General features: G+C 44.3%; 2 long non-coding RNA genes across 2 annotated transcripts; both read left to right on the forward strand.

Annotated features, from left to right (window-relative positions):
• Nucleotides 1-47,320: 47,320 nt before the first annotated feature.
• Nucleotides 47,321-75,959, forward strand: LOC139176746 (uncharacterized). The gene is made up of 3 exons (XR_011561186.1): nucleotides 47,321-52,750; nucleotides 61,102-61,168; nucleotides 70,634-75,959. It is a non-coding gene; the product is annotated as an uncharacterized lncRNA (long non-coding RNA).
• Nucleotides 75,960-124,516: 48,557 nt separating this feature from the next.
• On the forward strand, nucleotides 124,517-131,191 carry LOC139176747 (uncharacterized). The gene is made up of 2 exons (XR_011561187.1): nucleotides 124,517-125,422; nucleotides 128,721-131,191. It is a non-coding gene; the product is annotated as an uncharacterized lncRNA (long non-coding RNA).
• Nucleotides 131,192-144,179: the final 12,988 nt, after the last annotated feature.

Here is a 144,179-nt window from a genome sequence, read left to right on the forward strand (position 1 = left end):
CAATCACTGATTTGACACCAAAGTCACCGTGTGACAAATCTCTTCTCAGAGCTTCAGTTTCCCCATCCATGACATAAGGGGTTAAACTTACATGCTTCTCTGACCGTCTCTAAAGCAGTATTTCCCAAAGTGGGTGCCATGGATCATCCACATCAGACTCATCTGAGATATTTCATAACTATTTCACCCAAGACATCTGGAGTGAGAATTTGCATTTTTAGCAAGCTCTCTGCTTAATTCCTGCATGCATACTATGAAAGAATTGGTCTAAATTGGCAATTTAAGGATAACCTTACTTCCAAGCCATTTTTCTAAAAACAATTGCTTTCTGTTTTCTGTTTTCAGAGGGATGATATGGGAGGGAGGAGGGAGGAGGGTTCAGGATGGGGAACACATGTATACCTGTGGTGGATTCATTTTGATGTTTGGCAAAACTAATACAATTATGTAAAGTTTAAAAATAAAATAAAATTAAAAAAATAAATAAATAAATAAAAACAATTGCTTTGCTTTACCAAAGGGAGTCAGTCCCATGGCCAAAATGAATTGAGAAAGGTCAATAATCAAAATCCCTGCTGGAGATTTGCAGTGTGCATTGGTATACTATCGGCTCTAAATCCCCCATAGTAGAAGAAAAAAGTAACTGAGTCTTCCCCAGCGTCTCTTGTATTTTGCCAATGGAAAATCTGCAAAGAAATCTCCACCCCCAGCTGCCTACAAAGCTTGCTTGAAAATTAGTGTTCTGCAGAGCACTTTTTGAGAAAAATAAATAAATCTAGGTGACTGATATAATATGCACCAGAGTCAGAGCTCAGTACACAGTCATTGGTTGGTTGCCCAATAATGGAAATGAAACATAAATGGATTGTAGTTGGAAAGGTGTTTTAGGGAGTTAATGGGAACCCACACACCTCTGCTGGAAGCTCTCCGAGGGAGCACTTAGGAACTCCCCAAAATAGCACACTTAATCCTTTACGCCTGACTCAGGCTGGAGGAAGGCGATGGTCTGGGTGACTCAGCCCTGTGCTTCCTTTTGCTCCTAATTGAAACTGTTGACTTTGCCATCTAACCTCTTTGATGGTGCTGAAGTCAGGACTTTGCTCATCTCTGAGGTACCTAGGTTGAAGGAGCTCAGATTAGCTCCATGACTCGGGGGTTTACCCTGCCACTTAGGCGTGCAGAACAGAACCCGGGTTGGCTCCACCACGTGTGAAATTCCTCTGTGCCTACCCAGTCCAAGCCCTCAGGCCCAGTTCTTCTCATACCCCCTCTGGAGCTTTCAGCTCAGTTCCAGTGTGGACACGGGCTGATCTGAGTCACCATGATGCAACCCCAACTTCCTTGTCCTCCCTGAGGCTCCCCTTCTTTGTCCCACTGATCAAGCTCCTGGACTCAGAGTTGATGAGGGGCCTGAGTCAACTGTACCAGTGCCAGGCAGCATCTAAGTTCTTAAACCCTACAGTGTTCTCAGCATCTCATGGCAAGTCGGAGACACAAAAGCTGCCTCTTGCAATTTCTTTGTTAATTCCTACAGAATTCATCCAATGTTGCCTTGAGGATGAAAGCAGATGATGAGTGATTTGGGAACTGACTCAGAAAGGATGACTCCAGCCTTGTGTCACAGCAAGATTATTTTAGGGGAGGATGCAGGCATCAGGTTGGAAGTTAGAAACTTGCCTTTTTCAATTTTCCTTTCCAGATCACCATGCCATATCTTCAAGCTAAAACGCATAGTCTCACTGGCTTGTGGGTCCCATGGAAGCCAAAAGCTCTTCTGTTTGCTCCAACACTTTATTCCCAGTGCCCAGATTAGAGGCTTAGGTATAAGCCTTACCTTCATGGCATCTGTAACTGAGAAGGGTGGGCAAAGCCACCCAGAGAGATGGACAGCATAATGTGGCAAGTGGGTATCGTGAGCCAGATCATCATCCCACATATCCTGTCATGACATGTGCCAGTTCAGGGCTGAATGCTTCATCCTCACCACGACACTGCAGGGGGAGATACCATGCTTATCCGCATGGTCCAGATGGGGAAACTGGTTTTCAGTAGTGAAGCTGTTTTTTTTTTTTTCCTTCTTGAAGGATATCTTTTAAGAGAGATTTCAGGTATATAAATAATTGTTGTAGATTCATTTTTTGAGAGGAGAACAGAGTTTTTTGAATGCGAGACTCTGCTTTTGTTGTTAGAACAGTGGGCCTGTTCAAGGGAGAGCTGACACATTTTATGGGCTAGTAGCCAATTTTTACAGCCTCGAGTCAAAGAAAATTCCTGTTGGAAGGTTGGCATTAGGTGATTGGTTAGGATGCTATAGGGTGAGTACAGGGTGGGTATTTTTTACCTAATATGGGGTCAGGAAGGTGGCCGGTTTAGGTAGTATGGGAGGTGACTCATGGCCATGGTTGCTCTGGGGCTCAGTCAGTTCCAGAGATGACCTTGGTACAGGGCTCCACATCTGTGGCCTCAGCGCAAGGCTTTACACCTGTGAGCTTGGTAGAGGGCTCCACATCCCCTCTCTTTTTATTAATGGGCCAAATCCTTGGCCCCTTAACACCCTGCTCATGACTGAGATCCATCCTTGCCTTGAGCCATGAGGACTCAGGTCATTGGGGAAAAGACTGTAGACCTTCTTAGCTTCTTCTTGCTGGACAAAGGCAATTGTAGACAATTTTTGAAAGTATTATTTCCTCCTATTTTAATTCTTTTATTGAATTATAACTGCTTTACAATGTTGTGTTAGCTTCTGCTGTATAATGAAGGTTCCTTAAAACACTAAAAACAGAATTATCACGTGACCCAGCAATCCCACTCTTAGGCATGTACCCTGAGCGAACCATAACTCAAAAGGACGCACGTACCCCAACGTTCACTGCCGAGCTCTATACCGGAGCCAGGACATGGAGACAAGCTAAGCGTCCAGCGACAGAGGGATGGATGAAGAACATGTGGTGCATACACATACAGTGGAGTGTTATTCATCCACAAGACAGAATGAAACTGGTTCATCTGTACCCATGTGGAAGGACCTAGAGTCTGTCACATAGAGTAAAGTAAGTGATGTCTCTGCTTTTTATTATGCTGTCTAGGTTTGTCATAGCTTTTCTTCCAAGGAGAAAGCGTCTTTTAATTTCAAAGGCATGGAGACTTGAAATATCTAGATCCATCTGTGGGTGTAACAAGAGTTCAATGAGGCTAGAGTAGAAGATGTTTGATGGGGCAGAGGGACAGAGAAAGAAATGAGGCTTGAAATGAAAGACAGGGTCACCCTCTGGAGATGCTCTGAGTCATGGGAAGGAGTTTGGACTTTATCCCGAGAGTGAAGGGAGGTGTGACAGATGCTTGTCACGCCCTAGCCCACATCCCAGGAGTCTGGTGTCAGCACTCCATGCCTACCATGCATCGCCTCGTCTCTGCCTTGCATTTTCCAAAGCTGTAAAAGACTTGCCCAGCCACGCATAGGCACAGCCCAGGACAGCAGAGAAGGTGACTTGGAGGCGACTCTAAACAAATAGAGGATGGGATAAATATGTATGTGTGTGAGTCACTCAGTCGTGTCTGACTCTGTGAACCTATGGACTGTATAGCTCACCAGGCTCCTTTATCCGTGGGATTCTCCAGGCAGGAAAACTGGAGTGGGTTTTCATGCCCTTCTCCAGAGGATCTTACTGGTGGATAAATGCTCCAGTCTTTGTCTCCTCCAGTGGGAAAATTCTATAGCATAAGGCATATTCTACGTAAATTTCCTAAGCACCCCAGCAGACTGAGCCCCAGCTGCCCTCAGGAGGAACCAGTTTTATAAAAAATTTTGATTGGAGTGTAGTTGCTTTTTTTTTTTTTTTTAATGGACTTCCCAGGTGGCGCAGTGGTAAAGAATCCGCCCACCAATGCTGGAGATGCAGGTTCGATCCCTGGATCAGGAAGATCCCCTGCAGAAGGCAATGGCAACCCATGCCAGTACTCTTGCCTGAAATAATATCATGGACAGAGGAGCCTGGTGGGCTGCGGGTCCATGGGGTCTCAAAGAATCAGATACGATTGAGTGACTAAACAACAGCAACAATGTCTTTGCTTTACAGTGTTGCATTATTTCTAGCTTGTAAACACACTTTCTCCGACCTCTCCTACCTTCTCCAGCCTGACACGACTGAAGCGACTTAGCATGCACGCACGCCCTTCTCCAGCCCACTATTCTAACTCCTTCACTTCACTTTCCTGCTAGCATCTCTCAAATAAACTGACTGAACCTAAATCCCTCTCTCTTGCTTAGAGGGGGAAACCAAAGACAAGATAATGCTGGAATATTCCAGGGCTGCTGCTGCTAAGTCGCTTCAGTAGTTTCCAACTCTGTGCAACCCCATAGACAGCAGCCCACCAGGCTCCCCCATCCCTGGGATTCTCCAGGCAAGAACACTGGAGTGGGTTGCCATTTCCTTCGCCAGTGCATGAAAGTGAAAGTGAAGTCGCTCAGTCGTATCCGACTCTTAGTGACCCCATGGACTGCAGCCTACCAGGCTCCTCCATCCATGGGATTTTCCAGGCAAGAGTACTGGAGTAGGGTGCCATTGCCTTCTCCAATTCCAGGGCAGGAACCAGAAATAATGATGAGAATTTGATGATGATCAGATCAGAGGCCCAGAAAGCTCATCCCAGGGGTGGCTGGCATGGAAGATGGATTAGAGGGAGGGACATGAGATGGATTAGAGGGAGGGACATGAGATGGATTAGAGGGAGGGACATGAAGCAAGAGGAGAGGAAGCAGCCAGGAGGCTAGTAGGAGCATCTTGAGGAAGAATAAACCGGGCCAGACCCGGGGGAGTGGTGATGGGTGAACAAAGACTCTCCAGGGTGTCAAAATTTCTGTCCCCAAAACAAAGCAATGGAAGAACATTCCTCCGGTCCTGAACTGAGTTGGGTGTCTCTCAGCACCCTGGAGCCACGGTAAATCTCAGATCTACAGTGAGTGCCTTTCTGAGCCCCTGACTCCAGGGGCAGAGAGCGATAATCCGTTTCAAAAAGTGTTTAGAAGTAGAGGGTGGAGCAGAAGGTGTTTTTACAAGGCTCCAACCAAAATGGGATGAAGCATACACATGCACACACATACACCCTCAGCTCTGCCCATGGGGGAGAACAGAGCAATTACTATTTACTCCAAAAATCTGGAGTGATTTGTGGGAGGGGAGGAGGGGTGGTTATTTATGATGTGCAGTGGGAGGAACTTTCGGCTTCTGACTCTCTCCAGTAAGTGACAACCAGCCTGAGGGGAGTTTTCTCTCCTGGTGATGAATTTGTTTTCACCAAACAGAGGTATTTGAAGAAAGCAAACCTCATGGATGCGAAAGAAAAGGAGATGATAGATAGATAGATAGATAGACAAAGAGAAGAAGGGTGAAAGGAAGCAGTCACTGCTGGTTTTGTGCTGTGCTTTGAAGTCTTAGAACTGGAAATAGTCGTAAATTTACTGGTGTGAGAGACAGATAATAAATACCTCTCTTACTGTAGAGCGTTTCAGCTCATGTGGACTCCAGTAGCACCCAGGAAGCTCCCTCCTGGCCCCCATGTTTCTCCTCCAGGACGCCCCCTATTTCCACAGCAACACAGTCATGCCATACTAACCAGTGGCCCAGAAAGATTTCTTTCTCCATCATGTTCTTCTAGCCTCTCTGGCCACATCCACCTGTTGGGTGTGCTGGGCGGGATGAGTCTCTGCTACGTGACTTGAAACTGTAACTCAACCTCTCTGAGTCTCAGTGGCCTCATTTAGGCAATAAGAATGAATATGGATGCTCAGATGTCAAGATTAAGTGAACTAACTGGCAGGTTGAAAAGAGGCTGGTATGCACTATGCCTAATATATGCTATTAACCTTCTTACCCAAAGGAAATATAGGGCAGCCTGACCTTTCCCCCACTTACTTGTCCAAACATTGTACCTGCCTTCTAAAGTAATGGTTCCCAACCTTCTCTTCCAATCAGAATCAGCTGGGAACCTTTAATAATGCTGAAGCCCAGGCCCCCTCCTGCTACTGATTCCGGTTCACTTGGTCTGGAGAAGAGCCCACCCTTTAGAATTTCCTCAAAGCTTTAGTGGTTCTAACGTGCAACCATGGTTGAGAAAGACTGTTAAGACGTCATCTAGCCTAGGGACTTTCCTGGTGTTCCAGTGGTTAAGATTTTGCCTGCCAATGCTAATTCAATCCCTGGTTAGGGATCTAAGATCTCACATGCCTCATGGCCAAAAATCCAAAACATAAAAGAGAAGCAATACTGTAACAAATTCAATAAAAACTTTAAAAATGGTCCACATCCCCAAAACAATTTAAAAAAAGAAACAAGCAAAAAAAAAAAAAAAAAAAACACGCACACACACACACAAAAAAACCCAAAAGAAAACCTCATCTAGCCTAGAGATTGCCGAACCTGGCTCTCTGTGTCTGAGGACAGAGTAGTCATTCACCCCACCCTCATGCACTGAAATAGAATCTTTAGAAGAAGTGCCTGGGAGTCCGCATTTTAAGACATTCTTTGATTCATTTGAGTTCAGAGGAGACATTCTTTGTTCTGGGAAAGTTTCCCTGGAACCCCAGGTCCAGGTTGGGAAGCCCTCTCCTATGTGTCCATATTCCTTCCCTTGGGATAGACTTGGGAGTCAGAGAGCCCCAAGTTCAAATCCTGTCACTTACTACCTGTGTGACCTTGGGAAAATTACTTAACCTCTCTGAGCTTCAGTGTCTACTTCTTCAACATGGGGATGGTGGAAGGAAGTGTTAGTAGCTCAGCTGTGTCCGACTCTTTGTGAACCTATGGATTGCAGATCTCCAGGCTCCCTGTGTCCATGGGATTCTCTAGGCAAGAATGGTGGAGTGGGTTGCCATTCCCTTCTCCGGGGTATCTTCCCAACCCAGGGATCGAACCTGGGTCTCCCAGTTTGCAGGCAGATTCTTTACCATCTGAGCCACAGGGAAGCCACCAACATGGGGATGATGATGTTCAAATGGCGGGGTTGCTGTTAGGACTGATGGAGGTGGTAGGGAACATTTCATACCAGGTTCATACTCTGCTTTAGCTACCAGGCTTGAAAGCGGAAGATCATCTTCTAAGGCAGGTGCTACGATGCTCTGCATTTTACAGGAGGAAATGGAAGTTCAAGAAGGTTGAGTCACTTGCCCATCACCAGCCATTTGGAAGTGGAGCCAACCCAACACTGCCTTTCAAGTGTTAGCTAAGGATCTACCAGACTCAGGGCATTGTAAGTGCTCAATAACTCACCCTGCTCCTTCTACTCCAAAGCTCCTCCACTCATCACTAACATCCCAGGGGGAAAAGAAACTTCTAAAGAAAAATCAGATTTCTCAGGTGCTGATAACTAAGTATGTAGGAGTCCCCCATTCCAGGACAAAGAGTTTCTCCTCTATCTCAGCACTTATCCCAAATACCTTTGCATCTGCCTTTGAGTCCCTCAGCACGGGCCAAGAATGACCCAGAAGAGTTTTGCTGGTCAAGCAGGGACCAGCTAATGGAGAAGGGGCCGTTTCTTCCCCTCTCTCATTGCCCTGGTCGATGGGCATTGATCCCCATTCAGCTGAGCGAGAGCCATCTTTCAAAGTTTATTCTGGTGTCAATTTTTATAGTTCCCCCACAGATCAATACCATGCAAAAACATTAAGGCAAACTTTGTGAAAGCTGATCGTTCAATATGAGTTTTATGAATGGCTCCCGGACCCAGCTCTAAGCGTTTGGAAGTAAGTGGTACCTTTAATCAGATGAGTGATAGGAGCCAGTCAATAAGGGTTGCTTTCTCAGCCCTTGGAGTAAGGAGGGCGATGCCCCTGGCTCCCTTTATCAAGTGCATTTGTTTTTCTCGGTTGGAGAAGCTGCCTGGGTGTTGCGATGAGGAACTCAGACCTAACGACAAATAAACTGATTTTTAAATATGGAAGGAGCAGAAGAACAGGCATTTCATAGCAAAAGGATATCTGGGTAGCCAATAAGTAGAAGCAACCATGGCCATCCTCACTAATAATCAAGGTAGTGTCAATTACAACCAGGAGAGATTTTTTCCCCATATTCATCTGCTTGGCAAGGGTTGAAAACAAATGCAATTGTGTAATAGAGTCTCCATCTCTGCTACTGGGAGAGTAACTTGGTTTCAACTCAGTTTAGAATTATCACACAAAGCTCAAGTAGAATATTGTACTGAGTCGGCCAAAACATTTATCTGGGTTTTTCATGTTACAAAAAAACTTGAATGAATGTTTTGACCAACCCAATATGGCTTACCCTTCATACCCCTAAGTATGTACACATAAGACTCTCATGAACCGGCACTGGTAGACACAGATGAAGATGCCCTTTGCAGTGTTGTCTGTATCGGAAAACGTATAGATTACCCGGGTATCCATCATGAAGGGAATGATTAAATTCACTACCATGGCATTGTATAATTGAATATCATGCAACACTGAAACAAGGCTACGTGCATCAAATGGACACGTGGAAGACAAAACAGTTTAAACATCTGTTGAAGGATTCTATCTATCTGCCATCTATATCCATCTACCTTCTGTATCTATCTACCTACCATCTATACCTTTTATATATATACATATATAAAACGACACTGTATGTATGCATGAAAAGTTCCAAAACTTACAAAGCAATGCTATACAATGTTGATGAATAAAGAGAGAGAAACATGTGAATAGTAATGGCAAAAATCAGGACAATGTTTATGTCCTGACTAGGAGGGAGAGACTTGAGAAAAGCAAGAGCTACATAGGGACCATATATTTTGTAAGTAATGATGTCATTCTTAGGGGGAAAATTGTAAAGCAAATATGGCAAAAATAGAAGTTCCATGAAGCCAGCACTATCTGGTCCACTTGTGTTCAGTAGCTCAGTTGTATCCGACTCCTTGCAACCCCAGGCACTGCAGCACACCAGGCTTCCCTGTCCTTTGCCATCTCCCGGAGCTTGCTCAAACTCATGTCCATTGAGTCGATAATGCCATCCAACCATCTCATCCTCTGTCGTCCCCTTCTCCTCCTGCTCTTAATCTTTCCCAGCATCTGGGTCTTTTCCAGTGAGTCGGCTTTTCACATCAGGTGGACAAAGTATTGGAGCTTCGGCTTCAGCATCAGTCCTTCCAATAAATATTCAAGGTTGATTTCCTTTAGGCTTGACTGGTTTGATCTCCTTGCAATCCAAGGGACTCTCAAGAGTCTTCTCCAGCACCACAGTTTGAAAGCATCAATTCTTTGGCACTCAGCCTTTTTTATGGTTCAGCTCTCTGGTCCATGACTCTATCCTCAATGTGTACATAGAAGGTGCTTAATAAATCTTTGTTGACTGAATGAATGGTGAACTTTAAAAGTCTGGGTGTTGGATCCATGGTGCTCTTCTGTATTTATGCATCATTTCATTTGCTTGCAATATTTCACTGGGGAAGTGGGGAAGGGAAGGCAAAGAGATGAGAGAGCCAGACAGGCCTGCTTTTAAATCTTAGCTCTTCTAATTAACATGATCTTGTGCTAAATCTGTTTTTCACTAACTTATTATGGGTTCAGGAATTTGGTGGGGGTGGGGGGTGCTGGGGAATAAAGGGGTGGATATTGGTGAAGCAAAAGATAAGAATGACACTGTATTTTTTAAAGCATTTGTATGCACTCGTCATGATCCTAAACCCTGATGCAGTGCAGGATCACCTGAGCCTTTAAAAATAAGTGTCCCTGAGTCGGTCCTACTGCCTGCCAGTTACTGAAGGCTGGGGGTCGTCCCTGTAGCGGCATTTTGCCTAATCTCCCCAGGAGATTCCGTTACCCACCAAGGTTGGGACCTTGCCCTTGTTGCTATCCTATGTTGGGACACACTCCATCTTTTTGTTCATCCCTGTATCCCTTGTCCCTGGCTTAAAAGGTGATAAGGAAATAAAAGCAAAGCTGACCACGCTGACCCTCATGACATGCCTGTGACGTGAACATGAGTACATTCCTCCAGCATACAAAGAAACTGAGATGCAGTAACCTGTCCCCAAGCAGACAGGTGCTTGAAAGCAAGAGGAGCATCTGAAGCTAAGCAGAATCTGGGTTGTTGTTGGTCAGTTCCTAAGTCGTAGCCTGCTCTTTGGACTGCAGCACACCAGGTTCCTCTGTCTTCTGCTATTTCCCAGAGTTTGCTCAAATTCACACCCATGAGTGATGCTATCTAACCATCTCATTCTCTGTCACCCACTTCTCCTTTTGCCTTCAATCTCTGACCACTATTCAAGGATACCTTTGTTTTCCTCTCCATCTGCTTTTTTGAGCCAAGCACTGGCCCAGAAGAGTCTGAAATGATGCCAGCTTCATTCTTGTACCCTTCACAGTCTTGTGGGTAAGAGACGGTGCCCACCAGTCCAGGGAACCTCTCAGAATATCTGAGAGAGATCAAAAACATTCCACCTCATCCTTTACTTCGTCCTTGGTGTGCTTTCTGGTTTGAGTAGCTCTGATGTGCCAAAGACAGCAGTTAAGAAAGTCCCAATCCTGTCTATAGAGGTAGACCTCCTGGAAATTTGTCAAAGCTGAGTGACAGCATTGTTTCTCTTTGCTTAGCAGAAGATGAAATAATGGCACATCTATGGTCAGGAGTATCTTAGAGTCCGTGAAACACGTAGTTTGCAGTCTCCTGGAAGATGCTTGATTCCAGTCTCCTGGAAGATGCTGATCTGCCTGCTTGATTACAGATTGATTGATACATTGTCACCCACCTGGGCTCATTTATCGCAGCATCAAAACAGTGGTCCTGTCCATTTACTTCTATTGAAAACCTACAGGTATGGGATACCAGATAGCTTATCCATGGGGAAAACAGAGCAATTTAGACATTTTTTCCTGCTCTCTGGGAGCTCGAAGTCTCCAGAAGACTCTGAAACAGGGCAAAGGAGCTGGATTTTAAAGCTCAGTTACAAATAATGCGCAGTGTAAGGGCAGAGAGGGAGAGGGAATTTCTGACTCAGGGACAAATAATCCTGAAGGGAGGTGTGATTTTGCTTGCAAATAAATAAGCGTTTATCTGTCTCATTGGAGGCTGCTGAATGGATGTTAGCAACCTCCAGATTTCACCTGGTTTGGGCCCCTTAGAATCACCAGCAGATATTACCGGGCCCTCCATGAATCTCCAAAGATTAACAAATGTCTTCAAAAAATGAAGTGTGTCATGAGGGGACATTTTGCTAGGATTTTCTAAGCAGGAAATAAAAGTTTAACAAGGACAGTGTGTCAGGAGAAAATTAGGTCCAGAAAGATGCTGGGTAGGGCAAACCAAACTGAAGAATTCCAGAATTCAAGGCCAAGTGGTAGGAAGGGGCACACAGAACCTCTGTTTGGACGTTTGGATCAAATACGTGCACATTTCATATGAGCATATACATGTGACATGTTTCTCACACATCTAGATATGCCTGGGGATGCACATATGAAGGCATGTTTAGATATGTATGTACATATGCCATGGGGTGCATACACGTGTGTGAGTTTCTATGTATCAGGGTCCAAGTTGGCAGAAATATGTGTTTTCTATACTTGACTCTGTACACAGAGCCTATGCATGTACATTTTCCTGCATATGACATATATGCATGCCTGCATGCATGTGTGTCTGAGTGTAGATGCGTGTGAATGGCGTGGTGTGGATACATATGTGCATGTCTGCATGTCTAACTGGGGCATGTGAATGTTTACATACACATACTGTACAAGAGAGAACATGTGAGAATATTTTATACATGAGGACATATGAACATATATGTATAAATGGGAAATATTGTGCATATGTGCATGCTCAGTTGCTCAGTTGTGTCTGACTCTTTGTGACCCCATGGACTCTCACCCGCCAGGCTTCTCTGTCCGTGGAATTTAACATGGACAGGAATACTGGAGTGGGTTGCCATTTCCTCCTCCAGGGGATCTTCCCGACCCAGGGATTGAATCTGCGGATCCTGCAGCTCCTGTGTGGGCAGGCAGATTCTTTACCACTGAGCCACATGGGAAGCCTGGAAAAATATTGTGTTGGCCAAAAACTTCATTCAGATTTTTTCATACTATATAATGGAAAGTGAAGTGAAGTCAGTGTCCGACTCTTTGCAACCCCATGGACTGTAGCCTACCAGGCTCCTCCGTCCATGGGATTTTCCAGGCAATAGTACTGGAGTGGGTTGCCATTTCCTTCTCCAACCCAGGGATCGAACCCGGGTCTCCCGCATTAATGGAAAAAGCTAACCAAATATTTTGGTCAATCCAAAATGTGTATAAATGTATGTCATGAAAATGTGGACAATTGTGGGAATGTGTGTTTGGATAAATATCCAGGTAGACGAGCTCTGTTTTCCTGCCACGCTCCATGACCTGTGGAGGTGGGTTTCTACATGAGTGTGTGCTCGGTAGGTGATGTGTCTGCTATGGAGGTGTGTTTGGGCACCCAAAGCTGAGTTGTGTGGGAGTGTGGACTCGAGTGCCAGTGTACATGGAGGTATATCATGGGGGTGTATGAGGAGTCATCTCACATCTCAGTGCACTTAAAATTGGTGGATTGTGTTGTCTTATCAGTCAAAACTCAATAGGCCAAAAGGAGGGAGCCAGCTGTGTGCTATGACACAGAGATTGGGGCCGTTTTAGATGGGATGGTCCATGAAAGAATCTCCAAGCAGGTGCCATTTGGTGCCAACTCCAAGAACTGGGGACTCAAGGCTCAGATTGGCCCCACTCCTCTAGCCTGGAGCCCAGTGTGGTTCTGGGCTCTAGGAGGTCCCTGTTGGTCGTTGTTTAGCCGCTAAGTGTGTCTGACTCTTTTGCAACTCCATAGACTGTAGCCCGCCGGGCTTCTCTGTCCATGGGATTTCCCAGGCAAGAATACTGGAGTGGGTAGCCATTTCCTTCTCCAGGAGATCTTCCCAACTCAGGGATCAAACCCATGTTTCCTGCACTGGCAGGTGGATTCTTTACCGCTGAGCCACCAGGAAAGCATATAGCTAGAAGATCCCTGGCCCCACCCTCCACCATCTTCTTCCTGGGATTTTCTCCTTCACCCCCCGAATCTCTCACCCATGGGTCACTTGTTCTCTTCCTCCAGCCAGGACCCTTCCAGGCTTGCCATTTCTAATAAATATTCTCTAATAAATATTTTAGTGCCCATGGAGATCAATGGTACATCACCAATGGGAAACTGGGTGTAAATCATCTCGGCTTTGGCATCACCCCAGAAATCAATGTTCACACATTAGGGCTATTGGTTCATTAGGAAGCCTTTAATGGATAGCAGCAGGATCCGGGATGTCACACCTGGAGTCCCCTTTCCTCTTCTTCCTGCACTGATGCAGCCACTGAGGGGCAGGTGCCTGGGGAGGGAACTCACCCTCAGAGATTGACTCTCTCCTCCACATCAATAGAAAGTGGTCCTCAGTGGGGTATTCCATTCTCTGCCTCCTTGCCTAAGCGTCACAACTACATTTGAGATTAAAAAAATTTTTTTTACTTCAAGTATAGCTGACTTCCAATATTGTGTCTATTTATTTATTTTTAATTTTTGGCCACACCCTGTGGCATGTGGAATCTTAGTTCCCCAACCAGGGATTGAACCCACACTCCCTGCATTGGAAGGTGAAATCTTAACCACTGGACTGCCAGAGAAATCCCCTTCATTTGAGATTTCAACAGCTAGAAGGAGGTGATAGATTCTGAGTGTGAGGATGTCCACCGTTTTAGAGCTGGACTGATGCTCAATTACCAGTTCATTCATTCACCAATCATTTATTGAGCACCTACTGTGTGCAAACAAAAAATGGCACGTGAAAGCCAACAAAATGTGAATACCTTTTGAGCTATTTACTCCTCCTCTTCCTTTACACAGAGAAATGTGCATACAACATTGATGAAAAGAATGCATATTACAGCTTTGTCTGCAATGGACAGTGAAGATCTAAACGTTCGCCAGTGGGTGATAAGTTAAATGACCCATGGTTTGTCTATACAGTGGAATATTACTTATGCAAACCTAGTGGATTAAATGTTTAAAGATAGTTAATATGATGAAAACGAACATGTAAATATACAAATCCGTAGATTCACGCCCGTTTCGATGAAAACTCAAATCCACACATTTACAGCACACCCCTGTGAACACCCAACCATGCACCACTGCATATACAAATCTTCATATATTCACGTGGACCCACAGACCCACAAACCCACATGCCCACCTACTTGTGAACAGACAGACACACGACCCTAAGGCCGTTGGCCCCCGTGCTCCTCTGAGCGTCTGAGCTGAGCTCCCTCCAGCTGCCACCTGCTAGTTCTTTCCAAGTGCAAAGAAACCAAGGATGCGGTGGGAATTTGGTGTCAGTTTTCATGGAAGCCCAGCTCAGTCTCTTCGGGCTTGCAGGGGAACATGGCCCCAGCGGCCTCACCTTGGCCCTCACGGCAGCCAGCCAGGAAACAAGCTGATTTCAGCATGATGCGGGTTGCCCCTCAGCTGCCCGAGTTTGCTGGAAAAGGGCATCCTGTTCTTCTGTCTGCACATGTCTGGGACACTGCAGCCTGGGACAGCCTCTTTGCCTCTCTCTCCTGCCCTCGGAGCAGACTGGGAGGCCCAGGGGAATGAGCTTGCTGAGATTTCTAGAGCTTCCTATTTGCCGAAACCAGCCTGTTCCCACAAATCCCAAAATAGAGTCCCTGGCAGAGCCGTGAACTCTGAAATGCAGAGACAGCTGCAAAGAAAAATAGTGGAAAGGAACAGGCAGGAGAGCTGTCTGTCTTTGCCTCCAGTCTCAGAAGGATCCTGGAGTGGACAAGGGCATCGGGGGGTCAGCGTTCTCCATAACATCCACCCCCCTAGTCTCCAAATAGGCCTCAAATGATGCCTATTGAGAGTGTATAAAACTGCTCAGAGAGCTCCAGGGAAAAACAGGACATTTCCTTTGGAAATAAAACCAAAAAATTGCTGTTCCTTGACTTCCCTAGTGGCTCGGATGGTAAAGCGTCTGTCTGCAATGCAGCAGACCCGGGTTCAATGCCTGGTTTGGGAAGATCCCCTGGAGAAGGGAATGGCAGCCCACTCCAGTGTTCTTGCCTGGAAAATCCCATGGACGGTGGAGCCTGGTAGGCTACTGTCCATGGGATCGCAAAGACCTGGACATGACTGAGTGACTTCACTTTCACTTTCACTTTCTTTCACTGTACCTTCCCTGAAAGTTCTTTTCTGAGTCTAACCTAAAGCCTTCAAGCCTTCAAACTACAGCTGTATCTCCTCCTCCTCCTCCATGTCCTCTGGGCCTTCTCTTTTTCTGAGAACACTAAGTTCATTTTCATTCTCCGGTGACATGAGTGACTTATTTCCCTGGGCACTCATTATGCCAAAGACACATGCCACGGCTCTTCCTAGGGGGGTGGCCATTGCCATGATTATTACCAATAGGTGTTCAGAAATGCCACAGAGGAGACAGAAACAAAGGAAGTTTCTTGAAAGAAAAACCATTTCACCAGGGCCTTGAAGGCCAAAAATGATTTTGAATTCGGGAGGGAGGGCAGCAATTAAAAAAGGGAGGCATTTCGGGGGGAAAGAACAACTTTGGCTCAGATAAGAAGATGGGGGAGACGTGGGTTGGGGGGTTGCTGTGCTGATGGCAGTGGGAAGGAGGAGAACACAGGAAGCAGAGCAGCTCAAAAACAGGAGCGCAAGCACCAAAAGAGAGCTCACAGGTTGTCATGAGAGAAGGAAATGATTTTAAAAAGGAATGAGAAAGAGATGTATTAAGACCTGAAAAATGTCAGCATATGTGAGGATAAGGTGGTGTGGAGAATCCAGATTCAAGGAAAATAAGAATTGAGAGTAGCCTGGAGAGGCCAAAAAATGGAGCAAAACACTTAGTAGTGAATGGAAAGTGGTCAGCACGCCCATTTTACAGATGCAAAAACTGAGGCTTGGAGAAATGAAACAAGTCCAAAGTCTCCCAACTGAGTTCAGTAGCTGAGCTGCATGTAGTTCAACCAGCACACTCTCTGAATGGCCCTCAAGTTCACTGATTGTTTTTCTCTTGAAAAGAAGGGCCTGGAAGCACAAAGTCATAGTCTCAGACGGGAAAAAGCAGAGCAAGGCTCACACGGGAGGGGGAGGGGATGGAGGACCGGGGGCAGGGGGCTGGCAAGGGTGACATCACCATTGTGTCCTGAGGACCCTGATCCATCTACAGACCACCCTGGGTTTATAGCCACTGCCCTCAATTTGGCAGCCCCAAATGCTCTTCTCCCTCTCAGAGGTTTATTGGCGAAATCTGCCCTGAAAACAGTTCTACCACCCCCCACACTGCACCCCCTATCTGGGGCTCAGTCCCCCTCCTTCTGCAGCCTCCTCCTTAGCTCCACGTCTATTGGATTTCTTTCTATGTAAGCCCAGGAGCCTTGCCTGGGTGGGGTTGGCCCTTTGAGCTGAAGACCCCAGAAGTCTGGTGGTGGGCCGGGAACAGTGTGGGTCTGAGCAAGGCCTCTGTTGAGCAGCGGCTGCTCCTGCCACTAATTCAGCTGAGGACCCGGCTCTCAGCAGGGCCATGGCTCGCTGACAGGGTCACCAATGATGGGTGGAACTCTTCTAGCACTTGCTTCTGCTTGGAGTTCTGGTCTAGGAAGCGCTTGGCTTGCTGATCACAGGGGTAGGGGCGAGGGGATAACTCGAAGGTCATTGACTCGCATGTCAATGACCTGCTCACGGGACAGGGTGAGAAGGAAACAGTAGGAACATGACATTAACGTATGCACAGTCCCTGGTATGCAGCAGGCAGTGAATCAGTGTGTGCTGCTTGCGTGAACAGAGGAGGAGAGGAAGAAAGGGAGAGAAGAAGGGAAGGAAGAAGGGAGGGAGGGAGATAGAAGAGCCCTCTGACTGTGAAGACAGGATGCCTAAACTCTATCACATAGAAAGCACACTTGTGTGAACTCAGAGGCAGATGACTATATTTGGAATCTGAAAAATCAGGTTGGGAAAGCACATGTGGTTAGTTGCTCAGTCATGTCCAACTCTTTTCAGCCCCATAAACTGTAGCCGGCCAGGCTCCTCTGTCCATGGGGATTCTCCAAGCAAGAATACTGGAGTAGGTTGCCATGTCCTCCTCCAGGGGATCTTCCCTTCCCAGGAATCGAACCCAGGTATCCCGCATTGCAGGTGGATTCTTTACCATCTGAGCCACAAGGGAAGCCTAACCTTTAAATACTTAAGTAGGCTATCAGACATATGAGAGTCTTGAAAATAGTAAAATTGCCAAGACTAGCAAAGTATAGACTCTGGATCCAGACTATTTTGGATTTAATCCTGGCTCTGCCATGTGTAAACTGTGTGAGTCTGGTCCAGTTACAGAACCTCTCTGTGCCTTTTCACCTGGAAAATGGAGATAATAATCATACCTGCCTGGCTTCTTGTGAAGGTTAAATTATTCAACATTTGTGAAGCAGAATAGAGCCTGCCACAAAGTCAGGGTTTAATCAACATTAGATGTAGTTATGATCAGAGAGGGGAAGTAAATTATCCAAAGCCACATAGCTGGCAGAAGCAGTATTCCAAGCTAAGCTTGTTTGGTCCCCCAAGCCACACTTTTTTAGTAGAGTAGAGATGGAAAGAGATCCTTTATTTCTGTGGAAATAAAGCAGCAGAGGTGGAAAGAGACCCTTTATTTCCGTGCCCTCTTCTCCCCACCCCCCCTTCCCCGCCAGGCACTCCCAGGCAAAATTGCTCTTCCATGCCATCTCCCTGGCCAGGGCTGAGAAGCCTCGCATCACCCTGTTCCCAGACAGGGCATGTTCTCTCTTCAACTTCTGTCCTTGAAAAGGGCCAGAGCCTCTGTGTGAAGGGGAAGGAGAGTCTGCAGGCAGCCTTGGCCACCCAGCCTCACAGGGCCCTGCGGGATTGCTTCCTTCTGCTTTTCTCTGCATGTCAGGGTGACAGAGACCAGCCCAAGCCTGGCGTGCCTGGAGACTGTCTGCCCAGCCTTGCCCAGAACACCCCTCAGGGAAGCCAGAGGCCGAGATCACAAGCAATGAGTGAATGGGCTGGCCACTGGCAGGGTAGCTAAGAATAATGATAACAACGGATGATATTGCTTACTATACGTTATGATCTGGGCTCCTTAAAAATAGTACCATCTTAAATCCTTACTTCATCTCTTGAGAGCTTTCTCCCTGGTTCTTTCTTAGATAGGGAGACTAAGCTCAGAGAGGTCAAGGTATTTGACCCAAGTCACACGATGTTAAGGGGCAGAGCCAAGATTCAAAGCCAAATGCTGATTGGTTCCAAAGTCAGGTTGTTAACCCATGCTACAAAGCCTTACCTGATTGGCTACCTGGAACACTTTGTTCCTTCTGGTCCCAGTACCAAGGGCCAGCTGAGAGATAAGTGATCACTGACTGTAGCCGCTGAAAGAATATGGAGGCCATCTTGCCCTGCCTCTCACTGGCCCATGTGTGGGTCAATATAATGAATGCAAATATATGCAAACCACATGCAGAATTACCTGTCAGTTTTCTGAACCCCCAAGGGGCTCTTCAGAAAATTCTGAACTGGTATTTCCCAGTTTTCAGATATTTAAATACCACTAGTCAATTCATGGAGACTCAGTGGTTAAGAATCTGCCTGTCAGTGCAGGAGACAGAAGAGATATGGGTTCGATCCCTGGGTTGGGAAGATCCCCTTGAGAAGGAAATGGCAACCCACTCCAGTACTCTTGCCTGGGAAGTCACATGGACAGAGGAGCCTGGTGGGCTACAATCCATGGGGTCACAAAAGAGTCGGACATGACTTAGCGACTAAACAAGTCAATTCATAAAATCTGCATTGTTACTTACTAATTTTTTTAAACTTGATTTTTCTTAACTGAAAAAAATTCACCCCAAAACAGGAAAATTGAAATCAGTACCATAAATATAAAACCATTACCACAAACCAAAATGAAGTCTAGAAATGAAAACAATGAACACCTTACAATGGTACAAAATCCTAGCTGGGGGTACTTCCCTGGCAGTCCAGTGGTTAAGACTCTGTGCTTGCACTACAGGAGGTACAGGCTCAATCTCTGGTTAGGGAACTAAGATCCCACAAGCCGTGTGGCTCTGTTAAAAAAAAAAAAAAAAAAAATCGTAGCTGGGAATTGCAATTTAAAGCTTCCTGAAGCTTTGAGTGGGAGGACCTTTCTCACTCATACTGGCTCTCACTCTCTTTTTTATTTGTGAGAAATGGGTGCATGTTCATTAATACCATGTTTATATTACAGATCTGCTGGTCAGAAGCCTCTGGTGGGGCAGGACTCCGTTCTTTCCTGGAGTCTCTGGGGAGAACCTCTTCCTTGCCCCTTCAGTTCCACCTGGCCATAGGACTGAGATCTACATCTGTGTGCTGGCTGTCAGCTGGGGACCACTGTTACCTGCAGGAAACCTGTTTGGTCCTCGCACATGTCCTCCTAATTTTCATGACCCCTGGATCCTTATCATGCTGCCGTCTTTCTGGTTCTCAACAGCCAAGGCAAGTTCTTGGATTGTAATGACTCATGGAATTAGATTTGTCCCACCTGGAAAATCCAGAACAGTCTCCCCATCGGAAAGGACTTAACCTTTATCATACCTGCAGAGTTCCTCTTGACAGGCAAAGTAGCATATTCACAGGCGTGGACATCTTTGTTGTTGATGTTCAGTCACTCATTCGTGTCCCACTCTTTGTGACCGCATGACTGCAGCACTCCAGGCTCCCCGGTCCTCCGCTGTCTCCCAGAGTTTTCTCAAATTCATGTCCATTGAGTCAGTGACGCTCCCTAACCATCTCATTCTCTGCCGCCATGGATTTCTTTGGGGGAGGGGGTCATTATTTTGCTTACCCCTGAATACTAGCACCAAACAGAGACTTTCTTCTTGATAGAATCAGAGAGGGAGGAAAGGAAGGAAGAAGGAACAGAGGGAGGCAGGGAGGGAGGGAAAGAGGGAGCTGTCTGCTGAGTCTATATAATTTATAATCCTGTCTATGGGCCACTTAAAATAATTCTGTGAATGAAGCCTTGCTCGATAAGTCTTGCCCTGCCATGATCACAGTTGATAAGCTTTGGAAGTGCTCACATAGCCAGTCTTGCCCTGGCCATGTGAGTTTCCATCTGAAATAGGAAAGAAGCAATGGAGTGTCTCAGAGAGAATCCTCAAGAACTTTTCACTCAAGGCTCACATTTTCCTTGCAGACTACCTAGAGATATCCCAGGCCCCCCACAATGCTCTCCTGGCTCAGAGTTGATTCCTTCTGGGTTCAATTTCTATTTGGTTGCAAAGGAGTCCCTTCCAGCACCCAGAATGGCTGCAATGTGTCATTGCCCTGCACTACATGGAGGCTTTAACAGCAGACCTGGGAAAGACTGAGCCATGCTGCTGGGAGGCGCTGGGTGGCTGGCTTCTTTCTCTAACAGGCCTGGTCTCTCGCCCTTTGCTAATTACTTTGATCCTTTGCACTTTGTAAAAAAGCCCCACAACACCAATTGGTCCCCTCTGGCTTTAACCTTGCAACCCAGTTGGCCCTTGTAAAAGTGGGGGGTGGGGGCCGGAGGGAGGCCAGGCAGGGGCAGGCACAGGCTCCCCAGATCTGCGCAGACTGCCTTGGTTCTGTTCCTTTAATGATCGCTTCCCAGGGCTCTCACAAAAAAAAAAAAAAGAAAAAAGACAAATAAAAGGCTTTTTACAAGATGGCAGGGCTGTGTGTGAGATTGACTCCATCAACCACCAGTTCATTCGGGAGTTTCTTTGCCTGTTCACATAACTTTCCTTCCAGATCTCTCAGCAACTGGCTGCCTCTGTCTTATTCACTCCAGCTTCCCACAGCTCTGGACAGCCTCCTTTCCCACTCCTGGCTCCAGCCTCAGGCCCTGCCCTTGGCAAATCCTCACTTTTATCCTCTTCTGCTCCTTTCCCCATTCTATGAAGCTACACTGGTGAAACAGTGTGAATTTGCCATCTGGGGAGACAGAGAATTGACTTGCAGGAACTCATGAAGCTGAATGTAAAAAAGAAGACTGTTGACTGAGATGAGGATTAGGAAGGGAGCCCTGTGGGCAGGCATACATAGGAAACAGGGGTTTTTTTTCTCCTTGGAAAAAGCATAAATGTGGCCCAAACCCCACCTATGTGTCTTTAAGAGTAGATTCTCTATCACAGACTGGTTGACACACATGTGTGTATCAGAATTAGGTTCTGTTATAACAGTCCTAAAAGTTGCATATTATTTACTTTCAGAAAAATCTACTTTCCTTAATGCAAGGCGATCCCCATTATAGAGTATGTATAGGTCAGCTTTTGCTGCATGACAAACTACTCCCAGACTCAGTGACTACCCAAATCAGTGTTTATTTAGTCTATGATTCTTCTGGTCAATTTTTCTTTTCAATTAAAAAAAAATATATTTTTAACTGGAGGATAATTGCTTTACAATGTTGTGTTGGTTTCTGCCATACAACAAGGTGAATCAGCCATAGGTATACATATATCCCCTCCCTCTTGAGCCTCTCTCCCACGCCCCCCACCCCACCCCATTCTACCCCTCTTGGTTGTCACAGAGCACCCGGTTGAGTTGCCTCTTTTATACAGCAACTTCCCGTTAGCTATCTATTTTACACATTGCAATGTCTATGTTTCAGTGCTGCTCTCTCAATTCCTCCCACCCTCAGCTTTTGAGCTGAGTTCAGCTGGGTAGTTCTTCCAGCCTGTGTATGTGTGTGTGTGTGTGTGTGTGTGTGTATGTACGTGCACTCAATCATGTCTGACTCTGGACTGTGGCCCACCAGCTCCTCTGTGCAGGAAATTTTCCAGGTAAGGATACCAGAGTGGGTAGCAACTTCCTCATTCCCGACGCATGGACCGAACCTGCGTCTCTTGTGTCTCCTGCATTGGCAGGCAGATTCTTTCCCACTGTGCCACCTCCCTCTGGTCTGTGGGGGACTCACAAATGTGTGAGTCAGCTTCTGGGTTGGCTGGATGATGGCTGGTCCAGGGGACTTTGCTGGGACTTCCTTGCCAGTCCTGCAAGTGGTCTTTTACCCTCCAGTAGGTAGCTCAGGCTCACTCTCATTGTGGTGGTGGCCTTCCAAGGGAAGTGAAGGCATAGAAGGCCTCCTGAATCCTTGGTCAAGAATTGCCACCTTGCCAGCTTCTGTTATACTTTACTGTTCAAAGCAAATCACCAGGCCAGCTTAGATTCAAAGATGGGGAAATACTCTCCAGTGCTTGCTGGGAAATGCACAGTCACACTACAAAGAGCATGCATACTGGGAAAGGAAAAAGATTGTGATCATTTTTGCAGTCTAACCCAGTTTATTTCCCATTGTCATTCCCTGGAACTCTAGTCCCAGGAAAGGATCAATAGGGACAAAAGGGTATGAAAGAATGTGTGATCAAAGAATTTGTGAAAATTTGGTCTCAACAAAGTAAATAAGGGACTTCCCTGCTGATCCAGTGGCTAAGACTCCAAGTTCCCAATACAGGGAACCCGGGGTTCCATCCCTGGGCAGGAAACTAGATCCCACATGCCATAACTCAGAGTTTGAATGGTGCAACTAAAGATCCCGCAGTCTGCAGCTAAGATCGAAGATCCAGTGTGCTGTGACTAAGCCACATAAATAAATAAATATTAAAATATTTAAAAATCCCAAAACCAAAGTAAATAAGCTTTAATGCAGGACTTCTCAGAGCCTTTAATCATCACGGTGCCTGATGAGTGAGCCTTCAAGACTGGAAAACAGCAGACAGTCCAGTGATTGACAAATTCCCAGTTGGATTTGTTCTTTTGGAGGGAACATCTCCCAGAATTCATAGCTGTAAATTGTATTTTGGGAAATACAATTGCAATATCATAACTCATGAGAATTTGCGTCAGATATGTCGTTCCGGGTAAAGATGAAAGGGGAGCCTTCACAGGAAGTTCTTTCTCACCTGGACCACTCCCTGAGGTCAGCTATCATTACTGAGATGCTGTTAAGAACTGGAATGATTCTATGATTGTAGGGATTTACTCCCAGCATATTTTTGCTGGGAGAAGAGCTGGGCAGTGAAGTTCATCAAATTGGTGATAAATAATGCCATCACCAAGACTCATCCCACCCAAAGACAAATGTTCTGGAGGGATGATTCAGAATAATTCCTTCTGGTCGCTTTTCCCCATCTGTATTTATTTGCTTTATGTGGTTGACCTCACCCAAGTTTCTGCCATTTTTTATTTACAACTTCACATTACACCAGAAGCATTTTTTAAAGATCAGTTCAGGAGGAGCTCAATATTCTACCATATGGATGTAATATTTTGCCTAATAGCAGCCCCTCTCCTAATCTGGGTATTTATTCTTGCCCCTCCTATTTCATTATTTGGAATCAGAGCTTCTGTAAGAAGGGTTTCGTTGGGTTTCGTTATTTTGTTCTGTTGGAGAGCTGAAAGGGTCATCAGGGAACCGAAGGCATCGGACTTTTTATTTTCCTGTTTGTTTGCTTTTCGTGGCAAGGTGAGCATGATTGGAAGTGCAGTTAAGATCAGGTCAGTGCTCAACATTTCCATTGCTGGGGTCCCAGTTGGCAGGAGGAAGAAGAGGCTTCTTGCCGTGTTTTCAGATAAATTGCACTTGCGGTCTCGCCAAACTGCAAGCAGGATTCAGGTTTGGCTGGAGTCTGCGGTCTCTCTCACAGCTGTTAAATCCTCTGCAGACCACAGGCCAAAAATGACTGTGTTCAGGGACTCTGAATCACTTATTTCTCTCCTATTTCCTACCTACCTTGTATCCAGAAATCATAGAAGAAAATCTATTATTAGTAAATGGGTTTTCTGGTTTTTCAAAGTTAAGAGAGCTCAGGAGAAGGAGGGGAGAAGAAAAAGAAAACATAGCTGGTGTTGAAATTAGCTTGTGTTTAGTTACTTTTTCCCCTTTGGACTAAATTTGACTTTTTCCACAGTCCCTGAAGCGTGAGTTCTGTAGTAGTTTTCCACAAGTCTGATCTGAGGAAATTAGATCTTGGGACACAAATTGTGAGTCCAAAGAATCCCCTCAGGCTTGAATCATGTAAAGGCGGGTCATGGAAATCTCCCAGATTGCTCCTGTGTTCTCAGATGCCCTCAGGACTCAAGGCCAACAGTTTGAGTGCTCTGAGCCTCAGTTTCTGCATCTGTGAAATGGGACTGTGTTGTCAATAAATTAGGTGAGCTAGCTGCACTAATGTGCCAGGCTCTATTCTAAGTGCTTTACAGTGAAAACTTTCATTTCTGGGAACAACTTTATGACATAAGCCTCATGGGGACCCTCATTTGACAAATGAGAAAACTTAAATCAGAGAAACTGTAAAACATATTGTTCATTATAAATCAACTACATACAGACAGACAGACATACACAAAGTACTGAATTCAATTCCTGGTGCCCAGTGGGCACTCAGTATATTAGGAGATTTCTAAGATCCTGAGCCATCCCATTCATCATGATATATTACCATAACGTCTTTCTTTTTTTCCCTAAATTTAGTTACTTGGCTGTGCCAGGTCTTAACTGCAGCATGTAAACTCTTCGTTGCAGCATGTGGAATCCAGTTCCCTGACCGGGGATCGAACCCAGGCCCCCTGCATTGGGAGCACAAAATCTTAGCCACTGGACCACCCGGGAAGTCCATCTCATTGCTTGTTTAACTCTCTGACATCTTCCATAGACAGTAAGCTCTTGGAGGGCAGGGATTGTAAGCAGTTCCCTCATACATTGTCCCCAGAATGCAGTCCAGGTCCTGGCTGGGAGTGGATGTTCCATAAATGTTCATCAAATGAACAAATTCTAAAGTAGTAGCAGCTCGGTTCCCCACTCACAGCCTGGTCAAAATTCCACCTCATCCTGCCAGATCCTTACCTGATCAGGTGTTCAGGGCTTTGCTGGAAAGGAACTCACCCAAAGTACCAAAAAAGGAACATGGGAACATGGATCCTACTGAGATCTGGGCAAGGGAAAAAAACAAACAAACTCACAAACTGTTTAAACAGGGCCTTCCATTACTCTCTCTATTCTTGTTCCTGAGAGGAGAAAAATGAGATGCAAAGCCCCCATCAACTATAAACTCATGGAACAAGTCAGATCAAATATCAAATAATGAAGGTGCCCTAACTCATGAAATTCTTTGCAGAACCAGAAAGATAGTTGTAAGAGCAAGCAGAAGTTTTTGAAGACATGGCAGAAAACATACGCTGAGAAGCATCATTCACTTTTAAGCCAGCAGATGCTAGACTTGAGATGCAGTAGGTAAGGAGAGCTGATTTGGAAGAGCTGGCACAACAATACAGGAGAAGACCTGAGTTTTAAAGTGGAGGTCTCCAACGTAAGTTGGTGGCATAATGAGTTGAATGTTGAATTCAGCAAATATTGAGTTGAATTATATACACGACAGTCACCATGTGACAGGCTGAGTTCACGAAAGTGAACAGGACATACTTTCTCCCTTGCTCTCGGGGGCTTATATCAGATGGGGAAATTTAAATGGAACTCAGACAAACTTACAGTAAACCTAGGAGTGCAGGTTGACATAATCAAAGGAAAACAAAAAAGTCTAACCACCAGGTTGGAAGCTGATCTGAAAATACAGACATAAGTTTAAAAGCAATTGGTTATTCATTCAACAAACAGATGAGTTAAATTGTCACCATATTGTGAAATGGGAAAATTTGTTCTTAAGGCTTTCCTACCTCGTGTTTCAGCACATTTTTATAGCCTCCTGATTTCTCTCCCTTTCACCTCACCAACTTCTCAATTCTCTATTGCCCTCCCTCCCCCTTCCCCACATTCCACAGTGTAAAAGTTGAACCTCAGCTCCTTCTAAGGAGAAATGGAGAAACTAACGAGGGTGCAGATGACAAAAGACAGCTTAACACACTTTGCAACTTTAGGAGTTGAGCGTAAACCAGCATTTGTGTTTAATCCTGTATTTGCTCCTCCCAAAGAAACGAATCTTTAACTGCAGAATTTCCAAAAATTGAGTTTTGTGCTGCAGGAAGACACAGGAAATGCAACCTTTTATAGCTACAGATTTCTTTTAAGGCATTTAATTCAGAGGCAGAAGTTTCAGCAAACCATTTATTGAGCTCCTAATACACGCCAGGTGCTTGAACAAGTGCCATGTTGCTTATTCCTCACTGCAGTCTCAGACCTGGGCTTTGAGACATCAGGAAGGGTTTACAGAATAAGGAGAGGCACTCTGGGGGTAGATTTCGGCTCTTGTGTAGGAATGGAGTCGTCGTGGATAAAGGCACATGGGATGGGCGTGGGGGTCTCGGGAAGGAAGGGAAGAAAATAGTAGCAGAGCATGGAAATAAGAAACAGACAGTGGAAAATAGCAATTATAAGGGCTGATATATGTTAATCAGGGGCCAGGTCCCAATGCCCAGCAACTGCCCTAACTCTCACAGCAGATGTTGGGATGCAGGCGCAGTTGTCATCATCATGCTTGTGGGTAGTTGAAGAAACAGACTCTGAGACATAAGGAACCGGTTGTGGGTCAGTAAGCAGCACAACCAGAATTCAACCCAAGGCTGCCTATTTTCACCCATTTATGAGTCACAGGACCCTAGCATGAGCCATGTTGGCCTTCTTCTGTAGAAGAGGAAATGGGGAACTCCCAAATGGTATTTAAAAGGTATCCTCATTCTGTGATGACCTGGAAGGGTGGGCAGGGAGAGTAAAGGGAGGTTCAAGAGAAAGGGGATATATGTATACATCCAGCTGATTCATGTTGCTGTTCAGCAGAAACTAACACAACATTGTAAAGCAATTATGCTCCAATTAAAAAATAAATTAAGAAAAGAGATACCCCCAGGTCTGTATTCTGGCATGAGAACAAGTCTAGGTGTCTGATTAGAATGATACCTCAGCTCTAAAGGTAAAATAAGAATTGGCATCTTGGTTAAGCTTGCAGAGAAACACTACAGAGTTTCTCCCATAGACCTTCCAAAGTGAAAGTTAGTCATGTCCAAGTCTTTGCAACCCCATGGACTATCCAGTCCATGGAATGCTCCAGGCCAGAATACTGGATTGGGTAGCCTTTCCCTTCTCCAGGGGATCTTTCCAACCCAGGGATCAAACCCAAGTCTCTCGCATTGCGGGTGGATTCTTTACCAGCTGAGCCACAAGGAAAGCCCAAGAATACTGGAGTGGGTAGCCTATGCCTTTTCCAGCGGCATCTTCCTGACCCCGGGGTCTCCTGCATTGCAGGTGGATTCTTTACCAACTGAGCTATCAGGGAAGCCCATAGACTTTCCAAAGCACTTCACAAATGGTGCCAGGTGGGAGGTCAGGAGAAGATAAAAGTCTTAACCAAAGTCTTTAAGAAGGCCTGAGTGAGACTTGGGTTCCCAGTAGCCATTTGCCTCCTTACACACTAAACCAGAGTGTTTGAGGGTGTATGTTTGTTTTTTAATATTTATTTATTTATTTGGTTGCATTGGGTCTTAGTTGCAGCATGTGAGATCTAGTTCCCTGACCAGGGATTGAACCTGGGCCCCCCGCATTGGCAGCTCAGAGTCTTTAGCCAGTGGACCACCAGGGAAATCCCTGTATGTTTGTTCTTTCCCACTGAAATACAGACAGGGCAGGAAAACAGTGGTGGGGGACCCAGGCCCAACATCAAAGCCTTTCATCCAGGGTCCTATGTTCTACCCCTCACAAACTAGCTTTGCTCATAAGTGTTTGTGAGCCTTCAGCCTATCAGTCTAGGTGACTCCATACTGAAATATTGTTAAACGTGAACAGAGTTTATTTCCAGCCATTCATGTATATCAGTGCTTATCATTCAATGCCTTTAATTCCTAACAATGACATCATCCTCTTTCCCAAAGCAGAATGAAGCTCTGAGTTGGAAAGTGACTCCCAGGGAAGCCTCCATGGATTGGGGTAATATTCAAGCTGTTTCCTTGGGCCCCAAGTCTGAGGCAGACTAATCAGGGAGGGTGGATAATCTCTGGTATTGTCAGAGATTCCTATCTCTTAACTGAGATGAAAAGACCAGACCAAGAGACCCATTTCCCTGGCTCAGTGGTCAGTAAGAATGCATCTCATCTCACACGAACCATGGGAGCCCCAGGCCTTGGGCAGACTCCAGTGTACTGTGTCCTCCCTAACTAGGCCCCCGATGGTATCACAGACTTCCAGTAGAATGACAGAGGCCCTTTAAAATCAAATGACACTCATTCTATATGTGGGATCCTATAGCTCAGGGAGGTTAAGAGCAGTATCACAGGCCATAGAGTCACCTGTTCAGTTAACAAGTGTTTATTGAGTTCCAGCTGGGCTCCAGGTCTGTGATGGGCAGTGGTGAGGAGGTGATAAACAGATCTGACCCTGGACCTGCCCCCTTGGAGCTTACTGGCCAGTAGGAAATGCAGAGATTAAATCAACTATAATAAAGAATGAAGTAAACTTGTATCAGGGTGCACAGGGCAGCAAAGAAGAAGTTCAAGGGGCCAGGGGTGCCCTGTCTGGGGTATAGTGGGGATCCTTTCAGGAAGGCCTTCCTGAGGGGGGAGATGCATGAACAGAAGTGTGCAAGGGAGGGAGCCAGGTGATGGAGTGGAGGCATTCAAGGTCAAGGGAATGGTCTATGTAAAGATTGAGGGGCAGGAAGGGGCAGAATGTATGAGGGCCCAGAACAGGACCTGCATGGGCTGGACAAGGGAAGCTGACAGATGAGGCCAGGAGAAATCAACAGCCACTCTAGAACTGAAATCCAGGGCTCCTGGCTCCTCCGTGGAATATAATAAATGACAGAGGGGAAAAATGCAAACAGATCTAAAATGTGGACCCTGCCGATGTAAGAGATGGGAAAGTGTATTTTGAAGGTTTTCCCACCTCCCCCTTCAGGATTGAAGGTATTGATGAGTACACAGTGTTACAAGGGAAAATTAGGGCAGTTGACATTGAAGGCCTCTGGGTATTCCTGACTGGCCCTCTCTGGCCTGAGCAGGTGAAGTCTACAGGGAAGACTTGCTCCAACTTAGTGCCACTGCTCAAAGCAGCAGTGACTACACTAGAGAGAAACTGTAACATCCTGGCCACAACACCTAATCACCTTGAAGGTTACCTGGATGAACAGACTGCCACGCTGGGATCAGTGCTTCTCACTGTGTAACAGGGCTGGGACTAGAGTAAGGACAGCAAGGCACTCACCTTGGGTGTGAAATTTAAGGTAGTGTCCAAAAAGCCATCATGGAGATAAATAATATTTTAGTGCAGTATTTCAAAAATCAAAATGAATGCCAAGGACCCACAATGAAAAATATTTCAAAAGTTTAAGTAAAGACCAGATCCAACCCTACTCATGTACAACTCAGCCTCATTTGACTCACCATAATCCTGGCCCTGGTTCCAATAAAACTTTATTTACAAAATCTGGCAGGCAGTCTACAGGACGTAGTTTGCCAGTTTCATTTTGTTAAAATATCACACTAAACTCTTATTTGCTTACTGAGGTTTTTGGTGCCCCTTAAATTTTGTGTCTAAGATCAGTGCCTCCCTCTTCAATGGACATGAAATTGAGCAAACTCCAGGAGATAGTGGAAGACAGAGGAACCTGGTGTGCTATAGTCCATGGGGACACAAAGAGTCAGACATGACTTAGAGACTGTACAAGAATGGCAATTTGCCATTGCCTGAGGTGTGAGCTCAGGCAAATAACTTCCATCTCTGATCCTCGATGGCTTCTCATGTAGTACATGCAGTAATGGTGGTCCCAACCTCCAGAGCTGTAGTGAGGGTTACCCTCGTAAAAGACATTCGCGCAGTTACTGGCACTCGATTAATAGTGATTGCTTGTGTGGCTATAGTAAATATTCTGTTTATTGATGTTGCTTTTATAAGAGTTCTCTCCAACAAGAACCAATTCTGGGCCCTCAGGGGACTTCAGAGGACCTGGCATTCTCTATGGAGGGGGCAACTTTCTCACTTAAGAACAAGCCTCCTTTGGGTAACTGGGGCAACTTGGAGCTGCCTGCAAAGAAACTGTTCAGCCAAGGCCAGAACCAGGTGCCTCGTGGGCTCCCAGAGTTCAAAACCCCATCATAGGGTGGCCCAGATTCTTGCTATGAATTTGAACTTGTCTTGCAAAACTGAAGTGTTTCAGGACCCAGGCACGCAGTGTTGTAAAAAGGGGCAATTAAACCTATAAAACCAAGGTTTACAGGGGAATTTATAGTGTCGGAGGCTTTTTATAGCTTTTTAGATTAGTTTAAATAGAGGAAAAACGAACAGAGGAAAGAAAAAGAGAGGACTTGAAATTTGAGGAGACTTAAAAGTTCAGAAAGAAGCTTTTAGGAAGCACAGAGGGGTCATAATCAGAGGCACATTTTTCCATCTTTCTGTCTCTTGCAAATTGGAGCAAAAAAAAAAAAAAAAATCAAGAATAGCTGTCTCCTATCCCTCCTTTTTTGCCTTGTCTTGGCTGTTTGAGAAGACCTGCAGGGGCTGGGGAAAGTCCTGAAGAGGGACTGGAGAATGAATGTAGGATTTTGAGAACATCAGTAGGTCCCATGGTGACTTCTCTAGACCTTGGGAGGAAACTAGCCTCACTCCATCAGGCAGGTCCATGCAGTAAGGAGTCGATGTGCAGCCATGGGAGTTTGTCATAGGAGATGGGAAACATCCTCATTAGCCGTAAGGTGACTTTGGTCCTCAGAATACAGACCACGTGGAGAAAGTACACACTAGGTCAAAGTTCTTCAGACCATGGTCTGAGAATCAGAGTTCCATCTGGCCACCACCCTCCCTCTTCTCTTTCCTCCACCCACAGTGGCCTCCTTCCTCTTTCTTGAAGCATCTGTGTCGTTTTATCCTTGGCTAAAGGCTGTTCCTCTAGCAGGAAAGCCTTTTTCACACTTTTTAGATTTCTCAAATTCTAGAAGGTCCACTTCTTTTTTTTTTTTTTTCTGTTAATATTTGTCTATGTTGGCTCTTAGTTATGGCTAGCATGATCTTTCTTGATGGCACCTGGGCTATCTAGTTATGCCACAGGGGCTTAGTTGCCCTGCAGCTATGGGGTTTTAGTTCCCTGACCAAGGATCGAACCCATATCCCCTGCATTGCAAGGTGAATTCTTAGCCACTGGCCAACTGGGGAAGTCGCTGAGGTTCATTTCTTAATGATAGAGTTCACCAAGATATTACACAAAACAAGCATGGTGCACAAAATGTAGATATAGTACACTGTACAATGGAAAAATACACAGGCAAGATTATAATGTTTTCAAATTTATCAAATTTTTGAGAAAGGACATGCAAGCCACTGTGAAATATCTGACTCCAGGAAGAAATGTGTGTGTGAAGACAGAGGAAAGAAGACTCGCTTTCCCCCCGTTTTGTAAACTCTAACTTCCATTCTTTGATCATGCAGAACTTACTCAAAATTCAGGTTAATGTTTTAAAAAATATTTAAACTCCCTTGTGGTGATCTGTACTGTAGTTTTGAAAGATGTCACCATTGAGGAAAACCAGGTGACGTGTACACAGGCTTTTTCTGTCTTATTTCTTCCAACCATATGTGACTCTACAATTAGGTCAAAATAAAAGGCTTCCCTGGTGCCTCAGAGGTAAAGAATCCACCTGCAGTGCAGGAATCACCGGCAAGAGACACAGGTTTGATCCCTGGGTTGGGAAGATCCCCTGGAGAAAGAAATGGTACCCCACTCCAGTATTCTTGCCTGGGAAATCCCATGGACAGACGAACCTGGTAGGCTATAGTCTGTGGGGTTATGAAGAGTCAGAAACAACTTTGGGACTAAACAAACAAACAAAAATTGAACTCACTTCCTCAAGAGATTTCTCTGCGTCCTCTGCTGCCCAGCGTAGTCCTACCTAAAAGGGACCCACTCTGACCCGGCATATGAGTTATTTAAGCCCTATATCAGTCAGAACCGTTGGTAGGCTATGTTGTTGTTTAGTCGCTAAGTTGTGGGCTAAGTGGTGTCTGACTCTTTTGAGACACCCCCCACCCCCCCGCCCCACCATGGACTGTAGCCCTCCCGGCTCCTCTGTAAGTCCATAGGATTTCCCAGGCAAGAACACTGGAATGGGTTGTCATTTCCTTCTCCAGGGGATCGTCCTGACCCAGGGATCTGAAACCATGTCTCCTGCATTAGCAGGCAGATTCTTTACCACTGAGCCACCAGGGAAGCTGTTGGTAGCCTATACTGGTTGTTAAATATTTTGAATATCACATCCAGATATTTACACTCTTATGGTAACCTAGACTTCTCTTTCAAACGCACTTGTCAAAATTCAATTACATAGTTGAAAAAGTTTTCAAATTACAAACTCCATGAGCTTTTCCCGGGAAAGAGTATTGGAGCAGGTTGCCATTTCCTTTTAGAGGGTATCTTCCTCACCCAAGGAAAGAATATTGGAGCAGGTTGCCATTTCCTTTTAGAGGGGATCTTCCTCACCCAAGGATTGAAGCACCTGCCCCCCCCCCCCCCTCCCCCCGCCCCATTCACACTGCAGGCAGATTCTTTCCCACTGAGCCAGGGAGGCCATTTTAACAACAAATGCTAATGCTAAGTCACTTCAGTCATGTCCAACTCTGTGCGACCCCATGGACAGCAGCCCACCAGGCTCCTCTGTCCACGGAATTCTCCAGGCAAGAATACTGGAGTGGGTTTGCCATTTCCTTCTCCATAACAACAGCTATTTGAGCTCAAATAAGCAGCCTTCTTTTCAGTCACTAAGGATTTTCAAACAAAGTTCTACAAGAGATCATTCAATTGGTTTGATTTGACCCAGGTAGTATGCAGCACTCCTATTGGACTTTTTAGATTACCATTTCAGTATGGAGGATTCCTATTGGACCTTTTGACCACCATTCAGTATGCAGCATTCCTGTTGGCCACTCTGACAGATGCTTACGCCGGTGCTTCCAACCAGCGTTTCCACAATGGCTTCCCAGGTAAGTTCTCATCTCTTTTTCTTCCTTTCAGTTACTTAGAATGCCGATTTACCGTATTTGCATCTTTTATCTTTAGATAGAGGGCTTTCTTTGGGTGGAATCTGTCATAGAGAAGATCTGTGAGAGGAAGTAAAGGTCATGTTTAAACTCAGTCTCCTGGGCCCATTCTAGCACAGTTGCTAAGTGTGGTCTCAGAAAAGTAACTGACTTTTTTGTGTTTTCTGGCATCCTCACCAGTAAAATTGGCTAATAACAGTATCTGCGTCATAGGGCTTTTGTGAGCATTAACTGAGTTAATACCAATCAAGAGCTTGGAACCACAGCCAGATATACGTTAAGCATTTAACAAATGTTAGCTAAAAGCGTTTGGAGAGTCTTTATGACATGGTAACTGGTTGATTTTCTTCCCAAAGCTGATTTAACTCAGTTTGAATTTTTGGTTCTGCCACAAAAGTCAAATTCAGTTCTCTTGGTGAAGAAGCTTAAAGACTGCTATTTCCTGTCCTAATTATAGGCTTCAGCTGATGTCACCCTTGTTTTCCATTAAACATACTCAAGAATGTCTGGGTTGATTATTTCTTTGGCCAGGTCCTTAAAAATTATTGAATATTTGTTGAGTTCCAGGAATTCTACTAAATGCTTCAATACATTATTTAATAATGTTTAATCATAATTCTGATTCTGAAATAACCATTTTTAAAAATGTATCAAGCAGCAGTTATTGTGTTAAGGATCTTAGCTCATTTCACCCTTGGAAAAGCCCATAGAGTAGATGTTATTATCTGTATGAGATTGATTAACTTTTTCAAGATTATAGAGGTAGTCATTGATACAACAGTGATTTGAACACAGATTTGGCTGATGCCAGAGCTTGTAGTGTATTTCCAGACTTCCCCCCTCCACTGTGCTTATACAGTCTTAATTAAACAATTATTGTGTGCTACAGTAATACATAAATATCATACTCAAAGTTATCTGTGATTTTTTGGGTAGTGGGAAGTTTGACAAGCACGGTTTTGGCAGATTATACCTAAAATGTGTATGTGTGCCTGTGTGTGTGTGTGTGTATCTTTTTCTCACATGTATGATATTTCTGTGTTGTTGTTGTTGTTTTTAATCAAAAGTTAGTTGCTGAGAGTTACAGTTACATGTCCACTTTAGGTGAATTTCTTTAAAAACTATGCATAATTTTGGAAAATTAAAATTTTAAGTAGAGGCTTTTTGAAAATCGCTCAGTCCTATCTGACTGTTTGGGACCCCATGGACTATAGAGTCCATGGAATTCTTCAGGCCAGAATACTGGAGAGGGTAGCTGTTCCCTTCTCAAGGGGATCTTCCCAACCCAGGGATTGAACCCAGGTCTCCCGCATTGCAGGCAGATTCTTTACCAGCTGAACTACTTACATTAAAAGAATATGTGTCACTCATTTTTTGGAAATTTTTTTAAAAATATTTATGTATTTTGGGGCTGTGCTGGGTCTTATTGCTGCTCAGGCTTTTGTCTAGTTGTGGCAGGCAGCAGTTGCTGAATGGTTGCGGTGTGCAGGCTTCTCATTGCTGTGGCTTGTTTTGTTGCAGAGCACGGTCTGTCCGGCACAAGCTCAATAGTTGTGGCACACAGGCTTAGTTGCTCCCTGGTATGTGGGATCTTCTCAACCCAGGGATAGAACCCATGTTTCTTGCATTGGCAGGCAGATTCTTTACCACTGAGACACCTGGGAAGCCCCATTTCTTTGGAAATTTAAATGAAAATTTAAGTAGAGGATGTAGGTATTAGACACTATAGTGAAAAAATACATAGCACTCATTCTTTGTAAATTAGATAAAAATTTAAGTAGAGGGTTTAGCTAACTTTTTAAATTACAGTTATTCTCGTGGGGGAAAATGATTTTTTTATTATGTTAAATCATCATCTCGGTATGTCATTTCACATCCCCAACATGCATCTGATTTTCACACTTGGATTCTCTCATATTGGGTGCATCCTCTATATGTCTTAGTAAAGAGATGCATTAGGGGGTGGGGCTTATTACACTTTTTGATATCCAGATATCCTCTAGGGCTCTGCAGTTACTATGGAATAAAGTTCGGAATATATACCCTGGTAATTCAGGCTAGCCAATACACAAGTTGATTTTTCTTCTTTGTGGTTTCTAATAGCCTTCCCTTCATCCTGCACCACTTTTTTCTGGGCAGGAAACCCAAAGGGACAGCAATCAGGAAGAGGATTCCATCCTTGCCTTCTCCCTTTCAATGGAAGTGGATAATTCAATCAGTCCACAGACGTAAGGCCTCATCAGCCAGCAAGGAAAGGCAGTCCTTAAGCTAAGTCGATTCAGTGTTCATTGTTCTCTCTCTCTCTCTCTCTCCTTCTCTTCTTTCTTTCCTTCTAAGCTAAATCTAATGGAAGACAAATCAATCCACACCAAAAGGAAAAAAAAAAATCAGGCTTATTTTCACCAAAAGAAAATTTTGTTTTGTTTTTTTGGATCAGAAACACAGGTCTTCCCAAATCAAGTTAAGTGAGTCCCAGATGTGGACTCATTTCAAATGAAAAACACACCCCCATCATCTCAGGCAGAACTCTGCTTGAGGAAACCGGTGATTGCAATGCCTGACACCAGAGAATTTCTCCAGAGAGTTTGTCCCAGCCTGTGGAGAGGAAGAGGAATGGGGAAGATGAAGGGCTGGCGTGCTTCTCCTCCCCCTGGGGAGAAGAGAGACGGGATTCAGGTTAATGAGGTTGGAGGGTCGATGTGAACCAATCAGAGGAGTGGAAAGCATCTTTGAATAGTGCCGAGGATGGCAAGAATGGAAGCTGCCACATGCTGAAGGCTGGGTTTATTAATGAGAAGGCACTGAAGCCATATTACACAGCCTGGACATGTACGGCCTGAAACAAACAAAACCCAACGAGAAATGACAGTGACGCTCACACTTGTGGGCATTCTGGAGAATTCTTTTTCCATGGGAGAATAGTAGATGGCAGCTGGAATGCTGGGGAACAACATGATGTGCAAATTAATATATTTCTTTTAAAGGCCAAGAGGAGAAGAGGGCCTTCTGACAGGCTTTGATTCGACCATTAATTTTCAAAGACTGATCGAGACACTGACATGTCACATGGACCTGCTTCTAGTGTTAGACCAAAAAAAGAATGTTGAACCATGTAACCAAAGACATCTCTTGGTGAAAGATCCTCCTTTTAACAACTGTAATTCGCATTTTCATCAATGTCATGCTGTGCGTAGATGAAAACAGTCATTTAAATGTGTTTCTTCTGTCTTCTCCTAATAAGCTTGATTTTACATTTCTTGCCATCTGGTTTGTTGAACAGAAATATGGAAGTACTTTTACTCTCTATATGCTTCTTACAGGGTTTAATCTAAGATGTGGTCTTTTCCTTTTTACTAAACTGGACTCTAACTCAGATTTTTCCCCTTAGACAGGCTCTTTGGCTATTTTGGCAGGGCTCTTGCCCTTCCTTAAGCCGAACCGTTTAGCCCAGTGTAATTACTTTATGATGAGCACCTCAGCCATTTCTTCCGAAGCACATGCAGCATCCTACCTCACTGTGCATCCCCACAGCATCTCAGCAGAGTTTATTAAACTCAATTGAGCCGGATGAGTTCACATAGCTCTCCAATAATTATATTTCTCAAATTGGTCCCATAATAGCAATAATTGCAAGCATGCATTGAATGCCAGCACTCTGCTTAGCGCTTTAAAGACACTTGCCCACTGAAGCCTAATCTCAACTCCATGAAGTTAAGATTGAGTCCATTTTACAGAAAAGGGAACCAAGACTCAGTGAACAGCAGAGCCGGGATTTAAAACAGTCACTGTATTCTAAGTTCTCTGCACTTTGCTTCTATCTTATACTGTGAGTACGGTGCTGGACTCCAACAGAGCACAGATACCTGGGAGGGAGTAATGCGAACTGCCAGGGAAGGTTACAGAGGGCTTTGTCATAGTACCAGGTCTGCTATGAGGTTGCCGGACCATGGTCTTGGATGGAGGCGTGGGACATGGAAACATGAGTGAGCGTGGGGCAAGGGGCACCTGAGGACATGGGCAAAGGGCTGGAGCGCTGATGTTTCTAATGAATACAAGCCAGTGTCCAAATTATACAACTTTATCGTGTCTGAGATATGAACCTGTATTAATTTCCTGTGACTGCTGTAACAAATAACCACAAATTTGGTGGCTTTAATTTAAACTAATAGAAATTTATTCTCTCTTAGTCTGGAGGCCAGAAGTCCAAAAATCAAGGTGGCAGCAGGGCTGGATTCCCTCCAGAGGCTCTAGAGGAGAAGCCTTGCTGGCCTCCTCCAGCTCCTGGTGGCTGCTGGCTTTCTTAGCTCATGGCTACGTAACCCTAACCTCTGCCTCCAGCTTCCTCTGTGTCTGTGTCTTCATCTTCTTCTCATCCTTCTCTTCTAAGGATACTTGTCCTTGAGGTTAGAGTCCACCTGGGTAATCCAGGATGAGTCCACCTTGAGATATTATTTTGTTAATTATTTTTTCTTTTTTTTACTTTTTAAAAAAGCATTTATTATTTTATTTTAGATTTTATTTTTTGGCCATGCCACATGGCATGTGGGACCTTAGTTGCCCAACCAGGGATTGAACCCACTCCCTTGCAGTGGAAGTGCTGGGTCTTAACCTCTGCACCACCAGCAAAGTCCACACCTTGAGATCTTGAACCTTCTTTCATGGTGGCGGTGGTGCTTTAATCGCTAAGTCATGTCCAACTCTTGAGACCCCATGGACTGTAGCCTGCCAGGCTCTTCCAGCCATGGGATTCTCCAGACAAGAATATTGGAGTGGGTTGCCATTTCCTTCTCCGGGGGCTCTTCCCAACCCAGAAATCGAACCTGGCTCTCCTGCACTGCAGACAGATTCTTTACCAACTGAGCTACTGGGAAGCCCTACTCATATTGATAAAGACCCTTTCCCCCCACCCCTCGCTACCAACATCCACATCCTATCAGACCCATCGTCAGTTCTCATTGCCTCATCTTAATCAAACCTCTCAGCATTTGTTCCAGTTGATCACTTTTTCCTTTCTTCATTTAGTTTCTGAATTTTTGCCCTTCCCTAGTTTTCTCTTTCTCCACCAGAAAAATAAAAAAGACCCTTTTTTCCTAGTAAAGCCACACTCATGGGTTGTAAGAGGGTTAGGATGTGGATGTATCTTTCTAGAGGTCCAGCTTTCAACCTTCTACTACCCATATAGCAAATATTAAATAAAGGGAATCACTGAAACCTTAGGCGAGTAAAGAGGAATTCTGTTGAAAAGAAGGCAAAGACCATGGGTTAGAATTTATCCCCTCCCCTTGGCAGTTAGCCCCAGGCCTAAAACCCTGGAGGCTTCATAAATAGCTGCCTTTTGAGGGCCAGGGCAGCCCAACAGAAATGGCAGAAGCTTCAGCAAGCCCTGGTTTAAATATAGACTCTCTCATGTTCTAGTTCTGGTTTCATGTAAATCACTTTGCTTCTTTGAGTTTCAGTCCTCTGCAGAATGGGACTGATCCTAATGTTTGCCTGGTGAGGTGAATGAGGAGAGTAGAAAAGTACGCGTTCTGTGAGTCACAGTCGTTCCTACATTCATCCATGCATATTTAGGGGGCATGTATTTTTTTCTAATTTATTTCACAGGGCTTTATTGAGCACCTGCCATGTTCTGGCCATTACCCAAGATGATGGGAATATAGCCATGAAGACTACCCGTTTCTGCCTTGATGGTGTTTGCATTCTCATGAGAGAGAACGAACAAAGACAATAAATATATACAAACACATGAATTTTTTGAAAGATCAGCCCAGAGAGTGATGAGGACTATAAAGAAAAATTTTCAAACATGATGTGTGGGATGGGGTGGGGTGGGGGGCGGTTGCAAAGAGGAGTCAGTTGAGACAGAGTGATCAGGAAGGCCTTCTACAAGATGATGGCAGTTAGCCTGCATGATGAGAAGCAGCGCATCAAAGAGGAGAGGGAGTGGTGGTCTATGCAGTTGGACCCGCGAGTACAGAGGTCTGGTGGCCTTGATGATGGATGCATTGAATTGTTGATGACACTTAAAACCTTGTCTAATACTGTCTTTTTAGTAGTAGTGGTTATTAAAGCAATAGCCTCTCCTCCCAATGTGGTTGTCATTCACAAATTTGTTAAGCAAATATATCTGAATCTCTGTATTTCCTGGCCCCCTAGTACCTGAGTGGGGCATATGAAGCGGGGAAGAGGAGATTTCCCTGTCCACTTCTGGACAGGAGATTTGATTAACTGGCACCCTCCAGAGCTCTCTGACTTTAGGAGGGAGACTGACAGTTTTGAAGATGGTGGCTAATTCATTATCCTACTATAAGTGGCTACCAGAAATGGAGCCAAGGTGGCTTGGGTCCTGCTGACCCAAGATCCATATGTCAGGTGAAGTGAAAGTAGTGTGTGGGAATAATCTCTAGTTGTTTTCAGTCACTGAGATTCTGAGGTGGTTTGCTACTGCAACATAATCTAACCTACAAATCACCGCAGATGGTGACTGCAGCCATGAAATTAAGAGACACTTGCTCCTTGGATGAAAAGTAGTGATCAACCTATACAGCATATTAAAAAGCAGAGACTTTACTTTGCTAACAATGTTCCATCTAGTCAAAGCTATGGTTTTTCCAGTGGTCAGGTATGGATGTGTGAGTTGGACCATAAAGAAGGCTGAGCGCCAAAGAATTGATGCTTTTGAACTGTGGTGCTGGAGAAGACTCTTGAGAGTCCTTTGCACTGCAGGGAGATCAAACCAGTCAATCCTGAAGGAAATCAATTGTGAATATTCATTGGAAGGACTGATGATGAAGCTGTACCTCCAGTACTTTGGCCACCTGATGTGAAGAGCTGACTCATTGGAAAAGACTCTGATGCTGGGAAAGATTGAAGGTAGGAGAAGAGGGGGATGACAGAGAATGAGATGGTTGGATGGCATCACCAACTCGATGGACATGAGATTGAGCAAGCTCCTGGAGATGGTGAAGGACAGGGAAGCCTAGCAGGCTGCAGTCCATGGGGTCACAAAGAGTGAGACATGACTGAGTGACTGAGCAACAACACCACCCCTGACTAATGTCCTCTCTTTTGCTGAGTACAACCTTACATCTTCCCACTGTAGTCCCTCTACCTCTACCCCTACTGGGTGAGAACACAACACTTGGCTCAACCCCACGCTGCTGACTGCACAGAAAGGTTCTTGCACCTCTTTCATATGGGGCTGCAGGGAACCCAGAGGAGTTGTATGGGCAGCAGAAGCTCAAAGGAAACAGGAGATTTCCAGGAGAAGCAGCTGCCCCCTTTAGCTCCCACTGGCTGGATATGGCCTCACCAGGGGCGTGGGCTCTGCAGTTCCTCATACTCCCTCCCCCAACTTCATGAATCCCCTAGACACACCCTTCATGGGCTTAGGCAATCCCACTGTTGCCAACAAACCTGAGCGCTACAGCCAGCAGGTCTTATCCCTGGACTGTGCAAAGCACCTCCAGGGTATTAGCGTTATTCATCTCTAGGGTGGGAATAGATTACAAGCGCATCTGGTGATGGGAATGAAATGCAGAGCGAGTTTGGAGCGGCACCTTTCATCCTTCCAAACCAGACGTCTGCACGGCAAATGCTCCCAGGAGCCAGGCACCTAACCAAGATGAGTGAAGTGGGCCACGTGGGGCCAGCAGCAACATGGAGCATGTATGCCTCTTCTAAGGGTCACCACGGCTTGGGTCACTGCTGCCAAACTCCCCAGTTCTTAGATCTCTGAGCTCATAGAAATATCTGGTTACAAATGCCCTTCACTGCTTCCCTTGTAGCTCCATTGGTAAAGAAACTGCCTGCAATGCAGGAGACCTGGGTTTGATCCCTGGGTTGGGAAGATCCCCTGGAGAAGGAAATGACAACCCACTCCAGTATTCTTGCCTGGAGAATTCATGGACAGAGGAGCCTGGCAGGCTACAGTCCAGGGGGTTGCAAGAGTTGGACGCGGCTTAGTGACTACACCACCACCACCAAAAACTGCATAAATGTTGGGGTTCTCACTGGTGCCATTTGCAGATATTTCTGGAGGTGGCCCTGCCCAGGAACAAGATGGACGTGCCCTTGAAGTTGGGCACGGTCATGTGACTCACTGTGGCCAATGAAATCTCCCATGACTGCCGGGTGGAAACTATAAAAGCCAGTGCAGCATCCCCTCCAGATCCTTCTCATTGCCTCAGTTACAATGGGAGCACTTGAGTGCTGAGAAGTCTGCCTCAGTTCTTGAGTTACTATAATAAACCAGCAAAGGAACCACCACTGACCCCACCGCCAGCAGAAACACAATGAACATGTTACAAGAGCAAGAAGTAAATGTTATTTTGCTCCGAAAATGTGGGGGCTATTTGTTGCTGCAGTATAATCAAACTTACCATGACTGATGCAAACACCAAACGGATGACACAAAACAAGTCTGTGGCCATTTCTCTGATTTGCAATTTTGGATGAAGTGTTTTTCTCCTCTTTTTCTCTTTCCTTGCTTCAAACGTTTCCTTCTGTCATAAGCTCTCTTCATTTGGTACATCCAGCAAACATTTATGGAGACTTCTGTAAGGGAAAGCTGCTCTAACATACCACAGTAGCAACAGCAGTGAAGCCATAATTGTAAGATAGTGGAGGTTGTCCTCAGACAACTAGCCCAACCAGAGGAGCACAACCTTTTTGGTCCACCAGGCAGAGGCAATGCAGACCTCAAAGCAGACAGGCGGCAGAAGGCCTCCCAGCCCCAAACCCACTCTTCTAAACCCTGCCGTGATTTCTTAGAGATTTCTTACAGGTCAGAAGACTCCGTTCTATAAGAAGCATACTAACCCTCAGACCCCAAAATGACGCCTTGTGACGTTCTGCATAACACAGCCTCCAGGCAAACCAGTTTCCTTTGAAATCAGGCTAACTTGGTTTTATTCCCTGCTTAGCTACTTATTCGATATGGGACTTTACTCCTCAAGTTTTTGTGGAACAGGGTCAAGCACACCTCCAGTTTGGCAGAGTTGTAATGAAGATCAAGCATAACATAGAGCAAGCGCCCAGGGGAACAGCCCATAGTTGGTGCTTAGTTAATGGCAACTTTTGGGGAGACAGAGATATGGACAGAGTGAAGCAAAAGGGATATTTGGCATAACTTTAGAAGTTACGACTCTGTGGATATGGAGGGTTAAGCCTCTGGGTTCTGGAGTGTGGCTGCCTGTGTTAAAATCCTCTCATGCCAACTGGGCAACTGTGAGCAAGAAACATCACCTCTCTGGGCCTCAGTTTTCTCATCTGTGAAATAGGAATGATAATAACATTTGATTTCCTAGGGTTGCTGAGTCAAGTGCCAGGCACGTAATAAAGATAAACTACACATGCGACCTTTATGTCCTTATTATGTAAAAAGCTGACAGCAGCATTCCAAGTCCAGGTTGGAGAGCGGCCAGTGTGGTCTTGGGTGAAACCTCACTTCCCCGGGCTTCTGCAAAGAAGCCTCCTCCAGGCTGGCCCTCTGGAATTCACCTTTTGAAACAAGCACTTTACAGTGTCCCACAAGGCTTCATTGTTTTCCCCTCAGCAGGGAACCCGTGTTCCTTCTGCACGCATGCACTCGACTTTGAAGCATTTGGTTGCAGTCGCTCACAGGCTTTTCTTCCCTAGGACAGCATGGCAGGACTGCCTGGGAAACCCGATCTCCCCAACCCTCAGTTCTAATCGTGTTGTTTCTTAGACTCAGGCTCCCCTATAAATCATTTTTAATGACACTTTGAGAAGAAAGACGTCGCAAAGCAAATCTTACACGACGTTCTCATCACCAACGGCATTTAATATCCTAAATCATATGCTTTATGGCGTTGCATCACGGGCCTCAGGCGAATGAAGGCCGTCTATTATTTTTTGCTTCTGGTGCACCTCTTGTGTGCCTGAGGGTCACTCACTTTAGGGAATTCCTGGCGGTTATGCTTAGGGGATTTGTTTTGGGGGAAGTTAGGATGGTCGCACGGTCCAGCAGGAATCTGGGGGGACTTTTTTACACAATGAGGTGGCCTGTGTGGTGGTATCCAGAGCTGGTAATATGAGAAAGTTATGAGAATATAAGCCAGGCCTGATCTGGGGTTCCTCGCCATTCACCTGAGGGGCCCCTTCCCTTCCAGGGAAGTCGATATGGTGAAAATCAAACCAAAGCGACAGCAAATAAAAACAGGCCCTACCCCACCTCTCCCCAAACCCCAGCCAGACTGGGGAAGAAATGTGAACATCTATGCTCCAATTCACTTCCATCTGACAAATATTCATCTGGATATTTCAGTGTGCCTACGATGTGCGTGGATTAAAACACACAGAGGTCAGTACCGTGCTCCTTAGTGTGTGCGTGTTAGTCACTCAGTCGTGTCTGACTCTTTGTGACCCCCTGGACTGTAGCCCACCAGGCTCCTCTGTCCATGGGATCTCCCAGGCAAAAGTACTGGAGCGAGTAGTCATTCCTTCCTTGCATGTGTGCAAGTCACTCAGTTGTGTCCAACTCTTTGCCACCCCATGTACTGTAATTCAGCAGGCTCCTCTGTCCATGGGGTTTTTCAGGCAAGAATCTAGAGTGGGTTGCCATTTCCTTCCCCAGCGATCTTCCTGACCCAGGGATCGAACCCGTGTCTCCTGCATTGTCAGGTGTATTACTCCATTCCTTCCTCAGTGTAACACAATCTAATTCACCCGTCAGCGTCAAAGCACCTACAGCATACAGGGAGCTGGACCAAGCTGCTGGCAGAGTGGCTGCCTGGGGACTGTTTAAAGCTACAGCCTTCAGGGAGCCAAACACACACAAATCTGCAAGCGGCGAGATCAGAAGCTCGTGAACATGCCTAGAACAGTGGTACAACATTCATTTGTATGGTTAGCAAATGAATGGCTTGATCAAAGAACCAACAATAGAACAAAGGGCTCCGAATAACCCAAAGTGCAAGACAAGTGTCTGCCTCCTTCTGACCCCTCCTTTCATTCCTAGACAGGTGATGTAGGAAGGGGATCTGGCATAACATCCCATCAAACTCACCCACTGTGAGGGGTCATCTACATGACACATCCACTGAGATGTGTCAGTGTTTCATGATAAGATATCTGGAAGACTTGCCTTCCTCTCCCACCTCTCACTTCCCAGGAATGAACCCACAGGAGGGACCTCTGCATGCCTGGCATGTGTTCACCTGGCCAGGAGGGTGTGGCTTCCAGGAGGAAGGTGGCTTAATTCCTGGTCACAGGGTGTACTCTTCCCTCCTGCTCTGATGCTGTGGCTCCTGAAAGAGGGGTCATAAGAATATGGACATTAGCTGGGCTTCTACTATCTGCAGACACAGAGCTCAGGCCTATGCATGCATCGGCTCTGAGCAATTCCTGTATCACAGAGGGGCTAGGAGCAGAAAATCAGGTGACAAGGGTAGTGTACTCAGCACAGTGCTGGAACCTACTAAATGCTTAGCAAATGGCCGTTTCTTTGTCACAGCCTCAGTTACAAGTGAGGAAATGGAGACTCGAAGAAGCGGAGAGAGGGAAGCAGCTATGAATGGAGGCTGGGGAAGTAATAGTATCCAGGACATGTGAACTTCCTAATCAGGGTAAGGAGCTTAGCCTAACACTGGAGCTGGGTAACGTTGGGTAAATTATTTCACCCCTCTGAGACTCCAGTAGCAACAACAATAATAGATTGAATCATATGAAATTGACAGTTTTATACTTCAGCAATGTTTGAATGTCAGCAATTTCATAAGCTTCAATTGAATAAAAAAACAACACTCTCATAGTGCTCATGTGAAGATCAAAGGATATGTAAAAGCGGAAGACAGCACCCAGTAAATGATGATCCCTCAATACACGGAAGTTGGTTTAGTTACTGTTTCCACGGCTTTTTTGGATAAAAGAAATGAAATCTATTCATATCAGCATTGGAAGCAAGGCCACTACCCTGTTTTCCACCCCTGGACAAGCCTGTGTTACGGGGGCCTCGTCTCCGCCTCCAGGGGTTGGTGATATGGGATCAGCAATTTCCTCTGTCCAGCCACTTGGGTAAATGATTTACTAGCTGCCCTCAAAGCCCCCTTTCCACCACAGGGCAGAGCTCTCCAAGCCCGAGCACCCTCCTTTGAACCAGAACTCTGAAATTGTTGAGGGGAGCCCTCAGGGTTCTTTCTTTTCTTCTTGGGTGAGGGGGACCTGGGGGATGGCGCAGAGGGCAGGTGTGCATTACAGATCCGAGCATAATGAGGGAGAAAGAGGCCATTTCCAGAAGTCTGTGTTAATTAGAACTCGGCTTCCCCGAGGCTGAGTGTCACTCAGAAACATCTTATCTTCATGTTCATCATTATCAGTTTCATTGATGTATCAACAGCAGCAGCTTTAATTTTTCTCATCAGCTACACCTGCTGCTGCTTTTGTTCACTCCTCTCCTTCCTCCTCTTCCTCTTCTTCTTTTTCCTCCCCTTCCTTTCCGCCCCCCCCCCCCTTCTTTTTCTTCTTCTTTTCTATCAGACAGAGCCACTGTACTCAAGACTCCCTTCCACATTCTGTTGCCATCTTCCTTTTCTGGGTCCTCATTCTACTTGGGATTTCTCCTCTCCCCCACCTCCATCAAGATTCAGCAATACCCAGAGCTTCAGACCTTCCCTGGTTCTACTGTCCTTTCACCCCTGCCACCCCTGCATCACAAAATCCTACCTGCCCTGGATCCAGCGGACTCAGTGGCATCCCCTAGATTAGAATCAATTATGGACTAATTAATGGACTTAAACCTCAAAACCTGCAGCTAGGCAGGAATGATTGTAGAGCAGATTGAACCATTATTGGGATCTTCAGCAGGTAAGGGGAAGGGTTGAACAACAGATCCAAATGGAACAGCAGAGAACCCCCTACTGTGCTGTTCTAACAAAACCAAACCAGAGACTACCCCAGAACTTGGGAGCATTTGCCTTGTTCATACCCTTAACCACCAGCTGCCAACACTCAACAGGGATTGGCTCCCAGAAGTTCCATATATAACGTGGCCATAATTAACTGGATCAGAATTAGCCCAGTGTGGACAAATCAGAGTGCTTTTCCACGAAGCAATGATGATGATGATGATTGTGTTAGTAATGATGACGTGATGACAATGATGGTGGTGATGGTGAGGAGGAAGAGACAAAGTGGTAATGGTGGAGGTGATGAGGTGGGTGAGGATGACTGATATCACTTAGTCTGTCAGCCACTTGGATGATTTACATATATTACACCTTACAGTCCTATCAGGTAAGGAGGTAAGGAAGTGATGAATAATATTCTCATTATATAGATGAAAAAAGCAAGAAAATTTCCGACATGCACAGAATTGCTAACTGGTGGAGCAGGGAAAGCCACTCAGCCCAGAAAGAATAATGGAAACTAGTGTAAGAAACAGAGATCGAATTCTGTCCAGGGTCCCGGTTCTAGACCTTTCTTCACCCTACTTAAACCTCTGCTCTTGGGTTCTTTGAGACACTCCATTCCCATTTTTCTTAAGCTTCAGTTGATTTCTATTACTTTCAGTCAGACAAGTGCTTGTAAGTAGAGTCACTGAACTTTGTCTCCAAATAGAGCACATGGTGATTCTTTCAATGTGACTTTGAGCCGGGGCTGGGATTAAGGTGAAACAAATGAGACATCTAGGGCACACATTTAAGGAGGCACTCACTGTCAGGGTCAGGCAGGTGAGGGGAGCATTTGCACAGACCTGAGTGTCTCCTTAAATTCTGCAGCCTAGGCGCCTCGCTTCCTTCACTATAAGCGCTGCTTAAGCAACTCCCTCTCCTTTTCTGCCGTGGCTTACCCAGCTATAAAATGAAGACATTGAACCCGGGATTACAGAGAGCCATATTAGGTGTGATATTCTGATTCTCTGGCAAATGACATACTTGCTACAAACCTCACATCCCACGTCTGTGGCAGACATCACTAATCAATAACAGCTTCTTGATGAGCCTGGACATGTCCTCAGAATCCAACTCCATCTAGAGCCACGAGGATCTCCTGGTAAATATTTAGAATTGGAAAATAAGAGGAAACTTCTCAAGGACACAAACAGGGTTTTACCTCTCTCTCTCTCAGTCTCCTTCTCTCAGTCTCTCTCTCCTGCACCTGAAATGGTACCTGATACAGATGAAACAGTGCATATATTTCCAATTCATACATAAATTCAGCTGAAACTTGAACCAGAACATGATGGAGAACTACCTACACAGGCAACAGTTACTTCTTATATGAATACTCACACAAATATGGATTTGCATGCGTGCGGACACACACACACACACACACACACACACACACACGTACACACTTTCATGTACAATGTCACAGCCCATGTGTTCATTGGGGCCAGATTAGGCTCCAAACAATGAAAAGACATGTTCTCTCCAGCTCTCCTAAACTTCAAAATAATCGTTTAAAATCAAAATGAGTCTAAGAATCTAAGAAGTTCTGGCACTTGTCACCATAATTCCCTTAACTTTTTTCAATATCAAATAGCATCATTAAAAAATGAGAGAGGGATTTGGTGTCTATGATTTGCTCATACTCAGACATGCCTTGACACTTGTAGGTGATCTTGTAGCACTGAAAACAGTCTCCTGTACACGTGAATGTGGACATGTCCACGTAGAAACATACACCCCATCACATGTTCACACATGTTCACAGTTTCACCCTTAAACTTGCACCCAGTCCCTCTGCTTTGTTCACATACATATACATATCCGTGAGCACACACATTCTGAACATGTTTGCACATGTGTCCCCTTATGCACATGTATGTATGCACTTGGCAAGGCACATGTACTCACAATGCATAGGATGACATTTGTATCCACCTAAATGTACATGCAAGTTTCCCAGGTGGCTCATTGCTAAAGAATCCGCCTGCCAGTGCAGGAGATAGGAGAGATGTGGGTTTGATCCCTGGGTCGGGAAGATCCCCAGGAGAAGGTAATGGCAACCCACTCCAGTATTTGTGCCTGAGAAATTCCATGGACAGAGAAGCCTGGCGGGCTACAGTCTGTGGGATCACAAAAGAGTTGGACATGACTTAGCGACTAAACAACAACAGATGTACACACACAGACACAGATACCCGAGCACGCTCTTCTAGGTCTCCACTTGAGTGTAGCTGTACACATACATGCACATGCATGCACATTCACACACACAGATGCCCATATCCTCATGTGCACACACACGCACCCATGTTCATACACGCTGACACTGATACATGCAGACACACATTCTCCTACAACCCGCCCCACCCACCCCCACACACACAGTCTGCCTTCCCTCCAACAGAAGGCCCTCAAGGCTGCTGCTCTGTGGGCCTGTGCTGTCAGGGAGCCTGGTAAGAATCACTGGGGCAGCTCGACAGTGATAACAATTTCCAGAGCCAACAGCAGAGAGCTTAATCCACAGTGAAAAGCTGACAGGGCCGGCGCCTCCGCGTGCTTCCTGCCAGCTCCTACTCACTCAGCCCAGCGTAGGGAGGTGGCAGACTCTCGGAGCCCTCCAGCCATGTCATCTCCTCTCTAATGATGCCAACGTTTTGACAAAGCTGAGCAACACAGCCGGTAGGTGTGAAGTTGGAATTAATTTTCTTTCGGAAGGTCAAGTGCATTAATGAGCTTTCAGCTGGCTGGTATTGTTCTTTTCTTTTTGCAAGAGGAGAGAGAAGAAAAGGAGAAAGGGACACTTAACTGGAGCTGTTTTCTTCTTTCTCTTCTCCTCGCTTCAGGAGTCTTGGCCCCTTTTCCAAAGCCCAATAAGTAGAGCCCTGTGGGCAGACAGATGGGCTCAGACTTGGCCTCCCACAGAACAGTTAATTCCCCTACTGCACGAGGAAAGTCTCAGCCTTAGACCTGCCTTGAGGGACAGGGGATAAGTAAAGAAGAATCAAATATACATCTCAGCCTTTAAGGCATTTGAGTAGATGCAAAGATAGTAAAAATAAATGGGTTTCATTGTATATTCCATTCCTGATTGATTGTAGTGGCTGCCTGGAGCTTTGCGGGGAAAGCAGTGAGCACTGGAGCCTCTTCAGGCTCTATGGGCAGGAGGGTCCTGATTGATTAGCGATGTCTGCCTTGGACATCATGTAAGGTGTAGCAGCATAAACAGAGATATTTTTTAAAAAAGAAATACCAGAGCTATTAAAAAAAAATGCCAAGAATTCAGAGGTATTTAAAAAGCAGAGCTATTAAAAAAAAAGAAATACCTAGAATTCAACATATTAAGAATAAATAGGAAATTCATTAAACAAGTATATTTAAAACCTAAGTGGAAAAAAGTCCACAAGAAAACTTAGGGAAGAAGCTACATGTAAACGGAAATTGTAAACTAATTGTAAACTACCAGGAAGGTGACATAAAGATTCTTGTGACCCAGATGGGGCTTCTGCTAAGCTCTAAAGTATAATTCTCATTTAAAGGATTGCTACTGCCCTCAACCAGTTCCTGCCATGGAAGAACCTGGGCTGTATATTAGCACAGCCACTGAAAAAAATTGTCTGGAAAGACACCTGTTTGGGCCTTTGTTGTTGTTGTTGTTTGTTTGGTTTTTTTTTCATAATATTTTTCAAGATTTATTTTTGATGTGGACCATTTTTAAAATCTTTACTGAATTAGTTGTGATATTGTTTATGTTCTGGTTTTTTGGACATGAGGCATGTGGGATCTTAGCTCCCAGACCAGGGATTGAACCCACACCATTGGAAGTGAAGTTCTAACCATTAGACCACCAGGGAAGTTCCTCGGCCTCTTTTTAAAAATTAAATGGGACTATGGGAGAAAGCTCTGGTAGGGTAATGAGTGTGGTCACTCATCTGTTTTCCCCTCCAGAATTCATACTTGCTAGGGGCAGAGAGGGTGTGTGTGTGTGTGTGTGCAGACTCACTACTCTGCACGTGCGTGCTAACACACACTCATGCCCAATAACCACATATTAAATGAATAGATGAAAGGATCACATCCAACCCTGACTTCTGTAGAGCCATTCACAGTGTCCAAATGTTTCCCAGGCTTCTGATGACACATCGCCGTCTCGTCTTTAATTCTTGGAGATGAAGAGTATTCTACCTCCCGTGATAGGGGCTGAATCTGTCAGGATTCCAGTTTGGGTTCTAGCTCTTCCTAGCCGTGTGACTTTAGGCTAGTCACGTCACCTCTCTGAGTCCTAGTTTCTTCTTTTGTAACATGGGACTAATAATAACATCTGCCTCACAAAGCTATTGTTGAAAAATCAGGAGAACCTGCAGTTTTTCTTGTAAACCAGGGAAATTTTGAGAGGGAAAGGTGGAACTATAAATAATCGCCCTGGGACATTGAGTATAAGATGTCCCGAGTCACCAGGCTGTCTGGTCACCCCACGCCAACTAACCTCGTCCACAGTGCCTGGCACATAGGGTTCCATACTGTTAGGTGACATCATGAGAAAACTGCAGCCAAATTTCTGCTTTGCTCTCTCTCTCTCTTACTCTTCTGCGATGTGGAGTGACAGAAGGAGCTTGGCTTCAAGGTTCTTGGTTCTGTCGCTTCACCTTTAGATATGCACCTGCTCAGAGGAGATGGTAACTGAGGCACACATGAAAGATTAGTAATGATTTTGCTAGGCGACATATATAAAGATGGAGAGAGGAAGATTTCAGACATAAAATAAAAAGAACAGCTTAAACAAAAGTTTAGTGTCCAGCTCATGGGGTTGGGTAGGGCCCAGTTGGAAGCAGATCATCAAGGACCACAGATCTAAAAGGTTTGTGAGTCTGAGAAATCAGGTTCAGAAGATGGCATGTGTGGGCTTTGAACACATTTTTTAATCTGTTACATTACCCATAAGAGACCTGCCAAAAGAGGACTGTGAATCAAGACACCAACATGAGAACAACTAATTTTCCTGGGAAGACTTTCAAAGTCCAGTGACCCAATGACTAGATCATATTTTAAAATGATGTCATAAAAATTCCTTTATTAAAAAAGAGGATGGGAGATAGCCACCACCACTCCCTTTTTTATTACCATTATTATAGAATGTCACCAGCCGAGAAGGCAAACTTTAGCAAAACAAGCCTCTAAAGAAAAGAAAGCCCCTTTTCTAATCTGGGAAAAACTCAGTGGGATTTTAACTGAGATGAAGTTCCAGTCTCCCATCTCAGTGACCCTCCAGCAGTTGCTTTGCAAGCATGACATTTGCTCACGTCCATCCTCCGCATTCCGTTCATCTGTTCTTGTCTCCCAAACAGGAGGACACTGACGGGGCAGATCCCCAGCTCAGTCGTGATCAGAAACATCTGGGTGCTTCCCAAACCCTGCGCCTTCAGAGCAGGATGCCCCTAGGACCTGTCTGACTTGCTTTCTTCCAGCTCAGAAAGACACCCGCCCAGGAATCTGAGATTGCCGTTCATGTAAATTGCACCTCTTCCAGAGGCTTTTAAAAAATTGTTTTATTTGTTTGGCTGTACCAGACCCCAGTCGCAGCATGCTGGATGTTTTTAGTAGGGGCATGTGGGATCTTTAGTTGCAGCATGCGAACATGAGCCATGTGGGATCTAGTTCCCCGACCAGGGAGAAAATCCAGGCCCCCTGCATTGGGAGTGTGGAGTCTTAGCCACCGGACCCCCAGGGAAGTCTCCACACCTCTTCCAGAAAGACAGCTTCTTGCACCCTGCTTAGCCATGGCTCGAGCTCCCCCTTCTCTCCCTGACAGTTGCAACCTGGAACTCGGAAGAGCTTATGCTGTATTTCATTCCATTCATGGCTCACCAAGGGCAAGTGTTTGATGAGTGTGTACTAAGTTCAGATTCTGTATTGCCAGAGTCCTGTCTCTGCGTTAGACCGACACTGTCTAGGCACTGGGGATGCCGCAGTGAACATGGCAAAACCTTGACCCAGTGGAGTGGACATTCTCACACTAGATATACTTCTCTCATTTATCTGCTTGGTGAGTTCTTCCTGTAAGAACCAAAATCCAGCTCAAAGACCTTGACTCCCCACACATCCAGTTCATTCCATGACCATTCTCCTTGGGGAAAAGCCAACCCCATTCTTCTTCACCCTTTCTTCCCTGGCCTCTTCATACTTGCAACATTCTGCCTCCCAGTATTGTGAATAGCCAGTATGCCTGCCCAGTCATTAAAATGGGTAACTTGCTATTGAGAGCAGGCTCTGGGGTCTGATGGCCTGGGTTTGAAGCCTCATTCCTCTACTTCTGTCTGTGTAAACTTGGGTAATTGACCTAGTTCTCTATGTCTCCAGTTGCTCATCTGTAAATAGGAACCATAACCACACTAACTCCCAGGGTTGTATGTGAGAATTAAAGGAGACAGTTGATAAGTCATGCATTCCGCACAATGTGTGGGCATAGTAAAGGCTCAAAAATGTCAGCTATTTTTAGCCTTTTATTGGTGTTGAGAAAATACTAATTGATTACTGTGACAGATATTTCTCTTATCACTGGTGTGCCTGTAGTCGTCTATACTTCCCAGCCTCTTTGCAATTAGAAAGAGTCATGTGATTAGTTGCGACCAAACAAATATTGACAAAGGTGACCTATGTTACTGCAAGGAAACTTCTCTAGAATTAATACTATACAGTTTATTTTGTCCTGCTGCAGAAACCAAGGAACTCCACGTGGTGAACTTCCTTCAACTTGGATCCCTGAGTGACAGTATGGACCCCTGAGCGACTGCAACAGACAGGAAATATGTGTGAGAAATGAATATTTGTTAACTTAAGACACAGAGGTTAGGGACTTCCCTGGTGGTCCAGTGGTTAAGACTCCACATTCCCAGTGCAGGGGGCATAGGTTTGATCCCTGGTTGGAGAACTAAGATTCCACATGATGCATGGGTGAAAAAGAAAAAGAAAAGATACAAATGTTAAGTGGTATGTGTAAAAATCCAGAAGAACCTAGCATGCTTTAACTAATATAAGTACCAGCTATACTCCAGGCTCTAAGTCAGGCCCAGCAGTCACAGTCTTGAGTCAGAGTCATATTCATGGACTTAAAGGAGCTTGCATTTTGGGGACTGCATATGCTCTTGCTTGAATGAATGAAGAGTGACCATGGATGCTTAAGACCAAACCTGTGGCTGCCTTTATGCCAGATACTCATCACCCTGAAGGCAGACTTTCACTTCCATCCCAGCAGCCCAGTATATGCCTGTGGGCACCTTTTGAAGTGAATGCCAGCTTCTTGGTGATTCTCTCCTTGGAGCAAACATCTTGCCTTCCTTCCAGATATACCCTAGGTGAGGCATCACATGACCTTGCTCATCAGGTCCAGGGGCAGTCACCAATAAGAGTCTTTCCTGGAAACCAGTAACTGGTGAGAGGCAAGGCATGACAGCGGTGGCATGGTGGGGTAAAGGTCCATGAGCCTCCATGAAGACCCAAGAGCTACCCTTTTCCCTTCCTTTCCTGGATCTTTATTGTCCAGCTATATGCTGACATCCTGAGATACCTCCATGTCATCCTAACAAATGTCTTTTATTTTTCCTTAGCTAGCTGAAATTGATTTATGTAGTTTTTGACCAAAGGACCTCGAAAGTAAAAGTTTCCCTGTCATATCCGACTCTTTGCAACCCCATGGACTATAGCCTGCCAGGCTCCTCTGTCCATGGAATTCTCCAGGCCAGAATACTGGAGTAGGTAGCCTTTCCCTTCTCCGGGGGATCTTCCCAACCCAGGGATTGAACCCAGGTCTCCTGCATTGCAGGTGGATTTTTTACCATCTGAGCCACCAGGGAAGCCCAAAGGACCTTACCTGGATGCTAATGTGGGCACATAGTAGGACTTCAGTTAATGCAATGTGATGAAAAATGATATGTGAGAGGCAAGAAGAGAGGAGAGGGAAAGTCAGGGAGATAGAGAAGAAGAAAGAGAGGAGAGAGAGAAAAAGCTTGAAAACACAAATGTCAAAAATGCTCCCCAGATGATTATGAAAAGCGCCTGTAGTTAATGACTGTCGGAGGCTTCAGGATCTTAAAAACCCAGGTTCCAGTTTTGACATAACCCTTGCTTAGCTGTGTGACCTTAGGGTAAGGAGCTTCACTTCTCTGAACCTCTATTTTTCCATTTGGCAAATGAGTCCATAAAGCCATTCTGTCTTATTCTGAAGATATTATAAGGGATGCATGTGATGGTACCTACTGTGGGTCCCGGCATGTATTAACCACCAGAGAAACATGAATTTTCTTCTCTCCTCTCATCAGGGAACAGTACTTTGTTTCCTCCTCCTCTGCCTCGCTCAACCTTAAGAAGTCCAGAAAAGGGACTTTCCTGGTGGTCCAGTGGTTAAGAATCAGCCTTCTAGTGCAAGAGACGCAAGTTCGATCCCTGGTCCAGAGCTAGGATCCCAATGCCATAGGGCAACTAAGCCCACATGCCCCAACTAAGACTGAACACAGCCATATAAATACATATTAAAAAAAAAAATCCCAGAAAAGGTAAGAGAGCTCCTTTTGGAAAGGTCTGTCTTTTGGCAGCCAACTTTGAATTTCTCAGCTATTATTTGGAGCTCAAAGTTCACACATCTGTGATGGATGAGCAGGGAACACTAACACCTCGTTAGTGTCTGAAACCACTGGTTGGAATCGGGAAGGAGGACAGCCCAAGGTCCAGCACCTTAACTATGGAAATAATACATGCGTCCCCAAAAATGAAGAAAGGTGAGTGGGGAAGGGAGTCGCACAAATCATTGCAAGGAGTTATTTGACCTGCTTGAAAATTTGAATTGCTTGGTAATGGCCAACCTGTTGGGTGGTATTTTATTAACATGAATAGATTTTTACAGGATATTTCTCACATTGCTTTCCGAGAGTCTCAGGAATTCATTAAATATTAAGAGGTAGCACTCTGGATTGTTCAGTTAAAGATGCCCTCTGATGAGGCTTCCCACAAGTTAGAGACCTGGAGGAAGCAGGCAGGCACAGAATAGATGTTTGCTGTCAGCCTCGGCAGAGGAGATAATAAAATAATAATCACTGTGAATGTTTACTGGCTGCTTACTATGTGCCAGGCCCTAAGCTAAGCACTTGACTTTTTTTTTTTTAATACACTTTGTAAAGAAGGTATTATTAGCATCCCTGTTTTACAGATGGGGAAACTGAGGCATAGATTTCAAAGCTAGTGTGAAGGGGGAAGAAATGGAGACATATTAGCCAAACTTTGAATCTGGGTACATGAGGACTTTTCCAGATCTTTTTGGTAGCTCTGTGACCTCCAGCAAGTTACTAAGCTTTTCAGAGCCTCAACTGCTTCTTTTACAGACTGGAAAGTATCCCCATGTTATAGGCAAGGAAATAGAGACCCAGGTCACAGAGCTAATAAATGGTATGTCCAGAACTCATTCAGTGATCTTGGGTTCAGTCCTATTGTTTATTGGTGCATGATGAACAACTTCAGAATTCAGTGGTTTAAAGCAGCCGCCTCATTTTGCACATGATATTATAGGCAAGAATTTGGGAAAGGTTCAGCTGGGTGGTTCACCTATGATCCATGTGGAATTAGCTGGGGATCCACTTTCAAGATGCCTTTTTTATACTCCCATACACTTCACCTTCTCCATATGGTATCTCATCCTCCAGATCCTCAGCATTTGTCTTGGGTTTCCTCACAACACAGTGGTGTAGAGTCACTGGACTCCTTACCAGGATAGTTGGTTTGCCTCAAAATGAATGTTCCAAGAGATGAGAAGTGGAAGTGTCCTTTGAACTATAATCTATTGGTCAAAGCAGTAACATACCACTACACTCTCTGGATTCAATGGAAATAGTCATAAGCCCCCACCTCTCAATAGAAGGAATGTCAAAGAATTTGTATTCGTTTTAATCTGTCTCATTGATATATAAGTGAAAGTCACTCAGTCATATCCGACTCTTTGCCACCCCATGGACTATACAATCCATGGAATTCTCTAGGCCAGAATACTGGAGTGGGTTGCCTTTCCGTACTCCAGGGGATCTTCCCAACCCAGGGATCAAACCCAGGTCTCCCATATTGCAGGCAGATCTTTACCAGCTGAGCTACAAGGGAAGCCCTGTAGATATATAAGAAGCCAGTAAATGATAACTCTTACTTAGAAAAAACATCTATAAAATAGAGCAGTTAATAGCTACCAACCCACCCACCCAAGAGGGTGGATTTATTAGGAGGATTAATTTCATGAATGTAGAATTTAGTGCCAGATACTTGGCAAAAAGCAGGTACAGAATGAGACTAGGTTCCCTCCCTCTAGTGACTACTGGGACACACCCCACCCCCCACCCCGCCAGCCAGGGAGGGGTGTCAGATAAATTACAACACATCCAGTTAAATTTGTGTTTCAGACAAATGATGACTAATTTTAGTATAAGTATGTTTCATACAATATTGGAGACATACCTACACTAAAGGGGATTCCCAGGTATCGCTAGTGGTAAAGAACCCATCTGCCAATTCAGGAGACATAAGAGATACCGGTTCAATCCCTTCATCAGGAAGATCCCTTGGAGGAGCGGATGGTAACCCACTCCAGTATTCTTGCTTGAAGAATCACATGGACAGAGGAGCCTGGCAGGTTATAGTCCATAGGGCCGAAAAGAGTCGGACACAACTGAAGCTACTTAGCATGTACACAAGCACTTATACTAAAAAAGTATTTGTTGCTTATCTAAAATTCAAATTTAATTGGGCATCCTATTTTTTATTTGCTAAATCTAGCAATCCTACCAGCTTATAGCTAGAAGAGCTGAGACCAAGAACTCTCATTTTAGCCTCTGACCTCAGGGCCCAGGAAGACTGAATGTGAAATTTGAATTAGGAGCCATACATGGTTTGTCCAGACATGTAGCTGTCTTTCCTCCAATCATACCAAAAAAGAAGCAGAAGAGAAAGAAAACAGAAGTCGAAAGGCTTGCCAACATTCCAACCATCTTGATCCCATCTGTAAGGGTGGGGGTTCAGTATTTATTATATTTCTCCAGTCACGGAGCTCACTGTCAAGTCACGGAGCCCTGGAGAAGTGGCTTCACTCAGTTTTCTCATCTGTGAAATGGGAGTGATAGTAATACCAATTCAATCCAGATCGATATTGTGAGAAATAAATAAGGCAAAATGATAAAGTGGTTAGCGCAGTTCCTAATCCTTGGTAACCGCTCAATGTTAATTTTTATTAATATCAGTGGAGAGGCAGACATTTCAAATGCTGCAATAGCTGAACCCATAGAAGTATTAATAGAAGCAGTCAGCAATGAAGGAGAGAGAGAGTGGGGGGAAGCTTTGCAGAAGTTACACCTGAAAAGAGTTGTGATAGATGAAGTGGCCTTTGCCGAACAGACAAGAAGGAAAGGCTCCTATGCAGAGGAATCAGCATATGTAAGGAGATAAAGAAAAGAAATAAAATGTAAAAGGAGCTCTACGTAGCTCAATACTGATGGAGAGTGAAATGGAGTTAATAGCAAATGAAGCAACTGACAAACAACTAATCTCAAAAATATACAAGCAACTCCTGCAGCTCAATTCCAGAAAAATAAACGACCAAATCAAAAAATGGGCCAAAGAACTAAATAGACATTTCTCCAAAGAAGACATACAGATGGCTAACAAACACATGAAAAGATGCTCAACGTCACTCATTATCAGAGAAATGCAAATCAAAACCACAATGAGGTACCATTTCACGCCAGTCAGAATGGCTGCGATCCAAAAGTCTACAAGCAATAATTGCTGGAGAGGGTGTAGAGAAAAGGGAACCCTCTTACACTGTTGGTGGGAATGCAAACTAGTACAGCCACTATGGAGAACAGTGTGGAGATTCTTTAAAAAACTGGAAATAGAACTGCCTTATGACCTAGCAATCCTACTGCTGGGCATACACACCGAGGAAACCAGAACTGAAAGAGACACGTGTACCCCAATGTTCATTGCAGCACTGTTTATAATAGCCAGGACATGGAAGCAACCTAGATGTCCATCAGCAGATGAATGGATAAGAAAGCTGTGGTACATATACACAATGGAGTATTACTCAGCCATTAAAAAGAATACATTTGAATCAGTTCTAATGAGGTGGATGAAACTGGAGCCGATTATACAGAATGACGTAAGCCAGAAAGAAAAACACCCAATAAGTATACTAACACATATATATGGAATTTAGAAAGATGGTAATGACAACCCTGTATGCAAGACAGCAAAAGAGACACAGATGTATAGAACAGTCTTTTGGACTCTATGGGAGAGGGAGAGGGTGGGATGATTTGGGAGAATGGCATTGAAACATGTATAATATCATATAAAAAACGAATCGCCAGTCCGGGTTCAATGCAGGATACAGGATACTTGGGACTAGTGCACTGGGATGACCCAGAGGGATGGTATGGGGAAGGAGGTGGGAGGGGGGTTCAGGATTGGGAACATGTGTACACCCTTGGGGGATTCATGTTGATGTATGGCAAAACCAATACAATATTGTAAAATAATTAGCCTCTAATTAAAATAAATAAATTTAAGTTAAAAAAAAAAGAAAAAGAAAGAAATTCAAAGGGCAGAGTGATGGGAGATGAGCCCAGAAAGACAGCCCCAGACAGGTTCTGGGTACCACATGAGGGTGTGGCTCTTTCTGGGACCCTAAAATGAGGCTCAGTAGAAGAAGGAACCAATGAGCTTTGCATGTGGACCCAGTGCATACCATCGTAGTGGGGAAGATCAGAAGGCAAAATTAACATCGAGATGGGCTTCTACATTATTCCAAATGTCAAGACTCGGATTTGAAACAGTAAGGGTGAGCATGTGCACAAGAGAAATGCTGAGAGAGAATCTTCTGATATAAAGGAGAATAGAGGCTGGATTTCCAGCTTCCAGCCAGAGTGAGAAATTTGACCTGCACAGTAAAACACTAGAAAAGCACATTATGCCCAAATATCTTCTTAATTCACAGCTCGAGTGTGAAACTGATGCCTGTCATTGAGGAAATGGGAATTTCTATACCCCTGAGAAGTGCTGGAGCAGCCGCCAATACTGGAGCAACCACTGCTGCTCTGATTTTCCAGTTGAAGGTGCTAGGAGCTCATCCTAAAGGAAAGCAAGAAGAGGTAGCCAAGAAATTTGTAGTCTGTAGTTGTTCTACAAATGGTTCTAGCCCTAAGGCTAAAAAGAAAATCTTAAAATTTAACCTCCTAACCATCATGAATCTAATAAGATCTGCCACATATTGAGTCACTCATCTGTGCCAAGCATTGAGTTAAGTTTTTAAAATATTGCTTTATTCACACCACAATCCATTGAGGATTAGTAAAATCATATCCATTTTACAAATGAGAAAACTGAGGCTTTTAGATTACTACCCATTCATCTAGTGAATGGGTGAGACCCAGGGACCCAGGGAACTGTGACCGTGGCCTCTGCACTCTTAACTACCACACCAGAATTTAACATTTCCCAAACAACAACCCATCATGTGTACACCACCTATCCTATAATTTACTTCACATTATTTTAAATTAAGTCCATGTTGACTCATATCCCAGAAATTTGTAAACGTGAAAACAGAATGAGTGTGTGCTGTCACTTCAGTTGTGTCCAACTCTTTGTGACCCTATGGACTGTAGCCCACCAGGCTCCTCTGTTTATGGGATTCTCCAGGCAAGAGTACTGGAGTGGGTTGCCATTCCCTTCTCCAGGAGATCTTCTCAACCCAGGGACCATTCTAGAACAGGCATTGAACCTGGGTCTCCTACATTGCAGGCATATTCTTTACTATTTGAACCACCAGGGAAGACTCAAAAAAGTTGTGCTTAGTAGCTCAATTCTGTTTGACTCCTTGCGACCCCATGGACTGTAGCCCACCAGGCTCCTCTGTCCATAAGACTTCCCAGGCAAGAATACTGAAGTGGGTAGCCATTCCCTTCTCCAGGGGCTCTTCCTGACCCAAGGATGGAAACCGGATTGCAAGTGGATTCTTCTGAGCCACCAGGGAAGCCCTTATATATATGTACTAGTCAAGGCTATGGTTTTTCCTGTGGTCATGTATGGATGTGAGAGTTGGACTGTGAAGAAGGCTGAGTGCCGAAGAATTGATGCTTATGAACTGTGGTGTCGGAGGAGGCTCTTGAAAGTCCCTTGGACTGCAAGGAGATCCAACCAGTCCATCCTAAAGGAAATCAGTCCTGAATATTCATTGGAAGGACTGATGCTGAAGCTGAAACTTTGGCCACCTCATGAGAATAGTTGACTCATTGGAAAAGACTCTGATGCTGGGAGGGATTGGGAGCAGGAGGAGAAGGGGACGACAGAGGATGAGATGGCTGGATGGCATCACTGACTCGATGGCTGTGAGTCTGAGTGAACTCCGGGAGTCGGTGATGGACAAGGAGGCCTGGCGTGCTGTGATTCACGGGGTCGCAAAGAGTCGGACACGACTGAGCGACTGAACTGAACTGAACTGACATATTGAGCACAGTATATAAGAAATCAGCACAAAACAGTACTTTTGTACTGAAGTTTTGTATGAAGTTTGAGATCAGGCAGACTGGTCTATGGGCACAGACACCAGAATAGCAATTGCTTTTTGGAAGCAGGGAGTGAGTGGATGGGCAGAACAGAGTTGTGAAGAAACTTTGTAGGGTCACGGTAATGACTACGTTTTGATTGGGATGTTAGTTATATGTATATATAAATTTGTCAGAACTCATCAGACTATAAACCTAGGATATGTGCATTTTATTAGATGTAATTATACTTCAGTTAGAAAAACAGAGGTCTCCAGTTGGGGCTTTGACATTATCTTCACATGAGGTTGAACGTAGACTCACATATATACACCTCATATAATTCTATATAACCTTAAAACAAGGATGCCCTTTCTAAACATTGGCTGTACGTAAGGATTGGTTATTTTGTATATAGCATGATTGTTTTGTGTTGCTTATTTGTATAAATATTTTCATGCATTAGATGTAAATATTTAAAATACGCTGTATTTTCTGTTAAAATGAAATGTCTTGCTAGAATAAGTTCCAGAATCTCTCACTTAAGATGTTTCAAAATCTTGTTGTTTATATGTCTTCTTTTGTTTCAGTTCTTTTATCCAGAAGATGTGTTGATGATGAATACATCCGAGGTTGGCATCGTATCCACATAGAAATGTAAGTGGTGGTAAAAGCACCTTTTTAGATAGAAGATGTTATAGGAATGCGGTTAATAATGTAGCATATAAAACACCTTTCTTATTTAAGAGCAGTCTCCTGATAAACCAAAACCTGCGATCATTCATTTATTCATCCACTCAAATGATGTTCACTGAGTGCTTAGTTTCATCTTTGACTCCTTTGTTTCCCTTTGCTTATCTCCCTGCAGGACTTGAACATGTTTTTGTATTCTACTTTTATCTATAGTATTTGTTTGTATCTCTTTGTGTTAATTTTTAGTGTTTGCTCTATGAATTTTTATATATGTAATATTCAATATTCATAGAATATGTTATAATCTTGAATATGTTATATATTAATATTGATACTATACTTATGAAATATATTAATATGTTACATCATACTCATATTTTAAGTGAATATATTATCTTATATATTCAGCATTTATATAATGTATATGTATATAATAGTCTACTAGTATCAACAGTTTATGACTACCAGTAAACACAACCTAGAAATCTTACCAGTTATGTCCCTTTACCTTTTTCTCTTTATAATATAGTTTTTGTTGGAGAAGGCAATGGCAACCCACTCCAGTACTCTTGCCTGGAAAATCCCATGGGCAGAGGATCCTGGTAGGTTGCAGTCCATGGGGTCGAGAAGAGTTGGACACGACTGAGCGACTTCACTTTCACTTTTCCCTTTCATGCATTGGAGAGGGAGATGGCAACCCACTCCAGTGTTCTTGCCTGGAGAATCCCAGGGACGGGGGAGTCTGGTAGGCTGCCGTCTGTGGAGTTGCACAGAGTCGGACACGACCGAAGCGACTTAATAGTAGTAGTAGTAGTAGTAGTAGTTTTTGTAAATATAACCGATATGTACGTTGAGGACCACAGTAAACCATATTTCAATCATTGAACACAGTTTTGAAAACCAAGAGGAGAATAATCTATTATATATACCCAGATTTTTACCATTTCTATTGCTATTTCTTTATTGCTGATTCTCCAAGTTTCTTTCTGTTGTCATTTCTTTTGTATGTGAAGAATTTTCTTTGGCAATATTTTTTAAAATTAGGTGTGCTTGGTAATAGAGTGGAGGACGAGCTTACCCTTTCTTGTCTCACTCACTATATTAATTTCAACAATTCCATGTCTTTGAGAAGCTGGGTTTTTGAGACTGACCATGTTAAAAGACAAAACCAAACAAACAGGTACCTCACAGATAATCAATGTGGAAGATGAAATTGACAGTGATCAATTTCCAAGGTTTGAGAAATTGTAGTAGGGTGCAACGGGCATACATATCCCATTAGTAAGTAATTGGGTTTACTTAAGCATGAAATAATACTTTTTTTCTTTAAATTCATGAGTGTTATTTTTTTAAAAGATACTAACTTGTTAGGGCGTACATACTAACTTTTTTGAAGTGAATAACTTCATAAACACAATTGTGAAGGACATAATGAAAAAATTACCAAGATACTATGAACCAAGAAAGTTTGGGAACATCTGGTCTACGAAAAAAGACCTATTCAAACCTAGAAGCAGACAGATGAATTAAACCGGAGAGAATTTGGAAGGCAAACACGACTTTGCACTTCTGTAGAGTGTAAGGGGGGAAAGAAACACAAAAACACAAACAAAGCCAGTGTGCTGGTCCATTAAAAAAAAAAAAAAATCCGATTTGAGCTTTGTTAATGCAAAGCTCTTTATCTGAGGAGCTCAAAGAGCTTTATTACAGGTAAATATCCTTGTCTCCAGCTGCTAATAGGAGAGGCCAGGCCCAGGGAGATTAGGAGAGAATGCCTATTTAAGGTCACATAACAGTCAGTGACAAAGTGGAGACTCGCAGAGTGGTCTGTAATGGGATTTGTCCGCTGTCTGTTGTATCAGCCTGAGATGCTGGGCGTGAGATGGCTGGGCTCCAGTGCAGAAGCTTGCCAGGGATTGGGCATCTTAGAACTGCAGCCTGCCACTGCAGAAGGGACTTTGTGGGTCCCTGGGTAGGACCCCCTTTGTTTGCCAGACCCTACACGGCCTCTGAGAGAGCAAGCAATTGTCCCAAGTCTGCACGGCCTGTTTGTGGCAGAGCCAGAAATAGAATGGAGGACTCCTAACATCTCCCTGATTCTCTCCTGGAGTTTTCCTGGCTCTCAAGCGATTTGTCTAGGAAAACCTATTAAGGAAATTCAATTTCTCTAAAGCTGGCTGAATGGAACTTGAGTTGGATCAAAGCTGGTATGGATTTGGAAGGAATTAAGAGAGAACTGGTAAAGTACACAGACAGACTCAGAACCCTGATTCTGTTGAAGACTACTGCGGGACCAGGGACAAGTGACCTTCAGTCTCTGTGCCTCTGTGATCTATAAGACATACCAAGGGGTCTGGGCCTCTGGATCCCTAAAGTGCTCTAGCTTTAGTAAAAATCCACTTATTGGTTGTAAGCTATGCAGACCTCGGTCTTCCATTCTGCAAAATGGGGGCCCTGTTTGTTCCCCTCTCGTGGAGTTGTGGTCAGCTGCCGAGCGCCTGCATGTAACATGCTCATTTTAGAGACTCCTGCCTAGAATTACTCAATCAGTGTTGGTTTCATATTCAAGATAGCCACAAACATTCTAACATGAACTATTTGGGCTGGGCCTACCCATTTGCTATAATTTACCATTCTTTCATAATTTCTTCTAAATTCACACCAACATTCAAGCTTTGGATCCAACTGGGAATGCCAGAGAAACTACAGAATATGCAACTAAATTTGGATTTTAGATAAATAAAAAAGTGATTTAATGCAAGTATATCCCCAGTATTACAAGAGATATACTAATATTTGTCATCATTTCTCTGCATTTAAATTTACCCAGCATCTTGTAGTTTTACGTGTTACATCATTCAGTCCTAGCACTGTGCCAGATTTGTGTCTCCAATTGTGGATCTGGAAAAACATTTGGCCCATCTTCCAGGCTTCCTTTGCAGAGCTAAGGCAGTTAGGATTTCATTTTTTCATGTAGTGAACACGAAGCCCGCAACATCCTCTCACAGTAGCTCAGCCATGCTGAAGTTCAGTTTTCCAAAATTTACCGGGACAATAGGTTAGAATTAAAGGAGGAAGGGTATTTATACATAAACGTTGACTTTGGTTGATAGGCGTTATGTTGGAGCCTAATTCCAGAAACTCCTGGAAAAAAGAACCCAGATACAGAGCATCAAAAATGTGAAGCCAGAACCACCCATAATTATAAGGGCATTAAGATTCATGTAGATAAGATAGATGGAAAGAAGATCTGTAGGTGTTTAAGTTCCAAGGGATGCAGCTAAGTAGCCAGATCTGGAGGGCATGCCAGCTTGTGAATTCAAAATGCTGAAACTTTTCTACATCAATATATTGTCCTGTCAAGTGGGGTAATAATACCTGCACACTTCCTCCTTATCTCCCCAACCTCTCTACTTAACCTTTGAAAAATAGGTCTCCAGACTGGGAGTTAAAAGGACTGTTTTCTGGTTCTGGATAGCAGTAGACACATGATAACTTTTGCTGCCATTATACCAGGTTAACACCCCCCAGTAGATAAATGTCTGGCGGTGTCCCAAAGTCAAATGTTTAGTTGCATCATATGGCTCTTTGAACGAAGGGCAGTGAGTTCTTGCAAAATTCACTTACTCCTCAACCAAGTCTAGAGCCTGGCTGTACTTGCTCATTTCTTAGCACCATTCATTGCTGGGAGAAATATCAATAACCTCAGATATGCAGATGACACCACCCTTATGGCAGAAAGTGAAGAGGAACTCAAAAGCCTCTTGATGAAAGTGAAAGAGGAGAGTGAAAAAGTTGGCTTAAAGCTCAACATTCAGAAAACGAAGATCACGACATCTGGTCCCATCACTTCATGGGAAATAGATGGGGAAGCAGTGGAAACAGTGTCAGACTTTATTTTTTTGGACTCCAAAATCACTGCAGATGGTGATTGCAGCCATGAAATTAAAAGATGCTTACTCCTTGGAAGGAAAGTTATAACCAACATAGATAGCATATTCAAAAGCAGAGACATTACTTTGCCAACAAAGGTCTGTCTAGTCAAGGCTATGGTTTTTCCAGTGGTCATGTATGGATGTGAGAGTTGGACTGTGAAGAAAGCTGAGCTCCGAAGAATTGATGCTTTTGAACTGTGGTGTTGGAGAAGACTTCTGAGAGTCCCTTGGACTGCAAGGAGATCCAACCAGTCCATTCTAAAGGAGATCAGTCCTGGGTGTTCTTTGGAAGGACTGATACTAAAGCTGAAACTCCAATACTTTGGCCACCTCATGCGAAGAGTTGACTCATTGGAAAAGACTCTGATGCTGGGAGGGATTGGGGGCAGGAGGAAAAGGGGACGACAGAGGATGACATGGCTAGATGGCATCACCGACTCCATGGACCTGAGTTTGAGTGAACTCCGGGAGTTGGTGATGGACAGGGAGGCCTGGCATGCTGCGATTCATGGGGTCACAAAGAGTGGGACACGACTGAGTGACTGAACTGACTGAACTGATTAGCACCATTCAAACTCTGATTTTAGAGAAGATGAGGCTATGAATCTAAAAGGAGCTGCAATATACATGAGGGCAGACAGGGTTAAACCCATATTTCATGGGGAAAAATGAAGAGGCAAGGGATGTAAGTGGAAAAAATCCCCTCTCTGAGCCTCAGTTTCCTCATCTATCAGTTCAGTTCAGTTGCTCAGTTGTGTCCAACTCTTTGTGACCCCATGGACTGCGGCACGCCAGGCTCCCCTGTTCATCACCAACTCCCAGAGCTTGCTCAAACTCATGTCGATTGAGTCAGTGATGCCATCCAACCATCTTGTCCTCTGACATCCCCTTCTCCTCCTGCCTTCAATGTTGCCCAGCTTCAGGGTCTTTTCCTGATGAGTGAGTCAGTTCTTTGCATCAGGTGGCCAAAGTACTGGAGTTTTAGCTTCATCATCAGTCCTTGCAATGAATATTCAGGACTGTTTTTCTTTAGGATTGACTGGGTTGATCTCCTTGCAGTCCAAGGGACTCTCAAGAATCTTCTCCAACACCACAGTTCAAAAGCATCAACTCTTCAGCACTCAGCTTTCTTTATAGTCCAATTCTCACATCCATACATGACTACTGGAAAAACCATAGCTTTGACTAGATGGACCTTTGTTGGCAAAGTAATGTCTCTGCTTTTTAATATGCTGTCAAGTTTGGTCATAGCTTTTCTTCCAAGGAGCAAGCATCTTTTAATTTCATGGCTGCAGTCACCATCTGCAGTGATTTTGGAGCCCAGAAAAATAAAAGTCTCTCACTGTTTCCATTGTTTCCCCATCTATTTTCCATGAAGTGATGGGACCAGTTGCCATGATCTTAGTTTTTTGAATGTTGAGTTTTAAGCCAACTTTTTACTCTTCTCTTTCACTTTCATCAAGAGGCTCTTTAGTTCTTCTTCACTTTCTGCCAGAAGTGTGGTGTCATCTGCATGTCTGAGGTCATTGATATTTCTCCCGGCAATCTTGATTCAAGCTTGTGCTTCATCCAGCCTGGCATTTTGCATGATGTACTCTGCATATAAGTTAAATAAGCAGGGTGACAATATACAGCCTTGACGTACTCCTTTGGAACCAGTCTGTTGTTCCAGGTCCAGTTCTGACTGTTGCTTCCTGACCTGCCTACAGATTTCTTAGGAGGCAGATCATGTGGTCTGGTATTCCCATCTCTTGAAGAATTTTCCACAGTTTGTTGTGATCCACACAGTTAAAGGCTTTGGCGTAGTCAATAAAGCAGAAGTAGATGTTTTTCTAGAACTCTCTTGCTTTTTCTATGATCCAGTGGATGTTGGCAATTTGATCTCTGGTTCCTCTGCCTTTTCTAAAACCAGCTTGAACATCTGAAAGTTCTTGGTTCACATACTGTTGAAGCCTGGCTTGGAGAATTTTGAGCATTACTTTGCTAGTGTGTGAGATGAGAGTAGTTGTACAGTAGTTTGAGCATTCTTTGACATTGCCTTTCTTTGGGATTGGAATGAAAACTGACCTTTTCCAGTCCTGTGGCCACTACTGAGTTTTCCAAATTTGCTGGCATATTGAGTGCAGCACTTTCACAGCATCATCTTTCAGGATTTGAAATAGCTCAACTGGAATTCCATCACCTCCACTAGCTTTGTTCGTAGTGATGCTTCCTAAGGCCCACTTGACTTCACACTCCAGGATGTCTGGCTCCAAGTGAGTGCTCACCTGCGGCGGAGGCGTGGGTCAGCAGTGGCCTAGTGCAGGGTCAGGGGCACTGAGTGCAGCAGTGTGTACGTGGGACCTTTTGAAGGAGGTTGCCATTATCTTCACTCCTCATTTATAGAATGGGGCTAACTCTACACCTTTGCAGGGTTATCCTCAGCACTTGGATGAGATGTTGTAATACAGATACACCTCTTAATGCAATGCACAACTGCTTTAATTGCCATAAGGAGTGAAAAGTGGAAGTGTTAGTCGCTCAGTCATGTCTGACTCTCTGCAACCCCATGGACTGTAGCCCACCAGACTCCTCTGTCCATGAAATTCTCCAGGCAAGAATACTGGAGTTAGTTGCCGTCTCCTATTCCAGGGGATCTTCCTGACCCAGGGATTGAACCCGGGTCTCCTGCATTGCAGTCAGATTCTTTACCATCTGAGCCACCATGCAATGCATAACTGCCTTAATTGCCATAAGTAGTGTATAAATGTAAATAAATATTGTAACGTTTTCAGATCCCTTTGAAACCTAGCCATTAAAGAATCTGTCAAGAGTGAAGTAAGTCAGAAAGAGAAAAACAAATATTGTATATTAATGCATATATATGGAATCTAGAAAAATGGTACCTATGAATCTATTTGCACGGCAGGAATAGAGATTCAGATATAGAGCATGGACTTATGGACACAGTCAGGGAAGGAGAGGGGGAGATGAATTGAGAGACACACATACACGACCATGTGTGAAATAGATGGCTAGTGGGAAGTTGCCGCATAACACAGGGAGCCCAGCCTGGCACCCTGTGATGTCTTAGAGTGGTGGCATGGTGGGGAAATAGGTTGGAGGGAAGCTCAAGAAGGAGGGGATGTATGTATACATATGGCTGATTCACATTGTTGTACAGCAGAAACTAATACAACATTGTGAAGTAGTTATACTACAATTAGAAATAAATTTAAAATAAAAACTAAAAGAATGTCAAATAAAATAGTAAATACAGAATCTCTGTCATACTGTTGATCCTGTAAATGTAGTGTGTATCTGTTTGTAGATAGATAGATAAGGATGTATATACATATATTTGCATATATCTATATATATGATATTTTTGGAGTGTCCCAGGTGGCGCTAGTGGTAAAGAAGCCGCCTGCCAATGCAGGAGACATAAGAGACACGAGTTCAATCCCTGAGTCAGAAAGATCCCTTGAAGGAGGGCATGGCAACCCACTCCAGTATTCCTGCCTGGAGAATCCCATGGACAGAGGAGCCTGGAAGGCTACAGTCCATGGGGTCACAGAGTCAGAGACGACTGAAGCAACTTGGCACACAGCATGCACGCGTGACATTGTCTCTTCTCTTAGATACACAATCAATTTCTTAAGTATATTAAATCTATTATGTGGAAACATGTTGAATAGATTAGTGCATTAAATAGATTAAACAAAAGGAAGGATGCAGGTGAAGTCCAAGTTCATTTCCTCGGCTTCTCTAGTTTTTGATGTGGCTACAGAACTAGCAGTTGGGCATAAAATAGTTGTATTTACTGAGCCTCAGTGCTTCTCACCTCCCTCCCTGCCTGCCTGCCTGCTGTCCTTTCCACCTATGCTTCTTTCTTGGCAATCGGAGGCTCTTTCCCAGCTTGAACCCTGGGGGTTTTCCAGAACCTTTTTACTTAGACATATATTGACCTAGGCCTTACTTCCCTGAGTAAATTATGCCACAGGCAGCAATCTTCAGGTCATAAATTAGCCCACAACCGCATGCAACTGTCTGCTAATGATGCGGATGGCGAAACTACGTCTTCATGGAACTGGCTGGACAAGAGTCCTCTAAATTTTGTTGGCTGACAGCTCCCTCTCTCCCCCTCACCTGGCTGGCTTTTCAGTGCCTCTCTGTCTGGTTTCATCTTTATCGTCCCTCATGTGTTCATGCCAAAGATAAAAGGACTCCATCAAGGAAGCCAGGGAAAGAAGGGTTGACATCAGCACCCAACCCATAAGAGGTGTTCGGTACATATTTGTTGAGTGAACGGATGCACGTAAAGAGCGGGACACGATGTTGACTTTGATGGTTGTTGATGTTCTCATTATCCTGGCAGTTCCTTAAGGTCAAGCCAGAGTCTTAGCCTTAAGGACAGCCTGGTCTTAAAGAAACTATCCTGGTTTCTCCAGGGTCTGCGATAGGGCTTGTCATTCAAAACACCATCAATCCACTGGGGAATGGATGGATGCTAGGGGCATTCTGGGAATCAAAGTGTCTTCCTTCTATGGATCACTTTTTCTTTCTTCATCAGTGTCTTCTCTTTGTAACCCTCTCTTGAGCTGTTTAGGTGTGCTGAATTGGGGTCAGATACAAGTATTGGCTCAATGAATATTCGAGTCCTTGTCTCTCTCACCTTTGAAATTTAAAGGAATTCCTTTATATCTGTGTTATCCTCTTATTCCAGGAAATCAAGGGAAAGAATCCTTGAATATGGGTTTCACTTGATGAATTTTGTGAATATTAATTATTGTTGTTCAGTCGGTAAGTCACGTCTGATTCTCTGTGACCCCATGGACTGTGGGATGCCTGGCTCCCTTGTCCTTCACTATCTCCTGGAGTTTGCTCAGATTCATGTCCATTGAGTTGGTGATGCTATCTAACCATCTCTTTCTCTGCTGCCCCCTTCTCCACCATACTCCTGTAATCCTCACAACTATACAAGATGTGGGCCAGAAGATACTGACAGAGAAACCAAGGGTCAAAGTGATTAGATAATTTGACTGAAGTGGGAAGAACTGGTCACAACATGGATTTCAACTCAGATTCGCCTAACTCCAGGATAGACTGCTCAGCCACTGCCCTGTTCAGAGTGGCAGTGGTGTTTTGTTTTGTTTTGTTAAGTCCTTAACTAGGGATTTCCCTGGTGATCCAGTGTGGGACTTTACCTTCCAGTGCGGTGGGTACAGGTTCAATCCCTGGTCAAGGAGCTAAGCCCCCACGTGCCTCAGGGCCATAAACCAAAACATTACAAAAAAGAAGCAATGTTGTAACAAGCTGAGTAAAGACTTTGAAAATGGTCCAGGTCAACAAAAAAAAAAATCTTAAAAATAAATAAATAAACAATAAAAGTTCTTAACTTGACTCCATAGACCTGCTCCGCCCCCAACCCCACCAGGAAACCAGCAATTGATTGTGTCGGGGAGCTTGTGAGCCCTTTGAAATAACATTCACACACTTCCCTGTTTGCCTACAGGTTTTTCTGAAAGAGACTTCATAGCTCTCAATAGATTACCATGGGGATGCATGATACCCAAATTACAAACCATTGGCTAGAGCAGAAGCAGAATGGATGGGAACGTGAGTATTAAGAAGCATCGAGCAACATCCGAACTCTCCCACTGGTGAAACCAGTCCATACTCTACCACTGGATACATACTTCTCTTCGTTTTTGAGATCTGGTCCTTAACTCCTGTTTTGGCTAAAGAAAACTCCTGTTTTCTTTAGCCAAAACTGAATAAGCACAGGAGCCACTGGAAGCTGTAAATATTAGAGGAAACAAAAAGCAAAGTCAGTGGGGCCCAGCATTCCTCAGGCCTGGAAGAGCAGGAGTCACCCAACTTGCCCCAGGATCAAAGGAACGAGGCAAACCCTTCATCACCCGGCTTCCACATCAGCACTGTTTAGGGCAGGAAGATGTCAAGGGGGAAGGTTTTCTTTGAAGTGTCAAGATAAGAACCATCTCCACCTCCCTCGAGTGTGAAAGTGATTCCTCCAGGAGCCAGGGGAGGGTGTGAGGCATTTGGCTGTCTGTACAAGAGCTGGGAGGAACTTATCAGTGAAGGCAGACACCTTCGTGGCTCCAGGCTGTGTCTGGACCCAGCCAAAGATCTCCTGTGAGCATCAGTCCTTAAAAATATATGAAACGCTGAGCCACACTGCCGTGTTTCCAATGGTGTCCCATTTAGGGTTGTGTCTACACTGGCTTTAGCGTTAACAACGGTTGAGTGGCTAGACTCTTATACTCACGTGGACTAGTTAGATCTTGTCCCTTCTGCTGGGCGAGCGTGGGCAAGTTACTCACCCTCTCTGAACCTCAATTTCAGTGGGATTTACAATAATAACCCCTATATCTAGGGTTAATTTGGGAATGAAGTGAGACTATGCAAACTAACCATTTCCTTTCCTTAATATCCGGTACATAAGCACATTTTTAAAATGTTAGCTGATATTTTTCTTTACCGTCTGGCTCAATGCATCTGGTCCAGGTGGTCTTTAGAGTCAAAATATCTGAGGATGTGGTATTCTTCTGAGCTGAAGAATGAGATCTCACTTGTCTTCTTTTCCAACATGATCAGCATGATGTCATAGCCAAGAGCATACTGCCAGCATTTAAATCCTAGCTTTAGCATTTCATAACTTTGTGAACATTGGGAAGTTACTGAGCTTCCCTGTGCCTGGGTATTTTATAGATGTTGATTATTAGAACTTAATGAGTTATCATATTAGAAATTAGAACAATGCTAGGAATATAGGAAGTGTTCAGTGAGTATCAGTTTCAAGCTCTGCCTCCTCCCTCCACTAGCTTTTATAGACACCAATATCTATTTGTTAAATGAAATTTATTGAAAAACTGAAGTGTTCCCAGCATTGGGTTGTAGGATTTTAAAAGCATTCATTGCCTGGCACTGTAATTAAGATTACATTTTAATTAAGGAATTAATATATATTCATGAAGTCACTCATTCAATCAGAAAATCCGAGGGCCAACTATAGGCTGGGCACTTACTCTATTATAGCAAAAATTTTGATATGCCAACCTTTGGCCTTCATGGAGATTCCTTTCTATGCCTGGAATATCCTGGAACACAAGTGATTGACCTTCTTTTTAAAAGAAACCTGCTAAGGTTTTCAAATCCTTTAGGTCTCAGTTTAAACACCACTTCTTCTTGAAAGCCATCGCCAATTCTGGATGAAGTTAGGTCTCCTATTGTGTGCCCCAAACACCACACTTTGTCTATCACATTTTGAATGGTTGGTTTAATGTTTGGCTCCAACAGTCTTTAATTCCTTGAGGGTAAGCTCCATACCTGCCTTTCTTTTGCTATATCCCCAACATCTAATGGGCTCCCTGGCACATACGAGTACTCAAAAGTATTTGTGCAAAGATGAAGAAAAGAGGGACTGTCCAAAAGTGTACTTCTCCTGTTGGAAGGTATTATTTATTATCTTAGGTCACACCAACTGTAAATGATACCTCCACTTTGGAGAGTTTTGTAACAGTGAGTTCTGAAACTGTTAGAGCTTGTAAGATTCTCTGAGACAGCTAGTCCAGTCTCTTTGTTTTTCTGGGGGAAACTGAGCCTGGAGAGATAAAGCCATTCATCAAACTGTACTTAATGGGCAGAATTGGGACAAGAACTCAAGTCTTTTAATGCCCAGAATCCTTTGCAAAAAAAAAAAGAGAGAGAGAAGGATTAAATCAAATTCTCTCATTAAACTGTACTATTCGCCTGGCATGGAAAAATCACAACTGTCCCGTTGGAGATGAGGAACACTGAGGCACTTAATTGGGCAAAGTAGCTTTCTCATTAAAGGCAGGCACTGGGGGATAGTAAGAAAAAAATTAAAACATGGGCTCAAGAAAGCTCAGGCTCATATCCTGTATATTTTAGGATATTCATAATGCATTAATTTTTAAGTACACAAAATGGTATTTCTTATAGAAATGTTCTACATTATATGAAATAATGTGTGTGTTGTACAATAATTTGATTGACCTTTGTCCCTGGTTTGGAGACTCTAAATCTTTGGAATTTCCTTAATTATAGGGGTGTCTTTGTTATACATGGGGCCCCTGAATCACACCTGAGTTTGTGCTAAGCATTGACTCAGAATAGGGACAGGTTGACCAGAAAGACAATTAGAAGGGTGAAACTTTGAACCGGACTTACTTTTAATATTTATTTATTTATTTGATGGTGCTGGGTCTTAGTTGTGACATGGGATCTAGTTCCCTGACCATGGATCAATGGAATGGAACAAGTAGCAACAGCAATAAAATGCCATGTACTTAAGAGGCACTATCTCATTGGTTCATGAAAGCAACCCAAGGAGGTAGGTATTATTATTGTGTCTATTTTAGCAATGAGGAAACTGAGGATCAGGGAGATGAATTCACATGTACAAGGCCACACAACTGGAATGTAATAGAAGCAGGACTTTAACCTCTTGGATTCCAGAGCCCAGTCTCTTAACCATTAAATTCTCTTGTCCCTTGACTGTGCTGCAAAAAGCATCAAGTTGGCCCCTTTCTGGAATCCACAGAGTTTTTGCCTCAAACAGAGCCTTGGCAGGACTCACCATACCCTGAAGGGGAGTGTTTCTTCATAACCCTGTGGACAATGTTAAGAAAAATGAACCAGCAATGATGCAGAACCCTCTGGAAAATCAGGAAGATGCTATCTACTCAACTTGCATGTGCAAGGTTATCAAAACTTGGCGAGAGCTAAAGCTGCAGGAGAGCTATGAGAAGAAAAGCAACCACGGCAAACCTGCCCCTAGAAAGGAGGAGGAAGTCATAGGGTTAAACACATCAACCTCTTCCCCACTCCCTCCACCTCTCCAGCTGGAGCCTCCCACTGGCGAAACCCAAATGGAAGCCAGAGGGCAAGGGGCCCACTGAGGCAGCTCATGCAGATTAGTTTCTTGGAGAAGGAATGGATCAGACCTGGGCAAACAGCATAGCTCTATTCACGTGTTCCCTATTTCCCACACTTGGTACAGGTGGAAATGAGCCATTCCAAAAGTCAGATGAAAATGCATGAGATATATTGTCCTCCTGGGGTTTCTGGAGTAAAACTAAACCCCAAACGCCACTCCATAGGCTTCTGTCACCTTCCCAGAGCTCATTTCCAAAAGGAAATAACACCTGCCCCAAAGCTCCACCTGCCAAGGCCACCTCTCTGAACCTCCAGCTGCCGGGGGCTGACGGTAAGTCACAGAAGCGTAGTGATTTCTCAAGGGAAAGATGAGCAAAGTGAATGCAGAATTCCTCCACACACGGTATGAAAACCCCTGTGTGGGAAGGCAGATGAGGAAAGCTGGGAAGGGGGTAGGAGAGAGTAGAATAAAGCCTTGCAGCCACAGCCTTTTCCAAGAACAGGAAGCGATCTAAAGAATGTTCTCTTTACTGAACACAGTCCACAGTCAACCAAAGAAGTTCTGGGCTTTCCCTTTGCCTTCATTATATGCTTTTTGATTTCCTGGGCCAGCAGACTGCTATTAATTAGTTGTTGTGTAGGTTAATCCAGCTTTTCATTCATGGACTTATTTTCTCCCGCTAAGAGTTTTAAGTTCGAAATGTCACTAACAACCTAGGTAATTTAGTGTCCAAACCCTCAATGGTCAGGGAATTATAACTAAGGAATAATATGTTCAACCAATTTAATTCTAGAAGCGGCTCATTAACATATCAAAAGACTTTCAAATGTGCACCCTCTTTGACCCTAAAATTTCCTGCCTAGCAAATGTGGGTTTTTTTTCTTTTTGGCCCTAAAGAAATAATTATGGATTTGAACAGGTATTCAGTTAAAAAGCTGCTCACTGAATTATTGTTTAGTCAGTAGCTCAGATGGTAAAGAGTCTGCCTGCAATTCAGGAGACCCGGGTTCAATCTCTGGGTTGAGAAGATCCCCTGGAGAAGGGAAAGGCTACCACTCCAGTATTCTTGCTTGGAGAATTCCATGGACAGAGGAGCCTGGTGGGCCATAGTCCATGGAGTCACAAAGAGTAAGGCTTGACTGAGTGACCAATACACTTATATATTATTGTTTTATATATATATACATATATATATATTTCAGATTATTTTCCATTATAGGTTATTATAAGATATTGAGTTTAATTCCTTGTGCTGTACAGTAAATCTTTGTTGCTTGTCTCTTTTTGTATAGTAATTTGTATCTGTTAATCCCATACTCCTAGGAATGTCCCTCCCTTCCTCTCCCTTTTGGTAATCACAAATTTGTCTTCTATGTCTACAGTTCTGCTTTTGTTTTGTATATAGATTCATTTGTATTATTTTTTAGATTTTACATGTAAGTCATATAACATTTGTCAGAGTATGGGTTTCTTTTACTCAAGTGTAACAATGATATTAGAGCCAGCATTTGGATCTAGGGACCCTGGCTCCAGAGCTTGTCCACTTAGCTAAAGTGTCCCTAAAAATGAGATTCTCTTAATAAATTATGGTCCATCTATAAAATAAAACACTGTTCTGTCATTAAAAAGTATGTATATAGCTATGAAAAGATAATCCAGAAAATGTTACAGATGGTGAGAAAACAATATAAAATGTAAATATGCTATGATACTTTGGTGGGGAAAAAGTGTGGTTGCATATATAGGAAAAAGTATAAAAATGATATTAAAAAATGTTAATATATTATGGCAATGATGACATTTGGGGTGATTTTGTTTTTATTCTCTTTAGCTGTATTTTCTATGTTTCACATAATAACATGAATTGCTTGATTATTAGAGAGCACAAAATACAATAAAAGTTATATTTTAAAACATACAGTTTGTGCTTCCCCAGATTGCTTGCATGCATGCTAAGTCACTTCAGTTGTGTCCGACTCTGCGACCCCATGGACAGCAGCCCGCCAGGCTCCTCTGTCCACGAGATTCTCTAGGCAAGAATACTGGAGTAGGTTGCCATTTTCTTCTCCACCTTCCTCAGATTACCAGAGACCATATTGAATCTTGTAGAAAATGCCAAATGAGAGACACAACAGTGTATGGTAAAGTAAAAACACTTCCTATACATACAGGAAAATGACATTTCCCAGAATCCCTTGCAGCTAGACTGCTATCACATGACTGAGTTTTAGCCAATGGAAACTGAGTAGAAGTCATATAAGCTATTTGTACACCTAGCCCATAAAAATATTCCATGTGGTTCCCTAGTCCTTTCTTCTCCTGTTAGGATCTCAGAAGCCATATGTTCCACAAGGCATACCTAAAAATGGTGGGAAACTGTCCCAATTTGCATTATTACTGAGTGAACAGGGTGGCCAACATCCTGGTTTGCCTGAACTTCAAGGAGTTATGAGTGCAAAGATTTTTAGTTCTGGGAACTGATAGCTTTTGGGAAACCTGGGAGAAGTTGGTCACTTAAATGGGCAAGAAATAAGCTTGTATTCTGATAAGCCTCAGAGATTTTTTGGTTAACCTGGTATAGCTGCAGATTAACCAAACTACTATAAATGAAAAACTCTGCACTTAAAAGGTCAAACATCCAGCCTAATGCTTAGCAATCTATGTGCCGTTTTGATTTTTTGATAGTTCCCTTTAACTTTCTGAACAATTGTTTTTTGACCCATATAAAAGAGATGACAATAAAACCTACTCTATGGTGTCACTGTGGGAATTTAATAAAATACAGTTCTTAAATTGTGAAAATTCTTTGTAGCTATCAACCACTGTGCAAGTGTGAGCTTTATAGTTAATAGGACAGTTCAGCGGACAATAAGAGTTCAGAAATTCCAGAATGTGCCAGTCACAATGCTCAGGACAACAGTACAGAATCCTTCAAAAGACAAAACAGTTTGACCTGAAAAAAAGCCTTCAGTCACTCATTTATTTCACAAATATTATTGGCTTCTCCTATGTGCCAAGCATGCTGGATGCTAGGAATGTAATTATGGATCCAAATGTGTTCACTCATCAGACAGATATTTTGGGGGACTCCTACTGCATGTCACATACGCTACTGGACTGCTATCCAGGCACACCTTGATTTACAGCGTTTTGAAGATACTGCTTTTTTTATATAAATGAAAGGTTTGTAGCAACCCTGTGTTGAGCAAGTCGTCAGCACCATTTTTCCAACTGCCTTTGCTCACTTCCTGTCTTCATGTCACATTTTGATAATTCTCACAATTTTCAAGCTTTTTCATTCGTATTATGTTTGTCACAGTGATCTGCCGTCAGCGACTTTTGGTGTTACTGTTGCAAAATGATTATGACTTGGTAAAGGCTCAAGTGATGATTAGCATTTTTTAACCATAAAGAGTTTTTAATTAACATATGGAAATGGTTTTTTTCCAGCCATAATTCTATTGCACACTTAATAGGCTATAGTATAGTGTAAACATAATTTTTATGTGTACTAGGAAACCAAAAACTTTGTGGGACTCACTTTATTGTGATGTTCTGGAACCAAACCCACAGTATCTCTGAGGTCTGCCTGTATAGTGATTAAACATGAGATCAAGCTTCCCAGGTGGCTCAGCGGTAAAGAATCTGCCTGCCAATGTCAGAGTCTAGGGTTTGATCCCTGGGTCAGGAAGAGCCTCTGGAGGAAGAAATGACAACCCACTCCAGTACTCTTGCCTGGGAAATCCCATGGACAGAGAAGCCTGGCAGGCTACAGTCCATGGGGTCTCACAAGAGTCGGACACGACTTAGCAACTGAACAGCACCAAAGAACAACAACAAACATCTTAGCTTCATGAAGCTTTTGTTTTTCCAGGAAAGGCAGCTCTTGAAAAAGTCATTACAGAATCAATTCATTAATGCACGTGGGGATGCATGTTCTAAAACAGTCGAGGAGAGAGAATGATCTAGCAGGCTGTTCTGCCAGAATCCCCGGGGAGCCTTAAGACTTGTTCCATCTTGTCAGCGCTTGAACGTAGACAATTGCGCTGAACACATTCTGGCCTTTCACTCCTCAGTCGTCATCCAAAGGCCCTGAAGCTTTTACATTTGGGCCTTTCACACATTCCTTTGTATTAAGATTTTTTTTTCTCTTAAAGACGAAAAGCAAGGAGGCAGGAAACACACACACCCCACACCATTCTTTTTTCTTCCAGTGATTACATAACTGCAAGAAAGCCTTCCAAGACTGGCCGCGTAACTCTACCAAACCTATAAACGTCTTGAAGTTTAGTTGGCAAAGAAGTCTATGCCAACAGTACATAAAACCCTTCGTGGCTGGGTGTTCCAGCCATCTGAATTCATATAAAAATGTCTGGGCCCTTAAAACCTACTTAACAGAAGCTGCTAGCTTAGACATCAGCTCTCCCAAACACTTACAGATTGCAAATCTTCATAGGAAAAGTAGGGTCATCGTGGGGAGGGGAAATGGGGAATTATGTGGAGAGGGATCCAGCGGGCAGGGGTGGGAAAAGAAGAGGTGTAAACTCCAGTCGTGAGGATTGCTTGGGGGAGAGAGGGATTATTTCAAGGAAATTGCACCGGAAAATGTAACCTTGAGTAGGCGGCTGATGGTAAAATCAGTTTTTAGTGTGGGCAATAGGCTAGGACTCGGGAGGTAGAAAGAGTGTAAAAAATGAACTCTTGAGTCAGAGACTGCCAGTCCCATGCCAGGCATCTTGGGTGGTAGAACAGGGGCATAAGGTCTAAAAATTGGAGGAGACACAGAGAAGAGGTTTGGTGAAAGGAGAGAAGTGTAAGGAAACTATTCTCCGGTTGCTGGAAACCTGTGTACTTCAGCTGCCCCCTGCCCCTCCCTTGCTGTCAACCTCACTACATTCTAAGGATTTGGAAAAACCACCATGGGAACAGGACGAAGGCATATTCTACCAGAAGCAGAAAATGGTGCCACATCATTTGCTTCTTTCCTCAACTTAAGTGGTGTTGATGGGACCACCTAACGGAAGGGAAAGCCATCAATTTGCTCAGAGACCCTCTGGCTTTCTCACAATAGGAACAGAAAGTAGAAGTGAGACTGCCAATCAAAGGTAAAACCAGAGAGAACTTACAAGATTAAAGTTAGGGTGCGTTAGAGCTCCATACGGAAGCTGGGCAGCCGCTGTGCATTGACCAAGAGCCTCTGTGTAGTTTCAAGCTTCCAAATCCACTGCATGCTACCCGGACCTACCTGCTAAAAGGCATGAACATCATGAGTTAGTGCTTCTGGCCGCGTTCAGAATGTTGGAGCCTGGACCTTCAGTCCCTCCCTCTGGGGTTTAGGCCAGACTAACAAACTCGTGTCCGACTCTTTGCGACACCATGGACTGTAGCCTACCAGGCTCCTCCCTCCATGGGATTCTCCAGGCAAGAGTACTGGAGTGGGTTGCCATTTCCTTCTCCAGGGGATCTTCCTGACCCAGGGATCGAACCTGGGTCTCCCTCATTCCAGGTAGACGCTTTAACCTCTGAACCACCAGGGAAGCCCAGCAAACACGAGGGTTTCCAAATTGGGTAGAGGGTAGAAAGGACTGAACTAGATCCCAGGGCTGCCCAGAGGGGCTCCTGTCTAATTGGGAGGATAGTAATGAACACACCAAGATACTAGAAGAAAGCGTTCTTCTTTTCCTTCCAAATTGAATCAGACCTCAGTAAATATTTATGCTCAGTATAGAAGGAAAGATTAACAAGTTTTTTTTTTTTCTTTTTAGATAGCCTTGTCAATAAGATGAAATATAACTAATAATAACAGCAAGAATAAGTAGTTAACAAGAAAGCACAGAACGATATTTACACTGTTGTTGTTCAGTCATTACGTCATGTCCAGCTCTTTTGCAAGAGCAATGGACTGTAGGCCACGAGGCTCCTCTGTGCATGGGATTTCCCAAGCGAGAATCCTAGAGTGGGTTGCCATTTCCTTCTCGAGGGGATCTTCCCAACCCAGGGATTGAACCTGCGTCTCCTGCATTGGCAGGTGAATTATTTACCACTGAGTCACCTGGGAAGCCCTGTTTACAGCTTACTGCAATTTATGTTTTAAAAAAGAGGAAAGAAGGAGTTCCGTGGTGGTCCCGTGGTTACGACTCTGCACTCCCACTGCCAAGGGTTTGGGTTCTATCCGGGAATTAAAATCCTACAAGCCTCATGGTGTGGCATAATCATAATAAAATTTGAAAAATAGAAAAGAGGAAGGAGGTGTATTTACATACTTTCTTGTATTTCTACAAGGATGAATAAGAAGTCAATGTAACTAATTGGGTCAGAGCAGGGGGAACCAGGTGCCTGGGGGAGGGGGTGGTCAGGGATGAAAGACTTTTCACTCTATTTCCCATTTTACCCTGTGTGTGTGTGTATTTAGCCACAGGAATGATTTTCCCCTTCAAAACTAGTTTTTAAAATAAGAGTTAATATTTACTGAGACTTAAAGATGAAGAGTACAAAGATCACTGCCCATAAATATCTGATAGGCTGGCAGGGAGATGGCAGCTGTATGGTTAGCTGTGAAGCCTGGCTAAAGCATGGAGTATGGAGATGCTATAGAGTACAATGGTCAGCAGAAGTTGACAGAAGCAGTTCACGTCCAGCTAGGATTCAAAGCCTGGTTCATTCACTTAGCTTGATGTGCGAGCTTAAATTAGTTGCTAAGCCTCTCTGAACCTCTCTTTTCTTGCTTACAAAATTAGAATTATAATGATAAATAAGAATGGGAAGGAGAAGGAGAATAAAGAGGAGATGGGAGAGAAAATGATGCTGATGATGTTGGAGAAAAGGAAGAGAAGGAGGAGGAGGGAGGAGAGGAAAGGAAAGAGGAGGAGAAGAGGAAAAAGAAGAGAAAGAAGATGGGAAAGGGGAGGGAGAGGAGGAGAAAGAAGGAGAAGAACAGGGAGGAGGAAGAAGAAATGATTTCGGTGGATTGTTGTGGGTATTAAATGACATAATGTTTGTGAGGTTCCCCGCACAGGTTTTGGCACAAGTCATCAAATCACCTAAGGCAATGATTAATAAGAGTAATAGTAATTATGGTAGAGTTACAAGGAGAGACTCAAAGAGTGATTAATTCTAGTGTAGAGGATTGGGGAAAGCTTCCTGAGAATTAGGCCTTTGAGCCAGTTCTTAGCATACAGAAAGATAGGCTGGATTTCAGGATCTGCAAGAAGAGTGGCATACAGAACAGCTCAGGCAAAGACTTGGAGCCTGGTTGGTGCTGCTGAATGCTCTCTGTTGGTGGTGGCCCAGAGGGTGAAGCCTCTGACTCAGGTGAGTGGAGTGGCAAGGGAAGCGAGATTTAAATTGCAAATGCCAGATCATGGGGCATGTTGGCAGTTAGGATGTTTTCTTGCCTTTCTGTCTCTCTGTTGTAATACCTGGTCATCTTCTTGTCAAATCAAATCCATCCACACTTTGGAGGAAGGTTTCATGTGAGCAAGACAAACATAAACTCATTCACAATGTAGAAGGCATATATGGTGCTTCTTTTAAAGACAACAATCCTGTGATCTTTCTTGTGTTTGCCTTTATTAATAACACATGAGATAATTAAATATCTTAATTGCTTATGCTGCCATTGATCCACTTTTCAGCTACTTCTATGAAACATGTCCTTATGAATCAGTGGTAATATTAGTTCATTTGAGTTCTGTTCGGTTTGATTTGGTTTTTGTCATGAGGGTAGAGATATCCTTGTGGCTAGGATTTGCCTTAAGATGCTGGGTTGCAGTAAAAATTGAATGTGGACCATATGACATTGGGGCAGCATTTTATTATGGGTGCTTACTGCTCTAGAAGTAAATTAAGTTACTTCTTAGCTAACTTGTATGTATTATACAAGAAATACTCATTAAGCATTTTAGGGATGCAATCCTAAAGTGTGAATTTCTTGCTGTCCTTTGACATCCTGAGATTCTATTCTTTTTTTATTAAATGTTACCATTTGCAGTTACTGTGTGTGTGTGTTAAGTCGCTTTAGTCGCGTCCTACTCTGCGACCCTATGGAGCGTAGCCCAGCAGGTTCTCCTGTCCCTGGCATTCGCAAGGCAAGAACACGGGCATGGGTATCGACCCTGCATCTCTTAGGTTGCCTGCACTGGCACTTTACCACTAGCATCATCTGGGAAGCCCAGTCTCTCAATCCATAGTGTGCTGGTAACTTTGTGATAACTAAGAACTATACAGTAAGAAGTTGAATGAATTTGTACAAGACTCCGAATGTCAGAGTTAATAACTGATTTCACTGTATAGGTTCATCACAACAGTCTCATTTTCCCAGTGTCTGATTTTATGTTTGACATATAAACCTTTGAATGCCGTAAATTTAATCTATGAAAAATACTGATTTCATCTACTTTCTATATTGATGCAACTTGTAAGATTTGTTTGTTTATTTTTTGAAGGATTTTTTTCCCTCCTAGATAATGACAATAATGATGGTGAATATATATAAATATATACATCACACATAAATATATATGCATATGTGTTCCCAGATAGCTCAAATGGTAAAGAATCTGCCTACAATGCCAGAAACCTGAGTTCAGTCCCTAGGTTGGGAAGATCCCCTGGAGAAGGGCATGGCAACCCACTCCAGTATTCTTGCTTGGAGAATCCCATGGACGGAGGAGCCTGGTGGGCTACGGTCCATGGGGTCGTGAAGAGTCGGGTACAACTGAATGACTAACACTTTCACTTTCCTATATGTATTTCTCTCTCTATCTATTTTCTCTACCTATTCTTTCTTTCTTCCTATCTGTCTGTCCATCCATCCATCTATCTCAAAGCAACCCACCAGCATAGGCAGGATAGATTTCCATAAAGGTATAGATCTAAGTCCTTCATTAACACTTCTTTGCAAAGCTGAGACCATTCACAGTCTTCCCTGAGTCTGGAAAGTCTCTGGCTTCCCATGCTCAAGGAGTCTCCCTACATCTTTTTGTCCTGGTCCTATAGTTACAGATTTCCCAATGGCTCAGAAGGTAAAGAATCCGCCTGCAATGCAGGAGACACAGGTTCCATCCCTGGGTCGGGAAGATCCCCTGGAGGAGGGAATGGCAACCCCCTCCAGTATTCTTGCCTGGGAAATCCCATGGACAGAGGAGCCTGGTGGGCTTCAGTCCGTGGGGTCACCAAGAGTCAGAGCATGCATGCACCCTACAGTCATGGGACTCTCCCCGGCCCCTGGGGACTTGGCTGTTCTGCCACACAAACATTTGGTGTTTGCCTTTAGCTGGACGGGGGGACTTTCTTTTGCCAAGTTGAGAACTTGTAGGGATTCATCTGACTTTGTTTCTTTGGTGTTAATTCTTAGCAAAACATAGTTCCTTATTCCTCGGGAGAGTATTGTTAAGTGTGTGTGTGTACACATACATTTAGCATATAATTTACAAAGTCCTTTTGGACATCAAATGACTCCTGCAAAACAATATGTTGATGAGTTAAGTGTAAATGAAACACAACCATGTGGCTTGAATTTTCTTCAAAATACCCTAGGGTTTAAAATCAGGGGGAAAGGTACTTGAAGGAAAAAAAAAATACATTTTGGGTCTTGCTGAACCTAAATCATTTGAAAAATAGTTTAAGATGTTTGCTAAATCCAAAACGCAGCTTTGCTCCCACCATATGGCAATGTCAAAGTGGCTCTTCAGATGAGCTTAAGCCTAATTTTAATTTCTTGCACATGTGGTAAAAACATCTTTGAGGGCTCTCTTAAGCCACTGTTCAAGGGAATACTTGGAGCGTGGGGTTTTTCTGTGCATTCATTTGCATAACAATAGCCTCAGGCCCAGCTTCCTGGCTGTCTTCTGGTTGCAAAGGACTTCTGCTCTGTTTTACCTGTTTCTTGGGCCCTGGCATTCCTCTGGAATCATCTTTTCTCACCATGCTAAAGGCTTTGAGGGCTGGCCCCCAATTCCCACCCATTCTTACTGGTTTCCATTGGGAGAGTTTGCTTTTGCTTGAGAGTACATATGTGGGCATTTGAAATATTATTCCCAGGTCGTCCCAGAATTTCCTCTGAATCCATTCCCAAGTAATCTCTGTAGGATGCTCCTTATTTGAACAGATTGGGCAAATCCCCAGGAACTGGGGTCATTAGGCATAGCTTCCAGTGATCCAAAATATCTCATGATCCTTTGGGGCGTCTCTGCAGCTGTATGGTGGTGGTGGTTTAGTCGCCAAGTCATGTCTGATTCTTTTGCGACCCCATGGACTGTAGCCTGCCAGGCTCCTCTGTCTATGGGATTTCCCAGGCAAGAATAGTGGAGGGGGTTGCCATTTCCTTCTCCAGGGCATCTTCCTGACCCAGGGATCGAACCTGAGTCTCCTGCGTTGACAGGTGGGTTCTTTACTGCTGTGCCACCTGGGAAGCCCCTTCAGCTGTATAGATCCAACCAAGTAGTCCAGAATGAAGCTGAGAAAGGTGTACAACAGTGGTTTCCAATGATAGTAATGTTACCAATTAAGAAGAGTGCCAGAAGTTTGTGGGGGTATTCTTTAACTGTCTCAGTGATTGCGGGGTACACTACTGGCATTTAATGGGCAAGGGTCAGGGATTTGAGATGTTCTGCAATAAACAGAACCCTATAAAAGATTACTCTGTGTCTCACAGGACTTTCAAATCCACACTAGACATTTTCATAGGTGAAAACATGTCAATAATTATCTGAGCCCAAAACCTAACTCTGTTTTATAAATATAATCGCATATCTTTTTTTTTTCTCAGTTTCGATGTATCCTGAATTTTTCTGAATTTGCCACTACCATGTAATCCAAGGAAAAACTGAACTTGGCTACGTTCAGGACAAGATGGAAATGCCATTAATAGGAATTGAGTTGCCTGCACAGCGCAGCATCACACACTCATAGCAATCAGCCACAGTAGTTACTGCATTCACAGCACTTCTACATAGAGGATTATTTGTCATTCATCCTCTGTGTCCTATTTCTCATTTATACTGCAGTTATGTATGTGTGTGTATGAATTATGTGTGTATGTAGGTTACGTTATCTCTAAATTATATACATAGTTTTTATAATCTATCATTTTCATTCCAGCCTAGTAAAGGGAGGTTACAGAACGTTCATTACAAAAGGTGCCATTAATTTTGATCTGATAGGAAATCTCCTGGATGAGGGCCCATACTGCCAGATAATGAAGCATGTGGAACCCGGGGTTAATAAGCCCAGGTTCTCATTCGTGGCCAACACTAGCTTACTGTACAATCTTGATCAAGCCTTGCTTACTCCCTGAGCCTCAGTTTTCTCATGTCATCACTGGGTCATGAACTTACCTTCCTCAAATACAGTGAGTGAGAAAAGACTATAGGTCTGCCTATCCAACTTAGAAAAAACATTCTTCACTGTTAGTGAAATTATGGCCTCTATCATTTTTTCATAAAACATGCAACAATTTGAGGCAATGTTTACTTTTTTTATATGACCTTTTTACTTTTATTTTTAAAAAACTTTTAATTTCATATTGAAGTATAGTCAATTAACCATGTTGTGATAGTTTCAGATGGACAGCAAAGGGGCTCAGCCATACATATACAATGTTTTATTTTACCTTTATTTACCATTTTACATTTATTTACCATGATGAATGTCTCTGGATTTTGAGAGTACATGTGTAATGATTCGTGACTACTAAGACTCAGCTGCGTAATGATGAAGAAGGGAGAGGTAGAAACTGTGGAAAAATACACCAACTATTTCTTGTCAGAAAAGGTAGACCCACTGCCCAATTCTTGCCAATGTTACTAAATGTAGTGATTTTCTGTCCCTAGATCTTTGTCTCATCTAAGATTCAACTGTCAAAAGCAAATAACAGTTGATTTTTTTCAAAGGTCTTTAGAAAAAATTTCAAGATTTCGTTTCATGACACGTCTAGGTGACTTCTCTTCCTTTAACATCCAAAAGAACGGTTTCATCGATACTACATCCGTCCCTTCCCTTCTTTGTATGTTTTTTTAAAAAGAGAACTAGTTGGTAACAGTGAAATGTGAAAGCAGTGATTTGTAACATGCAGTCACATTGACTAATGGGAACATGGGAATGCCTGTTTTGCATTTAGATTTCTGATATCATCTCGTTGTAGTGTCTGGAATATCCTTTTTGGTCAAGGCAATGCCAGAAGTCTTGCTGGGAAATGGTGAGAAATCTTGAAACTGCCAGATGCTTTGTTGCTGGGTGAGCCAAAGTGGCCCTGGGAAGGAAGACGCCAGGGTACGAGGCCAAGTTGGGTGTCCCAGCCTGGGTATCAGGAACAAGCCTGCCTCTTTCCCAACAGATGTGTGCCTGGGGCAGGTCTCTTCACTTCTTAGCTGTAAAAGGCAACTATGAGCTAACCTATTTCAAAACATCAAAACATCTACCATTGCCTAATTCCTAAAATCCCCCTCCAAGCCCACTGACCCAAAGGAGAATTCCAGATAATGTTGTATAATGATAGGTCCACCACAGGACTAATTGATCACATAGGTATTAGATGTCTATCACTTTGATCCACTCACTATCCATTCTCCTTTCTTTGCATAACAAGACCCAGCAGTTTTTCTCTTAGCATCTCTCTCTTTTTAAAATATCTATTTATTTGGCTGCTTCCGGTCTTCCTTGTGGCATGCAGAATCTTTAGTTGCAGCATGTGGGATCTAATTCCCTGATTAGGGACTGAACCTGGGTCCCCTGCACTGGGAGTGCAGAATCTTAGCCACTGAACAACCAGGATACTCCCTATCACCTCTCTCCTCTTGTATGGTAAATGTGGGCGGACTACCACCACTGTATTCTCGAGTAGGGGCATGACCTAGTCCCAGCCAATCAAAGCATGCCCTCCTCCTGGCTAGTGATTGGCTCAGGAATGGACATGTGACTCAAATTAGGCCAATGAGAGTCATTCCTAGGAAGAGTGCTGAAAAAATGAGCAAAGCCTCTTTCTTGGTCCAGCCTGAATTGATAAACTGAAAAGATAGAAACCTGGAGCTTATATGCAGCCATCTGTCTCACAGTGAAGACAGTCCGTTTCAGAATGAAGCCAGCTAGCAGGAAGTAGAGCTGAGGGGGAGACAAATAGATTCAGCCAACATGGCTTATGCCTATGGATGCAATCATGGCTGGAACTAATAGACTTAGCTTATATGAGAAAATGTTCCTTAAAAAATTTTCACATGACCCTGAATATGATTTTTTTTTTTTTTTCTGGCAACCAAAGGAGCCCTGAATAGAGTGGCCAGGATATGAGCACAGATGACTATGGATTTCCTCAGCTTCACCTTTAGTAAGGAAAAGATTTCAGGCTGTAGGGGACCTTGATTCTTGCCTCCGTTTTGCAGTACTGATGATGTGGCTGAGCAAATAGATTACCCACTCTGTGCTTCAGGTACTTTTTCAATCAACTAGTAAAACTTGGATAAGGTGGGAAAGACTCAGAGATGATACCATGATCATTTGGTTACAAGAAGTAGAAATCCGTTGAAATTAACTGAGGAGAAAGGAGAAGGATCTAGAAAGCCCTCAAATTGCACATAGTAATATAATTGGGACTCACAAAGCCTGATTTCCACTGTCCTTTCCTCTGGGTGCTCAGGACATCTCCAATCACAACTCTTACTTTCTTTTCTCTCTTTGTAGAGGGCTATTCTTTGCTGTTAACAGTCTCCCCCAGCTTTCAAGTCTCAGCAGAGCCAAGTCAGTTATCTCAGAGTCCCCGATTCCAAATTCCTAGGACAGAGAAGTTGGACTGACCCAACCTGGGCTGGGTGTCCAACATATAATCACCTTGCCAACATATGCCAATATACAATATGGCATTCCCTTCTGGAACTGTGGAGGGCAACTCCTCCAAGGGAAGACTAGGTAAGAAAGAGCCTTGAATAACAAACCATGCATGGTGGTGGTGGTTTAGTTGCTAAGTCGTGTCGGACTCTTGTGACCCCATGGACTGTAGGCTGCCAGGCTCCTCTGTCCATGAGATAGTTGGTGCTTAAGACACACAGTTATTTACGCTCACTCTCCCCCGATCCTGCTCCTCCTCCTCCTCCTTCTCTGTCTCTCCCTGTCCCTTTCCCGTTCTCTATCTTCATCATCTTAATGTTAATATCAGTGGTATACATGTTAGTTTTACCATAATCATGATTCCCTAAAAAGTTCTTCCTCAATTTTGAATGTGAAGCAAAGAGAAAATAATTTACTCTCTAAACATGAATTCTAGAAAAGATCCCCTTTAATGCCTAATTTCATCTTTTAATTTAATGATATCTGACCCACTTCCCTTGCAGAGCAGTGGGAAGACAGTAATGGATTTGAGTTTTGACAATATAAGCATTGTCATTACTGAGAACATCCCCCTTTGTTCCCCACCCCCCAAAGTTACTAATGACAACATAGTATTCTGTTTTTCTAGTACCCAGAAAAAAGAAGTACCGTCATAAGGCTAAATAATTTCTCAAAAGAAACATTGCAAAACTCCTCCTCTTTCTTTTTCAACAAGAGATTTTTCTCCAGTACATTTTAGTAGGTCATGTTATAATAGACCCCAATAAGGGTCCTAAAACCCCTCTTGTCCCTTTGAAATGGCCTAATCTGCAAAACTCAAAACAGAGACCTGCTCCTTATTACACTATTATTTAACCTGGATTCTGTGCAGACTCAGCCCTTCCAGACAGCGGCAGCGTCCAGTGCAGTGGGCGATGGGAGGCTGGCCTCAGAATCAACACCCTGTGATTTCTGGAATTCGGAGGCAGTCTCCACTGTCCTTGCACTCCCTTGGTCGGCAGATCTTGGGTGCCAGGCAGCCTTATTACAACCTGGCACAGCCAAGGCAGCCACTCAGCCTGTCAACAGCCAGCAGCCAAGCGGAGAGCCTTCCATCAGGGGGCCTGACACCTATCCACGTCCCCCAGGGGTTGCGGTGGGCACTTCCCCAGTGAGAACGAGGCCTGGACAATGGTGCTTTTGTGCTGGTGGCGACCTGGGTGCTGCCCATTCTTGATCTGAGGAGCCAGAGCACAGGAGATGGGTGAGACTTGTTGATGTTCAGGATCCCCGTGCCAAGGGCTTTTCTGTGGAGGAAGTTCAAAGTCAAACAGACTGGGCTCAAATGTTGTGTGACCTTGGAGCTGCACTTAACCAGCCATTGTGTCTTTGTCCGGAAAATGGACATCATACCCACTTGGGGTTTTCTCTGGCTTATGTACAAGAGTGTATTAAAGCACCTAGTCCAAGGGGAAGGGCTAGTTAGGGAGTTTGGGGTGGACACGCACACACTGCTATATTTAAAGTGGATAACCGAACTCTACTCAATGTTATGAGGCAGCCTGGATGGGAGAGGGGATTGGGGGAGAATGGATAGTTGTATAGGAATCGCTGAGTCCCTTCACTGTTCTCCTGAAACTATCACAATGTTTTTTATCAGCTATACCCTAATACAAAATAAAAAGTTTTAAAAATAAAGAACAGATGAATGAATGAACACAACAACAACAAAAAGCATCTAATGATAACCTGGGACATATCAGCAATTCCAAAATCGTCAACTATCATTCTCATGAGTGAACCTGAGGTTTTAGGCAGAGAAGCAGGTCCGCACTCTTTTCTCTGTTTTATCACACTCTTTGCTAGTCAGAATTTTGAGCTGCACACAGCAAATGTACATCTGACAAATTTATATTTTAGCCAAAATTTAACTTTTTGCTTTTTTTTTTTAAATTTAGAAGTATAACATACACACAGAAAATATGCATACACGATCAATTTAACAATGAAATCAAATATGCATATGACCATCACCCAGGGCAAGGAAAAAAAAATATTGCTAGCACCCAGAAGCCTCCAATGTCACCTCCTGATTATAACTACCTACATCCTATCTAGAATTGACCATGAATCTTTTATGATATTTTTCTCTTGCCTTTCTTCATAGTTTTGCCACCTATATATGTATCATTGAACAATGTAGTTTACTATGCTTGCCTTTAAAATTCATAAAATGAATCATAGGTTATGCATTATTTTGTTTTTGTTTTTTTGTAGGGTTGTGAGGTTTGGAAGATTTGCCAGTGCATTTGCATGTAGCTACAATTTATTCGTTTTCATTGCTGTGGCATATTCCACTAATTTTAACTTGTGTTCGACAGAGTTGTTATCAAGCAGCCTGCTAGCTCCTAAGTGATAGAATGTGTCCAACAATGATCACTATCGAATGAATCCTCCCTGTCTCTATGGGCTGGGCATCTCCTCCAAAGGTGGAGTGTTTTTCCTCCCCTTAAACCTCTGTTGGCCTTTTTGACTTAGCTTGACGGATGAGTGAGTGAGGGAAGTCACTCAGTCCTGTCCGACTCTTTGAGACTCCATGGACAGTAGCCTACCAGGCTTCGCAGTCCATGGGATTTTCCAGGCAAGAATACTGGAGTGGGCTGCCATTTACAGAAAAAATGGAGTCCTGGGGCTTTTGAGTCCAGGTAGCTTCTACCTTTCTGAAGTCCAGTGACCTCAAGCTCACCACGCTGTGAGAGAGCCTGAGGAACTCAAGAGAAAGGCCATGTGGGGAGAGAGCATGATGGCTAAGTAGACCCCAGCTATTCTACCCATTCCTGCCAAAGCCCCAGTTGTTCAAGTTTTCACATCTATCTTAGACATTCCAGCCGCAGCAGACTGGAGCAGACATGGATCAGAAGAACTACACAGCTGAGCCCAGCCCAGATGGCGGAGCTGTCAGCAAAAATAAACTGTCCTTTTAAAGCTCCTCCATTTTGGAGTGGTTTATAACACAACAATAGATAACTAAGAGCAACTGTTCCTGTTCTGAACTCAACTGGGCAGAATTTTTTTCCTCTCTCTCAGACTTAACAGTCCATGTCTTTGCAAGCCTTACTTACATCTTCGCACTTTTCGAGTGACCTTATTTACATCTTCGTACATTTTTAAATACATTTGGCTTTGCCTCATTTTTCGTCATCCTCTTAGATTCTCCTTTTAGGTGTACACTTGTGTCTGTAAAAACAATACTGGGTGTAGGTCCATAGATGCCATTATGAAAGAAAAAGAAAGGAAAAGGTATAAAAACTATCACTAAATGCAAAGATTTAAGGTTATGTTTTATGAGTGTGTCTTGTTTCCAACAGATGAGTCATATAGACGTGTACCAGAATTGCCATGTAAAACTATTCTCAGGAAAAATAAAAACATTAATTTATTTGAGTAAGCAGATACTGGTTTCACTTTAAAAAAAAGGAGGTACCATCCTATTAATACTGACAATAGAGCGTGGAAAAATAAAGCACTGGGTCTTTGCTGCTAGAAGTCTGTGATCTGAAACGGTTAACAGCTTTCCTCCTAGTTTACTGCCTTGGGGTGTGGGGTGATCAAAAATAGCAACAGGCTTTTCTACATTTGCACAAATGTAATTGCTTCTAATGCCACTTAAGTTTGAAGAAGCCTTCGCATTTTCATTCCACTGGAGCTTTCAGGTTCTTTTCTCCTTTCAAAGGCTGCAGGTATTGAATGTTTTACAATAGAATGAATGTAGGGGGTAGGATGGGGGAAGAGGCTAGGAAAACTAACACTTGAAACAGAAAAATATTACGGTGTGATAGATTCGTTCCTGGTGCAATGAGGATTTGGAAGCTGAAGGTTTCTGCAAGGAGGCAGCAGAGTTGGGTTGAAACAAACAGAACTGTGTTTGAATCTGGTTTGATCCACCTACTTACTAACATTTGACCTTGGGCAAATAACCTACATTTTCTGAATTTCCGTTTCCTCGTCTGGAAAATGAAGCTAAGGACAAACATTACAGGGCTGAAGAGTCAAAAAGAGATAATCTACCTGAGGGACTTTGTCCAATGTCTGGCATGAATTGTATCCCTTACGAATGCTAACTCTCTACCATATAGATAATTTATGGGAGGTGGTTTTGGAAACGTTGGCAATTCATCTAGAGGATAGTGGATTAAGGGAACCATTTCATGAAAGCAACCAGAAAGGTCCAGAGAATTCCTGTAAATCATCCTCCCCTCAAAGAAGATACGTTTCATGTCTGCTGCATCAGTGACACTCCCCGGGGCCTCGGGTATAATCGGATTTTATTGAGCAATCCTGGAAAAGGATTCTGTTGTTTTTGTGGTTCATTTTGACTTCTACCAACTGGAACTAGAGACCTAAGGGGAGGGAATGAGGTCTTAAGAAACTTAAATGAGAGAAGTTCAGTAATAAACCATTTGTTTGGACAGTGGGTGAACTAACAGATACCATGTCTAGATTTTTTCAATATTGATTAAAAATCCCCCAAATCTAAGCAAAAGGTGCAGCTAACATTGTTCTATTTTTTCTTTTAAGTGAAGACTTTGGATTTTATTTTCTTTCAAACTTTAAACTTTTTTTTTTTTTTTTTTCGTTATTGCAGTATAGCCAATTAACAATATTGTGGTAGTTTCAGGTGAACAGCAAAGGGATTCAGCCATACATATACACGTATCCATTCTCCCCCCAAACCCCACTCCCGTCCAGGCTGGTACATAACGTTGAGTAGAGTTCTATGTGCTATACAACAGGTCCTTCTTGGTTATCCGTTTTGAATATGGCAGTGGGTATTTGACCTTTCCAACATTGTTATTCTCATACTGAAGACACAAAAGGAAGGAGAAGGGTTGTTTTTTAGTTACTTGATTACTATTATTACTATCATTAGGCCACACAGTGCAGCGTGTGGGATCTTACTTCCCTGACCAGGGATCAAACCTATGCCCCCTGCACTGTCCATGCAGAGTCTTAACCACTGGATCACCAGGGAAGTCCCAGGAAGAGTTTTTAAAGATTGACAACATTGACTTTGTCCTGACTTAGATGTTTTATATTTCACATCTCATTTAATCCTCGTAAGAGTTTATTTCCCCACCTTTCAGATTCAGAGCTGAGGCTGAGAGAAGTGAAGTTTATTAGACAAGATCACTCATCTACAAAAATTTCAGAGCCAAGATTTAAATCCAGGTCTAACTCTGAAACCCATGGTTTTAACCAGAGTATTCTCTTGCCTCACTGAAGGAAATGAGCTGGATCTGACTTATAGATCTGAGACAAAGTGGAAAGGGGATAGAGAGAAATGGAAACCTACTGTCTGAGGGTTTATGCTGTGATTAGAATATGTTGGTTAACGTTATACCGAAAGATAGCATTCCACTGGGAGATTAATAGAGTTTCCTGACAGGACACTGACAGAGGAAGACTGCATTGGTATAAGGAAGGGAACCTAAGAAGAAGGTCAAGGAAGATCAAGACAAGAAAACAAGTAACAGGTTAGGAGGCTTAGAGCTTAACAGCAAACCATGGCTTGGTATTCAAGGAAAATTGTTCAGGATTAAGACCGTGGGGACTTCACCCTGATTTTGTACATTGTGAGGAAAAATATGACCATGAAAAGCGCTTATGCAGGACCAATGAGAAAGCAGGCAGTGGCTTCTGATGACTCTAAACATCAACTTTGCCCTACTGAATTTTATAACCCTGTTTTGAGATAGGAACCCAGGAAAGAGGTAAATGTAAGCTAGGATCACCCCCATAGGGAATCAGAGATTTGACTGTAAGTGTCAGATACAAACGGATTCATTAGTAGACACTTATGCCACCAGAACCTTTCTCTCCTGGATTTTTCCAGCTTTCTCATTCTCCCTTTTATATTTTTGGGGCAGTACCTTCAGGTAAAAGTAAGTAAATACATATGAGAAGACCAAAGTCAATCACTTTGCTGCACAGAATTTTTAAAAGTAAAGGCAAAGATAAATCGAAATAATTCATCACCAGCAATCCTGTCTGCAAGAAATGTTAAAGGAAGTTCTTTAGACAGAAAATTAGATCAACACAAAAGAATTAAGCATGTCAGAAACGGTAAATATATGGGTAAATACAAATGACTTTAAAAATATGTATTTCTTAATTTCTTTAGGAGACAATTGATTACAGCAAAATATACTAATATGTTGTAAAGTAATATATTGTGGGGCTTATAAACTTTATATAAGTAAAATAAATAATACCAATAGCATAAAGGACAGCAGAGATGAATTCAAGAGTATTGTATAAAATGAGTGGTATAAAATTAATTCAGGTTATATGGTGATAAGTAAAATATTAATTCAGATTACACTGTGTTAGGGAAGCATATTATAATCTTCAATGCATGTGCTAAAAATACAATAGAAGAAATTAAAATGTGCTAAAAATATTCAGTTGGTACAAAAGAATATAGGAAAAAGGGGGATAAAGAGCTAGGATAAATAGAATTAAAAAAGAACCAAGGTGGTAGACAAATCCAGCTATGTATATTTGTATTGAAGATAAATGAAATAAATACTCTGATTATAAGACAGAGAACATTTGATTGGCTGAAAAAGCAAGAACCAACTATATTGTGTTATAAGGGATATACCATAAATGTAAAGTCACAGATAGATTAAAAAGGTGGAAAAGATATACCATGCATGTACCATAAAAAAGCTGGGGTGGCTATATTAATATCAGGTGAGGTAGAATTCAAGACATGAGGAATACCTAGTAAAGTGTTAGTCGCTCAGTCGTGTCCTACTCTTTGCGATCCCATTACCTATAGCCTACCAGGCTTCTCTGTCAATGGGATTCTCCAGGCAAGAATACTGGAGTGGGTTGCCATGCTATTCTCCAGGGGATCTTCCTGACCCAGGGAGCGAACCCAGGTCTCCTGCATTGCAAGCAGATACTTTACCGTCTGCGCCACCTGGAGCTGATGATAAAAGGGTCAAAAATGTCAGTTCATCAAGACAGCATAATAATCCTAAACGCCTATTGTGGTACAGTCCCTAAAGATGGACACCATCAGTCCCTTCTTTCCTTCTATGTGAATACCATTCCACACGTCAAGAGGTGGAGTCTGTGTCTCTTTCCCATGAAAGTATGCTGTGACATACTTTGACCAAGTGTCTCTTCTTGGCTCCAGGTCTTGCAGAGCAGCCCTTGCCGTGCACTGAATTCCTGCCAGCCAGCCCTGACTCTTTTAGTTGTGCCTCCAGCCTTGGGATACTAGCATCTCATTTTATTGTTGATCTGTCGCTTTGCCATGGACCGTTCGGCTTCTTCACTCTTCTGTTACCTAGGTAATTAATTCTCTATATTAAATTCTCTCCATGTTAAAGATCAGAACGGGTTTTATTTCCTGGCAGGACACTGACTGAAACAAGGACCTGACGAAGCTTGTTATATCTACGCCAGATGGGTGCGTGGGGTTCAGCGCTGTTCTTAGCAATCCTGCTCTGGCAGGCGGGACACACACCTCTTTGGCATCCCTAAGCACTCATGATCCAGCAAAATGTGGGCCAATTTTGATCTGCCATTAAAAAATGACTTTTACGAATGGAAAGCCTTTTCCGTCTCTGTGACTTAAACAGAACAATCAATGTTTAAATAATAAATGTCCTCATTTTGGGAAGTCTGCCCTCCTCTGGCACTCTCCTGGGCTTGTCTGGGTCAAAGTCAGCTGCTGTGGGTCCCTACCTTTTCACTTCCCCAAGCTTTAGGGTTAGTGTAGGAGCTACAGCATTATTTACAATGGCTATGACGTAGAAACACCTATGTCTGCCAGTAGATAAATAGATAAAGAAAATAAAAAATACTTACCCAGGGATGGCGGAGCCTGGTGAGCTGCCATCTACGGGGTCACACAGAGTCGAACATGACTGAAGCAACTTAGCAGCATGTTACATTACAGAGTGTATATACATGTATATTGTTTACATACATATGTATATAAATGTGCTGGAATATGACATATTGCTAATTATTATATATAACATATGTAATTAATATAATTATGTGTAATGAAATATTATTCAGCCATAAAAAGAAGGACATTTGGTACAACATGGATGAAACTTAAGGGTATTATGCTAAGTGAAATAAATCAGACAGACAAAGACAGATACTGAGGATAGCATTTATACCTTGCAATTTAAAAAATCCTGACTCTTAGAAAAGGAGAGTAGATTGGTGGTTGCCAGGGACAGGGGGATAAGGCAGGGAATGGGTAAAGGTTGTCAAAAGATACCAACTTAGTTACTAAATGAATAAGTTCTGAGGAATTTAACATATAACATGGGAAACTGGAAAGTTGCTAAGAGAGTAGCAAGAGTAATTCTTCCCAGGAATGACTCTCATTGGTCTAATTAGAGTCACATGTTCATTCCTGAGCCAATCACTTACCAGGAAGAGGGAATGCTTTGATTGGCTGGGACTAGGTCCTGCACCTGCTCTGGAATACACTTGTGGTATCAGCCCACATTTACCCTACAACAGGAGAGGAGTTACGGGGACTACACTGGTTGTCCAGTGGCTAAGATTCTGCGCTTCCAGTGCAGAGTAGAAGGGCTTCCCTGGTGGCTCAGTGGTAAAGAATTGGCCTGCTACTTTAGCAGATTCGGGTTTGATCCCCCAGTCAGGAAGATCCCCTGGAGAAGGAAATGACAACCCACTCTGGTATTCTTGCCTGGGAAATCCCATGGACAGAGAAGCCTGGCAGGCTACAGTCCATGAGGTCGCAAAAATGTTGGACACAATTGAGCGACTAAACAACAAGAGAGTGGATCTTAAAAGGTCTCATTAAAAAAAAAAAAGCATTTTAACAGACTTAGAGAATGAACTTATGGTTTCTGGGGGAAGGATGGTAGGAATGGCTGGTTAGGGAGTTTGTTTGGGATGGACTTACACACACTATGTTAAAAAATCAAATGCTAACCAACGAGGTCCTACTGTACAGCACATTGAACTTGGCTCAGGGTTATGTGGCAGCCTGGATGAGAGGGGAGTTTGGGGAAGAATGGATGCATGTGTATGTATGGCTGAGTCCCTTTGCTGTCCACCTGAAACTACCACAACACTGTTAATCAGCTATACTCTACAAAATAAAAAGTTAAAAAAAAAAAAAGATTTAAAAAAAGCATTTTAACTATTTGAGATAATGAATGTGTTAACTAATCTTGTTGTGGTAATCACTTTGCAATATATATGTTTATGAAATCATCACATTGTATACTTTAAACCTACACAATGTTATTTGCCAATTATATCCCTATAAAGCTGAAAAATAAAGAAACCTATTAAGTAGGGGAAAAAGGAATGATGATAGTTTGGAGATACACATGTATGTGTACCCATAATATATGATGCCCATCTTAACAGTATATCTTTATCTGTGCATTTTGCTTGCAAATCACTTCTTTACTAGTCAAATGAAGGCAGCTTGCTAATTGAGCGGACCTTGTTTCGGAGCTCACAGGGGATTTGTGCGATATCGAAAGCAGATGATTCTAGTAAACTTGGTGAGACTTGTGTGGCCAACACCTTTCCTATCTAGCTTAAAGCTTAAAGGAAGCCTTGCGGGGTCGGCGGGGAGGGGTAGCTTTGAGTTAGATTCCTTTCAGGTCACAAGAGCTTCTTCCCTTCTTTCTCTCTCCTGAAATCACCTCTTGGCTCTCGTAAGCTCTTTCGACACTCTTTTCCTTTCCTGAAACTGGTAATGTCCTAGCTCTTTGCCAAATGCATTTTCACTGTACTGAATAGCAACAAGATGTAGGCAAAAGGTTTAGTCCTCAAGATCAATGTATTTCTTATGTTTAAAATTGCACATTTTGGTATGACAGATAGAATGCTTATTATTTTCATACAATATGGTAGAAATCAGAGACTAAACTGCCTGTGGGCTGCATGATGTTTGTCCATAATCTTTCAGGCTCACAATAATCTTAGTCTGTAGCAGTGGTCTCCAATCTTTTGGGCACCAGGGACCAGTCTCATGGAAGACAATTTTTCCATATACATGGGGGTGGAGGGATGGTTCAAGTGCATTACATCTATTGTACACTTAATTGCTAGTATTATTACATCAGCTCCACCTCAGATCATCAGGCATTAGATCCCTGAGGTTGGGGGATCCCTGGGCTACAGATGTTGTTGTCTCTGTCTTCAAATGGAGAGACTGAGGCTCAGAAGACATAATTAATTTGCCTACATTCTTGATCAGCTTAAAAAAGGGCCGAAGAGAGGGATTTGAATCTAAGTCCACCTGCCTAAAGAATCCTTATTCTCAACTCCTGTGGTACAAACTGGGGTCTCCTGCATTGCAGGCAGATCCTTTACCAACTGAGCTATCAGGGAAAGAAGGCCTGCCTAGTTAAGGCTATGGTTTTTCCAGTGGTCATGTATGGATGTGCGAGTTGGACTGCAAAGAAAGCTGAGCATTGAAGAATTGATGCTTTTAAACTGTGGTATTGGAGAAGACTCTTAAGAGTCCCGTGGACAGCAAGGAGATCCAATCAGTCCATCCTAAAGGAGATCAGTCTCGGGTGTTCATTGGAAGGACTGATGTTGAAACTGAAACTCCAGTAGTTTGGCCACATGATGCAAAAAGCTGACTCATTTGAAAAGACCCTGATGCTGGGAAAGATTGAGGGCAGGAGGAGAAGGGGACAACAGAGGATGAGATGGTTGGATGGCATCACCGACTCAATGGACATGAGTTTGGGTAAGCTCTGGGAGTTGATGATGGACAGGGAGGACTGGCATGCTGCAGCCCATGGGGTCGCAAAGAGTCAGACACGACTGGGTGACTGAACTGAACTGAACTGTGGTACAAAACCCTCTCTGCCAGAAAAAAAAAAAAAAAAATTATCCATTGAAGGCCAACTGTGTACCAGGTACTTTCCAGTCTTGCTCACATCTAACAGCAAAGCTGAGAAGTTGGTATTTACTCAAGTCATTGTATGAATAATAATATCAAAAGTAATCATCTATTTAGTGATTTTTTTCCATGTCAGACGGTGCTAAGCATGGTACATTATCTCACTGAAGTACAAAAGAATAAAATGAAAACCAATTATATGCGTGCCACCTGACGATAATCACTGTTTCTATTTTAGTGTCCATTCTTTGTGTGTTTTTTCTATGCGTTCATTTTTTTCCCAGAATGGGATCATACTCTCATGCATTATGATCTCATTTCCTTACTCAAATATGCATCTGAACATATTCCATGTCATTAAAGAGCCTTTTACAGCATCAGTCAGTGATGGTTGAACATTCCACTTTTTGGAGATACCAAAATGTACTCAGTAATTAGGATTGAATTAGACGTTTGGCTTTTCCCATTTTTACAAATGCAAATATTATGGCAATAAACGTCTTCATAGTTGAACTTTTGTGTTCTATCCTTAAAAAAATTCCTTGCCGTAAATTTGCCACTTTGAAGCTCTTGCAAAGCTGGATTTGTTGGGTAATTAAAGGTTGAGCAATATTCTCCTTCCATCACAGCTTAACATGTGGTCCATTTTCCCAAACTCTGGCCCCAAACTGGAAATTTTAATTCATTAAAAACAAAGAAACAAAAATTGCTACTTTGCTAGGTGAAACATGATAAGTCATTGCATTGTTTTCATTTTGGTGCTGGGGAAGTTGAATATTTCATCATGCCTCTGATTTGACTGTTTGAGATCTGTAATTTTAATAGTTAGACTGGCCTCCTAATATAGTAGTAATAATGCATGTCAGGGTAAAGGTTAGGCAGCGCAAGGCTCATCAATTTAATATGAGCAGTGCGTGCATGCTCAGTCGCTCAGTAGTGCCTGTCTCTTTGCAACCCCACAGACTGTACATAGCAAACTGAAATCTCTCTTTGTGAAATTGCACCTTTCCAAACTCTGTGTGTATGTGATTCTTACTCAGTGAACAAACCATAGACTTACCCAGTGCCGTGGTGTTTGTTCCTAAGTCAAGAAAAACACTCTCTGGGGAGACCAAGTTAACAGATGATACGGTCTAAGACCATATATGCCTAAGCCATCAAAATTAATTATTACTGGGAATTCTGGGATTGCAGTTGACAGAAGCTTGCAGCGCCAACTCCTTGGAGACGTCAACCAAGTTCTGTTCCTTGTTGTGTCCCTGGGCGTGTCCCAAAGTATATGACCAGGCACGTTTGTGGCAGAATAAATGAGTGATAAGTACAAGACAGGTAGAGGAAGAAATAGGCAGGGATTTTGCAATGGAGAGGAACAAAGAGTAACCAAATACAAAGACCTGGGACTTCCCTGGTGGTCCAGTGGTTAGGACTTCGCCTTCCAAAGCAAGGGGTGCAAGTTCGATCCTTGGTTGGAGAGTTAAGGTCCCACATGCCTCAGGGCTAAAAAAAAAAACCCATAAAATAGAAGCAATATTGTAACAAATTCAATAAAGACTTTAAAAATTGTACCCATCAGAAAAAAAAAAAAAATCTTAAAAAAAAAAAAAAGGCAAAGACTTGGTATAATGAAAAAAAGCGTTCTCACAGAACGGGAGGACAGAAAATCTGGCCCTGGCCAGGTGTTATGGACTGAAATGTGTCCCCTCTCCCCAAAATCAGATACTGAAGTCCAAGCCCCCAAACCTCAGAATGTCACAATATGTGGGAATAAGACCTTGAAAGAGGTAATTAAGTTAAGACTGTTAAGACAGGGCCCTAGTCCAGTTTGACTGGTGTCCTTCCAAGAAGAGAAAAGGCCCCCGGAGATACATATGCGTGAAGACATGACCGTTTGAAGACACAACAGGAGAACGGTGCTGGGCATGCCCATGGAGAATCCTCAGAAGAAACTGAACCTGTGGACACCTTGACACTGGATTTCTGGCCTCCAGAACTGTCAACATGTTCAGTTCAGTTCAGTTCAGTCCAGTCGCTCAGTCGTGTCCGACCCTTTGTGACCCCATGAATCACAGCGCCAGGCCTCCCTGTCAACATTGTAGCATCTCTTAATTCCCACTTCTGATTCCCAAGGGAGAAATCCGACTGGCCCTCATCAGTTGGTTTAGACAAGGATACTTGGTCCAAACCCTCTTAAAACAAGGGCAGGCCGATATCTGCTGAACGCATTTAACAACGGTCCACTGATTTGTTTGTTTATAATGTGCTTATTCACTGTCTCCCCCAGTTAGAAGGCAAGTGCCATGCCATGCATGCGGAGTGCTCAGTCACTCAGTCATGCCTGACTCTTGCGACCCCGTGGACTGTAGCCCACGAGACTCCTCTGTCCATGGAATTTTCCTGACAAGAATACTGGAGTGGGTTGCCATTCCCTTCTCCAGGAGATCTTCCCCACCCAGGGACTGAAGCTGCATCTCCTGCACTGGCATATAGATTCTTTACCACTGCATCACCTGGGAGCTGCAAGTGCCATAAAGACAGGATTTTTTTTTTTTATTGGAAAGTGCCATAAAGACAGGATTGTTTTCCCCCTCCCTGTTCACCGTTGTATTCACAGCATCTGGCATTGGTTCTGGCACACAGCATGGACTACATAGACCCCTGCTGAATGAAAGAAGAGAATTGCACTCAGGCAAAGCAAGATCCAGGGTCGATGCTCTTTCTACTCAGACTTGGGGGAGGTGGAACATCCTCAAGAGGAGTGTATGTTGCTTATGAAAGATAAACTCCCATATCTCCATGATTCAGAACCCTATCCAGACTGAATTTGTATATGTTTAATATATTGTGTTGGTGGGGAGGAAAAAAAAAGATGCTGAGGCAGAAGGTACTCTGTGCTCACCAAATCCATTGCCCTTTTGTCCTCAGCACACATGTAGTTTGATTACATTTTCCAGCCTCCTCTTTGGTCAACTGGGTTCATGTGACTTCAGGTCTGGCCAATGGAAAACAGGAAGAAATGATAACCTGCCACTCCTAGGTCTGCCCCCCAGGAAAATTTCCCTGACAAACCTCCATACTCTCTCTCACCATCTGTGAAAGTAGAAGCAAGGTACTTCACAAATCTTGAGATGGAAGACGTAAAGAAAGGGAAAAAGGAAGGCAAATGGGCTCTCGAGGCTCTGAGTTGCTACTCATGAAAAGTCATCTAGGAGAGCTACCCAATCAAGTTGGATTATTGCATCAACAAGATATAAGCTGCTATGGTGTTAAGCCACTAACATTTGATGCTGTTTGTTACCCCAGTTAGTGTTACACTTCCTGAAGTACATAAACATCCAGAAGAAAGTCAGTTTGGGCTGGGATTTAGACTTCTGCTGGAGTGTCTGGAAGAATTTGGAGAATTTTGCACTGTTTTTTCCGACAGCTAGCTCATTCTCACCATTGCTATCGATTATAAAGATGCTTTTTGAAATTTCACAGTTTACAGCTTTCATTTCCACCTCTGAGAGGAAGGCAGGGCAGGACTCACAATGCACATTTTACACCGTGGAAATGAATCTCTTGGTGTTGGAGGGGTCTACCCAAGGCTTCTAGCTAGTCAGAGACATCTGAGCCTAACATCTCATAACCTGGTGCTCTTTCTGCAACCTGATGATGTGCTGCAGGAAAAGTGTGATGATGTGTTACGTTCTGTCTGCAGAGACAGCATGACAGACATCACGGCACACCAGGGCTCCTCCACCTCTCCACTATTGACATTTGGGAGTGGATTTCGTCACAGAGGGCTGCCCTGTATCTTACAGGATGCTTTGCAGTGTCCCTGGTCCCTGTCGCTAGATGCCAGAAGTGCCCCATCCCCAGTTCTGACAACCAAAAGCCATCTTCAGACATTGTCAAATGTCCCCCCAATATGATAAAAGTCATCCCCAGGGAGAAACCACCACTGTAGAGATTTCTGCCTCTTTGTCACTGTTTTGCTTGCCTGTGGTTGCCCTGAAATGGAAACATAGGTTAGAAAACAGTTCCCTCTTGCTGGGGAGGTAAGTGACATGGAATATGAGATGAAGTTGAGGTAAAACATATCACCTTCCTGTGTTCTGCTCACATATGGAGATCATCTTTGGAAATGGTGTGAATCTCACACCACAGTGGTTCTTTCTTTGTCTGCGGCGTCACTTAATGTAGATCCCACTGACCTTAACGTAGATCTCACAAGAGCTTTGTCAGTTCACTGAGGCCGTTGTAGTCAATTCAGGGTTTTCTTAGGCTACGTGGATCCTTTCCATCCCTATACTTCTCTGGGATGATGGCTAAGATCCACAGGTTCTTTGGGCCAAGATCTGATTGTGGAGCCACACTGGCTCCTCAGCCCCATTGCCATTCTCCAGCCTAGCACATGTGCGGTGTTCTCAGTGCTTGTCTTCTGGACCAGCCCCTAAAATTCACTTCCACATAGTCCCATTGTCAGGGCTTATCTGAGCCCTGCCACCTTCCTTAGCTACTTCCATGCCCCTCTTGAGACCATGAGAGGGCTTTGGCACTCCCCAGGCTCAGCTTCACTGGACTATTATCTTGGGCCCATTAGTCAAGGCAACCCAGTTAGACTTCTCCCCTTCAGCTCCCTGTAGGGGACTTGCCACCTACCTGGGCTCCACTGAGGAAGGGACAAGAGGCAGCTAGGGTGACAAATTAAAGGAGAAACTCACTCTCAGATACTAATTCTTATCTTCTTGTCTGCATGACCCCAGGATTGAGAGCGTTCTTATTTAATTTCCATGCCTTTGTATTATGTATCTATTTTCGGCTGTGCTGGGTCTTTGTTGCTGTGCAGGCTTTCTCCAGTTGTGGTGAGCAGGGGCGAAGCTTCTCCTGTTGCAGCCTGCGGGCTGTAGAGTGTGCTGGTTCAGTAGCCGTGGCACACAGGGAAAGCAAATCAAAACCACAGAGAAATGCCACTTCACACCTACCAGAATGGCTATAATGTTGCAAAAACAAACAAACAAATACCAGGAGAATAACAAGTGTTAGAGAGGATGTGGGGAAATTGGAACCCTTGCACATTGCTGGTGGGAATACCAACTAGGGCAGGTGCTATGGAAAACAGCTCGCCAGTTCCCCAAAAAGCTAAATACAGAATTAGCATATGACTGGGTACTTCCACATCATTCCACACCCAGAAGAACTGAAAATAGAGACTCCAACAGATACTTATGAACCCATGTCCACGGAAGCATTATTCAAAGTAGTCGAAAGGTGGTGATAACCTAAGTGTCCATCAAAAGATGATTGGATAAAGAAAATGTGGTGTATGCACATAGTGGAATATTATTCAGCTGTAAAAATAAATGAAATTCTGATACATGCCTCAACATGTAACCATTTTAACCATTTTCTAAGTGTGCAATTCAGAGGGATTAGATTTTTGAAAGCCAGAAACCCAGATTCCTACAAAGCAAAAGTTCTGAGTTAAAAAACTATTTTATAGCATCTGTAAAATGCCCCACAAATGCTGCCATTGGATGAGAGATGGTGGGCAAGGAGGTCTAGGATGCAGAAGAATGTATCAACCTACCACATTATCCAGTGGAACACAAGGACTGACATCCCAAAATCGACAAATTTGAGTAAGCTTTGTTGAATTTATTCCACCAACATGTGTCAGCTGTGAGAGGGAAAGGCATAATAATGATCGACAAGAATAAGATGCTGTTACATTTGTACATTTCATGATTACTCACACTCTCTTCTACTAAGCTTCTTGAAAGCAAGAACAATTTGTGTCTTGTTCACCATCATATTGCCCATGTCATTCCATAGCCTGAAACATTGTCAAGACTCAATAAATGATTGCTGACTCAATAAACAAGCACCTAGGCTTTTGTTTGAGCCTCCAGAGTAACCCTGTTTCATAACAAGAACATTCCCCTTCTGTAAAAGCAGTAACCAAGACTCCAAAGACAGGAAGTCACTTAAGTGGAAAAAGAAGGGATTAAGATCTGAGCCTGTTTTCCAGGAATGAGTGATCTGGAATCATCAAATTCACTTGCCAAGCAAAACACTGTCGGGTGATACTGAATCAATGATCCTTTCATGTGAGTCATCTGAACCAATACACTTTATGATTTATTATGAATAATGATAACAACAAAAAATGGCAAGCCTTAATGGGCTCTTGCAGTGTATAGAAATTATACATGTGATTTTAATCATCAGAATCACGCTGGGACTGGTTCCAGTTGAAGGGTGAGAAAGGCGAGGCTCAAAGGCAGAAAATAATTTGTTCAATGTCACTCAGCTCCCAGGTAGCTCTGCTGAGATTCGAACCCACAGTACTGTGTGACCTCTGAAGTTCATGACACTTCTCACTCATTCCATCTGAGTAATAGACCTTGATGGACCTCTAGACTATGTATGATCTGACACCATTCTGGGACAGCCACTGAATCCTATGGTCCATGGGAACCGCTGGCATCTGACCAGGAAAATAAGCATGTGTGTCTTAAGTGGAAAACATCCATGACATTTAGGCTCAGTCAACCCGCCAGTGTCTGGGGGAAAGGGGAGAGGGTAGTCAATCATGTTGACATTCTGTCATCTGTTTCTGGGGTCTACAGGATGCCAAACAGCCTGAGTTGGAAAGCACCATGATCTTGTTGTCCAGATGTTTGAGGTTGCATTGCCCCACCCTCCATATGTCAGAGCTCCTGGCTGAGAGACAGCGACACTGATATCATTCCTGCTACTGCGGATAACAGCCCCGCCCTTTCATGTGTGTGCACTGAGCGTGCTAAGCTTGGTGCAGAGTGTTATGTGCATTATCTTATTTTATGAATTGAGCTTCTATGAGTGACCACGAGTTCCAGATAAGGGCACTGCTAAGGCTCAGCATTGGGTAAGGAACATACCCAAAGATGCAGAGGATGTGGTTGTAGTGGGGGTGAATGTTATTGTTTAGTCACTAAGTCATGACTACTCTTTGCAACATCGCGGAGTGTAGCTGGCCAGGCTCTCCTGTCCTTTACTATGTCCCAGAGTTTGCTCAGATTCATGTTCACTGAGTCAGTGATGCTATCTAATCATCTCATCTTTTGCCACCCCCTTCTCCTTTTGCCTTCAATCTTTCCCAGCATCAGAGTCTTTTCCAATGAGTCAGCTCTTCGCATCAGGTGGCCAAACTATTGCAGCTTCAGCTTTAGCATCAGTCCTTCCAGTGAGTATTCAGGGTTGATTTCCTTTAGGATTGACAAGTTTGATCTCCTTACTGTCCAACAGACTTTCAAGAATCTTCTCTAGCACAATTTGAAAGCATCAATTCTTTGGTGCTCAGCCTTCTTTATGGTCCAACTCTCACATCCATGCAGGACTACTGGAAAAACCGTAGCTTTGACTAGACAGATCTTTGTTGGCAAAGTGATGTCTCTGCTGGGGTTAGCAGTGCCTCCCAAAAGACATGTGCACTCAGAACCTGTGAATGAGACTTTATGGAGAAATAAGATTTTTTCGAGTGTAAGTAAGAATCCCAGGATGGAATTCCTATGGATTTAGGCGGGCCCTAAATCCAATGAATAGTGTCATTTCAAAGAGATAAGCAGAGGGGAACACAGATGGAAGCAGAAATTGGAGGGGTGTGTCTATAGGCCAAGGAACACCAAGGATTGTTGGCACCACCAGGAGATAGAAAAGAGGCATGAAAGAGATCTGCCCCAGAGCCTTCAAAAGTAACCAACACTCACCAACACCTGGCTTCATCCTCCTGCACTCCAGAACTTCTAGAGACTTTTTGTTGTATGAAGCAACCTGGCCTGTGGTCTTTTGTTCCAGAAGTCCCAGGAAACCACTGGGAGATAGGTTGAGATAGGATTTGAACCAGAACATCAGCCCAAACTCTTTACCAGTAACCTAGAAGTCAAACATTTGGAATCAGCTCTCCATGTCTTTGGGCTTCCCTAGTGACTCAGTGGTAGAGAACTCACCTGCCAATGCAGGAGATGTGGATTTGATCCCTGGGTGGAGAAGATCCCCTGGAAAAAGAAATGACAACCCATTCCAGTATTCTTGCCTGGGAAATCCGATGAACGAAGGAGCCTAGAGGGCTACAGTCCATGGGGTCACAAAGAGTCAGTTGCAACTGAGTGACTACCCAGCAACACCTCAAGGTCTTCATGTTCCCAAATTCAGTAATCCAGAGCACTTGAGTTTTCAGAAAAAGTGTACACGCACACATACACACGAGCAGACACACACACACACTTCAAAGAGATGGTAGCAAGAAGCCTTCTAACCATTTTCCTAACTCAAATACTAACTGTCAACGACAGAGCAAAAAGAAGGACATCCAAATGGCTCTTGTAACTCTGATGAAGCAGACTGTGACTGTGGAGAGGAAAAAGTAAAACTTTAGCCATGACATGTGAAACCAAGGAACTGGCCCTTTTTGGCATTCATGATGATGTTTTATTAACATGGAGCCTTTAATCTGTGGATTTCAGACAGCTTTAAAAAGTCAGTGAGTGTTGTGCTGGCCCTCATCTGATGCAGCCATGTGGGTACTAGGGAGACGAGAGGGAACACTGAGGTTAAGATACTTGCTCTCGTTTTCCGGAGTCAGTTGACAAACTAGAAATAGTCCAGACTTCTGGGCATCAACATTAGGATCTTCTCAGAGTTCCTCTCACCCTAATTGATTTTTCCACAGTGAAACTGCCTCTCCTCTTTCTAGACAATCCGGAAGACTCCTACACACCCTCCGAGTCCCATTTCCCAAGAGAGCCCTTCCCTGATATTCCCTACTCTGTGCTCCGTCACACAGCAGTGCGGAGTCTCTCACTCTGTGGACACACATTCTAGTGTGTACACACTACAGAGACACCATTAAGATCCTTTATATGATTTTATCCTTTACAGGTCAGTCTCTCCTTGTAGATGAGGGATTCTTAACCCCAAAGCTGGAGGAAAGTCAGTGAAAGTGTTTCAGGGGAAGTTATCAACCCTGAAAACCTTTTGCAAAACTTTACATGAATGGGCAACTTAAGGGATAGGGACTCCATAGCTTTTGTGAGTTTTCAAATGACTTCAAGATTTAAACACCTTTAAAACTCCCTGCACTAGAAAGATGGTGCAGATGAATCTATTTGCAGAGCAGAAATACAGATGCAGACACAGGGAACAGACGTGTGGACGCAGGGAAGGGGGTGAGGAAGAGGGGAATCGGATGAACTGAGAGATTGGGATCGACATACATGCACTGCTGTGTGTGAAATAGATGGCTAGTGGGAAGCTTTTGCACAGCACAGGGAGTTCAACTCAGTGTTCTGTGATGACCTAGAGGGTTGGGATGGAGGGAGGTCCAAGAGGGAGGGGTTATATGTATTCGTATGGCTGATTCACTTCATTGTACAGCAGAAACTAACACAATATTGTAAATACCCCAATTAAAAAATAAAATAAAATTTGAATTCTCTGAATTTCTTATCCCTATTGCCTGGTATAGCACCTGACCCACAACAGTCCCATGAAAAATACCTGTTACCAGATCACTGCGTACAACTTTGATGGAATTATAGTCAGGTGGATTCTGAATTGCTCTGATTTTGTGCTGGAATCGTTGCAGCTCTGAGTGAAAGCTCTGAATTTGACTCATAGCTAACTCTCCTCTCTAAACAATGGGGGTCAGGAGCCTACTCTATGGAAGTGACTGTACTTAGCCCTTGCTCTCAGAAGCTCCATACGTTTTAGTTGCCTGAGCAATCCAGCACCTAACAATGTATCCTACAGACAAATCAGCATCAGTGTACAAAAATACATGGATACAGAGACAACAGCAAAATAAATAAAGCTATAGGGATATATTGTATAGCACAGGAAATATAGCCAATATTTTATAATAACTATAAGCTATCACCTTTAAAAACTGTGAGTCAATTTTGTACACCCAAAGCTTAAATAATAATGTAAATCAAGTGTACTTCAATTTAAAAAATAGAATAAATTGACTCAATCTGATGTATAGCAATAGGTGCTATTATCCATTAAAAGAAAGGCCAGCAAAGAGTTGTGAAAAGCTAGGTAGTAAGTATTTTAGGCTTTGTGGGACTTAAAGCTTGTCTGGTGTGACTGTAGCTCCTCACCTCTGCCACTGTTTTCTCAAAACAGTCATAGGCAATATGTAAATGAATGGGCAGGACTGTGTACCAATAAACTTTTATTTACAAAATCAGGCAGGGGACTGGATTTAGCCAGCAAATCACAATTTGCTCACCCCTGCCTTGAAAAGTGAAAAGTGTTAGTTGCTCAGTCATGTCCAACTCTTTGCAACCCTGTGGACTGTAGCCTACCAGGCTCCACTGTCCATGAGATTTCCCAGGCAAGAATACTAGAGTGGGTAGCCATTCCCTTCTCCAGGGGCTCTTCCTGAGCCAGGGATGGAACCAGGGCCTCCCGCATTGCAGGTGGATTCTTTACCTTCTGAGCCACCAGGGAAGCCCAACCCCTGCCTTAGAGTAGTATTAATATATGGCTGTTAAAAAAAAAAAAAAAAAATATATATATATATATATATATTTGTGAAAATGTCCAAAATTGTTAAAATTTCCTGAGCAATATCACTCACCAGCATATACACAGCATGTCCTGTGTGATCGGTTCTCTTTTAAGCACCTGACCTGGGATACTTTTTTTAAATCTTCATATACCATCACTTAACCACTACGTCTATTGCTTGGTACTGAGAGTGACCAGCTCCGTGAACTTGGGCAGGTGTGTTGGTCTCCCTGCGCCTCAATTTCCCAAATGTTAAACTGACTCAAAAACGGACTGCTGGTATTTCCCTGGTGGTGCAGCAGTTAAGACTCCATGCTTCCAATGCAGGTGACACAGGTTCGGCCCCTGGTCAGGGAACTATTAATAAGACCCCACATGATGCATGGCAGGGCAAAGATAAATGAATAAAGGCCTGTTGCCGTTTGTATAAAGCATGTTCGTGATGTCGGTTCAGTCACTATCACATGATGGAAACACAATGAAATTAGTCCCCCATCTCTTGAACTTTTTTCAAAGAGGAGCTATTCAACTAAAACAGAATCTAGAGAAAAGGATGCTCATATGTTCTCAGTTCTGAACATTTTCTCCGAGGGCACAGACATCTATTCAGACACAATTAACTTGAGTATTTTTTTAACACATGGTGTGGTGGATGGCGATGTCTATTATCTTATGTGTGATTAATGAAAGCTGTTAATATAAACAGTGAGAGGACAGACACTCTGATGTTCCCAGTGGCTGCTAATTAAGGCAGTGCTGCTCATTCTCAGGCTGAGAAGGGAACTGCCCTGTCTTAGCTGTCTGTAATAATTTATCAAGAAGTGAAATTTTCAGGACATGACCCAGAAAGAACATGATAATAAAAGAAAACCTTTTTCCTTATAATAATAGTAATAATGATAACAATAATACTGAAATGCACTAGATGCTTCTAAGGGCCAGGTACAGGTTAAGTGCTTTGCAGACATATCTTCATTTAATCCTCCCAGTGGTCCTCTCCTGTTAATAGCTGTGTTTGTTCAACTTTCAAATGAAGTAACTAGTCTTCCAGCAAACGAGTGACGGGGTGTGGAAATAACACTAAGCATGACCTAGTTAAGGAAGCAAGTTAGGGGTTTGGGAGAAAGAAACCATCTCGTGGAATTCGCCACATCTTGTGAATAAAGATGAAAAGGAAACTTACATATATGCACACACAAGTGTATAATGGTATGGTCAAGAAAGAGTTTGTTTCAGGGTGGTCTGCAGGTTTGCGTTTTCTTGTATAATATTTTTTTAATGTTATTTAAAAAAAAAACTATAAAAGCATGCGCAAAAAAGTACCTCACCTCATCACCCCTAGAAGGAATGGAACTGGGAAAATAAGCAAGGGGGTGGGGGGGTGGATAATTTCCACTCTATGCCTTTCTCTATATGTATTAAACCATATGGAGACAGTATTCACTCAGAATTGTTAAGTAAATAAATAATAGACTCAATCTATGCCAACTGTGTAGACAAGAAAACAAAGAAAGGGAGTATTATCAACTAAACACCAATAAATTCAAGAACCTAAGTACGACAGAAACATTTCTTGAAAAATAAAGAATGCCAAATTTAGTGCAAGAAGAAACAGACAGTGTGATAGTCCAATGCCCTCTGGAGAATCAGAGCTGAAAAAAAAAGTTTGAATTTAAGAAAGGCTTAGTGCCGAAGAATTGATGCTTTCGAATTGCGCTGCTGGAGGAGACTCTTGAAACCCCCTTGGACGGCAAGGAGATCAAACCAGTCCATCCTAAAGGAAAACAACCCTGAATATTCATTGGAAGGATATTACTGAAGCTGAAGCTCCAATACTCTGGCCACCTGATGGGAAGAGCCGACTCATTGGGAAAAGCCCCGATGCTGAGAAAGATTGAAAGCAAAAGGAGAAGTGGCTGGCAGAGGATGAGATGATTAGATAGCGTCACTGACTCAATGGATATGAAATCTAAGCGAACTCTGGGAGATAGTGAGGGACAGGAAAGCCTGCTGTGGTGCAGTCCATGGGGTTGCAAAGATTTGGGCACGACTTAGCAACTGAACGATGACCAGAAAAATCCATGAGCTTGTCACAATTTTGATTCTAAGATATCCCGAGCGCTAGAAGACAGCTATATAAACTAGAACATATGGCTTTGTGTATTGTGTCTCCACGAGCACAGAGACCAAAGACACTGAAGGTGCAGCCCAGGCTAGTTTCCAAAAGCCACGTGTGCACACTGTCATTTTCCTGCTCATTCACTTGCACGTGCTGTGTTCACAGGGATGCACGGCGACAATGGGCTTGGGGATTCCCGGGGAAGTAGAAGTCACCGGATGAATGACTGGTTAGGTGGGGCGAGTGTGGAAGGAGATGAAGTTGAGCAGGACCCCAAGATTTTTCTAGTTTGATTGAGAGCATGGCTGATGACACCATGGATGAGCCAGAGAACTGAGAGGCAAGAGCAGGTTTGGGGCAAGGTGATAAGCTCCCTTTTGGACGTCCCCACCTTGAGGTGCTGGGGTGAACGGACTCATAGCGGTGCTGATGGCTTTGAGACATAGGGAGGAGGCACATTCAAAGCTGATGGATGAACTGAGGTCAAGCCTGGGACATTCTCAAGCTGAGGAGGAGAGCTGAGGAAGAGGAGTGAAAAATCGGACAAGGCAGGAAAAATGGGGGATGACGGCTTCACAGAAGGGTGGCATGATTAAGAAGAGGAAGAAGCGGACGTCTAGAACGGTGTGTCTATTAATATAATGAGTGTCTATAATGGCATGGTACATAGAAGACTTCAGGAGCTTTGTAGTTAATTATAGCGGCCAAGGTCCCTTCCGTAATCTAGGCTAGAAGACTTCTTTGATCTTTTTCCAAAGATAGCTCAACGTTTTGCAAAAACTCAGGATTTGGACTTAGGCTGACCTAAGGATTGAAATCTAGGCATCTACTTCCCAGGTGGCTCAGTAGTCAAGAACCCGCCTGCCAAGGCAGGAGACGCAAGAGCTGCGGGTTCAATCCCTGGGTTGAGAAGATCCTCTGCAGGAGGAAATGGCAACCTTCCCCAGTATTCTTGCCTGGAGAACCCCATAGACAGAGGAGCCTGGAGGGCTACATTCCATGGGGTCCCAAAGAGTCTGACACGACTGAGAGACTGAGCACAGCACACACACATCTACTCCACACAGTACTCAGTTCTCGTGGGAGCAGGCTCTGCAAAATGGCCTCACCCAGGCTCCCCAGCTCCAGACTCCCTCCCTGGGAACTTTAGAAGGATGCCTTCAGCCTCTGCTGACTCAGCGGGTCAACAGGGACCTCTGACACCCCCTGGCCTTTCCAGAAACCTTAAGGAGGAAGGGGAGAGTGGCTCGGAGGGCAGGTTTAAAATTAGAAGGGAGCGCAAGGCTGCCTGTGGTTCTTGAACCTCAGCCATTGGGGAGGAACGGGAGATAAGGTGGACGAGAGACAGGAAGCATTTATTTAAGATTCCTATCACACCGGGAAGCTGGAGGGGGGAGTTCAGTTCAGGGGAAGAACAGGATGTTGCCAGGATCCGGGGCAGGGCTGAGGGCAGCGGGGCAAGGAGGGAACGGATATTGGAAAGGGGGAGCCGGGCAGCCAGGGTCGGAGGCGACAAAGTTTGGAAGGGTCCCAGGCAGGAAGTCAGCCCAGCAAGAGGCCCCTGGGGAGTTCAGGTCTCTTCAGTGGCGGGAGGAAGATAGATCTTCTCTTCCAAGACCCTGCATCTTTGCGACGAGGCTGGTGTGTTTCTGGGTGGTCCCAAAGAGGACCTCATTTAACTTTCTTATGGGAACTCTCAGTTCTCTGACCTCCGCCTTGCCCTGCTGCAGGGTCTTTCTGCTGGTCTCCCAGTTTGAAGGCCACCATGCTGGCCTTCTCTGAAGGGCCACCCTGCAGCTCCATCTCGCCCTTGAAGTTTTGTTGTTGTTTAGTCGCTAAGTCATGTCTAACTCTTTCATGACTCCCAAGGACTGTAGCCCACCAGGGTCCTCTGTGGAATTCTCCAGGCAAGAGTACTGGAGTGGGTTGTCATTTCTTTCTCCAGGGGATCTTCCTGACCTGAGGATTGAACCTGTATCTCCTGCATTGGCAGACAGATTCTTTACTGCTGAGCCACCAAGGAAACCCTCTTGAAGGCTGCAGGAAGTTAAAGTCGAGACTGACTGACTGAGCCCCTGTGATCAATTCCCATCCCATGCTCCTGAGTACCAGAATGCCCCTTGTCCCTGTAGAGAAACACACGGTTTCTTCCATTTCCAAAAGACTCTTTATCGAAATGAAAATCGAGGGAAGGAAGTCCCTTCCATTGGCAAAATGAAGAAATACAAATGAGCAGCAAACACCAAGGGAAAAAATTATCCTCATCATTCAAATAACCTGCAACTGCCCTGTGGTGGCAAACCAGCCGCTGCCACAAGCATTGGGCATCCACCAACTTGTTTCAGTCCTTCTGACAACTCTCAGAGGCAGTTTCTCCACGTCACAGCACAGTCCAGGAAACCAAGGCTCACAAGGGTTAAGTTCCTGGTCCAAGATCCTTGCTGCTAAGTGGCAGACAGAGGAAGAAAGGGGATGGTGCCAACTGACGAATTGATAACAGGCCGAGTTTGCAGCTGACAAAACTGGCCTTGCAGGGGTGATTTCACCTCTCTGAGCCTGTTTCCCTGCTCTAGAAAATGAGGATTGCGACTTCCCTGGTAGTCTGGTGGTTAAGACTCCATGCTCCTATTGCAGGGGCACAGGTTCAATCGCTGGTGGAGGAACTAAGATCCCGCGCCAAAAAAAAAAAAAAAAAACACCCACGGGGGTGGGGGGAAGTGAATGCACTCAAAGAGTTGAGCTAATAATCATTAAAAAAGAAAATGGGAATAGAATAGGACGCACGTCACAGTCGCAGGACGTTTTTAGCAAGAAAATACATGATTAGGACAGTGCATTCGTGTTTATTTAAGTAAAGTGCAATAACAGTAAACTTTTTACTATTGATTTCGAGATCCCAAGGACCCACCATACTGAGTCTCCCTGCCTGCACCCATCAGGAGTTAGGAAGGGTCCGCTCCTGACAACAGAGGTCAGAGGCCCCACAGAACCAGGCTGAGAGGCATTTCCCCCCACAACCCCATCCTCCTTTGCTGGCCTCCGAGGGGACCTCCCACTCACTCACATCCCAGCCTCTGGGGAAGCTTCTGGACCACAGGGGCTGATCAATGATGGCGTATTTGCTCAACTCCACGCCCACGGTCCAGCTGGAGAGACACCCTCGGGTTCAAGGCTAAAGGCTTCCAGGAAACGCAGCCGGGGCTTGAAGTCATCAGTCATTCAGTAACTGCCCCCTTCGTCTCTGGGGACGGTCTGGAGCTCCGGCTTGGGACGTTCCCCCTTCTCGTTCCTGGGGAGCCTGTCTGCTTCCTCTCGCTCTCTTCTCAAGCAGTGGCTGCCCGTTGTGGCTATTACTATTATCTTTGTCACTATTGATTGAGTGTTCAGGGCTCCATGCATTTTCTTTGAGTGTCCAGTGCTTTACATGCATTTTCTCATTTAATTCTCCCTAGAACTCCGAGTGGTGGAGAGTATTTTTATCCTTTTTTTTTTTTTTTTTTTTTTTGACTGCAGCCAGGTAGCTTGCAGGATTGTAGTTCTCCAACTAGGAACTGAACCCAAGCCCCCTGCATTGGAAGCACAGAGTCCCAACCACTGAACTGCCAAGAAAGTCCCTTCATTCCTATTGTTTTTAATTTATTTTTTATTGAAGTATAGTTGAATTACAATGCTGTGTTAATTACCGCTATGTAACAAAGTGACTCAGTCATACATACATGCACATTCTTTTTCATATTCTTTCCCATTATGGTTTATCACACGGTGCCGAATATAGTTCCCTGTGCTATACAGTCGGACCTTGCTGCTTATCCCATTCTGTAGATAACAGTTTGCATCTGCTAACCCCAAACCCCTACTCCGATCCTCTCCCACCCCTTCCTCCTTGACAACCACCAGCCTATTCTCTATGTCCCTGATTTTGTTTCTGTTTCATAGATAGGTTCATTTTTAAATCCCTATTTTTACAGCCTGCTCGAAATGGAAGTTTGCTCGCCAGAGGTCACACAGCTGGAAAGTGAAAAAAACCTGGGCTTTGCATCCAAGTAGTCTGGCTCCAGAGTCCATGCTTGAAACTGTGAGCCTCATGTGCTTTAATAGGGATTCTCTTGACCAGCCTAGCAACAAAGACAGAGCAGTTCCTCACCTTTCTCTTCCTCCAAGGACCCAGGAAGGGGAAATCGGGTGGTCGGCTTACAGGAAGAATCAATACAAGGGGACAGCCAGAGTCACACAAACCACAAATGTGGGGGGGGGGTCACAAAGCTTCCAGGATGTCATAAAGGAACTGGCTGAAAAGTATGTCAACCAGAGAACATAGTCAGTGCAAAGGTCCTGAGGTAGGAACAGACTCATCTTGTTCACATTTACTTCTAGTTCTCCTCTGCTGAGGCTTCCCAGGTGGCACTAGTGGTAAAGAACCTGCCTGTCAATGCAGGATACATAAGAGACGCAGGTTCAATTCCTGGGTTGGGAAGATCCCCTGGAAGAGGGCATGTCAACCCACTCCAGTATTCTTGCCTGGGAAATTCCATGGACAGAGGAGCCTGGTGGGCTACAGTCCATGGGATTGAGAAGCGCCAGACACAACTGAAGCAACTTAGCATGCGTACAAGCTCCTTTGCTGAAATGTTTGTCTGCCGTCCTGTTCTCCACTCATCCCTCCTTTGGAACACAGTTAAGCATCACCTCCTCCAGGAAGCCTTCCCTGATCTTGGTCTAGGGCTGGGTACCCTGTCATTGCTGCTGTTGCCTTGTTCTTCTTCACAGAATATTGCACATTTATGTTTACTTAACAGCCTGGAATATTTGCTTAGTGTTGGTCTCTGAGGTGAGATGATAAACTCTAAGTAGGTAGGGGGTAATGTTTGTTTTGTGTTCTCTCTCTATGCCTAGAACTGTGGCACCTAATGAGTTCTCCAATAAATCATTGACTGACTGCTCTGATGGGACCACATTTAGCAGACTGGATTCAGTGCTGAACACCCTTGTTAGGAAAAAGAGTGCATGTCACTTCTCAAGGAAGGGGTGGTATCACCCTCAGAGAAACTATTACACTTGGGCACAAGGAGACATATCAGGTATGTAACGTCATTATGGAATCATTTGTGATAGAAGACACTGGAGTCAACTTAGATGCCCACTGACTAGGGACTGGATACAGATAACATACTTGCATGTGTTTGAAGACTGAAATCAAAGCAGATGAACCTGAGCTATAAGTATCCACAGAGAGCTTTCTCAAAAACTTGATTTGGAGAGAGAATTCTGGCCATGAAGTGATTCATATCCCATTTAAGAAATTACATGCCCAAGAAGTCCTCTATGTTTTTAAGCATTCATATATAAGTATGTAAAAATTAAATTTAGATGGGAGTATATATTCTAAGTTCATGATAATATGTGTGTATAGGTAGGGCTGGGAGCATAAGGGGGATGTAGCTGTACTGAGATGCTCCAATTGTATTTAAGAACTAGTAATTCATGTATTACCAAGTAATTTTAAACTGTAAATATAAAAAAAAAAAAGAATATTTGGAAAAGATACCAACAGATTGATAACAGTTCATTGTGGATGGTAGGAATATGGCTGGATCTTATTTCCTTCTTGCTGTTTTAAATTCTTTAATTTTAGAGATCTTAGGAGGGGGACTTTCCTGGAGGTCCAGTGGTTAAGACTTCACCTTCCAATTCAGGGAGTGCGAGTTCGATCTCTGGTCAGGGATCTAAGATCCCGCATAGCTCAGGGCCAAAAAACCAAAAACATAAAGCAGAAGCAATATTATAACAGATTCAGTAAAGACTATAAAAATGGTCCACATCAAAAAAATCTTTAAAAAAAATAGCATAGGAGGGAGGGAGAGGAGTAAGGAAGGATGGAAGCAGGAGAGAAGGAGAAATAGAAACATGTACAGGGAGAGAAAACATGGTGAAATAAGGAGCTTGGAAATGGGCAAAGGATCAAGGGTTGTAGGAATGGTATTTTTTGATCGAGGAAAAATGCAAACCCTAACGTCGCGTATGTTTGGGGTTGCGTAGGGGGAGATAGGTCAAACTGGAGGAGCTTGAGATAGGGAAGTACAATGTAATAATGAGAAGAACTTCCCTTTAAAGACTTTCAAGTAAATGTTAATTACCTAAACTCTACAGTAATATACTGTCCTTAAGAACATCATTTAACTCTGCAAATTAATTTAGAGCCTTTTTCTCTCCCCTCCCAGCAGAGAGAGCCACTGTTGTCAGTTTGTTAATTACCTCCATGCTTCCGCTGCTGCTGCTGCTGCTAAGTCGCTTCAGTCGTGTCCAACTCTGTGCGACCCCATAGACGGCAGCCCACCAGGCTCCCCCGTCCCTGGGATTCTCCACGCAAGAACACTGGAGTGGGTTGCCATTTCCTTCTCCAATGCAGGATAGTGAAAAGTGAAAGTGAAGTCACTCAGTCGTGTCCGATTCTTCGAGACCCCATGGACTGCAGCCTACCAGGCTCCTCCGCCCATAGCCCTTTGCAAATACCTTTGCATGCATATATTCACATAGAAAATGTATAGCTTATTTGTGTTTGCTTTTTTTAAATATGCATAGTACTCTGCAAACTGTATGAAACACTCAACAGCCAGTCTGTTGGTTCACAGTTGTGTTTCTGAGATTTATCCATAGAGATTTATTTAGACTGAGTGTACTCTTTTTCATGACTCTATAATGTTCCATCAAGGGACTATATAATACATTTTATGCATCCACTCCCCTACTGGGGGCCTTATAGGTTGGTTCAAATATTTTGCTATCACAACGTAACTGTGGATACATGTGTACCTACTTCCTCGTTCATCTCTGGGTAGTAGAAAGAACATATTGGGTATTTCAACAGAGTCGGTTAATTTGCTTAGGTGACTGTGAGCTGCATGAGAACAGAAATAGGCCACTTTTTAGGAAGAAGTTCCCTATCTCTGCAAGTGTCTGAGTATTGGCCAGATAGCCTCTTGGCACGGCTATAGTGGAGGGGATGCTGTCCCTAAATGACCATCAAGTTCCCTTCCAACTTCACGATCCTATAATCTCTCATCTCCCTGCAGAGGGACCACCGCCCAATACATCTCATGCCAAGAGCCCCAGCTGCAGTGAGGGGAAAAAGTCATCTTTTCTGCAGATTTGGAGGAGCTGGGAGGGACATCTTTTTGCAAAACCCCATGTTTCCTGCTCCTATTGATGTGTTATATTTCATTCTAACTGAAGACATTGTACATAAACCCCTTACGTTTTGTAAGTCTTCATTGGAATGAATAGATCTAGGTTGAAATCCTGGGTCAGTCCCAAGTAGCCATATGATCTTGGGCATGTTTGAATTCTCTGTGCCTCAGTCTCCTTGTCTGTAAAGTGGGTGAATTCATAGGCTTGCTCACGACTGTTGAGATGATTCTCCCAGTTGATGGATGTAATGTGCTCTAATGGCTAGTGAGTTGCATCTCTCTCTAAGGGTGGTGGGTGGGTCGGGGGAGGAGGGCTCACTGTGCAAGCCGGCTGTCCTAGAGATGCAGAAATTGGGAGCAGTGTTTGCCCCAGACAGGAAGGAAGTCCAAGGTTTAACCAATCTGTTGCACTCACTGCCGTGGCCAGCACAACCTTTCGTTTGGTGTTTCATCTTTTTCAAAGCGTGTCCATTATCTCATCTGTTCATCAAAGGCCCCTACAAGGAAGTCAGGCAGAGGATGGGCCCAAGGAGAGATGACTCAGGAATCTGAAAGTCAAGGCCAGCAGCCTCCCTGACAAGCAGCCCACTGGGCTGAGTTTCTCCACTGATCTTGGCCGAGGAGGAGGGGGTGAGGCTGTCCAGGTCAGGCCTGAAATACCCACAGAGAAACTTCCTTTCCCCTGACGGTGGACTGGCTTCTCAACCCAGCCAGATGGGCTGCAGATGTGAGCTCCGGGTTGCGGGGGAGGCCAGGGAAATAGACAGGACTCGGCCCCTTGCCTGGAATGTCAGCCCCTAAGCCCGGGTCCCATGATGCCCCTGGAGCATGATGCTGGAGTCGTCCTGAGCTCAAGTTTGTGGCATTTTGGATATAGGAAGGGGGTGACAGAGATACTGCCATGCTTCTGCGATGCTCATGGCTCTCAGTTGGAGAATATTTCAGGCAGCAACCATCCCATCTTGAAGCCTTCAGGTCAGCTTGGACACAAGTCAGTCTCATGTCATTCCTACAGCCCCAGTCAGCCCTGGAAAGCCTGCTAGGTTGCTGAATGGCTTCCTCTTCCAAAAGAACTGCTGGCCCTTCATGGCTTTCTCTTCCTTCAGCCTGTTCCAAAATTCAGAGTCCCTTCCCTCATGCCGTACCCTCCGGGTGGCCAGTGTTGACTCTGGTCTCAGGGGACCAATTGCCCCTGTCAGTCCATTCAGAGTGGAACTGTTTCTAGAGTTCTGTCGTGGAAATAATAGTTCCCTGACTCCAAGAGGGATCCTGGGGACCTGGCTTCTGGAGACTGGTTGAAGAAAGGGCTCTGGTTCAGCCAGACCTGAGTTCTGCCATCCGCAGCTGTGTGACTTTGGAAAAGTCACATCACCTCTCTGATCTTCTAGGCTTCTCATTTGTACAAAGTGAGGGATCATCCCTACCTTGCAGTGTCCTTAGGAAGATTCAAGAAAACACGTGCAAATCCCCAGTGTTGTACCCGGCATGGAGTCCATGCTTCCTAATGAACTTTTGCTTCTGTTCTGATAATTGTTATTATTCTTGTTGTTGCTGGGGCTAAGGGGCTGCCTCCCTTCTTTCCTAAGTTGCTCATTGTCTCTATAATCAGATAAACCTGTATTCTAATCCTAGCATCATCTTATGGCTCTGTGGCCTTGATGAAGTTACTTAGCTTCTCTGAGCCTGCCTCAGTTTCCCCATCAATAAAGAGAGGTTTAGAAAGCTTAAGTGACTTCACCAAAGTTATACCTACCCAGTAAGGAATTTCAGCTCAACCCTGCATATGTCCAACAGCCCTGATGGCTTAACCAGTAAGCAGCTACATTTTCATCATATTTCTATTTTCCTTGAACAAGGCCCCTTAGTTTCTTCAACCTGGCCTGCAATAAGAACTAACTGACAATGATACCTTCTTCAAACTCTAAAGTTCTCTCCAGAAGTCTGTGTCCATATCCAGGGCTTCCCTGGAGGTCCAGTGGTTAAGAATCCATTTTCCAATGCAGGGGACACATGAGTTCAATCCCTCATCCCTCATGAGTTCAATCCCTCAGGGAACTAAGATCCCACCTCTCAAGGGGCAACTAAGCCTGCCCACCGCAATTAGAGAAGCCCGCACTGCAATGAGGAGCCTCCTTGCCGCAACAAAGACTCACTGCAGCCAAAAAAGAGAGAGAGAAAGAGAAAGTCCATGTCCCGCCCACTGGAGCAGCAGTTTAGCCAGCCCAAGAAGCCAAAACAAGAAAAGCTACAGAAACAGTGCGAGAGAGGTCTTTGAACTGTTCGGGGGGAATGTTCACGAAGGGAGGGATAAGAGTAGGTAGCTGAGATTTGCCCAACTCCAGGAAGGACCTTGGTGGAATCTGCACATCAAAGGGAGCCCAGCGCTTCAAAGGCAGGCGCTCTTTCTGCCCTCCCGGCCACCGGTCACGGCTAACTGGCTCACATGGGGACAAAGCTAGAGGACGCAATGTGGGAAGACGGGGGTTTTGGGATGAGAACCTCGCCGTAGTTGGGTGTGTCTCTGGAGCCTGGCACAACTGGCTGCCCTTTCCCCAAACCTCCCCTCACCAGCTCGGGGGTCCTCACTCTGGGGCCCCAGACCCTCAAGGGCCCCATGCTGGAATTCAAAGCTTCTCTGAACTGGGTCAGCAGGAACGTATATCACGTCTTTGTTGTTGTCGCTGACCTTGAACTGCAATTGAGCATCCCTTTCCATCATGATTGCAGGTAACAGACACGTGGCAGGATCAGCAGCCCCTACCACGTGGTCCCCAGTAGCAGTCACCCATATTGGCTTGTCACCTTACAGGAGTCACAGTGAATTCAGCATTCCTTAGTGTTATGACACTTCTGCCACCGGGGTTGTTATTAGAACTGCTGCTATGATTTATTTCAAGAATTGATAAAGAAATACAAGTATGACTATATCTCTTTTTCTGTTTGCAGTAAGTGTCCTTTGTAATCTTATGTTTTTCTTTTTTAATTTTTTTTTTTTTTTAGATTTTTATTTTTTGGCCAAGCTATGACCTGAGAGATTTTAGTTCCTCAACCAGGGATCAAGCCTGTGCCCCCTGCAGGAGAAGCACAGTGTCCTAACCACTGGACCACCAGGGAAGTTCCCTAGACATTTTATTTCAAGGATTTTAAAGCACGATTCTGAGAAGGCATTCCTAGACTTCACCATACCGCTGAAGAGTCATGTACACAAGTAATTTTAAGAACCTTTGTCATAGCCGTTCAACTCTCTCAGGCTCAGTTTTCCAGTCAATGAAATGGTCATTAAAATCCCTTTGTTTTAGTGCCTTCGCGAATATCACATTTTGCAACGTGTGCGAAAGAAGTGAGCACGAAGGAGATGGTCAGTCAACACTCACACCCTCTTTCTTCTCAACAGCCAGCTTCTTTCAATCTGGAGCCAAGAGCTGGTGTATTTATCACATGCCTTCCATGTTCTCCCGTGAAGGGCCTCTTGCCCACTGGGCACTGGCTCATGCTGGTCTTCAGGAGTAAAGCGCCCCTCCCGCTCCACCACGACACACGTCCAGTGAGATGGAGGTTGACAAGGCCACAAATATTTGAACTATCCCTGGGATAACACAGGGCATTGACCCCAGAGTATGTGCTACATCGGCCGAAAGTTTATCCTAGCATAACAAACGTGACAGCTAGCAAAGTGAGGGGAAAGGGCTTGATAAGATTAAAGGCACCCGTGGAGTCCAAAGGCACAGCCTGTTCAGGGAGGAAGAAATTCGGGACCAAGAGGGGCCTCAGGGAAGTAAGGCCATTGAGTCAAACGGTCCATTTTCTAGAAAGTTCTGAGCATCTGCACGGGACATGATGCAGATAGTATGTAGAAATCCAGCCTCGTTGTTGGGTGGCCCTGAGTAGCTACGACAGGAAGATGTTAACGTTATCATGTGGCTGAGAAAATTCAGAGAAATTAGCACTTAACAGATGCTTGGAACCGAGTAAGCCTTCTGCAAATGTATCTATCACTACTCTTCCTATGAACATCATTATACTGATACATGGAGCCTAGCGGGGCTTCCCAGGTGGCTCAGTGGTAAAGAATCTGCCTGCCAATGCAGGAGATGCAGGTTACATCCCAGGATCGGGAATATCCCCTGGAGAAAGAAATGGCAACCCATTCCAGTATTCTTGCCTGGAGAACCCCATGGACAGAGGAGCCTCGTGGGCTACAGTCCATGGGGTCGCAAAGAGTCGGACACAAATTAGCAGCTGAGCATGAGCACCAGCACAAGTCTATCAATCTATTGAACTATGGATCTATCAATCTATCAATCTATCCATCTATCAATATATTGGCCTAATAATAGATTGACAGATGAATCTCCAAGTAAATACTATCTAAATACTTCTCTATATATGTGAAGTCTATCCATCTATCTCATCTATCCACTGGATTTTCATATACAATTATACATAGAGAGAGCATATAAAGAGAAACATAGATGATGTACAGATATAGATACAGATATCCTTGTGGCTCCGATGGTAAAGAATCTTCCTGCAATGCGAGAGACCCAGGTTCAATCCCTGGGTTGGGAAGATCCCCTGGAGAAGGGCATGGCAACCCATTCCAGTATTCTTGCCTGGAGAGTCCCAAGGACAGAGGAGCCTGGCGGGTTACAGCCAATGGGATTGCAGAGTCAGACACGACTGAGTGACTGACACTACTACTATCCTTCCAGCCATCTCACTTTAGGGAAGTCCATCTAGAAATCTCCTAACTGGTCTCCCAACTTCTGCCTCTGCCTCCTACATTCTATTCTCCAAAAAGCGGCCAGAGGGATTCTGTTGAAACCTACATCAGATCATGTCACTCCTCTGGCCAGAACCCTCCTATAACTCTCTGCATCCCTCAGAGTGGAAGGTAAAGTCAGCTCCCTGGTCCACAAGGCCCTGCAGACCCTGGCCTACATTATTTCTCCAACTTCTTCTCCCACCGGCCCCTCCCTCATTTCACTCAACTGTTTCAATAGCCTCCTTGCAATTCATCAAATAGCCCACATGTACTCCCACCTCAGGCCCTTTGCACTGGCTGTTCCCTCTGCCTGGAAGGCTCTTCCCACTGATATCTGTGTACGCTCTCTCTTACTCTTTCAACTCTTTCAGGACTCTTACTCAAATATCACCTTCTCATAGACGTCTTTTCTTATAACCCCATTTAAAACCACATACACTTCCCAACTCCATAACACCTCCTTTTTGTTTATGTCTCTTTATTGCACATTCTAAAATACAATACAGTTTAGTCGTTGTTCTTTTAATATCTGTTTCCAGTGCTTTGAAAGCTCCACAAGAGCAAGGATTTGTTGGGGGGGTGGGTATTTTTTGTTTGTTTGTTTCCTATACTATCTCCAGCAACTTGAATAACCCATGGCACATAATAAATGCTCAATTAATACTTGGGAAATGAATGAATCCCCTCCTTTATTGCAGTCAGTATACCTTTATTAATGCATCCACCAGATCATTTTGATGCCTTTTTGGCCATGTCACCTCATTAGAGTACAGTGATTTTTCAGCTGTCTCAAACCTTATGGTAGTTGTTTCTCTGGGTGTGTTGCACACCCTAATAATTCAGTAAATGGGAAATTTCTGTGCTCCCACAGGCCAACCGTGCAGACAGGGTTAACCCCAGGTCCTGTCACCCACTGAGCGTCCCAGAGATCCTCCTCTTGTCCTGACCTGTTGACTTTCGGTCTTCCTCTGGCTTTGCTGTAGTTTAACTTGGACAGCGCCTTCTCTGTTTTCTCCCTGTTGTTTGTTGTGCTGGGCCTCTGGTTTGAAGTCAGCCGCCCAACGGCCTCGACACTGTCACCTCAGCTGTGCTCCACACGCCACCAACACTTTGGCTGGGGGAAGAGGACAGATGACTCAATGATCTCATTGCAGGTCAGCACCCAGCCTGGATCAGCCTGCTGGACAGCGGTATTGGCAGTCTGACCGACTCTTGTTCAACAGACACCCCCCATATTTCAGGACCAATGCTGGATGCGTATTAAAGAGACCGTCGGGTCACCAAATGGCTAATTAAGGCAGTAAAGAGACAGGAAAATGAAGCAGCCTCTTTCCCCATGAAGAGCCTGAGACTCCTTGTGGGAACCTGCATGCTTCCTCTTTCTCTCGGAGTAAGTTGAAGAAGGCTTTCCTGGTGGCGCGGTGGCAAAGAATCCACCTGCCAGTGCAGGAGACACAGCTTTTGTCCCTGGTTTGGGAAGATCCCCTGGAGGAGGAAATGACAAGTCGCTCCAGTATCCTTGCCTGGGGAATCCCATGGACAGAGGAGCCTGGTGGCAGTCCATGGGGGTTGCAAAATAGTTGGACACGACTTAGTGACTAAACCACAACAACAACAGTTGAAGATCTTGGAAAAGAGTATTGTTGGGATCAAAAAAAAGACAAGGATGAACTGCAGACCCTGAGTTCATCTCCTGCTTTTGATCCAGCCCACCTCCATCATTACTTCAGGGTTTAGGAGTCCAACCTGGGTTGTGCAAGGCAGAGTCCCTGAAGCTCGTTCCTCTGGGCAGGAGTGTTTGGATAGAGTCCACCTGGACTCTGACGGCATTGATCCTTCCAGGTCTACGTGACTGGGAGTGAAATAGAAGGTGTCTGGAGGGTCAGCTCGCCCTGCCACCTCGGCAGTAGAAAGAGCACCAGCTTTGGAGTTGGACACCCCCAGGCAAGCACGGATCCCAGTTCTGTTACATGCTAGCTGTGCGGCCCCGGCTTTGATTCTCAGCCATTCAGAACCTCGGTTCATCGTCTCTAAAATGCAGGTATAAATAGTGTGATCCTTGGAGAGTTGTTGCGAAGAATCAACCAGTTGATTCTTAACTCCAGTCTCATATTAATCATTTGACGTGCTTCTGAAATAGACCTTTGTCGAGGCATGGTCAAGGCCAGAGGATCCAGCATCTCTGCCGCTGGGTCTTGGGCATCCTGAATCTTTTTTTTTTTTCTTGGAATATAGTTGCTTTACAGTGTTGTGTTAGTTTCTACTGGACAACATTGTGAGTCAGCTATAAGTTTACTTATACCCCCTTCCTCGTGAGCCTCCCTCACACCCCACCCCATCCCATCCATCTAGGTCATCACAGGACTCAGCTCGGTGCTCTGTGATGTCCTGTATCCTTTACAAAACTTCCTTGGATGGTTCTTATGTGCGTGCGTGAGCTCTCAGTCATGTCCAACTCTTTGCAGCCCCATGGATCATAGCCCGCCAGGCTCCTCTGTCCATGGGACTCTCCAGGCAAGAATACTGGAGTGAGTTGCCATTTCCTTCTCCAGGGGATCTTCCTGACCCAGGGATCAAACCCATGTCTCTTGCGTCTCCTGCATTGGTAGATGGATTATTTATCACTGAGGCACCTGGGAAGCCCATTCTCATGTGCAGGCAGAGCTTTAAAAAATTCACCAGAGTGAATGATGTTAAATGGTTGCTAAGCTCTCCACAGGACTGGCACACAGTAGGGGCTTCATGAAGACTGATCATCTTCCCTTCATCTCCCTGGCATCTGTTATCTCTAAACCTCTCTGGTACCTGCCTTAAGGGAAGTACCTGAGGTGTGACATTGAGCAGCTGTCTCCAAACCATCCAATAAAGAGAGTTCCCAATAATCTTAATCTTGAGGACTGCTATTGGTGAATTTTGCATGGGATCCAGTTTCTCTTTCCTCCACAAAGACCCTTCCTCCCCAGTCCTTTCCATTGTTCTTTGAGGTCCCTTTTCAGCATCATTTTTTGACATAGTCCAAAGAAGTGGCTGACTTCAAACGTCACTTGTGACATCAGGGGTCTCCAGTTTCTACTTACTCTGGGTGCCACATGCCACTGCAGCCCTGCCATAGGAAAGTACATTCCACCCACTAGGTGGGCACCTGGAGAAATGTGCTTAGTGGACCACACTGGGAAAACAGTAGTGGCATATAGCAAATAAGTGTACATGTGCTCCAGACAGCCCAGTACAGCGAAGGCGTGGCTTCCTAGTTTACTTATCTCATCTTGGAGATTCCCATCAGCTAGTCCAACCTGGGTATCAACCTTCCACGAAATGACTGAGCCGTCTGTCCCTCCCACTGGCCAAATGTTGGGTACATATTTTTATGTCTGCATACATTGTGTATGTATATGTGTGTTTGTATCTGTATATAATCTCCTCCAAAGGTGATTGCATGGGTATATATTCACATCGCGTGCATATATGTAGTTGCACGCATGCTGTTTTTTAAAGAATAGATATTAGAACTTATGGAAGTGATCCCTGGGTTGGGAAGACTCCCCTGGAGAAGGAACTAGCAACCCACTCCAGTATTCTTGCCTGGGAAATCCCATGAACAGAGGAGCCTGGTGGGCTACAGACCACGGGGTCGCAAAAGAGTCAGACGTGACTTAGTGACTAAACAACAGTGATAGACTTGGGCAGGTGACTTTACCTCTCTGGACCTCAGTTTGTTCTTCTGTAAAATGGGTGTACTGATGATACGCTTCACAAAGAACTGTTGTGAAGATTAAATGATGCACCACACAAAAAGTCCTTACAATGAGGTCTGATACTTAGAGCTCCATGAAGATAGCAACTGTTTCACACAGTTTAATTGGATATCTCCTGCATGTCAAACATCAGGTACGATGAGAAAGAAGATGGAGGCCCTGGCTTTGTTTTCCTTGTGTTAGAGTTAAGGAGACAGATGCATAAAGAACTAATAATGATAAAAGGCAGCTGATACATTTTAAGAGTCCAGTGAGTGCCAGCACCATTATAAGCTCTTGAGATGCACCAGTGAGCACCACAGACCACCTTCTGTGTCTTCCAGGAGCTTATATTTTAGTAGGAAGTGATAGACATTCAATAAGAAAAATAAAGAGATAAAATATATACAGTATGTTGAAAGGTAATATAGGCAATGGGGAAAGGAAGATTGAAAAAGGAAAGAGAATTCTCTGAGAATCCAGTGGGTTGAATGGCAGGCTCTCCAACGATGTGTCTACCCACCTGTGAATGCGACCTTATTTAGAAACAAAGGTCTCTGCAGATGAAATTAAGTTAAGGGTCTTGAGATGAGATCATCGTGGGTCAGTCAGGTGGGCCCGAAATCCAATAGCGAGTATCCTGAGAAGGGGAAGGGGGAAGATGCAGAGGGAAGACACTCATGTGAAGACGGGAGCATGGAGTGGAATGATGCAGCCACAAGTAAAGGGACACCTGGGGCCACCAGAAACTGGAAGAGATGAGGAAGAATTCTCTCCCGGAGTCTTTGGAGGGAACGTGACCCTGCCGATGCCTTAATTTCAGACTTCTGCCCTGCAGAAATGTGGAAGAATAAATTTTGGGTTCTTTTAATTATATATTTTGAAAGATTTATCTATTTCTTTATTTATTTTTGGCCATTGCTACATGCAGCCTTTCTCTAGATGTGGCAAGCAGGGGCTACTCTCCAGTTGAGGTGCACAGACTTCTCATTGCAGTGGCGTCCCTTGCTGCACAGCACGGGCTCTAGGGCCCAGGCTTCAGTAGTTGAGGCTCCTGGGGTCTACAGCGAGGGCTCAGCATTTGTAGCACATGGGCTTAGTTGCCCCGAAACATGTGAAATCTTCTCAGACCAGAGATCAAACTCATGTCCAATGCATTGTCAGAAAGATTCTTAACCACTGGACCACCAGGGAAGTCCAGTTTTTGTTTTTTTTTTTTAAAGCCACATAGTTGGTGGCCATTTGTTATCAGACCCCTAGGAAATTAATACTTAGCAAAGGAAAAAGGGACAGCTCTTCGCTGGGGGAGAAATCAGGAGATCGTTCCTGAGTTCCACCTGCTTCCCCCTCAGCTTCCTGATTTAGAGACAAGCAGGAATCCTTCCTCCCATTGAACAGATGGGAAAGCTGAGAAAACAGGCACTTCATGATTTCCTCAAAGACCTCCTGAGACTTTGTAAACTGATTCAGAAATATAACAGATTAAGAACCAGAGTTAAGTCACTCAGTTGTAGCTTTGGGAAAATTCCCTTCCCCTGTGTGACTCTCGGTTTGCTCATCTGTAAAATGGAGCTAGTAATGCCTGCTTATTTAACTTATATGCAGAGTACATCATGAGAAACGCTGGACTGTAAGAAACACAAGCTGGAATCAAGATTGCTGGAAGAAATATCAATAACCTCAGATATGCAGATGACACCACCCTTATGGCAGAAAGTGAAGAGGAACTCAAAAGCCTCTTGATGAAAGTGAAAGTGGAGAGTGAAAAAGTTGGCTTAAAGCTCAACATTCAGAAAACGAAGATCATGGCATCTGGTCCCATCACTTCATGAGAAATAGATGGGGAAACAGTGTCAGACTTTATTTTGGGGGGCTCCAAAATCACTGCAGATGGTGACTGCAGCCATGAAATTAAAAGACGCTTACTCCTTGGAAGGAAAGTTATGACCAACCTAGATAGCATATTCAAAAGCAGAGACATTACTTTGCCAACAAAGGTCCGTTTAGTCAAGGCTATGGTTTTTCCTGTGGTCATGTATGGATGTGAGAGTTGGACTGTGAAGAAGGCTGAACACCGAAGAACTGATGCTTTTGAACTGTGGTGTTGGAGAAGACTCTTGAGAGTCCCTTGGACCAGTCCATTCTGAAGGAGATCAGCCCTGGGATTTCTTTGGAAGGAATGATGCTAAAGCTGAAACTCCAGTACTTTGGCCACCTCATGTGAAGAGTTGACTCATTGGAAAAGACTCTGATGCTGGGAGGGATTGGGGGCAGGAGGAGAAGGGGACGACAGAGGATGAGATGGCTGGATGGCATCACTGACTCAATGGACGTCAGTCTGAGTGAACTCTGGGAATTGGTGATGGGCAGGGTGGCCTGGCGTGCTGCGATTCATGGGGTCGCAAAGAGTCGGACACGACTGAGCGACTGAACTGAACTGAACTGAACTGAATGCCTTCTATGTAACATACCTGACAAGTTAGTGTGAGCACCGACTGAGCTAAGGTTTGTGTAGCCCCTGACACAGCATCCAGTATGTGACAAGCACTCTGCACATGACACTTGAATTTCTTTTTCAGACTCTGACAGCGTTTACGCGAAGATGTGTGTGTATGTATTAGTCCTACCTGATGTTGCTTACGTTGTATATACACATACACATGTGTACATATTGCATATATGTGTGAGCATGTACATCGTCTCCTCCAAAGATTATTGTATACATGTGTACAGAAGCATGTACATACATGTGTGTATATTCATGTGTGTATGTCTATGTCTGTATGTATGTTTTATGCATAATGGCAACCCACTCCAGTGTTCTTGCCTGGGAAATCCCATGAACAGAGGAGCCTAGCAGGTTACAGTCCATGGGGTCACAGAGTCAGACATGACTGAGTGCAAATTACATGTGTATGTAAATGTGTATATATGTTGAATATGTATATATATGTATATATACACATCGTCTCACCCAAAGGTGATACATATATCTATATGTGTATAGGTATGTTCATGTGTGTGTATCCATGTATTTATGTGCCTATGTATACTGTATACATTGAAGAAGGCAATGGCATCCCACTCCAGTACTCTTGCCTGGAAAGTCCCATGGACGGAGGAGCCTGGTAGGCCACAGTCCATGGGGTTGTTAAGAGTCGGACATGACTGAGCGACTTCACTTTCACTTTTCACTTTCATACATTGGAGAAGGAAATGGCAACCCACTCCAGTGTTCTTGCCTGGAGAATCCCAGGGACGGGGGAGCCTGGTGGGCTGCCATCTATGGGGTCGCACAGAGTTGGACACGACTGAAGTGACTTAGCAGCAGCATACTGTATACATGCAAATGTGTATGTATGTATACATGTATGCATACTGACCATGTGCATGTGGGTATGCGTGCATATATATGTTTACCCATATATGTGTGCATGTACACACACACACATATACACACACACAAGTGTTTCTCAAGCTGCCTTTCTGTCCAGGAGCAATGAAGAGAAAAATTCCCAGGGCCACTCTGATTTCCAGCTTACCTGGCACAGCACAGTCCTTGGTGTGCCGGCCCAGCTGTGGCCCCCTGCCCAGCTGAACCCCAGAGCCCAGTCTCACCAAAGGGAAGGCTGACTTAGACGTGTCTGACTCCCACATGAGGCAGCAGAACAGTGAACAACTTTCATGGAGAAGCCTGAGATAAAAATGGGTTAAAATATTTGATTTTTGCAATTCCATAAGGTTACACTCGGCTTTCGGTCCTTTCCCTCCCTCACTCTCTCACCCTCTTTTCCTGCCTCTCGATGAAAAATCTGCTCAGACTTAATAGAATTACTCCCAGAGCCATCAATGCAAACGCTGTTTCAGGGCAATCTCATTCGAACAAATGTATTTTTATTTGAACAGTGTTACTTGAAAAATTAAATCGCGGTGTCTGTTCCCTTTCCCTTCCCCCCCGACCATCCACACAGCCCTCACTATGGGAAGGAGAGGAGAGCAGAGCTGAACCTTTTTCAAATGAATTTGATCTGATTTAATGATTCCTCTGTGCATTAATTAACAGTGAAACCAGCCAATATGTTGTGTCAGTCACAGATGTATCCACGGGCGTCCTTTGTTATTTTGGGAACCGACTGAACGTATTGCTGTTCGAGCTTATTGTCTTTGAAAAGTTCAGAACGGGGCTAGACAGGGGGCTGGTGGGGACGTGGGGTCTGGACATGTTACACGTGTGTGCAGGTCTGTGCTCAAGTGAACAAGGGAGTTGCCCAGAGGTCAGAGCTGAAGAGACAAGGGTGCGAATTCTTGAACTCTCAGTTTGAACTCTCAGTCACGGCTTGTGTGGGGGCTCAGTCCTGTCACCTCCTTCTGCCTCCCTGTTCCCACTCTGTAAATTGGACATAGTAATTGTAACTCACGAGGGGCTTGTGAGAGTTCAAATGACTGTAGGTGTTGGGTGCCAAGTTTTGCCAGAGACTGGAGATAAAGAAGGCGTCAGCTCCTGCATCTCAGAAGTCAGAGACTGGCTTCCAGGGAAGCAATAGCGCAGGAAAAGGCGTCCCTGCCATCTATTCCAGGGGTTTGTACCTCAGTTGTGTTACAGAGTCGGGGCTGGCTTCATGTGCTACTGTCAACACTTTAAAATCTTAATAACTTTGTGTGTTTCATTAAGGGCAGTCTTATATGACAACGAGCAGAAGAAACAGCGATGATATTCCCATCGTTTCTTGTTCTACATTTGTAGCATTTGCAATACCTGGGCTGGGTTTTTTATTGGAGTATATTTGATACATAATATTATAGGTTACAAGTAAAGGATATGGTGATTCATAATCTTTAAAGGTTATACTCCATTTATAGTTATTATAAAATACTTGCTACATTTCTTATGTTGTACAATATGTCCTTGTCGTTTATTTTCTGCCTAATAGTTAGGACCTCTTAAGCTCTTATGCCTATCTTGCCCCTCCCCTTTCCCTCTCCCACCTGGTAACCACTAGTTTGCTCTCTGTGAGTCTGCTTCCTTTTTTTCTTTATATTCACTGGTTTGCTATATATTTTAGATTCTGCATATGAGTGATGTCATACAGTATTCGTCTTTCTCTGACTTATTTCACTTAGCATAATTGGGCAGGGTTATTTTTTGAATAAGGGACCCCCCCACCACCATTTTCATTTTGCATGAGGCACGGCAAATTCTGCAGCCACTTCTGTACAGAGAAACCGCTCTTGGGTGCTATTCTATTTAAAGGAGCTGTGCTAATATTTCAAACTTGATTATAAAGAAGGTGGGGTCACTGCTGAGTGCCTGCTGTGTGTTGACCCTCACACTTGGTGTGACATGTAGCATCTCAGTTAAGCTCTGTTGGCAGTTTTCTAAAACAGATATTTTCTTCTCATTTTATACATAAGGGAACTGAGGTTTGGAAGAATTCAGTCAGGTGCTTAGGGTCACATAGCTGGGAAATGGTGGCTCCAGATGAAACCCCTTGTCCAGCCAGAAAACATGTGCCCATCTCTTCTCCTTTCTTCCTTCATCCCTACTCCCCACTTCCCTCCTCTTTCTCTCTCTTCCTTCCTCACACAGGAAGTCTTCAAAGACTTCCCTTGGTAGATCTCAAGGGAAGTAGAACGAAGTGACCATAGGTATAATGATGAGTCAGTTAACATTTGAAACTCCTTTTTGGCAGACATCTACACGTTGGGGGGAGTTGAGATCTGAGCCAAGTGTCGGGTACCATGCACCAACCAAGAATTACGAAAGAACCAGGTTGGTGGATGAGCAGGAAGCTGATGGGGTTAATGCCAAGAGATTCCCTAACTCTTCCAGCCATAAATGAGGGTAGATGATTGCATTAAACAAAATTTTTTATCCTTGTGATTTCAAGTTGAGGCATTGCTTTCACTGAGTGCCTTTTAAATACAGAAACTGAAACAATTTCCTTGAAAATGTACATGGAATTTAAACAGGTCTGTTGTTCGATCTTTTTGATCACTACAACAATGCCACCTCTGTCTGTCAAGCTCAGAGAGGATAAGTTATCTGTCTGTTGTCACACAGCTAGAAAGGGGAGCCATGGAACTTCCCAGCCAGGTCTTTGATAGTCCGGAGTCAGTGTTCTTAACCACAACTCACTCTGAATTTCCTCTCTGAAGGAAACAAAGAGTAGCTGTTCTCGAGGAAGAAGCAGGTGATAGCATTACCATTCCTCTGGGGAATAGCCCTTCCTAACCAGCTAATTATTTTAATGGCAGAAACAACCGTTGTTCAACAGAATGTCTCCTCTGGTTGATGTATTTCTTTATCTGTTTCCTCTCCCTTCCATGACTCTCTGGGCAACCTCCCCTGCTGTCTCCTTTATTCAGTAAAGTGGGCAAGTACTCCTCCCCGAAGTTTGTCTTCTGGCGAGTTCTGAGCATAACAAGAACAAAACTGATTGGACATCCAACAGGTTTAGAGTTGAATCCTAGTGCTTCCCCTTACAAATTATGAGATCTTGAGCAGCTTCTGATGCCACCCTGAGTTAGTAGCAATAGCAATGTCTGTGCTGGATGCCGATATGCACTGTCCCAGGTCTCATTTCAGGAGGGAAGAACCTGCTCCCTCACTGTTAGAAGCGCTGTCATCGGCTCAACCTCAGCTGTCAATCTTTCTAGCAGCTGCCTCAGCTCAGAGAAGAGCTACTTCACCCAAGGATGTCCCATCTTCCCAGGGCAGATGTGTCCTTCTCCCCAGTGGGAGAAGCTCTGGAGGGTTATCCTGGCTTTAGGCTCCCTGTAAGGGTGACTGACAACTTCATTCAGACTGTCAACCAAAGTTCTCCCTCTGCTGACTCCTGGATCCTTCCTGTCACTTCCCCAGGTGTTGATTCTGAGTGTGTGTGCTTAGTCGCTCAGTTGTGCCCTACTCTTTGCAAACCCATGGACTATAGCCTGCTAGGATCCTCTGTCCATGGAATTTTCCAGGCAAGAATAGTGGAGTAGGTTGCCTTTTCCTACTCCAGGGGATCTTTCTGACCCAGGGTTCGAACCCACGTCTTCTGCATCTCCTGCATAGGCAGGTGGATTCTTTACCACTGGGCCACCTTGAAAGCCTCTTCTTAAGCTTCTTGTTTGCTGATCTGCATCTCAGAGTCTATTTCCTGAGCAATCTGAGCTGTGATGGAAGCCCCTTTAGAGTAAGTCTTAATGCCTTGTTAGCTTCTAATAGTTATTACTAATAATAATTACTAATAATTATTAGTTATTTTGGAAAATACACAGTCATTAGCCTCCTTCCATGTGCTGGGTACCACACTATGCACAAACGTGTAAAAGGTAAATGTGTGAATGCAAGGAAGTCAGTGTCTTAAAGAAGCAAGAATGTAGTCACAGTCTCTTCAGGGAAACGTGTGCTCACAGACATTATTTACAAGTTCACTGAATCCGAGTTCCCTTCCACCTTGTCTACCCTGTTCAGCTTAGGAAGAAGAAAGTACAGAGTCGGACGAGGGGGCGAAGTTGATTTGTCCAGGGACATGCAAGAATCAGTGCTGGTTGTGCAAAAGGAGAACCAGGTCCTCTCATTTCCAGGCCTGTTCTCCTAGTGTGTGGTCCCCACACCCTATCTAGGCTGAGACAACCAATCAAGTTATTCTCATGTCCCACCAGGGATGGCTGTGATGAAAATGATGTTTCAACATAGGTCTTGGTATTCTGGCAATCAATGACAGTGACTGAGGATTAATTTTGCCAAGGTATCACATCACCATCATCACCACCATCACCACCACCATCATCATCACCACCACCATCACTACCATCATCACCACCACCATCACCATCACCACCATCACCATCACTGCCACCATCATCAACACCATCACCATCACTACCACCACCATCACTACCATCATCACCACCATCACTACCATCATCACCATCACCATCATCACCACCACCATCATCACCACCATCATGACCACCACCATCACTACCGCCATCATCACCACCACCACTACCACCATCATCACCATCATCACCACCACCATCATCACCACCACCATCATCACCACTTTCATCACTACCACCATCATCACCACCACCACCACTACTGCCATCATCAACATCACCACCACCACCACCATCATCACCATCACCATCATCACCACCACCATCATCACCACTTTCATCACTACCACCATCATCACCACCACCACCACTACTGCCATCATCACCATCACCACCACCATCATCACCATCACCATCACCACCATCACCATCATCCCCCCCTTCATCACTACTGCCATCATCACCACCACCATCACTACCACCATCATCACCATCACCACCACCACCATCACTACCTCCATCATCACCACCATCATCACCATCACTACCACCACCATCACTACCATCATCATCACCACCACCATCATCACCACCTTCATCACTACCACCATCATCACCACCACCACCACTACTGCCATCATCACCATCACTACCACCATCACCACCATCACCATCACCACCATCACCATCATCCCCCCCTTCATCACTACTGCCATCATCACCACCACCATCACTACCGCCACCATCACCACCACCATCACTACTGCCATCATCACCATCATCACCACCATCATCACCACCACCATCACTACCGCTATCATCACCATCATCACCACCACCATCACTACCGCCATCATCACCATTATCACCACCATCATCACTACCATCATCATCACTACCACCATCATCACCATCGCCATCACTACCACCATCACTACCATCACCATCATCACCACCATCATCATCATCACCACCATCACCATCACTACCACCATCATCACCATCTTCATCACTACCGCCATCATCACTATCACCATCATCATCACCATCACCACCACCACCATCATCACCATCATCACCACCACCACCATCATCACTACCATCACCACCATCATCATCACCACCACCACCATCATCACCACCACCACCACTATCACTACCATCATCACCATCACCATCACTACCACCATCACCACCACCACCATCACTACCATCATCACCACCTTCATCACTACCACCATCACTACCACCATCATCACCATCACTACCACCACCATCACCACCACCACCATCACTACCGCCATCATCACCACCACCATCATCACCATCATCACCACCATCATCGCTACCATTATCATCACCATCACCATCCCTGCCACCATCTTCAGCACAATCATCACCACCACCATCACTACTGCCATCATCACCATCATCACCACCATCATTGCTACCATTATCATCACCATCACTGCCACCATCTTCAGCACAATCATCACCACCACCATCACTACTATCATCACCATCATCACCACCATGATTAGCATCACCATCATCACCATCACCACCACCACCATCATCACCATCACCACCACCACCACCATCATCACGACCATCACCATCATCATCATCACCATCACCACCACCGCCATCACTACCATCATCACCACCTTCATCACTACCACCATCACTACCGCCATCATCACCACCACCATCACTACCACCATCATCACCATCATCACCACCACCATCACTATCGCCATCATCACCATCACCACCATCACTACTGCCACCATCACCACCACCATCACTACCATCATCACCATCATCACCACCATCATCACCACCACCATCACTATCACCATCATCACCATCACCACCATCACTACTGCCACCATCACCACCACCATCACTACTGCCATCATCACCATCATCACCACCATCCCTGCTACCATCTTCAGCACAACAATCTACCACCATCATCACCACCACCATCACTACTGTCATCATCACCTTCATCACTACCGCCATCATCACCACCACATCATCACCACCACCATCACTACTGCCATCATCACTACCATCATCACCACCATCACTGCCACCATTATCACCACCATCACCACCACCATCATCACCACCATCACTACCGCCATCATCACCATCACCATCCCTGCCACCATCTTCAGCACAACCATCACTATCACCATCATCATCATCACCAGGACACCATTATTAGCATCATCATCATCACCATCAACATAGTTATCACTAAGGTCACCATTATCATCTCTACCATTTAAACACTTTAAGACATTATCTGATATAATCCTCCCAGCAATCTGTGGTGTTGTTAATACTGTGGCCTACAGGCCAAACCCCAATGATGCTCTTGTGAGTAGTTTTATTGGAGCTCTGTTGGAGCACACCCATTCTTTTACTTATGGTCTGTGGCTGCTTTAGGTTCATTGGGTCCAAGTTTAGTGATCAATACAATGGCAAAGCATGGACTCATTCTTAAGACTATTGACCCCAGAACACATGCCTGTAAACCCTGGGGTTCATCAGTGTGCAAAGAAATCTTCGAGCAACTGCGCAATTACCTCTACAATGAGAGAGGGCCTGTCAGTCTGCAAGACTGGGTGTTATTAATACAAAATGAACCAAGCCTCTATGCCCCTCCTCGTCCCCCCACCCTGGGTCCAGTGGCCACTTAATATGTAACCCCCCTCCCCTCCCACAGCAGGGTCCCTGATCTCTCTCAGTTGGAGTGCTGTCAAGGAGTGGAAGACCATCCATCTTTATGGGAAGTTATCTCTCCCAGCAGGACACTGCCTCCCCAGCCGCTGAAGCAATAGGACCCTGACAGGCATGATGTATTGTCCACGGGTCACCGTCATGCTCCAGGGCCAGGCTCCTGTGTAGGGAGTTCTGAAATCCAGAGGAACCGGGATGAGGGAACACCAGGACGGGGGCCAGTGATGGCTCGTGGACACGGCAGGAAGATGGAGACAGCTCAGGCTAGCAAAGGGCAGTCTTTCCTAATAATATATAGTAATAATAATATCAAACTCAGGGTCCTTACTCTGGGCTCAACTTAGTCCTCAGTGCTGTGCAACTATTAACACTTATGTTGGACTTTCCTGGTGGTCCAGTGGTTAAGAATCCACCTGCCAATGCAGGCAACATGGGTTCCCTGGTTCAGGAAGATTCCGCATGCCACAGAGCAACTAAGCCCACGTGCCACAGCTAGACAGTAGCCGCCGCTCACTGCAACTAGAGAAAGCCTGTGTGCAGCACAAGGACCCAGTGCAGCCAAAAACAAACAAATTTTAAAAAATTTTAAAAAAGAAACACGACCATGTTATCAGTCCATTTTACAGATGAGAAATAAAGAGGTAAGTACTTTGTCCAAGGTCACGCAGATAATAAGGAGAAAAGTCAAAACACGAGCCCAGGACGTGTTGCCCTGAACTTCTCCTGAGGGCTGCAGGCTCCTATTGGGATGAAAGTGAGCAAAGGACAGCAGGGAAAAAGCTACATGCCTACTTTACAACTACGTTTTGTTCTGGTCTTTTCTGGAAGGCTTTTGATGCCAACAAAAATCCGAAAGGAAGATCACACACCAGAAAGGGTTATGACTGCTCGTGCATTCATTTATCCACAAATATGGAGTGAGTACTTCTGATTCACTGAGCACTCTGCTGTATTTACTGGGGAGATGAGGGGAAGCCTGAGTAAGTGTCCTGCTCCCAAAGGGCTAAAAACCTAACGGTGCAAACAGACATCAATGCAACGCTCAGTGTGTGACTGTGAACTTGACAAGACGGGAGGCCTGCAGCACTCTGAGCACGTGCAAGGACAGAGCTGGGGGGGAGGTGGGGACCTGGGGCCTTCCCAACAGGAATGATACTTGCACTGAGATCCAAAAGAAGTAGAAGAGTGAACTCATGGAAGGAAAAGCAACCAAAGAAGAAAGAAGGGTATGAACAAAGTGCTGGGTCTGGGGTCACGTGGTATTCAAGGACCTGAAAGGCTGTCAGGATGCCTGGAATCCTTATAGCATGGAGGCTCAAGGCACGAGGTGAGGGCTGGAGGGTTGGTGGGTCCCCCAAGACCTTGTAGGCTCTGAGAGGGTTCCTGAGAGGAATGAGGAGCCCTCAAAGGGTTTTAAGCTGGCTGTTCCCAGGGTCAGAGCAACAGAGTCCGTTGGCTCAAAAGTGAAGCATTTGGTTTGGGTTTCACAGTCCTGCACTGAGCAGCCACCATCCTCGGTCACTCCCACCAAGGAAATTCTGGACCAGAATCTGGGGAAGGATCAGAATCAGAGACAGGCAGGGAGAACTGGGTAGGCTGGCTGGACACATGGCGGCAGATGACAAGGAAGAGAGCCAGGCATGGCAGAGAGGGGACACCAGGGATGCTGGTCTCGTCACTCCAGGCAGATAGAAACCTCAAGACCCCCAAGCAGAGGCATGCAAACTCTTCTTGCCCCCCTGCCCCAGTCCTCTGCCCCCTGTCCCTGGGGGCTGAGCTGAAGCCAGGGGAGCCTTAAGGGCAAAAGCAAGGCTGGCCATGTTTCTCTGGGTGCTAGCTCAAGCATGGAGGACAAAGGTCCAGTAAAGGAGGCAAACAGAGATCAGACAAGCCCAGGGAGGAGGAACAGATGAGCTCTCATTCCCCCAAACAAGCAGGCTGGTGGGGACAAAGGGAGGGGGCAAGGTTAGCAGCCGCATCCCCACCCTGACCCCATCATAGAATGTTCCTAGGTAAGCTGGGACAGCTGTTGAGTTTCAGCACAGGAGCTAACTCTAGCCTCTTACTGCAACTTTGATTTGGGGGGACCATGGAAGGGAGAGGGCTGGGGCTTCTCCTTCATGAGCCGTCAGTACCAAAGGTCAAGAGAGCAAGTTTTACCCAGAGCATCCTCCTGCCTCTTGTCTCTGTGGTCCTTTCTTTCCTAAGATGGAGTATTGTTCTTCATTCACATATTAGGATCCAGGGCACAGAGAGGTTGTGTGACATACCTAAGGTAACACAATGAACAAAATAAAATGGGGAAAAGGGGGAAAGATCTTTTAAAACAAAAATCAATGATAACCCTTTCTGCTTTATTGGGGGGTGTTATTGTCCCACCACTTCATGGGAAATAGATGGGGAAACAGTGGAAACAGTGTCAGACTTTATTTTTCTGGGCTCCAAAATCACTACAGATGGTGACTGCAGCCATGAAATTAAAAGACGCCTACTCCTTGGAAGGAAAGTTATGACCAACCTAGATAGCATATTCAAAAGCAGAGACATTACTTTGCCAACGAAGGTTCATCTAGTCAAGGCTATGATTTTTCCTGTGGTCATGTATGGATGTGAGAGTTGGACTGTGAAGAAGGCTGAGCACCGAAGAATTGATGCTTTTGAACTGTGGGTGTTGGAGAAGACTCTTGAGAGTCCCTTGGACTGCAAGGAGATCCAACCAGTCCATTCTGAAGGAGAGCAGCCCTGGGATTTCTTTGGAAGGAATGATACTAAAGCTGAAACTCCAGTACTTTGGCCACCTCATGCGAAGAGTTGACTCATTGGAAAAGACTCTGATGCTGGGAGGGATTGGGGGCAAGAGGAGAAGGGGACGACAGAGGATGAGATGGCTGGATGGCATCACTGACTCGATGGACGTGAGTCTGAGTGAACTCCGGGAGTTGGTGATGGACAGGGAGGCATGGCGTGCTGCGATTCATGGGGTCGCAAAGAGTCGGACATGACTGAGCGACTGATCTGATCTGATGTGATCGTTTGGCAATTTGTCTCTTGGGATATGTAATATATAACAGCAATTAATAATTGTTCCGCTTGCTACTGAGGTGTCACAAACAACACCAAGACTTAAGGACATAAAATGCCATTTTATTTATGTTCACTCATTCCATGGGTCAGGAATTTGGATAGGGCATCCCTGGATTGGGAAGATCCCCTGGAGAAGGAAATGGCAACCCACTCCAGCATTCTTGCTTGGAGAATCCCATGGACAGAGGAGTCTGGCAGGCTACAGTCCATGGGGTCGCAAAGAGTCAGACACAACTGAGCGACTAAACAACAGCAACACAGTGGGACCAGCTTGTCTCTGCCCATCACATCTGGGGCCTCAGCTGGAAGGTTTGACAACTAGGGGGTGATCCAGTGGCTAGCAGCTGGAATCATGGGGTGCTTTTACTCACATGTCTGGCAATTGATACTGGCTGTTGGCTGGGACCACAACTGGGCTATAGGCCAGAACATCAACATGAGGCATCTCCTTGTGGGCTTTTGAGCTTCCTCACAATATGGCAGCTCATTCCAAGAATGAGTCATTCAAGAGAATAAGGAGAAATTGCATGATACTCTTATGAGCTGACCTCAAAGGTTCCCAAGCATCACTTCTTCTACGCTATTGGTCAAAGAAGTCGCAAAGGTTCACCAGCTTCAAAAAGATGTAGTCCCCACACTCGTGGGAGGTGTATCAAGGTAACATTATGAGACAAACACAGGAGATTGGAGGTATTGTTGTGGCCATCTTTGAGAAATACAAAATGCCAAAGCAATCACCGCTAACACCTAAATAATATCAGTCATGGCTCTAACCATTTAAATACATAAAATAAGCCTACCAATTAGATGCCATTATTTATCTGCATTTTATAGATCAATAAACTGAGGATATGCCATATATCTGTGATGGAGTGGATGATCCTTTGAAGAAGAGGAGGCCATACTATAAGGGATGAAGGGGCAGTAAAGAGACAAATTGCTCCGCATCAGTGGTACCCAAATTTGGTCCTGAGACCCACAACATCAGCATCCCCTGGGAACTCATCTGAAATACAAATCCTCAGACCCAACCCCAGACCTACTGATCAAGAGCCCTGGGGAGGATTCCCAGGGATCTGTGTCTTAGCAAGCCCTTCAAGTGATTCTGATTCTAGTTCATGTTCAAGTTTAAAAGCCTCTGCCCCACATAATAAAAGAAAGGGCTTTTGGTTCTTGCAGGTGGACCAGAGACAAGAGGTGAGGTATCAAGATTGAAAAGATGAGAAGAGAGAAGAGGTTGCAAAGAAGAGGCCCTGAGGACATGGTTGGATGTAAGAGATAATGGAGAGAGAGTTAGAAAGAAGTTTCCTGGGGCAGGCATGTTGGTTACTGAGCTTCAGGTGTTGCCTGTTTCAAGCTCTTAGGACTCTCAGTAAAGCCCTCCAACACTGAAAGCCCTCTCCCTTCCAGTCATACTCACCTTCCTTGTTTCTTCGACCCAACTTCTCTTCCTCCTGACTCCAGCCACTAGCATTTGTCACATCCTCTATCTGGAAAACACTCTTCTCAACCCATGACCCTACTCTTGGTCTAACTGAAGATGAATATCTTGCTCATTTCAGCCAAGATTCACTTTCTCAGGGGACCCTTCTTGATCCTTGTGGACATTATCAGTTTTCCCTCTTATGCCCTCTCATAACTCTCTATATATAATTTCCTGCTTGAGTTAGTTCTTACTTTGTGAGTAACAGAGACCCAAGTTAAGCCAGCTCAATCTAAAAAGATGCTATATTAGCTCATGTGACAGCTGAGTCCTAGAGATGGGGCTACCCACAGATCTTTGGGACTTGAAATCACTCTCATTCTCTCTCTGTGCCCAAATCTTGGTTTGGCTGATTTCTTACATGTTGACCCACATTTTTTTTCTCCTGAAAAAATTATTCTTCTCCATGTGGCATATAAACTGGAGAGATTATGTGTGCAGACGGACAGCTCCATCCATATTTACATACTTCCCATTTCCTTTTGGCTACAGCGTTTCCAAGAAAGAGCTCCAGTTGGCTCTGTTTGGGTCATGTGCCCATCCCTTAGCCAATCAGTGCATCCAGATAGGTAAACAACTGTGATTGGCCAGAATGGGTCACATGTCCACCCTTGGGACCAAGGATGTAAGTATGCCAGATATTAGCATCAGGCCTAGCAGGAACCACATGGTATGGAGAAGGAGCAGCTCCCCAAAGAAAGTAGGGAGCTTTGGGTGGAAGGGGGAATAAGATATTAAACAACAAAAAAAGAGCAGATATCCATGTCAGCAGCTATCATATCTGTAATTATCTGCTTGAGTGATTATTTATTTGACCATTTTCTTCCCTACCTATAATCCCACACAGAAGATCCATTTTCAGGAGGAGGAAATGAGGTCATTATACAAGAGAATAGGAGAACCAAGGTGTGATGGAGCAGGGAGAGGGAGAGATATGTCAAGTCTCAGAAGTCAAAGGCAAGTGCCCCATGCAGGAGAACCAGGAGGAAGCTGCAGTGACTGCCCAGCTTACCTCAAAAGTCAAAGGGCATCACTTTGCCATATTCTGTTCATTAGGAGCAAGTCACCAGCCTGGCTCATATCCAAGTGAAAGGGAATTAGGCTCCATCCTTTGATGAGAGGTGTGCCAAGGAATTTTCGAACGTGTTTTAAAACCAGCACACTGCCTGTTGTCCTTTCCTCTGCCTGGGGCCATGTTCTTACATTCTTTCCAAGGCTGGTGGACTTTTAGAACCAGCCAACAACACAGAATCCAAAGGACCTGCAAGTCATTCTTGAGAAGCTTATGTATAGAAATAGTAGGCTTCCCTGGTGACTCTGCCTGCAATGCAGGAGATCTGGGTTTGATCCCTGGGTGAGGAAGATCCCCCGGAGAAGGCAATGGCCACCCACTCCAGTATTCTTGCCTGGAGTATCCCATGGACCGAGCTCACTGGTGGGCTACAGTCCATGGGGTCACAAAGAGTCGGGCACAACTGAGCAACTAACACTAACTATAGAAATACTGCCTCATTCTGACCAGGAGAGAGGGTGAACAGAAACAAGAGAAGAGGTCCCTGTAACTCTATCTGATTCTTTCTGAGAGAGAAAACAAAAGGAAGTGAGTGGCTACCGCTCCCATTTGTAGACGCCATGACAACTGTCATTATCTGTCACTTCCAAACAGTTCTGGGAGTTAGGCAAGGTAATTGTCCCCACCACTCAGAGGAGGGAGGTACTGAGGTGGAGGCGGAGAGAATGAATTTCTGTGATGGTGCGTAATCAATGAAGCCCGAATTCCCAATCCACAGCATTTTAATTTGGGGGGTGAGGGCTCCATCCTCTTATTTCTAACCTTGTACTTCTCCATCCCCTGAACCGTTCATGTCTCTTAGTTCATAGGGAAGAAGCGGGTCCGACCAGTGAGGTTTACA

This window comes from Bos indicus, chromosome 17, assembly GCF_029378745.1.
Source record: "Bos indicus isolate NIAB-ARS_2022 breed Sahiwal x Tharparkar chromosome 17, NIAB-ARS_B.indTharparkar_mat_pri_1.0, whole genome shotgun sequence".
NCBI classification, from domain to species: domain Eukaryota; kingdom Metazoa; phylum Chordata; class Mammalia; order Artiodactyla; family Bovidae; genus Bos; species Bos indicus.